Here is a 144,179-nt window from a genome sequence, read left to right as displayed (position 1 = left end):
CTATAGAGAATTTTATTTCTACACGGGTTGGGGGGGGCTTCCTGTGTAGACTGTACCCAAGCTAGGCTTGGTTGTACATGTGTATAATTCCAGTACTTGGGAGATACAGCCAAGATGTTCAGTAAATCAGTGTCAGCCAGGCAAGTGGTAGTTGCACACAAGTTTGACTCCAGCACTCAGGCAGGAAGCAGAGGCAGGCCTCTGAGTCCAAATCCAACCTGGTCTACAGAGCTAGTTCCAGGACAGCTAGGGCTACACTAAAAAAAGAAAAAACTGTCTTGAAAACAACTTAAAAAAAAAAAAAAAACAGTAAGTCAGTAAAGTAAAATTCAGTGTCACCCAGTACAGAGGGAGTTCAAAGCCAGTGTGAGATACCTGAGACCCTGTATGTTCTATACCTACTGTTGCTCTGGAAGTAAAGCTGTGGACTCTGTATTCTGCCTGTTCATCTGAAGCTTAGAGGTACAGAAATGAAACCTATTTGTCCAATATAATTTAACCAATTAATAAAATAATTTGTTATTTATTTGCTTTTTTAAGGGTCTCTAGCCAAAGCTGGCTTGAGGTCCCCCTGTCTATGCCTCCTCTGTACTGGAATTAAAAGCATGCTCCACTGGTCCCTGCTGCAACCATTTTTACAAAGCATTTATTCTGGGGGCTGGTGAGATGGCTCAGCAGTTAAGAACACTAGCAGTTCTTCCAGAGGTTCTGAGTTCAATTCTCATCCCCACATGGTGGCTCACAACCATCTGTAATGTGATCTGATATTCTCTCTTCTGGCATGCAAATGTACATGTAGACAGAGCACTCATACATCCAGAAAAAATTAAAAAGCATTTTATCTTAAAAACTATGGAATCAAGAGTAAACATGAAATATTAATATCTATGAAATGATTTGAGTTGGAATCAATGAAATAGTAGTGTTGGTAATTCTCCAGTTAATGAAGGTGGTGGTGGCAGCTACCAAAATTACTCCAAAACTCACTTTATCCGTAGGATATAATGTCCACAAACTAGAATTTAAACTCTTGTTCAAAAATGGAAGATACCTGTAGGGAGATTACAAGTTCATAAACTGGATTATTAGTTTCTTAATCAGGCAGCATCAAATTTTATTATCATGATTCTATATACTGTCAGTACATTTTTAAATATCAGTGACATGTTAACAATCTCCATCAATCTTGGTAAAAATGAAACTGATGCTGGATGTAGTGGTGCCCACCTTTAATCCTAGTACTCAGGAGACAGAGGCAGGCAGATCTTAGTGAGTTTGAAGCCATTCAGGGATAAATAGCTACAAAATTCCACAGAACTGAGGTTCATATAGTTAATACTAGATTTATCATCCTTAGAACATTGTTGGTTGCAGTGATGAATGTAAAATATAATTTTAGATGCACAGTAGAAGGATCCACAGTTTCATATCCAAGAGGTTTGCATATTTGTAGATTTCAGTGGGGCAGCAGATTTCCTCCAGCCTATTCATCCTATGGCCCAAGAGGCTGAGACACTCATGCCCACGCTTATCTCAGTGCTCAGAGAACCATCATCTTCCTTTTAAAAATAGGTGCAATTCCATATTTTATTTTACCAATTAAAAAGTCTAAATGGTTATGCCTTTAATCCCAGAACTTGGAAGACAAAGGCAGGTAGACTTCTGTGAGTTCTAGGTCAGCCTGGTCTACAGAAGGAGTTCCAGGTGACTTAATTACAATAATTAAAAAAATGTTATGTGTATGCATTTACACACATGAATAATATGCACACATATTGAAATAAACATGTGATATATATGACATGAGAGAACAAGCCTAGGGCCCTGTGCCTTCCCACTGAACTACATCCTAGCTCTGTTCATATATGTGTGTGTTTGCTTGCTTTTCACACAGGATCTAATTGAGTAATTGTGGTTGGTCAGGAACTAGTTATGTAGACAAGGTTGGCCTCAAACTCATATCGATTCACCTGCCTCTGGCTTCCAATGGCTGAGTAAAGAATTGGAAAGGTGGGTGCAAAAGAGACAGCTTGGGGGAAATAGCTCAGCAATGCAGAGCAATTGTGTGCTTCCAGAAGACACGGGTTCAATTCTCAGCACCCACATTAAACATCTCACAGCCACTTGTAACTCTAGCTCTAGATGATCTGAAATCCTTTTCTGGCCTCCCTAGGCACTCACATGCATGGCATACGTGCACACATGTGCACATAAATAAAAATCTTTGAAAAGGAATATTCTCTTAAACAGTGATGTAAGACTTTTAGAGAAGCCTTCCAACTAAAAACACTGTCAAAAATGTCTGTCATCTACCAGATTATTGTGGTATAGAAAAGAGATGGCCACCATAAGAAACTAGAGCCGGGGAGGATGCCACACATGCAGAACTCCAGCCCTTGAGAGGTAGACCAAAAGTAGAAGGCACCCTCAGATACATAGTTTTTTTTTTTAATGTAACCAACTTTAAAAAAAATTTTTTTTTATCATGTATAAGTACACTGTAGCTGTCTTCAGACACACCAGAAGAGGACATCAAATCTCATCACAGATGGTTGTGAGCCACCATGTGGTTGCTATGATTTGAATTTAGGACCTTTGGAAGAATAGTCAGTGCTCTTAACCACTGAGCCATCTCTCCAGCCTACATAGTGAGTTTAAGACTAGTCTGGGCTACAAGAGGTCCTGTCTCCCCACTTCTCAAAGAGAGACTGTAAAGAGTTGGCCAATACAATAGCCAATGCAATAGCCACTAGGCACATGTTTATCTAAGTCTAACTTAATGAAAACAAAATAAAAATCCATTCTTTAGTCACTCTAAGCACTTTTCAATATCCTTTATAGCCAGTTGCCTATATAACATAGAATAGGATATTTCCTTCATAGACTTCCTTGGGACAACAGTTAGACCAAGGATACAGCTATATATAGTCTAGCTGTGACTCAACGCTTGATTTTAGCCAAAAGGCCAAGCAGCAATTAGATATGACTCAATTGACAGGCTACATGGAAAACTGGTCCCAGGAATGGGGATAAAAATGTATCAGATCCATAGACAAATAGGTATATGTGTCTGCAATTTCCAATTTATTTGTATAACAAGTTTGAAAAAGAAACTTAAGGGTTCTTTGGAAAGTCGGTTGGACAGTGTGTTGCTGGGACAGACACGTGAAGGAACGTTTGGTTAAAATGGACACAGGTGTGAAAGGCAGACTCGTGAAGGAACATTCCAGTGAAGCAGACACAGGTGAAAGTGTGTTCTGCTAAAGCAAGCACATGAAAGGACGTGTGGTGAAGGATTCTTTGGTAACAACACACATGTATTGGTGTGCCTTACATTGCATAGTTGAGTGGCATTTTCTCTGAACTTCATAGAAACACACCAAAAAACCTATGGTGGTGTGCCACAGCTTCTCGCCACTGCCTTGGACTTGGGCTGATTGGGAGAGTGATGTCAGCTGAAGCAGACACATATGCTAAAGCAAGGCACGTGGAGGACACGTGATGCTTGGAAGGGATAAATAGAACTTGGGGGACGGGTGGAGGCTGAGCTTGACTTGCTTATAGAGCTAGCTGTGCAGTGTTTGTGGGTCTCAAGCCTTCTCTGGTCTTTACTTCCCTGAGAGAGGCACAGCTAAAAACTTCTCCTGGTGTTCATGTTGGCCCTGGTCCCTCCTGCAGATTCGAGCTGAAGGCTGAGGCCTGGCTGTCTCTGCTCGGAAGTACCACAACAGCTGATTCCTATTTGCTATCCCAACTCTACCAAACTGCACTCCTGGCATCAGCGAAGTGTTTTCGAGTGGATCAAGCTGCCGCTGCTAACCTGTGAACTGAACTGCCGATTGCCAGACAACACAGACGGGAGTTGCTCCAAAGAACCTTTTAAACAGGTCCACTTCCCCTGCATCCTTTCTTTCCCACTACCTCTAGTAGGTGGTGGACTACAAGGGAGGTTAAAGTGTTTAAAACCCACCATTAAAAATAGGCATTTGAGGACTGGAGAGATGGCTCAGCAGTTAAGAGCACTGACTGCTCTTCCAGAGGTCCTGAGTTCAATTCCCAGCAACCACATGGTGGCTCACAACCATCTGTGATGGGATCTGATGCTCTCTTCAGGTGTGTCTGAGACAGCTACAGTGTATTCACGTAAAATAAATAAATCTTTAAAAAAAATTTAAAAAAAAACAGGTTTTTGAAAAAATTAAAGTTACACAAGTATTTACTGGATATTTGCTGTATGTTCAATATCATATAGTATGCAACCAAAACAGATGTAACACAGTGCCAGCTTGTATTTTAGAGAGAGAGGCATGCTGTAATTAACATGCAATGAGACCTGAAGACAACCACACAGAGCCAGACTTCTTGACCAGCTACATGGTTCTTAGGGTGTAGGTTTGCACACACGTTTGCCCCACAGGAACATCCACACACTCAAAACCAAACACCAATCAGACCTCACACCCCTCCTCATGAAGCCAATTGTATGATATTCACTAGTAAGCAGTAGTTAGCCAAGATCACATCCTGTATTCACTATTTAATATTCAGAATTCTGCTTGTTAAGTAAGTCCTTCATCAAAAGCTGGGGGAGAGGGGCTAGTGGTGGTGGTCAGTGGCTGAGCATGCTGAATTCACTCACACAAAAAAGCTACGTGGGGTTTAGGGGTAAAATCGAACTCTGTCCTAATTGCTGAGACACTGAGTACACTCTGCCCCTGTGGGAATCCTTCCTTCTCTTAAGCTCCGTCCAATCACACCTATAACACTCTATATAAATGACTTGTAAGTGCTTTGTCCAAGTTGATTAATTTGTAATTATTACCTGGTATAATTGAGTACCTGCTGTGTACCAGCCACTGTGCCAGGCATTTTGCGCTAAACAGCCCTGATTTTTCATGACAGTCTTGCAAGATGGGAAATATTAACCTCAATTTACCAAAAAAAAAAAAAAAAAACTTCAGAAAACAGAATCAGTGTGTTTTAAATACTGGCCTAAGGTTAATACGTGATGAAGCTGAGCTGTGAAATCAGGTGTTCAAGTTCCATTTCCTGTATCAAAAAGTTCAACCCGAGAGCTGGGGATGAAGCTCTGTTGGTAGAGTGCTTTGCCTCGGTGCTTGAAACCTTACATTTCAGCAGCAGCACCCAAGTTAACCAGGCAGAGCGGCAGACACCTGTAATCCCGGGGACTTGGGAGGTAGAGACGAGAAGGAGCAGAAAAAATTCAGGGTCATTTTTGGCTACATAGGGAGTTTGAAGGCAGTGGGATCATGAGATTCTGTCTCAAAAAAGAGGAGAGGGGGTACCTGGAGAGATGGCTCAGGGGTTAAGAGCACTAACCAGAGGTCCTGATTTCAATTCCCAGCAACCACATAGTGGCTCACACCATCAATAATGGATCTGATGTCTTCTTATGGTGTGTCTGAAGACAGCTACAGTGTACTCATATAAATAAAAGAAATTAATTTTTAAAAAAACTAGAAGTATTGTTCTTTAGGAGAGCAACTGAAAGGGAGAAGGGAAAGACCTACCCTAAATGTAGTCTTGTGGCCAGGGTGAAGGTGAAGAGGAAGTCAAGTGTGAGTTCCGCTCCTCCTGAACCCATGCTGTTCTGAGTGTCCACAGCTTCTCCAGCCTCTCAGCTGGACTCACAAAAGATTTGGTGTTTTCAGAACCAAACTAGCTTACATTATCGGAACTCCTGCTTTAGGGTTCCAGCTTCAAAAAAAAAAGAATTATTACATTTTATTTATGTTGTGTGCAAATATGTATATATGGGGGGTAGCTCATATGTACCACAGCATATGTGTGTGCATGTGTGGGGGGCTCATGTGTACTATAGCATATGTGTGTGCATGTTTGGGTTTGTGTGTGCCACAGCATATGTGTGGGCTCATATGTACCACAGCACGTGGTGGGGGGGCTCATGTGTACCACAACATGTGTGTGAATGTGTACCACAGCATATGTATAGAGGGGCAGAGGACATTTTGAGAGAGTTGCCTTTTTCCTTCCGTGATTTGGGATTGGGGGATCAAACTCAGGTTGTCAAGCTCAGTGGCAAGTGCCTTTATTAGCTAAGCCATCTTGCCGGTTCTGGTTCCAGCTCCTTGGACTGAGATGTCCCCAGCATCATACAGACATGCCAACCTAACAAACTGCCTTTATAATTATACACACATATGTGCATAGGAGATCTTTTCTCAATCCTGAGCCTGTAGAGAACATTAACATAACCACTGGAAGTTCTTTAACTTATGAGGAGTGAGAAGCGACGGCCACAGTCAGGACAAATGGATCTTAACACAGGAGAAGAGGCTATGAAGAAAAATTGCTTAAGCTTCCTGGGGTTTTTTGAGAACCTCCGGGGTAGACCCTGACAAGATTGTCTATCCTGAGCAAGCCTAAGCATCTAGATCAACTTTCTGGATGTTGCTGCTGTCACGATGAGGGTGAACACTTTTGTTGGAGTGATGCATCAGTGTTTACCAGGGAAGGGGCCATGCAGTTCCCAGACTCTGGTCTCAGGATAATTAATGCATTTGCATTCACCTTTGACCAGGGCCCTTCCCTCTCCTTCACTAGACAAATGCCAAATTCAGATGAACAAATGCATGAACTAGGGTGGAAGGAGATGCCCTTAGCAACATGTCATTCCTGGGAATGTCCTGTCAAGTCCCCTCCCTGCCCCCAGTGTACGTGTGAGCACACACACACACACACACCTTTTTGATTGCTTGGTTTTGTTTTGTTTTTAGGTAGAGTCTCTCTTGAACCAGGTCAGCCTTACATTTGTGGCAATTCTTCCCAAGTGTCAGAATTACAGGTGTGAGCCACCAGGCTCAACTTGGCTCCCCTAAAATTTGGCTCAGCTGAACAAATTTTATTTTGTTCAGATTCCCAGCAAGCAAGTCAGCCCTGGCTGTCCTGGAACTCACATTGTAGACCAGGCTGTCCTTGATTGATGTGGGCTGACCCTTCCCACATGAGTGTGGGCTAGAGGGGGATTGGTGGGTGCCCTGGGTTATATAAGAAAGCAGGCTCAGCAAGACACTTTGAGCAAGCTAGTAGCAGCTTTCTTGCCTCTTCTTCAGTTCCTGCCTCTGGGTTCCTGTTATGAATTCTTGCCCTGACTTCCCTTCATGATATACTGCATCTGTAAGCTGAGATAACCCTTTCCTCCCCAAGGTGCTTTTGGTCATTGTGTTTTTTCAGCAATACAGACCCTAACAAAGACACTAGCTGTATTGTCTATTAAATTCTTAGCAAGTATAGATATGAATAGTACCCTATTATATAAACTAAAATTTTCTGAGGCTAGGCCTCACACTGCTTTTGTGTTTGATGTTATCCCTTCCTCCAGAAGGATGTCTCAGTGGGTAAAAGTGCTTGCCACCACATATACATTGACATACACACTAAAACATGTAATGAAAATTTATTTTTAATGATAGAGGAGTGTGCCAGGTATGGTGGCAGACATCTTTAATTCCAGTACCCAGAAGGTAGAGGCACACGGATCTCTGTGAGTTCCAGGGCTGCCTGGTCTCTACGTAGTAAGTTCCATGGCAGCTAGGGTTACATAGTGAAACCTGTCTCAATACATACATACATACATACATACATACATACATACATACATACATACTGATAAAGTTCTAAAAACAGTGGAATGCTTTGAGATTTATTTTCTGGCAGTCTGGAGAGATGGCTCAATGGTCAAGAGCACTTGCTGCTCTTATAAGGACTCAGACTCAGTTCCTAGCACCACGTCTCACAACTGCCTGTAACTCCAGGGATCTGACTTCTATGGGCCCTGGATACACATGACACACTAATGCATGCAGGCAAAATACTCATGCACATAAATTTAAGATAAAATATTTTTACCAGGTGTCATAGCACACGTTTGTAACCTCAGCACTTTGGGAGGCAAAGACAGGAGAATCCCAGTAAGTAAAAGGCCAGCCTGGTCTATAGAATAAATTTCAGGACAGGCAGGATTATGTAGAGAGATACTGCCTCAAAAATAAATAAATAGGACTGTGGTGTCTTTAATAGGACTCATGCCTTTAATCCCAGCACTTGCAGAGGCAGGTGGATCTCTGAGTTCAAGGCCAGCCTGGTTTACAGACTAAGTTCAAGGACTGGCAGGGATACACAGAGAAAACCTGTCTCTAAATAAATAAGTAAATAAATTATCATATTGCACATGAGTGCAAATGCAAACAGAGGTGCCAAATTACCCTGGAGCTGGAGTTACAGGCAGTTGTAAACGGCCCAGTGTGGGTCCTGAGTCCTCTAGAAGAACAGTATATTCTCTTAACTACTGAGCCATCTCTCTAGCCTTACTATTATGCTTTAAATCTTGAAGATAACATCACTACTGTCCATCAAGTAAGACAGTTTTTTTTTTTCCTAGTAAAGGGAATGAATTGGTATGATTGTCCACTCCTGCCTGGATAGAGAAATGACCAACAGAACGACATGCGCGGCAGGTGATGGGTATAAAGAACATAGAATGCAATCCCACTTTAGAAGAGTTTAGAAGATTTAGTTGCTCTGTTCTTCCTCATCAGCAACTGAACTCTGAACTTGACCTGTATTGCAGAGGGTAGACCAGTAGTCCTACAGTGGGTAAGTTTGAAGCTAATTCTCTCAAATTAAGATGAGTAATATCACCAGCTAATTAAGTACTTTGTAAACAGAATCCTCATTCCTGCCTGCCTGGGAGGAGCAGAGGGAATTTATCTTCTTGCCTCCAGGGAAAGACAAGAAGTAACAAGTTGAGAGATGGAGGCCAGTTAAGCTTTAGGCACAGACTTGAGTCTATCAGAGATTGGCTGCGATTTCTTCCATTCCTGGGAGAGATTTGATGGGCTGCAAAGTGGGGCTCATTTCTCATTTTCCCCCTTTGTCACATCTTCAGGTTCTGGTTATACCATCTTATTAAAGAGATATGTCTGGGCCTGGTGATGGTGACATGCATGGCTTATGATTTTAGCGAGAGAGAGAGAGAGAGAGAGAGAGAGAGAGAGAGAGAGAGAGAGAGAGAGAGAGAGAGAAGGGAGGGAGAGAGAGAGAGAAAGAGCTCGAATAGTAAATGTTAATTTGTGAATTCCTGAAACTGGAATTTCCAGTCCCCTCCCCCTTTCTCTTCCCCTTCCCCTCCTTACCCCATCCCTCCCCATGCCCCACCCCTCTACTCTATCTCTATCTGTTTATGTTTTTCTTTCTTTCTTTCTTTCTTTCTTTCTTTCTTTCTTTCTTTTTTTTTTTTTTTTTTTAGACATAGTTTCTCTATGTTGCCCTAACTGTCCTGGAGCTCACTCTGTAGACCAGGCTGGCCTCAAACTCTGCCTGCCTCTGTCTCCTAAATGCTGAGATTAAAGTCATGTTCCACCATGCCCCGCCCAACCTGAATTTCAAATATAAAATGGGAAAGATATTTAAGGTCCAAATTAGCAGTGTTCTCCATCACCATGGTAATAACGAGACATCGAGAAAGAGAATCAATTTAAATAGAGTGATTATTAAACATCAAGAAAAATGTTTTTTGAGACAAGATATCTTGCTTGGAGCCTAGGCTAGCCTCTAACTCACTACGTGGCTGAGGATGACCTTGGACTCCTGATCTTCTTGCCTTTATCTCCCAAGTACAAAAATCCCACGTCTGTATCGCCATACTGCTGTTATTCAGAGAATCCAGTTGGGTTTTTTGTCATTGGTAGAACATTTGCTGTGTTTGTCTGTCTGTCTGTACTGGGGTATGTGCACATGAATGCAAATGCCCAGAGAGAACAGAAGGGAGTGTCCAATTTCTTTGAGGCTGGGGTTAATGACCCTAAGTGTGTATGTGTGTCACCACGAGCACACACACACACACACACACACACACACACACACACACTGAGAACTGAATTCAGACCCACTGTGAGAGCAGTACATACTCTGAACTGCTGAGCCATCACTCCTGCCCCAGAATTCTGGTTTCCAGTGGCAGGTAAAAAGGGAAGGGACAGAAAGGTGACAGTCTCTGGATAAGAAGCTGCATATATCCTTTGGCTTCCATGTGACTGAGACCTTTGACTTCTGCACAGAGGTTCCACTTAAGCAGTGGTTAAGAGCACTTACTGGATTTGTAAACTGAAACTAGGTTCCCAACATAAAAAAAAAAAAAAAAAAAAAAAAGCTGGTCATGGTTGTGTACACTTGTAATCCCAGCTTTCCAGAGGTTGAGGCAGGAGGATTGCTGTGACTTTAAGACAAGCCTGGATTATATAATAAGACCCTGTCCCAAATAGTATCCCCTCACACAAATATTTCCCTACTCTCTATACCTCAGTTTTATCCTAATCCACAAAATGGGAATAAGATATTTACATACTTTTTTTTAAGATTAAGTAAAGCCTTGCAAAATAGTGTCCTATTTTATATCACTAATTGGCAAATAGGGCTGATTCATATTTCAACACCATACAAGTGTAAAAATACCCTATAGTGTTCATATCTTTATTGGGTCCTCAAAGGTTTTGGGTAAGTTTACTGTATTGACTTTCCCCAAAACCATTAACTTTATGAAACATTTTAAGTTAATGGCTTTAGGAAAACGTTGGTCAGAAAGAACATTTATTTAGGCAACCTGAAGTCAAGGTGTTCCCCCAGTCCCCGGCACTGCTGGGAATTAAACCTGGGACTTCACACATAATAGCCTTATGCTGTCCACTGAGCTACAGCCCAGCCCTTTGGTCAGAGAGGACAATGTTATTCATGTCATTCCACTTATGATTATGCCTCCTTTGAGGGAGAGGGGATAACAGCTTTCTAACTCCTGCTTCTATGACTAAGAGCATAGTCCTGATAAGAACATAGGAATAGTCCCTTGTTTTTTTAGAATTATTTTTTTATTTTATGTGTTTGGGTTGTTTTGGCTGCATGTGTGTCTGTGCACATACAGGTCATACTTAGGGAGGCCAGAAGAGGGGGTCAGATTCCCTGCAACTGGAGCTGTGACTTGGTGGCTAACACATAAGTTGAACCCAGGTGCTCTGCGGAGCAAGCAAGTGCTTGTGATTTCTGAGCCATCTCCCCATTTGGTACTTGGTTACTAAGAAAATAAATAGAATACTACCCATAGAAGGAAAATATAGTTTGAGCGTTTACATTCATAACATGTATGTGTGTTTCTCTTCTAAGGATGTTGGCAAATTAAGGACCTTTTGATTTAAGACCTATTAGCCTGTGTGTTACAGTATGACTCTAGAATACATTGAATGGTGGGCCTATTGAGGAACGAATCTTTGCCATCCTCTCCTGATACTCTTAGGAGTTAGGAACAGTTTGTTTTCAGTTTTGTAGGAATTGGGACTTCTTTTGTAAGTAGAGACCTATGTCTAAGCCACAGTTTCTGGGGAAGCTGGGTGAGTGAAAGAGTCTTTCTTCTGTCTTGGGTTCTAGGAAGTGCAGAAGTGTCTTCATGGGACCAGGAGCAATGACCAGAGTGTGGGATTTGGTCTCAGATGTGCTGGTTTTTTATTTTTATTTTTAGTTGTGTATCTTTAGGCAATGGTTCTAGGTTTTCTCTTTTATAACACAAACATGCAGATAGTGACCTTGTGGGGTTGTTGGGAGCACTGCATGGGTTAATTCAAGAACAGGTATGGATCACGGTGAGCACAAGTCTATAATCCCAGACAAACCAGAGGCCGAGGTAGAAAGATCATAAATTAAAGGCCTATCTGGGCAATGCAGTGAAATCTGGTCTGAAAACAAAAGGCTTGGTGATGTAGTTCAGGTGTAAGATGGTTGCTTAGCATGCACAGAGCCCATGGGTTCAGTCTCCCACCCTAGGAGAGAGAGTCAGACACACACACACACACACACACACAGAGAGGGGGGGGGGAGAGGGAGAGGGAGAGGGAGAGGGAGAGGGAAGGAGGGGGAGGGAGGGAGGGAGGGAGGGGGGGGGCTGGAGAGATGGTTCAGCAATTAAGAGCCCTGACTGCTCTTCCAGAGGTCCTGAGTTCAATTCCCAGCATCTGTAATGGGATCTGATGCCCTCTTCTGGTGTGTCTGAAGTACTCACATACATAAAATAAATAAATCTTTTTAAAAAAAGATACAAGTTTAGCATTTCTGTTTTACAGAACAATCCCATCATCCTCTCTTGTAAATTAACAGCTTTTAATACATCTCCCAGACAAGCTTTCTCTGTGTAAACCAGGCTAGTCTTAAATCCAGAGATCCATCTACCTCTGCCTCCCTGAGTGCTGGCATAAAAGGCATGTACCGCCACTGCCTGACTTTTTTTTTGGGGGGGGGGTGTCTCTCTACATAGCCTCCCAAGTGCTGAGATTTAAAGCATGCACTATCACACATGGCTCCTTCAAACATTTTTGATCAGTTAGAAATACATTGTATATCACAGTCCAGCACACACCCACATCAAAGTGCACAGGTAGGTGCTGGAGTGATGGCTTAGTGGTTAAGATCATTTGCCCAGATTTGGTTCCCAGCATCCACACGGTGGCTCACAATTGCCTGTAACTCTAGCTCTGAATCCCTCTTCTTACCTCACCCCTCACCAACAGCTACACTCGCCTACACAGACATAGACACACACACACACTCACACACGCAAAACTAAAATTAACAGAACATAAATCTTTTAAAAACAAACTGGTGTTTCCCCAGGATTCACACCCTTACTGTAGGCCTTTACTCTCAGTTTTATTTTCCTTTTAAAGGAAAAAACTGAAACCTATTAAGTGATACTTTTGAAAGACAGGAGAACAGCTCTCTCTGATGTCCATATTCAAATTCCCCAGAACCTATGGGTACTAATGTCTTTCATGGCAGAAAGGACTTTGTTGGTGAAATGAACATTATTTACTATGAAATGTAAAGATTCTTTGGGTGTCTAATCCTGAGTCCTTAAACACACAGAACTTTAAAGATGTATAAAAACCCAAACCTGACAAAATGCCAAACAGCAAGAGAAGTTTTCCTGGCTGTGGTCAGATGTGACTGTGAAGAACAAAGGGTGAGAGAGAGTAGGAATAATGGCCGGTGACCTTCAATATGGAGGAAGGAGGCCATGAGCCAAGGGGTATTGGCACTCTTTAAAAGCCAGAAAAAGCAAGAGAGCAGATTATTCTGTAGCATCTCCAGAAAGACAATATCCTGGGACTGCAGATGTAGCTCAGTGGTAGGGCATTACCTAGCAAGGTAATAATCTCTGGCCCTGAAAAAGTCATCAGCAAGAACCAAGTGCACAACATACCATGGCTTGAATACATCCAAAGGAAGCTAGCCGTATCACATTTCTGACCCCTGAGGCTGTCAGTTAACAAATGTGTGCCAAGATCCTACCTTCTGGTAATTCCTTACAGCAGCAATAAAAAGCCAAGTCTTCTTAATAATGAAAATGAATAATTCCCTTTACCAGAAACCTTGGCTTTCTGTTCCCTCACTTCGATTAGTCACCCAGTCCTGCTTCTACATCTGAGCATCTTTGAGATCATGTTTTCCCAGTTCCGTGGATCCCGTTCTCACTTAAAGTGTCGACTGGTCTAACCATCCATGTTGCCAAGGATGACCTTGAATTTCTGTCCATCCTCTCTACATTCTCCCCGTGTGGTGGTGCAGCACTTCCGGGCTAAAGTGGCTCTGGGGATTGCCCCAGGGCTTCACGTGCTCTGAGCGGTCCTCAGCCTCCAATTCCACCGCCCGCACGTCTTATCTCCTACACTTCTGAATTTCTTTCTTATTTGCTCAGTTTCCAATGTCATTGTCAGTATTTATTTCCATACTCCCTGCAGGGGATTTTCTATACCAGCAAGCATCAATAGGCTTCTGCCCGATTCTTTTGTCTCCTGCTGGAGTATACTTGCTGTTCCTTTCTGGACTGGTGCTGTCTGGCAAAGCCCTGGCCTTACCCCATCCCCCAGCTGCCCCTCTGCTCCCCAACATATAGAGTCTGATCTTATGTCCTATCCTCTCTCTCCTGTCCTTGGTGACTTTCACTTGATTAACAGTGAAATAGAATTTTAGGTTGAAAAATTATTTTCCCAAGACTATTGAAGGCTTTGTGCTATTGTCTGTAGGTTTCTAATGTTCTTTTAAGTTTGTCTTTGTCTCCCTCTCTTCCTCTCCCTCCCCTTTCCCTCTCTCTTCCTCCCCATCATCCCCCCCCCCCGTGTGTGTGTGTGTGTGTGTGTGTGTGTGTGTGTGTGTGAGAGAGAGAGAGAGAGAGAGAGAGAGAGAGGGAGGGAGGGAGGGAGGGAGGGAGGTGGGGGTAGGGAGGGAGAAAGGAAACGGAAGGAGAGGGAGAGGACTTCCTGATGTACTTGCTGGGAACTGAACTCAAGTCCTCTGAAGAGCACTAAGTGTTATTTTAACCACTGAGCTGTCTCTCTAGCTCCTCTAATGTTCTTGAGAACTTTCCTGCTGTGCTGATGGGAGAACCTGTACATTTGCTGGTCTGTACCCTCTGGTTCATCTGCAGGTTCAACCTAGCACAAGTTAGAAAAAAAAAACTATTTAAATGGCATGTGTTTTAAATTCAGGATTTTTGGTCATTATCCCTAAGGAAGTACAGGATAGCAATTATTGATAAAGCATTCTAAGAAGTATATAAGTATATGGGAAGGGTAATGGCACAATACCAGTCTGTTTAATGTGAGGGGTTTGACTCAATGGCTTTGGTATCCTCGGAGGTGCCAGAACCAACTCCTATTGCTACCAAAGGATGGTTGTGTACATGGGACCTTATACCCCTTCAACGGACCTTTGATTATATTTCTCTTTAGCTCTAGTGTTCTTAACCACGATGGGAAATAACTTAGATGTGTTTATACACTTTCCTACATGGGGTTTGAATCTGGAACTCTGGCCTTATGCTCCAGGGAAGTGTTTTCCTATCATTTCTTTAATACTTTTCTCCTCCTGGTGTTTCACTTCTTAAATTTCTACTGACTATATACAAGACTACCAGGATTACATCTTTTAGTTTAAAACTCTTTCTTTCTTTTGCCCATTTTCTCAATTATGGGAGATTTCCTCACAAAAGTTTTTTTTTTTTTTCCTTTTACCTAATCCTTTTGAGGAGACTATTTTATTTATTACTGAAACTTTCTGTCCATTTCATGTACTGTGTTGTCTGCACTTTCCTTCCCACTTGCTTGTTTCTGCCTTTCACATAGGAGGCCTCCTTACATGGCCATTCACACTGAACACTGATGACTCACAGCCACAGCTGAAAGAAGCATAGTTAGGCTTGCTAATGTCAACTCCGAGTCAGGGTGATAGGGCCACCGTGCCCCAGCCAGCTATTCAGAATTTTAACGGAACAATTCCCTCAAGGAAGGCTCCTTCTTCTCTCAGAGGGCAGAAAGGGCTGTTAAATACTTGTCAGCACTTTGGGAGCATGATATTAGCCTTCTAGAATGTCACCCCTCCCTGAGTCTCATCATCACACAGTGTGTGTGTGTGTGTGTGTGTAGAACTGTCATGGTGTCTATTCACAGCAGTAAAACCCTAAATTAAGGCACAGCTTGATATCAGGGCCTGGGATATTGCTATGATAGGCCTGGCCATGCTTTTGTCTTAAAGAATCTGGTTTAGGGACATTGGATTTGGAAAGCAGTGGAATGCTTAATGGGGCTTAATGAGCCATCCTAGTAGGAATATGGAAGAATTTGTTGCTGAGATTAATTTGAACTGTGCAAACCTGGCCCAAGAGGTTACAGAAGAGAAGAATTTTAGTATGTGATATAGAGACTGTCTTTTTGGTATTTTGGTGAAGAATGTGGCTACTTCTTGCTCTTGTATGAAGAGTCTTCTTGAGGTTAAGGTGAAGAGACTCAGATTAATTGCATTGACAAAGGAAGTCTCAAAAATATCCAGCAGAGACTTTGTTTTCTGGTTAAGTCTCATAAAAAGTATTTGAACAATCATAGCAAGCTTAGAAAGGAAAAATATAAAACATATGGTTTGAGTATTAGGGGGCACCAGGAAGTAAAATGGACCTGAATCCTGTATTTTAGGAAGATAGCAAGTTAAAGAAGTGAGACTTTAGGGCAAGATCCTACCCAGCAAAGTTTAGATCCAGGCAACGTGGTACACACCTTTAACCCCAGGAGATAAAGCCAAGTAGATCATGAGTTCGTGGCCAGCCTGAGACAGAGCAAGTTCTAGGTGAAGAAAAGCTTAAATCCAGGCATGGCGGTACACAACTTTAATCCCAGGAGACAGACTTGCAGATCTCTGAGTTTAAAGTCAGTCCATGGGGCAAGTTCCAGGACAGACAAGCTTAGGCAGTGAAGGAGTTGGAAAACAGAAAGCTGGTGATAATGTAATAGAAAAAGACAGGCCATGTTCCAGCTCCTGCAAGCAGCAGAACTCAGAAGCCTGGGCCACATGTCTCTGGCTTTAGAGTCAAGAATAGAAGGGACTATTGGGGTAATTGATGCTGGTCAGCCAGAGCTAAGACATTAGTGGTGATTAAGAAGAGACCAGCATCACTAAGGTAAAATCTCTGGGAAATGTTTTCTGAGAGCACAAAGAAGCTGTGTTCCAGAGATAGCCAAGGTTGTACCTCGTGCTGTGGCTAGACTTGGTAATGTGTAAGAGTCACTTAGGTAGTACTGGTTTTGAAGGCATGAAGGGTTCTTGAAGAGCAGCTGAGGCTTGGCACTGTGAGAGGTTATGGAAAGTCATTGGTGAAGGTGCAGCCTCAGTTGCAGTTGGTGGTCCAGGACTGAAGGGGTCATGCAAAGTTAAGGCTTGGCACCATGAAGAGAGCCTATGAAAGGCCGAAGCCTAGTTGCAGTGGAAGACCCCCATGTATTGGAGATGCCAGTGCCATGGGATGATCACCAAGAACAGCAGCAGCAGTGGAGTGGATCAGCCTGAGCTTAGAGTGCTACAGAGGGCAGAGTTGGAGAAGTGACACCAGCCCTTTGGAGGAGCCCAGAAGATCATGTGTGGATCCCAACATTGAAACAAGAAGCTATAACATTGAAGTTGCCTTGGAGACCCCAAGATGTTTGAGATGCCAGAGCCATGGGTTATCTGTTGAGGAAAGCTGCTAACAGGGAGTGGAACCAGACCAGGAGAAAAAGTTTGTTGCAGTCAATAAGATGAAAAAGGAGTTGGAAATCTGAAGACTGTTTTGACATCAGCCATGGAGATGCAGAGTTTGCCCAGTTAGTTTCCTGTTTTACTCCAGGATTTACAGTTAAGTGATTGGATGACTCTCAGAAGAGACTTTGAACTTTGGACTTTTAATATTGTTGATACTGCTATACATGATGGGAATTTTGGAAGTTGGATTAAATGTACTATTATTAATGCTATGACTAGATATGGCCCCAATAGACTCATGTGTTTAAACAAGACTATGGGGGCCAGGGAGTGGAATGCCATGGTTTAAATATGCTTGGCCCAGGGAATGCCACTATTTGGAGGTGTGGTCTTGTTGGAGTAGGTGTGTTACTGTGGGCATGGGCTTTAAGACTCTCATCCTAGCTGCCTGGGAGCCAGTATTCTGCTAGCAGCCTTCAGATCAAGATGTAGAACACCAAGCTCTGCCTGGACCATCCCTGCCTGGACACTGCCATGCTCCCACCTTGATAATGGACTGAACCTCTGAACTTTTAAGCCAGCTCCAATTAAATGTTGTCCTTCTTAAGACTTGCCTTGGTCATAGTGTCTGTTCACAGCAGTAAAACCCTAAGGCAAGGACACATGCATTTTTGGCAGTACTTCAAGAGGCCACTGAAAGAAAGGAGGCCAATGTTGTCTAGCCTTGACTCTGTCATGTCCCCTTGTTTGAGACAAGATTTTATGCAGTAGCTCAACATGGTCTGTACCTAACGACGAGACCTTGAACTTCTGATCCTCCTCTTTCTGGGTGCTGTGATTGTAGTCATGTGCCACCCTGGCCAGTGTATGCAGTATCAGGGAGCAAAATCTGGTTTTTATACATGCTAGGCAAGCACTCTGCCAACAGAGTACAATCTTGTTAGTTGTATTTGTGTATCTTTTTTCCTCCTCCTCCCCCTCTTAATTCTTCTTCTTTTTTGAGACAGGGATTCTCTCCATGTAGCCCTGGCTGTCCCGAATCTCACTATGTAGACCAGGCTGGACTCTATCTTACAGTGATCTACCTGCCTCTACATCCCAAGTGCTTTAAGGTCTCTTGCATCTTAAATTGGCCTCAGATTTGCTAAGTAGCAGAGACTGGCCTTGAATTCCTGATCTATCTGCTTTTATTTCCCAAGCACAAGACTATTTGTTCTCCAGCCACTTATATTGGTACTGGAGTTTAGCACAAGGCAAGTGCTTTACTACTGAGCTATACATCTAGCCTACTTGGCCATCTTTTAAAAAATTATTGGGTACGTGTGTATATGTGCATACATGTGTGTGTGTCATGGCATATGGGTAGAGGTCAGAGGATAACTTGTAGGAGTCCCAGTTTTCCTTCCACCATGTGAAACCTGGCTGTGATGGCTATTTTGGTTGTCAAGATCTGGGATCAATTAAAACCCAAAAATCGCTTAATTGCTTAGTTAAATCATTTGAAGTGAGAAAATGCCCTTTGTGTATATGTTTGTTTGTTTGAGATACAGTTTTTCTGTTCAGCAGCTCTGGCTGTCCCGGAACTTTCTCTGTAGACCACAAAGATCCACCTGCCTCTGACTTACCACCTGGTGAGAAGATACACTTCTAATCTGAATCTTTGGTGTGGGAAGGACCACCTCTAATCTAGCCCACACCTTCTGCTGTATAAAGACATGGAAGAAGGAAGCTTTTGCTTTTTGCCTGCTTGCTCTTGCCCTTGCTAGCAACTCCATTCCTCCACTGGCGTTAGAATCCACACGTTTGGGATTCCAGACTATACTAAAGACCAACTGAGACATCCAGCCTCTTTGCCTTCTCTACTACTGGGTTCTTGGACCTTCTGTTCATAGGCAGCCATTGTTGGACATGCTGGAGCATGTCCTTTTCTATTTACAAATAGATTCATTCTATAATCTGGTTACTCTAAAGAATTCTGATTAATAATACACTGGGGATAAAACTCAGGTCATCAGGCTTGCTGGCAAGTACCTTTACCCACTGAACTGTCTCACAGTCCCCCACTTGGGCTATCTTGCTACTCTATAAGATTATTGTCAGTACCAAATAATGTATGAAGCTAAAGTGCTCTGCTGGCTCTAAGAGTCATACAAGTACTCCATCACTACTTGATTCCTAAGACACCTGTGTAGAGTTTTCTGTTGTGACTTTACTTTTTATGATAGGGTCTCAACATAGTACCCAGATTAGTTTCAAAGTCCTGGGCTCAAGCTAGTCTCTTGCCTCAAACTCCTAAAACGTCTGGGACCAGAAGCTTGCATCCCTCCTCCTGGCTATATATGAAGAAGGAGGAGGAGGAGGGAGAGGAGGAAGAAAAGATTGGAGAGTCTTTATCCTCTGTAAAGTCCAAGAAGAAAGTCGCATGTCTTTCTGACAGATTCTTCATCTTCTCCTTAAAAAAAAATATTTTGGGAGCTGGAGAGATGGCCCCATAGATAAGAACACTGGCTGCTCTTCTAGAGTATTCCTGTTAAATTTCCCAGTACCTACATGGGAGCTCACAACTCTCTGAAATTCCAGTTCCAGTGCATTCATTACTTTCAAACAGACATACATACAGATAAAACACACAAACACACATATGCACACAGTTCAGAAGACAACTAGTAGGAGGTAATTTCCTTCCACCATGTGGGTTCCGAGGATCATACTCAGGTCACCAGGCTTGGTGGCAAGAGCCTTTACCTTCTTTGACATCTTGTTGGCCCCAAGAATCTTCATCTTCCCATGTAATGAGAAAAGAAGGCTCAAGAAATAAAATGCCAGCCCAGGCAGCATCGGCAGACAGCCCTGCCACAAGTGCTAAGTACAAAGGAGAGGCAGCAAGGATCCTGGCAGTGATAGTGTTCCATGAAAAACACCTGCTCTGTTGGCAGCCGGGAAAGAGAGGCCCAGAATAGCACCGGCCCACCCACTCACAAAAAAATAGGAACTCCCTTAACTGTAGACAAGGGCGGGAGTGTCAGGAGCTGGGCTTAGAAAAAAAAGAAACAAACCCAACACCATTAAAAAGGTCTTGTGTTTTGCTCTACAACAGGAAGGGAATGAAAGCCATTTTTTTTTTTTTTTTTTTTTTTTTTTTTTTTTTTTTTTTTGGAGATAGCAAGGCTTGCTCAGAGCTTCAGAAGTGGCTATGCACACTTCCAGCCGGCTTATTTAGTCGAAAGTGACTCCGATGGAACTAACCACACTGGAAGGGCAGAGGGAAGCTGCCTTAGCTAGAAATGATGGGATTGCCAAGGGATGCTCCACAATGAGCAGAGTACCCAGAATTCCAGGTGAACAAGGCAAGCCTGAAGACAGTAGCACTGAAAGCAGAAACTGCAACACCATAAACAAACAAGCAGAGAGGCCTGTGGGTAAGGAAGCAAGAAGAGATCAGGAAACCGAGCTGTGAGGATCACATTAGCAATGACCTTGAATGACTCTTGTAAACCCTATTTGAGAATGTGTCCAAAACACTCTCTTGAACCTTGGCTGACTTGGAACTTGCTGTTCTCAAAGCCAAAGACAGTTGTCTGCCTCGGCTTCCTGAGTGCTAAGAATAAAGGTGTATCCCCCTGCTTGGGCTCCTTGGAATCTTCTTAAGAAAAACCACCAATCAGCCTGGAGTGATAAGTACATATCCATAACCCCAGCACCAGGGAGGTAGAAGTAGAAAGATCAGGAATTCAAAGTCAGTCTTAGCTATATAGTGAGCTTAAGGCTGCCTGGGGCTCCATCAAACCCTGTCAAAAGGAAGAGAGAGGAACAAAGGAAGGAAAGAAGATACCTAGATCCTAGAAGCCTGGGAATGCTAATGCCAATCAACCCTCTTGGCAACAAACTTGAACCACTGGGTAACCTCAAAGAGTTCTCCAAGAAAAGAAGGAATGAAAACAACACCTGAATTTCCCAAGTAATCTCCCAGTTAATATCCAAACTAATGCTCCTTGGAGCAGATATATCTTGATCTTGATTCTGGCCTTCAATTTTGAGTCAGACTCCATAATTTTATTGTGAAAGATTTGGTTCCAGTTATAAAGGTTTAGTCATAAAGATTAGATTTTATTTATTCATTCATTTGTTTGTTTGTTTATGAGACTAGGTCTCACTATGTAGCCCTGGATGGTTTCAAACTCAGAGATTTGTCTGCCTTCCCAGTGCTAGGATTAAATGCGTGCACCACCACACTCAGCAGACAGTAATAGAAATAGAACCCAGGGTTATAAGCATGGTAGGCTTCAGAGAGTCACAAGACTGCTTATAGATATTTACTTCTGACAAGCATTTGGTTACCTAATATTTTAGTGGGTATATAAGAAAATTCATTGCTAGGCATAATAGCAAATGTCTGTAAATTCTGGTGTATAAGAGATGGGGTCAGGAGGATCAAGAGTTAGAGGCCAGCCTAAGTCACATGAGACTATCTCAAACAAGAACAATCAAACCAGACAATAAAAACCAATCAAATAAACCAAAAACAAATAGCCATTGTTGAGCTGAGGATGTAGCTCAGCCGGGACTACACATCTAGATTTTATCTCAGAAAAGACAAAAAGGAAAAAAGATCTTCAACATCACTAGTCAGAGAAACACAAATCAAGAACACCATGAGTTGCCCATTGAATATCCCCTAGGATAGCTAGAAGACAGGAGGAACGGGAAAACTGAGGAGTGTTGGCAAGTGTGGAATAATCGGAATCCTCTGCTTGTGGAAATGCAAAATGATGGCAGCTCTTCAGAAACCAACCTAACATCACCGAGAGATGCAGGGAGTCAACCAGAGGTCTTGAGAAGAGCTGAAAATGTACACGGACCCCCCCCACACACATGTCCACAGCCTCCTACAAAGCAGCTTTGTCTGCTGCTTTGCCATGGTTGACAAACTACCTAACTAAAGCAACTTAAGGGAGGAAGGATTTTCTTTTGTCTAAGGAGTCAGAGCACAGAATCAGGGAAGGCATGGCACAGTTCATGGCAGTCACAGCACAGGCTCCCCACACCCTACTGGGCTGGAGTCTGGAAAACCCATTCAGCATCAGAGGTGTATTAACATTCAAGGCCCAGTCTCGGTGGCCCACTTCTGTTAGGTCAATGTTCTGGTTTCCATTTGTTGCTGGGATGACATACCTAGAAAAAAAGCAACAGGAGGAGGGAGGGGGCTAGAGAGATGGTTCAGTGGTTAAGAGCAGGTTAAAAACACTTTCTGCTCTCCCAGAAGTCCTGAGTTCAATTCCCAGCAACCACATGGTGGCTCACACAACCATCTGTAATGGAATTCGATGCCCTCTCCTGGTGTGTCTGAAGACAGCTTCAGTGTACTCATATAAATAAAATATATCTTAAAAAAAAATAAATAAAACACCAAAACCCAACGAACAAACCAAGGGAAGAGAGAGTTCATTTGGCTCACAGTTCCAAGGTACAGTTCATCATTTAAGGGCAGTCAAGAGCAAAGAGGAATCCATAGATCTTTGCTTGTTATTTATTTATGGCTTTTGAGATAGCAGTTCTCTATGGGTAGCACTGGCTGTCCTGGAACTTGCTATGTAGACCAGGCTGGCCTCCAACACACAGAGATCTGCCTGCCTCTGCCTCCCAAGTGCTGGTATCAAGTGTGTGCCACCATGCCTAGCTTGATTCTTGTTTTATTTTTACACTCAGCCTTCTCTATTCTATACAGTTCAGGGCCCCAAACCAGGGAATGGTGCTACCCACAGTGGGCAGATACCACTTACAGTAATTAACAATCTTGATAAGCTCCCACAAGTCAACATGATCTTCAATTCTTCAATCGAGACTTTCATCTTAAGATAATTTTAGGCTGTGGCAATTAAAAACTGATATTTAAAACTACCTATCACAGTTGGTCACATGTCCCAAAGGGTCTACCTCCCAAACTGCATCACTACTAAGAAACAAGTGTTCAAACACACTAGACAGCAGAAGATACTTCAAACAAGTGTTGTCTTGTTTGATGTAACAACAGTCAACACAACTAATGATATGCCTGAATCAGGAGCTGTACATGAATTGTTCACTTATTCATTCTCCCAGGCACCCGTTCATGTGGGAAAACATGCTTGAGCTGTAGTTATAGAGGACACACACACACACACACACACACACAGCATCTTTTTGAAATGTTGATGGGTGAACAGAATATCATGGCAGTAGCATCTGCCATGGAAATCCAAGACCATGCCCAAGTAGGTAGACTTTCAAAGGCCATCCCATGTGCTGTGGGGTGAGGCTCAGTGGTAGAGCTACCCACTCAGCATGTACATGGGTGGGTTTCATGCTGAGCATTTAAAAGAAAAGAGTAGATGGAAAGGAACTAGCTTGATATGGGAGAGAAGGAGATAGGGAGGAGGAAGTGTTGGCACCAGCCAACTGGATTCTTGGCTTCTTCAATGTGAAGATGGTCATTTTGGATTACATAGACTGTATATGTGATCCAATCTAATAAATTACCCTTTTAATATATATTCATGCTACTGATTCACTTCACAAGAGAATCCTGACTAATTTCATAGGTGACCTCTGCCCCATGTAACACACAGATATGCTTTCCAAATACAGTACAGAACTGTGAATAAATAACATGTTTAAAGAAAGTCTACAGCCTGTAACTTGCTGCTTTCGACATGCATAGCATTACCACCAACTGCTCCAGCAACTACCTACACCCAAAGAGAAGAGCACATCCCAGGCCTTCACTTAGACACTTATCAATTGCTTTATTCTGGTTGTTCTTGTAGATACTGTAAGCAAGTTGCTTCTGTCTCCTGAATCCTGAATTTGTAGCATAAGGGTGACAGCATAACCAAGGAATAGAGTTGCTGATGTTAGTGTTTATAAAATACTAGAGCAATGCCTAGTGCCTGGCGAACAGTCAACAAACATTATCTGATGTTATTTTTATCATCAATGCACATGCAAACTGGCAATTCAGTCTTTCCAGATCATTTAGTGTTTTCAGTGATACATTGTTTTAATGGTCCCTACTCTTGGTGTGGGGGATCGAATCCAGAGCCTCATGAGCACATGCTAGACAAACACCATCCCACTGAACTACATCCCAGCTCCAGGAGTACAATGTTATTTTAAGGAGTATCACAAGTATCACCTGTTCCCCATCACTGCCAGCTCCTTTGGAGAGGAAGATCCCTTTGAAGATTTTCAAGGAGTTTTTGCTCTCAAAGGGTGAGGCAAGAGGATTAATGCAAGGTTCAGAACAGCCTGGGATGCACATAATGTCTTGGTTAAGGTTTATTCTGGATCACAATTCAAGACATAGCCCATCATGGTGGGGAAACAAAGGCAGCTGGAGCATGAAGCAGCTGGTCACTTGGGCTTCACAGTCTGGAGGAAAAAGGAATGAGAACAAATCCAGCTCAATTTCTCTTTTATATGCAAACTGTGACTCCAGCACAAGGAACAGTGTCACCTCCATTAGCTTAATCAAGGGAATTCTCTGCAAGTATTCCCAGAGCCCATCTCCCAAGTGATCCAGCAGTGTGTGTGTATGGGGTGGTGGGAGAGGGAGAGACTTCAGAGTCTCAACCAGGACCCATGGGACCTATCTGTTATCACCAAACTAAGGAGACTAAGGCCCAAGAATCTCTAGTTCAAAACCAGCCTGGACCACAGCACGGGTTCAAAAGCTAGTGTAGGCTGCATAATAACTGTCTCAAAAAAAGGCAAGGAGGAGAGAGGAAGGGAACCCTCTACGGCATGATTTTCCTTATCACATATCTACAAATGAAGGATATTCTCTGTTTGTTACCATTATGAACTAGAGAATCTCTAGAACTTGTATGTGAAAAGTGTTAGAAAAGGAAAAACAAACTAAAATCCAGATGATAGAATTAATTAGCAATTAACATAGCACATGCTTGAACACACACACACACACACACACAGAAGGAGGCCTAATGATGTGGTGCAGTACTAAGGGAGGTGCTGGGGCTTTTGCCTGGAACTGTTCATATGGGAGCATCACACTGGGTATTCTGTGTCTCCTTCCTTCCTTGGTAAATTGAGGGTGTTGGAGCCTGAGATTTCATTCCCTCCAGCTCTAAAAGCTGACATTTTCTCTTACGAAAGTACCTCAGGTGCTCACTCAGAGACATAAAAAATTGCTGGTTAATTATTGGTCATAGAACAATGTTGTGGACTGGTATATGTTAAAGTTATTTTATTCAGAAATTAATTCAGCATGAAAAGTATCTACATATGTTTAAGTAAAACAATAATAAAGTAAGGCTAGCTGTAAACTCAGGGATCTGCCTGAGTGCTGGGGTTATAAATGTAAGCCAACATGCCTTGCTCAAAACAAATTATTTTAAGGGAAAACAAACCAAATTATTATAGATAGATTCCTTTATTTCCTTTCTTGTTTTTTATTTTTTGTTTTGTTTTTTGTTTTTTATTTTTTTCAGTGATTCTGGACACCAAACTCAGTGCTTCAAAGATGCTAGGCCAATACTCGTTCACTGGCTATATATTCCCAACCCTGAGTTTTGTTCTGAGACAGGAACTAAACTGCCTACCATGGCCTAGGAACTTTGCATCCTGTGGCTTTGGCCTCTCAAGCAGAGATTATTGGCCTGTGCCTCCAGGAGCAGCCTGTTTTGTTTTGAGACAGGACACGAGGGAGACCTTGAACTCCTGACCCTCCTGTCTTCATTTGATTATCCCTGCAGGGTTTGAACATAAGAATGATAACTTAACTTCCTGCAACTGGAATACAGCTCAGTGATAGGGCAGTTTGGTTGCTTGTGCATTTTACTGTGAGATCCATGGTGGTGTCAGGCTGTGGTGAGGCAAAGGGAAAAGGGGAAAAGAAACTAGCTCGTGATGAATAAGGATGACCCACGAATTAAATGAAGCCAAGTATTTCTCCACCTCGGGCTTTAGTTCTTCGTTTTGTTTGTAGACTAAGTCTCTTGCATTCATGCTGAACTCAAACTCAAAAGGCAAACTCAAAACCAAAACTGACAGTCAATTCTTGATCCTTCTGCCTCTGCCTCCCAAGTGCTGCTGGGATTACATGCTTAGATCCTGTGCCTGTTTTTCTACTGCTTTTTAAGGATCATAATTTTTTAATTTTTAATTTTTCCTAGTAGGCCTCTCCTCCCACCTCCGCAGCGGAGCCAGGACCTTAATGCTGTTTTTATAGCTCTGTAATTTCTCACCTAGCTGTTTGCTTGTAACAAAATGAATGAGGTTGAATCATGAGTCTTTTGTGCATCCAGTGGACAGCCCTGAGCACTGGCAACAGTAGCAGTGCATCAGGACACGAAGGGACATGGCCATGGCCTTGATAAGCACACAGCCTCTTCATTACACCAGAGCAAATGACCTGGGAGTCATAGCCTATATAGACTGTCATGATAGGAGCAGTAGTTAATGAATAATGATTCGGGGTGTGTATGTGTGTTTGAGATAGAGTTTCTCTGTGTAACCTTGGTTGTCTTAGAACTTGCTCTGTAGACTAGGCTGGCCATGAACTTAGAAATGTTCCTGCCTCTGCCTCCCAGTCTTGAGCTAAAGTGGATAATGACTTTAATTAGCTCACTTATTTTTTTATGCATATGAGGGTATGTGTGGGATTGAGTTCACCTGTGTGTGTGTGTGTGTGTGTGTGTGTGTGTGTGTGTGTGTGTGTACATGTAGGGGTGGGGGGGTCTTCCTTTGTGACTTTTCCATCTTTCTTTCTTTGAAACAGGTTCTCACTGTGCAGCTCTGGCTGGCTAGTCTTGAACTCAGAGATACCTGCCTCTCCCCACATCCACCTCCGTCTTATTTTCTGAAATGGGGCTCCAGCTGAAACTGGAGTACACCAATGGCTAGGTTGACTGTGTGTCCAACCCCAAGGAGCTCACTGCCCAACACGGGGGTGCAGTCATCCACGGGGGTGCAGTCTTGCACTGCCGTGCCTGGATTTAAATGGGTGCTAGAGATATGAACTCAGCCCATGCTTGAACAGCTGACCATCTCTCCAACCCCATAATTTAAGTTTTCTGGGAAAAAAAGTTCTTAGCAACGGTTGCTTCTAAAATATAAGCTTGAAATTTCAAGAACCATTATATTGGCTTGAAACAAAGACCTAACAATATTTCACCAGGTTTGTCAAAATCAGGGTTATTGTTTGTTTGTTTGTTTTTATATTTTGATTTTTGTTCTGTTTGTTTTTGTTTTTTCAAGACAGGGTTTCTCTGTGTAGCCCTGGCTGTCCCAGAACTCCCTCTGCAGCCCAGGCTGGCCTTGAACTCACGGAGATCCACCTACCTTTGCCTCCCTGGGTGCTGGGATTTAAGGTTTGTCCCACCCCTGCCTGGTGTCAAGTGAAATTTTTAAAACCAACAAGATAATGAGCATTTCGAAGTAATTAATAATATCTCCAGTGTAAGCACCACGAACAAAGCAGCAAACAAGGGAACTTCTAAAAGAGAGCTGGGTAAGGGACTTACAGGGAGAGAGATAATAGCGGATCGAAATGTAACAAGAAGAATCCTGTCTGTTCACTCCATCCAGTCTGTTCTTCGTTTAGAGATAGGAACATGGAAGCCATTCCCAGGAGTTTAAATTCCACTAGGTTCGGTAGCTTAGCATATGTAAAAACTATTGTTCACAGCTAGACTTGTGTTTGGATGTTCCATGGTCTGGTGAGCTCATGTTAACTGCATACACATGATTCTCTTTGCTTTGCTGGTTTGGTCATCTGTCCTGCAGTCTCCCCAATCCCCCAGCCCCTGACCCCCATCATGCCCCTCTGTTCAAGAGATACCTACAGGTCTTTTGTTTACTAGAACCTCACAGCCCTGCCCTTCAGCTGGGACTTAAAAGTTAGACAACGCTGCTCACTTTGTTGGGGAAGCTTTTGGCTGCAGTATCGATGTCTGTATTAAATGTCGGTCTGGAATAATTATTCTCCTCTGAGCTGAAGGTAAACAAGGAGGTGGATCTGTCACCTTTCATCCTGCACAACCAAGTGCCCCTTTGGATTTATCTGGGAAAGCTGAGAAATCTGAGACTGTTCCCAGTGTCTCCCACACTAGCTCCCTAAGAAAGAAAACAGAAAAGGGCAAATTCAGGGAACTTCAGAACTTGTTTTTATTCTGCCACTCAGAGGGAACAGTGACTCCAGATTCCCATGAGGATGACAAGAGTGAAGGCCAAGGCCAGGACACCCAGTAGATTCATCTTTTCTTACCAATTTGTCCAGCTGTGTTAGAAACCTGAAGAGCAGAAAACGGTGTGAATTTTATTCTTTGGAATCAATTTTTTTTTTCAAAATTATTTTAAAAACACTATTCAGCCTTACATGCATTGGAAAACACAGAGAGAAAGATGAAAGAATCCACCATGTTTTGAAATCTTCCTGGTGCCTAATGAGGTGGATCAGAGGGCAAAGATGCTTGTGCCAAATCTGATCCCTGAGTTCGATCCGTAGGCCCTACCCAGTAGAAGGAGCAAATCCACTTCAAAAGATTTTTTTCCTGACCTCCAAAACCCCGGTGGCACTCTCCTCCACAATAAACGCGTGTGCACGTTAGTGTTCTTAAGTGGAGCACCAATACTGATTGATTCAATATGCTAGGCCCTATGGTTTGGTGCGTAATCTTTGAGATGGGCATTTAGGAGTGCGAGCAATTATCTGTTCAAGTGCTGCGTAGATCCGTGTGGCCTTTATTGGGGACATGGAACTGGATCCTGGAGGAAAGTCAGAAGAAAGCCTAGGCTTTTAGGGCTAGAACTATAAATACACACAGGCCCCAGGAAATCGTGAGACAGGCGGGAGCGCGCATTGCACTTCCTGGGAACCGCGAGCCCAGGGCGGCAGGCGGGGCTCGGCACCAGCCCACTTGACAACTGCGCAGAGCCCAGCGCGCCACTCTGGGCGCGCGTCCACGCCGCGTCACGTGCGCGCGGTGGCCAGGCACAGCCACCTCCACCCTGCCTGCCGCACGGGAGGGACTCGTGACGCCTGCTTCCGCGACAGATGCTTGCGGTTTTGGAAAGCCAGGTCATGTGCTGAAGACAGGTTCACCTTCTAGATGAGGTTAGGGCATGGGGGCATAGTTCAGGGATCCCCAGCAGCGCAGTGGGTGAATAAATGAAGTAAAAGAAAAACAAAAGTGGAGCAAAAGAACAATTAATACAGTGCTGGGAGCCGGGCGCGTGGGGGGAGGGGTAGCTCAATATTGGGGAGCTTACCTAAGAATGTTGTGCCTGGGGGACAGTGCCCTGCATTCAGAAGGGTAGGGTGAAAGGTCTATAGGGAAATAACCCCGGATGTGTCCCAAAGTCCACAGCCCTCTCTGCAAAGCAGTTGCTGCTCCTTACCCCTCCTCCATGGCTTAGCACAGTGAGGGTGAAGGCCTGGGTTTACTTAACAGGATTATGGGACATTCTCACACTTAAGAAGTGCCTAAGTTGACCCATGCCGGTTGATTTCTAATGACCTTTTTATCTAAGCATCTGAGGAAGATGTACAAACTATTTTGAAGCTGTTAATTACATATGAGGGCTTAGATCCCTGATTTATCTAAAGTTCTTATTATATTTACTTGTCCAGGTATGGAAGTCAGAGGACTACGTGCAGAAGTCTGTTCCCGCCCTCCATCACTTCCTTACTTGATCGTCACGTTCCTTTACTGGCTGAAACCTCTCATCGCTGGAGATTCTGACTTAATAGTTCAGCCACTTCGCAGGTTGCAGACTTCCTAGGGCATCAAAGGAAGAGCATATGCTACCTTTCCTCCTACCATAGCAATACCATCGGTTGGTTCAGGTGTTGTCTACCTGGTATAGTCCTTTATAAGGTTGTCCGTCAGCTTTCTAATTGTGAATGTAGCCGTCCTTGACAATCATTGCTAGAGGTCTTATTTCACTAACAGTTGAACAGCAGAACTAATTTTATCATTTCCTCTTTTCTAAAGAGCAGGATCTTTCCTGGTGAGTTATTTAGTTACCCCGAGTTACAGGACATACTGAACTGATGCTCCATTCTTTATTTTTGGAGTGAAAAGCAGTATACCCCACATCCTCCAGAGGTGACCAAGGGATTTATTTCTGAATGCTCATGAAAATTACCATAATTGATGTGTTTCAGTATGGTGCAGTTGTTATCTTAGTCATTCGATGATCAGGATGCCTTCCTGAATTGACTGGCTTTGTGTCAACTTGACACAAGCTAGAGTCATCAGAAAGAAAGGAGCCTCAGGTCCAGCTATAAGGCATTTTCTCACTTAGTGACTAATAGGGGAGGACCATTGTGGCTGGTGCCATCCCTGGGATAGTGGTTTTGGATTCTATAAGAAAGCGGAAGAAAGCCAGTAAGTAACATCCCTCCATGGCCTTAGCATCAGCTCCTGCCTCCAGGTTCCTGCCCTGCTTGAGTTCCTGACTTTCTCCAATAATGGATTGGAATCTGGAAGTGTAAGCCAAATAAACCCTTCCCTCCCTAACTTGCTTTTGGGTCATGGTGTTGCAGGTTTTGATCATGATTTATTATAGCAATAAACCCCCAACTAAGACACTCCCCCTCAATTTCTGTGTCCTGCTACAGCCCCCAAAAGACTCTACAATACAATTTAGGGATCAGGGGAAAGCCATCAACAAAATTGGAAACGTAGGAAACTCAGCATAGGGGGAAAACACACTTGGGTTCTTTAACAATAAAGTTCTAAGAGGAAAAAGGATATGAAACCTACAGAGTATAAGAAACAAGAGAGACTGTGAGTACCAGGAAATCCAGGACGATTACACCGAGAAATCTGTCTCAAAGAAAGCCAGACCCTCCCCACCAAAAGAACGACAAAACAAAAACAGAGAGACATCACATGACTATGCTGTCCAGATCTTTTTATGGTGCTGGTACTTCACACATGTTAGGTAAGTATAGCAACCACTGAGTTGGGCTCCCAACCTAGTGGATCTTTCTTCATTACCACCTCCCCCCTCCACACACATACACATTGCATAGGCCAACAAAATGGCTCAGAGAACAAAAATACTTTCTGTACAAATTTGACAATCTGAGTCTGGTCCTTGGGTCCCATCAGGAGTTGCCTCCTGACCTCCACATGCGTGCACCGTGGCAGAGCCAACCCTGGACACATATGCCCATGTACACCCTCACAAAATGTAATAAAAACTAATTTACAAGAAATGTCAAGGAAATTTAACAACTTCGTTAGTGATATTAAACAATAAACATTTTATTTTAGGTATGTTAGTATGACATAACAATATTTTAAAATATTCCAGCTGGAGGCTTGGCTCAGCTGCTTGAATCACTGGCAGCTCTCCCAGAGGACCCAGGTTTGATGTGAGCACCCAAGTAGAAGTTCAACCATTTGTACCTCCAGTTCCAGGGGTTTCAATGTCCTCTTCTGACCTCCTGAGGGCACCAGGCACAGATGTGGTACACGTATGTACAAGCAGGCCAAACACATAAAATAATGACATCTGAAAAATAATTTTAGAAATTCCTTGTGAGGTTAAGGATTACAGCTCAGTAGTACAATGTGAGGCCTACCACGGGCACTGGACCTTCAGTGATACAGATGCACACAGTTGTTTTTTGTGTTTTTAAGGACAAAATGTAGCCAGGATGGCCTTGAATTTGTTATAGAGCTTGCCTTGAATTCCTGATCTTCCTTTCTCCGGTTCCTGAGTCTGAGATTACAGTCATGCCCTGCCACACCAGGCCTACATGTTTCTAATAATTTAAAGCTAAAAAGCTGAAATATTGGGGGCTGGAGAGATGACTTAGAGGTTAAGAGTACTGACTGCTCTTCCAGAGGTCCTGAGTTCAATTCCCAGCAACCACATGGTGGCTCACAACCATCTGTAATGGAATCCGACACCTTCTTCTAGTGTGTCTGAAGACAGCTACAGTGTACTCATATAAATAAAATGAAATAAATCTTTTTTAAAAAGCTAAAATATCATAGATTAAATTATGAGTTTTCCCCCTAAAATATTCTAGTTAAGGTCGATGCAAAAAACAGGTACAACATGATGGAATCCCATCTGCTCCAAACTGACAATTATTGCAGCAGAGTATTGAGCCCTAGGGAGGGGACGTACTAGGATCATTTCTCTAATTCTACATTGCTTGAAATTGCAGACGTGTATAACACTGATTTAAAGTGCAGAGTGCCTTAGAAGGAAGCCAGAGAGGAACTGACTGTGGCAGAGCCACGCCAGCTCCATAAATACAGGCTTCCCTTATTCAGAACCGAGTTAACCACCTGCCAGCTGCAGCGGGAGTCAGAAGAGGCCATGTGACGAAAGTGAGCCAGTGGTTGGGTGCATCACAGCCTGTGCTGGGGGCTTTGCACACAGTCAGCACACTTCATCCTTTCAATAGTCTGTAGAATTGGGGCGGCCATCATAACACCCAATTTACAAAAGGAAGTGCTGAGGGCTGGAGACGCTGCTCATCCGATAAACCGGAGATTTATACCTCACACAGATAGAATTCTGTCTGGAGTTCATACATTTTTTTCCTTGTCCTGTGTGTGTGTGTGTGTGTGTGTGTGTGTGTGTGTGTGTGTGTTTGCATATTTGAGCATGCATGTTCTCGGTGAGATGAGAATCAAACCCAAAGCCTCCAGGAAGTTAGGTGTGGCCCCACTCACAGAATTCCTATTTTTGAAAAAAAGCAACACAAATCTGTCTTAATACATGACAGCACTGTCTGTCCATTGTCTTAAAGTTCATCACAGTCATGCTGTGAGAGAGATAATACAATGAGTCCCATCTCACAGATGAGGATATTGGGATAGAAAATGATTATACAGGGAGCACGCTGCAGAGTCTGACTGCCTAGGGCAAGGTATTGAGTAGTGGGGATGGAAAGATGGCTCCGCTGGTAAGAGCACTTGTCACCCTGGCCCTATTGAGCTTGTGTTGAGCACCTGAAAGAGACAGAAACTGTTGAGATCTGGGGTATGGTGATTTTATTCTTTTGTTAACTTAAAGGTTTCTAGCCACAAAAATCTCTGAGGAGCTGTCAGGAGATGACAGAGTTGAACTCGGGTCAGGCTGGTAAAAGCTCAATCAGAATGAATGCTGGACTAGCACCCCAAAGGGCTCTGCTGAACTCTGTGCCTTCAGCTCTGTATTTGCCTATGGGTCTTTCCACTTTGCCACATGAACTTTATCACTGTGGCCAGGGATCTTAACCCTGGAACAACATCCTTGCTCTCTCCAATTAGAGTCATTTAACTTGACAACCCTTCCTCTGCTCCTAGAGCCCCTATTCAGGAGTCTATCTATTCATTAAAGGGTTTTTTATATAATGTATATGCACTTTTGTGTATGTCTGTACACTTTATGTGTGCCTGGTGCCCATAAAGGCCAAAAATGGCATTGAATCCCGTGGGACTAGAGTGATACACAGTTGTGAGCTGTCATGTGGGTGATGGGGATTGAACTCAGGTCCTCTGGAAGATGAGACAGTGCTCTTAACCACTGAGCCAATTTTCCAGCTCCCTTCTTTGGAATCTAAAGTTTTTGAGTTGCATGAATCCACTCAGTGCTTAATTATCTACCCTGAACAACTGTTATCTAACAATCTTAGTGGGTACATTACATGTATTACAAATATGTAATTTTAAAAAATTAAACATTTTATGTCACTATCTCTTCTAACCACGGCTGGCCTTAAACTCAGTGTTATGTAATTCTAGAATAGTTTGATTTTATTTAATTAAATATTTTTGTATGTTTGATATGTATGTAGGGGTGGATACACGCCATGGACGTGTGTGGAGATTAGAGGACAATTTTATGCAGCTACTTCTCTCCTTCCACCTTTATGTAGGTCTCAGGGATTGAACTCAGGTCTCCAGGCTCAGGTACAAACACTTTACCTACTGAGCAATCCTGCTGGCCTCTTCGGTTTATTTTTTAATTGTTTATTTCTCCTCCCTCCCCTCTCTTTTTCTTGCTAGCTTCCTCTCCTCCTCTCTCTCCAGTCTTTTCTCTGTCTGTCTGTCTGTCTGTCTGTCTGTCTCTCTGTGTGTATGTGTGTAAGTCAGAGAACAACCTGTGGGAATTAGTTCTCTCTTTCCACCACAGAGGGCCCTGGGCTCAAAGTCAGATTGTCAGGTTCACTGTTAGCTTCCTTTATCTGCTCAGTTATCTGTTGACACTAGTTCCAGAATACTTTAATCATCTTGAAACAAATTTAATATCCATGAGCTGTCAATTCTCATTTGCCCCTCCCTCAAGCCCCTAGCAACTACTTTCTGTCTCTATGGCTTTGCTCTCTTGTACACATTTTATAATCATGAACCATCTGCCCCTCTATTAACTCTTCCCGCCCTGCTTATCAGGCCTTTACTGCACCAATGGCTACTTTTATTGATTGGCTTCTGAACAAGTCCTCAGAGGACAACCTTCTCCGAGTACCATCCTCCAGCGGGCCTTTGCGTCAGACAGGAGAGAGGGCACAGCAGGCTCCGTGGATCATTTTGAAGTAGTTGAGGAAGATAAAGGGAATGGTTTAATATTTCATTTATTGTATGAGTGTTTTGCACGAGTGTGCATCTGTGCACAGCACATGTACAGTACCCAAGGAGGCCAGACGAGGGCATTGGATTCTCTGGGACTGAAGTTACTGATGGTTGTGAGCCACTTTTAGGTGCTGGGAATTAAACCCCAGGTCCTCTGGAAGGGCAGCCAGTGCCCTTAACCACTGAGACCAAAAAAAATTATAGATGGAAACAAATCAAGTATTATGCTTGTAATCGCAGCATGCAGGAGGCTGAAACAGGAGGATTGGTGTTTGAGGCCAGCCTGAAGTACGTAGCAAGTACCAGACCGAACAAACCTCCATAGCAAAGACATTTTCTCAAAAAACAAAACAACAACAAAAAGGATGAAAAAGGTGTGAGTGTAGCCTCAACAAATGTCAAAGGCTTGCCAGGCCTGTACAAGCCCCAGTTTTATCCCCCAAGCTGGGGCAGGAGAAACAACAAATTTGATGGGGAAGGGTGGAGAGAGACTGTGGGGAAACTTTACGGTCACTTTCTTAGTTTTCTTGCTGTTACTCTTATAAAAAGTATTTAATTGGGGCTGGCTTACAGTTCCAGAGATTCAGTCCACTGTCCTCATGGCGGGAAGCGTCATGCAGGGGACATAGTGCTGGAGGAGCCAAGTGTTCTGTATCTCGTGAAGGCAGCAGAATTGTGAGTCACACTGGTGTAGCTTGAGCATAGGAAACCTCAAAAATTTGTCTCCACAGCGATATACTTCCTCCAACAAGGCCACACCTCTAGTAATGCCTCTCCCTATGGGCAAGCATTCAAACACACAAATCTATGCAGCCATACCTATTTGTATTAGTCAGAGTTCTCTAGAGTCACAGACCTTAAGGGTCGTCTCTATATAGTAAGAGAATTTGTTGGATTACAGTCTGTAGTTCAACTCCCAACAATGGTCAGCAGCATCTGTGAACAGAAGTCCAAGGATCTAGCGGATGCTCAGTCCCATAAGGCAAGTGGGGGAAGAAAAGAGGGTCTTCCTTCTTCCAATGCTTTACACATGCACAGGTCCACATATTCACAAACTCACACACACACATGATTAAAAATAAAATACATCTTTAAAATTTCTTAGTTCTGTCTAGAGATAGCACTCCATCTATTTAGAATTGCATTTCTATTCTAGCTACTTAGTGACCTTATTATGGAAGGACTTTGTATGCAACTTATAACTAATAACTACCCCCAGTATTTCAATGTTCATTATTTTTATTCAATTCTCAAATCGTCTGATGAAGTTGAGTTTGAAGACTGGTTCTAATGCTTGCTTGGGCAAGTCATTTACTTGATTCTTTTTCTTTTTCTTGTTTTTTTTTTTTTTTTTTTCTTGTGGTGCTGGGGATTGAAACCAGTACCCTGTGTATTCAAGGCAAGCTCTCTACCACTATATCTCCACATTCCTTTAGAAATGGAAGACTAGGGGCTGGAGAGATGGCTCAGCAGTTGAGAGCACTGGCTGCTCTTCCAGAGGTCCTGAGTTCAAATCCCAGCAACCACATGATGGCTCACAACCATCTGTAATGAGATCTGATGTCCTCTTCTACAGTGGTTTTACATGTAATAAATAAATCTTTTTAAAAATGGAAGATTAATCCCGTGGGTCAGCTGTGAGACTGAATGAGGACCATCTACATAAGCACTCAATGTATGGTAGCTGTGGTGGTCGAGCTAAACCTTTATGGACTTTCCATGGTGACCAGAGGAACCAGAGCACAGAAGCTAAAGCGACTTGTCTTGTGTGCATAGTGTGCAAGTGGCTTAAAGACAGACACTGACCATCACAATGAAATGGTCAGAGATCATTTGTATCTTGTACAAGGCTATATGGTAGCATCTAAATCAGTATCTGATAAACTGCAGACATTCATGTATGTGATAAATAAAGTCACATGTACAGGAAGTAGGAAATGGCCTTTTAGAGAGTTTAGTGAAACACACTGATATTTCAAAGAAAGAAGCTGAGGTCTAGATATTTTCAGGTGAGCAAAAGGCTTATTTCATGCTTGTTTTCATCTTCATGTCAGCAGTTTTATTTTTCTGATGAAAGCTTATATGCCTTTAATCTTTTAGCTTGTAAAACTGACTTTGGGACTGGAGAACTGGCCGGTCAGTTAAGGGCGTGCGCTGCCCTTGCATGGTGGACCGTGTGGCTCCATCTGTGGCTGTGGGATTCTCCCTCGGGGATCGTTCAATCTTGATGGATCAAGGTGCTAAGCCTCTGGCTTCATCTGGCTCAGATGTGAGCATCACCATCAAGCCCTCTACTGCAAACCACACCTGCTAGCTCTAGTTCCAAATCTACAAAGCGTTCAAGTACATGATGACCCTGCTGGGGACCATTTACATTCAAACCATAAACAGAAGGTTTGACCTCTATGCTCAGGGTCCCATTGAGTGAATGTTTCAAAGTCAATATGAGTGTCTTTTAGACCGTTGCCTTTCAGGAGGATAGACACCAGCAAACAGCAATTCTTTTTTTAAAAAAAGATTTATTTTATTCATGTGTACTGATGTTTTGCCTGTGTGCATGTAAGTTGTTTGTGCACCACATGTATGCCCTGCTGCCAGAAGAGGCCAGAAGTAGGCATCAGACCCTGTAGAACTGTAGCCATAATGGCTGTGAGCCAACATGTTAGGTTCCTCTACTAGAGCAACAAGTGCTCTTCACTGACGAGCCCACAGTCCAGCCCCCATATAGTTCTTGAATGACCAAGAGAACTTCCCCAATTACATGCGGGTGACTCACCTGAGCTAGTGAGTTTCAGTTTACTCTTCTCATTCTTCACCAGCCCCGAGGTAAAGGATTTTGACCCTCCACCACTCCTGCTGTGATGGGCTGCCACAGGCCCACAAGCAATGGTGCCAGCGGATCATTGGCCAGCATCTTGTAGACCATATGAGCAATAATAAGTCCTCCTCCATCTCCCACACTACCTGAAAGAGAGAAGGAGCCCAGGCCAGCTTAAACTCCTTCCTCCTGTGTCTACCTTCTGAATGCTAGGATCGCGGGTGTGTGCCCCACTATTCCTGGTACCCTTTTGTCTTCAGAAGGTGATGGTTTCCGGTGATTATTATAGTAATTAAGGCTGACTCAGCAGTTATTCGCCGTTTACTCCGGATCTTTTCTGCTGTGTATGGTTCTTACCCCAGATCACCTCACGGATCTTTCTCTTTCAGCTGACTTCTAAGGTAAACTGGTTTGTCCTACAGACCCCCAGTTTGCACCATGCCTGTTTAGTATCAACAGAGTAGTTCTAGAAACAACTATCTGAGGTTTAAAAATACATATTTTTATTTTTATTTGTATGTATGCATATGTGACTGTATGAGTAAATGCTATTTGTATGTGGGGGCCAGTGGAGTCCAGAAGAGGGCATCAGGTACCCCCCACAGCCAGAGTTATAGGTGGTTGTGAGCCTCCTGATGTGGGTTGTAGAAGCTAGTACTTGTGACTGCTGAGCCATCTCTTCAGGGCCTGAAATTTTCTGTTTACTAAAAGATCAATTGATGAATAGTACAAAAAATGAAACAAAATAAAATCTAGCACTACTGCTGCTCAAACTATGAGGGAAACCCCTGTATTTCTATCACTGGAAATACAGTTAAATTTTCCATAGAATCTGGATTCCCATGATGGTGTTTCTTAAAATATTTAAAAAAAAACATTCTCTGGGCATCTAATTTAACCTGTAAGATCATTCAAGTCTTTTGGAGTGTGCAGGCAAATCCAAGTTCATTATCCTGAACTTTTGTTTTTTAAAAAGATTTATTTATTGTATATGAGTATACTGTCAATGTTTTAGACACAACAGAAGAGGGCATCAGAACCTATTATAGATGGTTGCTGGGAACTGAACTCAGGACCCCTGGAAGAACAGTCAGTGCTCTTAACTGCTGAGCCATCTCTTCAGCCCCCCATTATCTTGAACTTAAATAGATACCCCAGGAGTGCTGTCAATCTCTTCTGGTGGACAAAAGGACCACATACATCTCTTTGAAAAGCTCCACAAGATGCATACATGTTTATAGGACTTCCAGCAAGACAAGCTTCCTGTTTCTCATGGGACAGACATAGCGTGAAGATGGGCTGAAACATAGGACATGGTTCCTTTCACTCTGCCTGATTTAAAGAGTATGATGGTTGGGTTGTAGGGTCACTGAAATTGTATTATTATGTAAAGCTTGTTATGTCTTTCAATCTTGGCATGTTCTTTAGTGTCTGACACTTTGCACAGGGGTTTCAATTTACAGTAAGCAAATAGTTATCAGACATTATGGCCCAGCACCTTAATAGGCCCTTAACTATTAAGTGAATAAGATATATTCTCTACCCTGTAGTCGTTCATGCCTTTGAATGTGGAATGTGGAACAATATGTACTTATTAGAGATGGACACAGCCTGCTACCCACACCCTGCTGGGGGAAGGAGTACCCAGCTTTATCCTTTTTAACCTGCGGATTGTTGCTTTTGAAATGTGGATGCCTTCTACAGTGTCCCTCGGCTATCACAGACAGTTCGTTCCCTCTTACTGAAATATAATAGTCTGTGTGTGCATAAATGAGAATATTTGTGTGTGTGCATGTGTGTGTATGTGTGTGTGGGGGGGTTCATGTCTTTTTGAGTTCCTCTTCGCTTTATTTTTCAAGTTGGGATCTTTCACTGAACCTATTTCTTACTGACTAGATGAGGCTAGTCAGTCAGTGAATGCCAGGGATCTGCTGATCTCTATTTTTTTCCAATGCTGGGATCCTAGTTTTTTTTTATCTGGGTTCTGGAGATCTCATGCATGCTCAGCAAGCACTTTACTGACTGAGCCATCTCACCCCAGGCCTAATGATGCCTCTTCTAATCAATTAGAATAACACTGGATGTTAACTGAAGTCATATGAGGACAAGGAAAGTAGAGAGGGGAAGCCTTTCCACTACCTTCTAAAAATGATATTAAGGATTGAAGCTGGAGCATTGCAAATACCAAGTATATTAGTCAGGGTTCTCTAGGGTCACAGAACTTATGGAATATATTGAGGGAATTTATTGTGAAGACTTATAGTCTGTAGTCCAATTACCCCAACAATGGTCAGCTGTGAATGGGAGTCCAAGAATCTAGTAGTTGCTCAGTCCCACGAGGCTAGTTGTTTCAGCTGGTCTTCTGTAGAAGTAGGTTCCAACAGATGTGCTGGCAAGTAAGTGCAAGCAGGCAAAGAGAGAGTGAATCTTCCCTCTTCCAATGTCCTCAAGTAGGTCTCCAGTAGAAAGTGTGGCCCAGATTAAAGGTGTGCTCCACCACACCTGGATCTGGAACTTGTTTTGTCCCAGGCTGACTCTGAACTCAGAGATCTCCTGGCCTTAGTTTCCTGGGATTAAAGCTGTGTACTACCTTGCCCGGGCCTAAACTTTTCATGGCTCTATGTCTCAAGATCTTTATGCCAAGATCCAGGTCAGAAATTTGTGTCTTCCAGCTTCACAATCTGGATCACAGGTGAGCCCCTTCAATTTTGGATTCAATCCAGATATAGTCAAGGTGACAACCAGGAATAGCCACTACACTAAGCAAGTCTTTACCACTGAACTAGTAATTTTTTTATGTATATGAGTGCTCTATCTGTGTGTATATATATCTGTATGCCAAAAAAAAAAAAAAAAAAAGGGCATCAGATCCTATTACATATGGTTGTAAAACACCACGTGGTTGCTGGGAACTGAACTCAAGACCTCTGGAAGAACAGACAGTGCTCTTAACCATGGAGCCATCTTTTCCTGCCCCCATCCATGCCTTGGCTTGTTTTAATCTTGAAATACTGTCTCACTCAATCACCCAGACAGAACTCACTCTGTCTCCCAGGCCAGGCTTGAATTTGCATCTTCCTGCCTCGGCCTCTGAGTAGAAGAGATTGAAGGCCTGTACATCCAGCCCAACAAGGTGATAATTGACTTGGGTCCTGTTTCAGTAAATGTTAAAAATGGTTCTGTTGCTACCAGTCCTGTAATACCTCACTCCTCAGGAGCTCTCACTCCAAGAGCCATTCCAGTGTGGAGCTGAGGCTTCTGGGCAGTTAGTTACCAAGCCTTGCACACACACATACATCTCATTCCATGGGCCTGAGCCAGATCTGCACGCTCTAGCTGCCTCTCAGCCACTGTTTTCATACACTGTCCTCCACAGCCCGGTAAAAATCATGACTCAAGTATCGATAATTTATCAAACAGATGTATATGGTAAATTCTCAATCCGAAATCCATCCACACAATAAGCTTACAAGCAGTTGACAAAGCTATAATCGGCCCACCTAGATAAGATAAATTGACCTATAGAAATCAATGCCTAGAAAGTATCCATATACCATACCATGGCTACTCAGAGCTAAGCAGATGGAGATGTGTCATCCTCACCTTCCATGTTAATCTCTAGCTTTCTCCTTCTCTTCCGCCTTACCAAAACTTTGTCCCCACCCCACTCGCTACTGTCCAATCATGTATCACTTTGACATCAGCCTGATGGGTCCCTCTCAAGTATATGAATAGAATATTGGCAGCTGGAATAACAATGTCTTTAGAGTCAAGATCAAGATCCTAACTTCAAATTCTCTGGGCTGTTTGTTGCCACAGTGGGCATGTCCTGACAGCACAGCACAGCTGACAGAAACGAGCTTCGTGAGCCACAACATATGCACTGTGTGTCTGCCAATAATCTAGATGCTGTAAGCCTCAAAAATAACCCTGGAACATAAGTTGCTGTCATTATCCTCATTTTAAAGATAAGGAAAGAGGTTAAATTAATTGCCTACGGTTCCGTAGCAAATAAGTGGCAAACCAGAACCCAGGAGCCTGGCTACAGATTTTAACCATGGGCAAAAAGCTCTCAAGTGACTGTTTACAATGAAGCTTCTCTCTCGGAATTGCTATGCCTGTCACAAATGGCGGAGATCATCTGATGCACTGCAGTGGAGGGTGAAGTTGAGGAGACGGTCTGAGAAAAGGCGTGCAGTGTAAAACCATCCAGGACTCCTCTTCACCACAGTTTCACGAGAATCATTGAGGCAGGACAGAGTCACCGGATGGGAAGCTGGGAAGTTGTCTCTATACCAGTTTAGAAATTGAATGATAGATTGGTGGGGTGGCTCAGTGGGTAAAGATGCTTGCTGCCAGAGTTCTCATGTGGGTCCCATACCTGGGTCCCATGTGGTGGAAGGTGAGACCGGTTCTCTCTGCAAAGGAACTCTGTGGCGAGAGCTTGTAGCCACCAGCCCTCACCCTCTAAAATACATACATTAAGAAATAAAATCAAAGAAGTGACTGTGGGGGGCTGGCTGTTTGACTCGGACTCACTCAGCTTCCTTTGTTTGTTTGGGTTTTGGTGCTGGCAATCACAGCATTGACCAGAGTCACAGGCATTCACCTTCTGAGTGCTAGGATTAAAGGCATGAAACCACCATGCTTAGACCTCACTCTTCCAAAGTAGAGAAATATGTCTGAGATCTGATGCCTTTATGAATTCCATTTTACATTTATCTAATACTATTGGGGGTGGGAATTCTGAAGAGATGGCTCAGTAAGATTAAGTACTTAGCTCTTGAAGAGGACCTGACTTCAGGTCCAAGCACCCACATCTGGTGGCTCACAATCCCCAGAAATTACAGTTTCAGGAGATCTGACCTCTGAAGGCACCCGAATATACACATAATTAAAAATAAAATAAAATTAATCTTAAAAAAAACTTTCACAGGCAAGGAAATATAAAATAATTAGTTGACTATAAGAAGATTATAAAACAAAGAGAAAAATGATCTGTTCTTTTAAATTTCTTTTTATTTCATTTTAAAATTTATTTTGGAGACAGGTTCTCACTATGTAGACCAGTCTGGCCTTGAACTCACTAAGACCTACCTATCTCTGCCCCTTGATTGCTGGGACTAAATGTGTGTGCCACCATGCTCAGCTCCAGAAAGGAAAAAAATATTCTGACATGAACAAAATATCAAAGTCACAAAGTATGCTCCCAAGAAGAAGAGAGAACCATTTCCTGGTACTGTGCTGACAAATGGGAGAGGTGGCTTTAAAACTCCCAAGGGACACTGTAGCTGGACTTTTACTATTTTGTGGTTCTTTTCCCTGCCCTTTATCCTCGCTGGTTTCAGCCTCTATCACTAGATAGGAGAGAAAGAAGAAAGGGGGTCAGGGGGAAGGAGAGAGAGATTTTAATCTAGTTTCTTCTTGTTTTGTCTTTGAGCATAGCTACTAACAAACTGCAACCCTGGGGCTGGAGAGATGGCTCAGTGGTTAAGAGCACTGGCTGCTCTTCCAGAGGTCCTGAGTTCAATTCCCAGCAACCACATGGTGGCTCACAACCATCTGTAATGGGCTCAGATGCCCTCTTCTGGTGTGTCTGAAAACAGCTACAGTGTACTCACATAAAATAAATAAATAATTAACAAACAAATAAACAAACTGCAACCAATCCCCCTGAATGACCAATAACCATCCACGGGCCACTAGTGTTTATATACCCTCCAAAAAATTTCCCAGAATTCCAAATGTCTCATAACTGTAGAAACTATCTGCAGCTGGCAATACCATGCCTCTGCTAGAGCATGGAGCAAATCATATTCAGCTGCTGTGAAGCAGCCCAGTATCCCCACACCTGGGATTAAAACAAAAACAAAACATATTCTGATAATATTTCTGGGTTTTTTTTTGTTGTTGTTTTTTAAAGAAACCAAAATCCAAGAATTATCACTATTGGACACAATGACATAACTTATCACCTTTCAACTGGAAGTTTACCTACAAGATGGCTCAGTGGGTAGAGGGGCCTGCTGCCAAACCTGACAGTCTTGAGTTTGACCTCTGGCCTCTGGGAGAAATTTTGATACCCAAACTACAGCACGTGTCCATTCCTTGGGCTAGAAGAGTGACCAGCTGGACATTTGGCATCAGAGTGTGGGACACTTGGACTTACCTTGTGACTCAGTAAATGAATGGTGAACCCTAATACAAAGATATCTGAGTGCTACGTAGCCCAAACATTAGACAAATACCAGTTGTTCAAGCTGAGTTGGATTATTGGTTAGACCAGCCCAAAAGATGTGCACAGGTGCATAGATATCAAGGAGAGGTAGGTTTTCAAGTACAAGGTGTGGTGGCTTGAGTGACAAGTGCCTTCTATGAGCTCTATTTGAACACTTGATCCCCAGTTGGTGGGGCTATTTGGGGGAGATGCTGCAATCTTGCTGGAGCAAGTATGTCACTCAGGTTGGGCGTTGAGAGTTCCTCACCCCAGTTTCCATTTGCTCTCATGCCTTCCTGCCATAACGGCCTCTTACCCCTCTGGAACTGTAAGCTAAAACCAAAAGTCAAAGCAAACCAGTACTCTTTCTTCCATAAGTCACTTTTATGGTCACGGGAATTTATCACGGCAACAGAAGAGTAACTTGATACATAAGACAATCAAGGTTTTAGGCTCTACTGGAACTCACGATGTAGAGCAGGCTGGCCACTTTATAGACAAGGCTAGCCTTGGACTCATGAGTATCCATTTGCCACTCCGTGCTGGGACAAAGGGTGTGCCAACCAGACAGAGGGAGGTAATATTTTGCCTGAGACGAGGCCTCACTATGTAACCCAGACTGTTGTTTATCTAGTTACATTCCTGCCTCAGCCTCCTGAGAGCTCCTATTATAAACCTGACACACCAAACCCAGCCCCAAACATACCCAGGCCCTAATAAGAATCTTCTTGTTTGTTTTAAAAATGGGTGCATATGCGAGCACACGTGTGTGTGTGTGTGTGTGTGTGTGTGTGTGTGTGTGTGTGTGTGTGTATGTGTGTGTGATGTGCATGAGGACCACCACTTGTACCTGGAGGTGAGAACACAACTTTGTGGAATATACTTTATACATATTTCTTCTCCTTCCACCTTTAATTTATGTGAGTTCCAGGATCGAAGTCAGGTTGCCAGGTTTGCACGGAAAGTCTCTCTCTCTCTCTCTCTCTCTCTCTCTCTCTCTCTCTCTCTCTCTCTCTCTCTCTCTCTCTCTCTCTCTCTCTTAACCTGCCAAGCAAGCCAAATTGCTGGTCCAAATGTTTAAGGTTTTTAACTTTAACGTTTTTGTCTCTTTAATTTCTTCAGTCCTGAGACTTGAATCTGGGGTCCATGGCCACTAGACAGACAAGTACCCATCACTGAGTGGCTTCCCGGTCCATTTTTTACTTGTTAGTTTTGTTGTGAGACAGGATCTCCTGCAGCCTAGACTGATGTCTGAATTGCTACATAACAGAGAATGACCTTGAACTTCTGATCTTCCATTTACCAGAGTGTTGGGGGAGAGAGACAGACAGACAGAGAGAGAGAGAGAGAGAGAGAGAGAGAGAGAGAGAGAGAGAGAGAGAGAGACTACATCAATCAGCCATCTCCAAACAGGCTTTAGATCACCCAGTTTATGCTGCAAAACAAAAGTTCTCTGGTTTGCAAAGCTTCATGCACCTACTTATTGGAGAAACATTTCCAATTTTGACAAGTTAGGCAACACTGCAGCAATTTTTGTTGTCCCTACAAGTGCTATGATTTGGTCACTATGACAGAGTCTGTGTGATATGATTTATGAAATGCCACAGGACAGAGGCCTGAGCTGAGTTAGCTCAGTGGTAGAGTGGTGGCCATGCATATATACGCTCCCCTCTTCCCCGGTTCTATCACCAGCACCGGAAGTAAAAACTGAAAGGCCAAATCCTTTAAGGAGTGAGAGAGCTAATACACAGTCAACAACACGGCGACTACTTGAGAGAGCCCATTAGCCCCTGCGAGTGGCAGAGCCAGAAATCTCAACTCCGTTCTGCAACTATTAAGTATATTGTATAGTAGGGGCACGGAATATGCTGGCGCCTGCTGCAAGTTGGCACATACATTTTTAAGTGTGTTTGGAGAACCTATAGAAAATTATGTATTTATTGTCATACGACTACTTGTTTTATGGTGTGTGTGGGGACAGGTCTGTGCACCCCAGCAAATATGTGTGGAGGTTAGAGCAGATGCCGGATGTCTTCCTTCATCCTCTTTTAAGACACGACCTCTTACTGAACTGGAAGATCACTTGAGGCAAGGTTGTGTGCCCGGCAAGCTCCCAAGATCTACCTGTCTCTTCACCCCAGTTCAGGGCTTCCAGCTGTGTCTGGCATTCTGTTTGCCTTTCCACTACATATGATGTTTTCTGGGAAAACCACAGTACCTCACCTGGTACATCCCTTGTATCTCCCTTGTAAAGTTTCTCAGGATACGTGAGACTATTTGCCTCCTTTCTCAGCAGCCTAAGCAGTCAAAAGTTCTTAACTTCCACCCTAGATGGATGGGTAGCCAGCATCTAATAGGACAATCCAATAGCAACCTAAGGTGCTAAGAGTGTAGCAGGCCATCTCTGATGGGTTAAGCAGACAGAGATGGGGCCAGGAAGAATTTTCTCACGGGTCAGCTCTGGGCTGCAGTTTCATAAGCTGTGTCCAGCAGAAGCCACACCTGTCCTGTGAAATGACTACCCGCCTTCATACATGACACTCTGGCAGCCGTCTGAGGGCCCTCTGGGGCAAAGGGACCCACTAGAAGAGCTGACAGTTGTCCAGGTGCGACACTGGGTCACTGAGGCCACCTCACAGTGCTCAAGTTGAAACTGTCCAAGTTGGAGTTCAAGGAGCTATGAAGAGGCCTTTTATCTAGCACGTGACTCCCAAACTCTTTGGAATAAAACAAAACAAAACAAAACAAAACAAACTACCAATAACAAAACCAACATCCTCACAAAGAAAAACCAGAACAATAACGAAAACTAGTAATTTCTCTTTTCTTTTTTTTTTTTTTTTTTCTTTTTAAAAACGGGTTTCAACTGTTCATGGCTGGTCTGGAACATCTCTGCAGACCAGGCTGGCTCACACTCACAGAGATCTGCCTGCCTCCCAAAGGCCTGGATTAAAGGCCTGGGCTACCATCCCCTATCAGCACCCACAGAGTCAAGAAGAGGGTGTCAGATCCTCTGGAACTGGAGTTACAGACAGTTGTGAGATTCCATGTGGGTGCTGGGAACTGAATCTGGGTCTTCTGCAAGAGGAGCAAATGCTCTTAACCTTCAAGCCATCTCACCAGCCACCAGAAATTTTTTTTTAAAAATCACATTTGCTGTGGTATGGTGGGCTACTTACAATGGCCTTATCTCAAAAATAAATACTCGAGTAAGGCTTGGGGAATATACCTTTAGTTCCAGTACTCAGGAAGCAGAGGCAGGTAGATCTCTGTGAGTTTGAGGCCATCTTCGTCTACATAGTGAGTTCTAGGCCAGGCAGAGCTATATAGTGAGGCTTTGTCTTAAAAATTTATTTATGTATTAGTTTTTATTTATTTATTTTACTATTTGGGAACACATATGGAAGTCAGAGGACACCTTTCAGAAGTCACTTGTTTCTGTTCAGCTTGTGGGCAACAGGGGTCAGGACTGAACTCCGGTCATCAGTGCTACAAGTATGCCTACCTACTGAGTTATCTCACTCAGTAACTTTATTGTGTGGCTACTTTTACCAGACTCTGTAGAATGCCGAACATACTGGAAACTCAGTGAACATTATAACCTGCAAGGGAGTATCATCCTCATTTACCAGATGGAAAAGCTGATCAAAACCCAGAGGGAGTTAAGTGACTTGCCCAAGTTCATCTAACCTACAAGAGGCAAGGATAGGACTTGAACTCAGGACTGGCTGCCATTTGTGCCCACTGTGTTGTAATTTTATGCAGGGTTTTAATGTGGATGGCAAGGCAAGAAGTCTATGCAAACACAGAATCATGTGTGAGGATTAATTGAGAAAACTTATGTAAGTATATAATACAGACACATACAGCAGTTTGGTAAGAATTATTTACTTATTTTTGAGATGCTCTTACTATGTAGTTCTATTTGAAACTAGGATCAGGTTTGCTCAAGGGTTCCCTTACCACTATCTCTTTAGTGCTGGGGTTAAAGGCATGAGTTGCCATGCCTGCTGTCTTAGGGTTTTATTGCTGTGAATAGACACCATGACCAAGGCAAGTCTTATAAATGACAACATTTAATTAGGGCTAGCTTACAGGTTTAGAGTTTTAGTCCATTATCATTAAGGTGAGAGCATGGCAGCATCCAGGCAGGCATGGTGCAGTAGGAGCTGAGAGATCTACATCTTCATCCAAAGGAACAGACTGAGCATCCTCAGGCAGCTAGAAGGAGTGTCTCCAAGCCTACTCCCAGAGTGACATACTTCTTCTAACAAGGTTATACCTTTTAAAAGTGCCACGCCCTTGGCCAAGCATATGTAAACAATCACACCTGCCTAGTATTTATTATTATTATTATTATCATTATTATTATTATTGTTATTATTATTATTACCCATTGGCTTACAAAACTGGGCATGATAGTAAATTCCTAGTTTTGGGGATGGAGGTATGAGGATCTGAAGTTCAAGTATATTCTAGCTACATAGCAAATTCAAGGACAGCTGAGATACATGAGACCCTGTTTCAAAAACAAACAAACAAACCCTGAAACATGTGCAGTAAAGTGGGACAATGCTTTTCTGTTAGTGGATTTCAAGGACAATTATTATTTATTTAAAAATAGCAACACTCACATGGCTCCCTAGTAAGTCAGTTGGCAAAGTTAAAAATAGGTTCTAAACTCAGCAAGAACAGAAACTCAATCTTCGATATCAAGTCATGGGAAGCCGTGACAGTGGCTGCAACTTAAAAAGAGCCCAAGTGAACTGACTATGCATTTGCATGAAATTAACCCATCCCTGGTTCAATTCCAGTCTGCCCTTTTCCACAGCAGAAAGAACATGCACATGCATACACATGCAAATCAACAGGCTAAGATAATAATTACTATTTATTTGCAATAATATATACAAACCTCGTAATGTTGAGCGGTGATATGAACATGGATACATTACTGCAATATTCAGGTCCTTGAAAAATCTTTAGGTGGGGGACAAAGAATTTATTTGTTTATGTAATTAAAAAAAAAAAAAGACTAGGTCTCAATATGTGGGTGGTATGGTTTGGCCTGGGACTAGATATGTAGATCAGACTGGTGTCAAACTTACAGCAATGCTCCTGCCTCAGCCTCCCAAATGCTAGGATTATAAATGTGTACCACCACACTCAACAACAGGAATAATTACTGTCTAAAGTATCTGAGATGCAGATGCCCAAGAGGCAAGGTTGGTAAATCGCTAAAAGAGGAAAGGTGACTATTCCCTATGTCCTCTGCCAGTTACAGTGGTAGACTGGAGCGCTGGGCTAACACTTGTTCTGTTATTTGAAACCCTGAGAGTTGGCATAGCAGGCTGATAAGAACGATATCTACTGTGCCAAACACTCACTCTCCAGAACCTCTGCTGACTCTCCCAAACTGCCACTCAGTAACCATAGTGGTGCACACACACCTTTAACCCCAACACTTAGGAGGCAGAGCCAGGCAGGTCCTGTGAGTGAGAGGTCAGTCTGGTCTACATAATGAGTTCCCGGATAGTCAGGGATACACACAACAACAGACCTCCCCTCCCCCCAAAAAAACCCCTAAAAAGCCAAAACCAACTAACCAAAAGCTGGAGCTCAAGTTTTCACCTAGTTTCTTCCCTTTCAAATGTGGTTTGGAACACTTGGTTCTATTTCTCTCAGATTCTAGGGTACCTCAGCCATGGGCACAAATATTTAATGAGAAAGCCATCAAATGTATACCCTTAGTGCACATAATCTTGTTCTATGGTCATCAAGAAGACAGTGGCCAAGTTGGGTGTGGGTATGATGGCACCTGCTGGTGAATCCCAGCACTTGGGAAGCTGAGGAAGAATTGTTGTGGTTTCAAGGTCAGTTTGGTCTACAGAGGTAGATCCTATCTTAACCCTCCTGACACACGCATGCTCCCACGCGCTCGTGCGCGCGCACACACACACACACACACACACACACACACACACACACACACACACACACAGAGACAGAGATTTATGACAGATGGGTGTGTATTATAACTTAAAGTTATAGCAATAGAACAAAAAATTGTTCTGAACCAATTGAAGGCCTGCCTGATCTTCACAGAGTTCCAGGACAGTCAGACAGAACTACACAGTGAGGCCCTACTTAAAATTAAAAAAAAAAAAAAAAAAAAAAAGTCTAATAATACAAATAATACCAGGAATGAATTTGTTGGGTGCTGTTAAAAACAAAAACAAAAAAAAACAAAAACAAAAACAAAAACAAAAACAAAAACCTTAGAGTGCTCTCTTTGATAGCACATATTTTAAAATTAGAACAACACAGAGAAGATGAGCCCCGTGAAGGCTGACAAGCCAATTCATGAAAAATTCCATATTAAAAAAAAACAATTACAAAAGGACTAGAACAAAATTGATTTACAAATTCATGAAAATTATTTTCTCCTAAAAAAGGACTTTGAAAAAATCTTATACTTGTAAAGTCCTGAGGAAATTAAGAAAATTGAGGATACAAACAGGAGAGTGGGGTAGCTAACAGGGTAAAATTTGGAGTCAGGTTGCCTGCATTTGGTCTTTGGAAGAGGGACCTCACTTCTTGGCTTAGATTTCTGGATTGTTAAGTGGCAGGGACTAATTAATGTAGTTGTGAATGGTGAAAGTCTCTCCTGTATGTTACATATGGACAGAACACACAGGACCCTAAATAATAGCTCTTACAACCTTCTGAGAGTAAGAGAGGCTGCAATTATTGTTGAGTAGTTGAGGTAGAGAAGAAGGAGGAAGCCAGTGGAGAGCAAGTGTCTCTGAGCAGTGGTGTGAATCCTCTCTCTGCTCTACTAGGCCATCCCCTCAGAACCAACAGAACCCTCTGACATCATGGACCTAAAGGAATCTTTCCTCCTTAAGGAAAACAAAAGCTTTTGTGTTACAGCAATAAGGGAAGTAACTAAGGTGGGGTATGACTTGAAAGGGATGCTGGCTCCAAAGAATCTCCCAGCCAGGACCGTTTAAAATACACATGGAGTTTTGGCTGGAATAGCCATATCTCAGATGTCAGTATTGTATACCACAGAAACAGTTGCTTAAATGATGTTCCTGAGAGAGTTGGGAAGGTAGTTAGTTACATTAGGTGTCTTGCTTTCTGTTGGGGATTGGTTTTAATGCTTTGAATTAATCTGGACCCCCAAATTAGGCATCTGCATGTTCAAATGCTTGTTCCCAATTGGTTTTTGATCGATCAATAAAGAGCCAATGGCTAATGGTTGGGCAGGCAGGAACTGGGGATTTGCATGGGCTAGGATCTGGAAGAGAGGAAGAAAGGAAACCAACAAGATCCACAGGGAGATGGATCAGATTTAGAGCTGCAGAAGGAAAATCATTCAAAATGTAGGTGAGAAGCAATTCGGCCCCAGGAAGGGCTGTCCAGAGCAACTTGGGCAGCAAAGACTAGGGGGCCACCCAGAATGAGCCAGGGCAACAAAGATAAAATATAGAATTAGAGGGTGTTAAGCCAGGAGTACTGGAAGGAAAAGTGTGCTAGCCACAGCGAGGATTAAAACTACCCAGCCTTTGAGCTAGTCAAGGCATTAGGCATATTTAAAATTAACGTGTGTGTGTGTGTGTGTGTGTGTGTGTGTGTGTGTGTGTGTGTGTGTGTGTGTATTTCATTCTGAATCCAGATAGCCCTTGGGCAGGAGCACTGAGTGATTAGCCAACTATTGCTATAGTTTCCTATATGTATCTTTTTTTAAAGTTTTATTTTATGTATATGACTATTTTGCCTATGTGTGTGTCTGGTTTTGGCAGAGGCCAGAAGAGGGTATCAAATCCCCTGGAACTGGAGGGATTGTGACCTGCCATGTAGGTGTTGTGGGTTGAATCCTGGTCCTCTGGGAGAGTAGTCAGTGCTCTTAATGGCTGAGCCCTATAATGGTTAGTTTTGTCAACTTGGCACAATCTAGTGGGAAGAAAGTCTCACTTCCAGTAAGTCTAAATCACCTATGGGTTTATCTGTGGGGTTTACTTGATTGTTTAATTGAACTAAGACCCACCCATTCCTCAATGCTGTACCATTCAAATGCTGATTTCTGTGCCCTCATATCTGGTTGCAATCTTTAGTCTAAGTATCTCCTGTCTCAATGTTTTGTAAGCTTTGCTCCCCCATTTATTCTCTATTTTGTTAATAGAAACTGATTATCCAGTTACTGGGCAGGAGAGAGACTTCCAGCTAGGGGGAGGGAGGAAGGAGAAAGAGAAAGTGGGGATTAGCCATAGGGAGAGTCCAAGAGAGACCTTGAGAAAACACCTATAGCCCAGAGAGCCAGATTGGTACTAAAATGCAAGTATCACTGAGATTTTGACTGGGAGGTAGCCAGATTGGTTTAGAGGATTAAGGTAGAGTACTATTGCTCACCTGTGGCCAGTCTCTATTATGTGGGAGCTAGCTGAGTTAAGAGATAAAGAACAAACAGCACTTATTAAAGAGCTATTGACAGTCCCATGTAAAGTACAGAAGATATTTGAGTAGATGAGTATTTCTTCTTTTTGTTCTTGACTGTGGGTGTGACAGTCTGGCTCCTGTCACCATGATCCCTCCTCAGTGTTAGACTGTAAGCACAGTAAACCTTTTCTCCCTTAAAGTTGCTTTGCTTGGGTACTTTATCACAGGAACAGAAATGAGATTAAAACTGGTGGTATATACCTGTAATGCCAAACTTCTGGAGCTAAGGTAGGGAGACGGTTGCAACTTTGAGGCTCCCCTCTGCCATACAGGGAGTATAAAGCTTGCTAGAGCTATATGGCACAGTTTTGTCTCAAGAAAAGTAAACAAACAAACAAATGAATAAATGAGAGCTGTCTTACAAGTGTCTTGAGATTATATCATTTAAAATTAAGAAGCATGGGCTCAGTGGGAAAGAGCACTTCTTCTCGTGGAGGACCTCGGTTTGGTTCCCAGCACCCGTATGGTAGCTCACAACCATCTGTAACTTAAGGAGATCTGAAGCTTTCTTCTGACCTCTGTAGGCATTGTACACATGTGATGCACATGCAAACATGCAGGCAAAATACTCACACACATAAAATTTAAAAAAAAAAACTTCAAAGTTAAGGAACACAAAAAAAGAGTTCACAATTTTTTTAAGAAAAAAATAATTTAAAAGAAGATATTTATGATTCTTCATTCTGGATAGGTATTTAAACCATTTAGGAAAGGTTTCCTATGTATGGGAACATTAGCCTCTAAGTCACAGTTGTTATCCTCAACTGATTCCTCTTTGCTAAGTGGCCATAATCCTAGGTTGGGCTTACACAGTCAAGATGAAGTACAGCACTAAGTCATTTTTCTGCTCAAGTTTAAATTGAAATGTGATGGTTGGTTGTCTCTAGTCCAGAATACTGTAGCAAATCCTGTTGTGTGTGAGACAGTCTCAGTATGTGATCGAGGCTGCTCTCAAAGTTACAATGCTGCCTTCAAGTTTACAATCCTGCCAGTGTGGCCATTTACACTACTGTCCCAGCACTTGGCAGGTAGAGGCAGGCAGATCTCGGATTGGTCAACATAATGGGTTCCAGGCCAGCCTGGGCTACCTAGTGAGACCCTGGCTCAAAAAACAAACAATTTATCTCCTCCCCACCTGCCATCTGGAACTACAGGTGAGTGCCGCAATGTCTAGCAGAAATTCCCTTTTTAGTACTTGACTGTTTATTATACATAAACCTATAAAAATTCAGTGTATGTGGGGTATCCCTGTAATCTCAGTACTTTGGAGGTGGAGGCAGAAGGAATTTCAGCTGTATATCAAGTTGAAGGCTTGTCTGGACTGTATGAAGCCTTGTGTTCAAACAGCCCCAACGACACAAATTTGTCTTTGGGTAGCAGTGGTAAGGGGCTTAGAAGTAGCATGCGTTGGGGCAGACCTCGAACCGTCCCCAGGACTACTCATCTATCTGTCTATCTATTGCTACAGACACATTTCTTAATTTGAGGAGCACAATCCTTCCACATGGCATCTTGATGTAATTGAGATATCTGGTAAGGTGTGACAACTGGATTTTCATAGCACTGTGTGGCATGTGCCTTCCTCAGACCTTATAATGACACTGGTGTATTGCTGTTTGGTGGTGGAGCAGATGTCAAAGGAGGAAGAGGAGAGAAAGTAAACTCAAGATGGGCACTACTTCTATAGATAGAACATGCATTAGTTAGTTTTCTGTTGTGATAAACACCGTGACCAAAGGCAGCTCACAGTTGCAGGGGGACAAAGTTTATAGTGACAAGGCTAGACGTGGCAGTGGGGACTGGACGCTGGCTGATCTTATGTTCATCCTCACACAGGATGTGTAGAGGAAGTGGAGCCAGGCTATGACCTCCCAAAGCCCACCCTTCACTGTCCTATTATCCTATTTCCTCCCTCAAGGCTACATCTCCTAAAAGTCTATGACCTTCCCAGACAGCGCCACCTAGGGAGCAAGTGTTCAAATGGATGAGCCGATGGAGGACATTAAGTACACAAACTAGTGATGTCTGTGTATTTGTTATTATCAAGTATTCTACAAGTATGAACAAGTATTATATACTGTACATAATTGGTTTGTAATACCTTTGCCCTGCTGCCACGCTGTAGATTCATTTACAATCGTAAGTATTGCGATGTTATCACCATCATGGTGGGTGTATTATGCTGCTACGCATCACTAGGTGACAGCAACTGTTCATCTCTGTGTTAGTCAGACTTCTTACTGATGTGACCAAACCTCTAACACACAAACCTTTTGGGGGGATACTTCATATCCAAACCATAACAAACTGCACAATAATCTTATAGGATCACTATACCATACGAGCTCTGTCACTGTGCAGTGTATGCCTGTAAATTTCCTTATCTAAAATATTTTCCCTTTGTCCTTCAAGAGTCTCATGCACTATCATTATTTATTTCACAAACTTAGGGTAGAGAAATTAATAGTAGTTCTAGTGATCCTGAACTAGCAAGAAGAGCTGTATGCACATGTGCCCAGGACACCTTAACATCTCAGAGAGTCAAGAAGGTTATAAGTCCGGGGCCATGCCTGGGAAGATTTTCTAAGATTCCAGAACTCTGATAATGCCTGCAAACCTTATCATGCCAGTTCCTTTCTATAGTCTAGCAGTTTCGATGCCTCCAAATGTTAGCAAACAGACACTTAGCTGTAGTTAAGGGTAGCAAGAAAAATGGAAGTTAGAAAGGTTGGGATACCTAGTCTCTCTTTACCTTGCGGGATGAATAACATGCTCTCCTTGACAGAGTAGCACGCGAGGCCCCTAGGCTTGAAACATAGGGGATGGGGATGAGGGGAGAGAATTCCAGTTTGAGATTTTGAGGCTAATTTCAGGAAAAGCTCCAGGGGCTGAATGGAAAACAGAGATGCTTTTCTTCTCGGAGAAGCCACTTTGTGTTCTCTCTCCTGGTTTCCTTACCTGTAACTTAGAAGTCATCTCAATTTGAGGAATGCCTTATAAGAATACTGTGATGACGAAGAAGGCCATGCATGTGAAATTCTGGCACAGTTCCTAGAACACTACCCATGCACCAGAGATTATTTCTGGCCCTGGAGTCATGTGAGGGTCATGTGAACAGAGTCCAAAGAAATTAAACCCAGCTATATGGAAAGGGATAGCTGTAGACTGCATTCATATTTGAAACTGTGGTTTTGGGTTAGAAAAAATTTTATATCCAAATTTTTATAGCTGGGCTAGGGGCATTGCTCAGAGGCATAGATCACTTGCCTAGCAGTCTCTGGGTTCTTGAATTGGATGCCTAGCATTGTGGAACCAACAAGCCAGCCAATAAAACCAAAGCAAAGTGATGTAGCCATTGAGCAGTGTATTGGGAATCCACACTTAGATCCCTTTGCCCCATGAGACAAATTTTTAAGTTTTCCTTGGAGTGTTTGCTATCTCTCAATACAAATGTTAACATAAATAAAACTTTGTTTCAAAGATCCCAGTTCAGGACTTGCCCTATTACTATGAGAAGACACCATGACCAAGGCTTATTGAAGAAAGTATTTAATTGGGGTTATGCTTACAGTTTCAGAGGGTGAGTTCATGACCATCATGCTGTGGAACATGGCAGCAGGCATGATGCTGGAGCAGGATCACAGAGCTTACATATGATCCACAAGTTGGAGACAGAGATCAAGAGACTGGGCCTGGCCTGGGCTTTTAAACCTCAAAGCTCACCTTGAGTGACCCATCTCCTCCAACCAGGCCATACCTCCTAATTCTTCCTAAATAGTAGCACCAACTAGGGATCAATCATTAAAATATACGAGGCTTTGGAGTTGTCTTAGTTAGGGTTCGATTGCTGTCAAGAGACATCATGACCAAGGCAACTCTTACAAAGGACAACATTTAATTGGGGCTAGCTTACAGGTTCAGAAGTTCAGTCCATTATCATCCCGGTGGGAAACATGGTAGTGTCAGGCAGGTGCGGCAAGGGAGGAGCTGAGAGGTCTATATCTTGCTCCAACTGCAGCTAGGAAAGGACTGTCTCTTTCATACTGCCTGGAGCTTCAAAGCCCACTTGTCCAGTGACACACTTCCTCCAACAAGGCCACGCCTCCTAACAGTACCACTCCCTATGGGCCAGGCAGACTCAAACCGCCACAGGAGCCATTTTCATCCCCATCACCAAGGAGATGCAATCAACAAAATAACACACAGTCAGTTAGCATTATGGATTTACTTTACACATTCACATTAGATGGGGAAGCCATTATGTAGGCAATCATATACATTTATTCCATCTTTGGGTCAGCCAACACTCCTCATTTTTTTCTTTTTTTATCTTTAATCTTTTTTTTAAAACAGTTCAGTCATTATCCCCCTCCCTGTCTGCCCTCTGTCCGTTCCTCATTCCATTCCTTCTCCCTCATCTCCAAGAGGATGTCCTCACTCCCCCACACCCCCTCCTACCCCACCACACTTACCTCCTCATTCCCTGTAGCCTCATCTCTCTCTCACTGAGGGTTAGGTGCATCTTCTTTCACTGAGACCAGACCAGGAAGTCCTCTGCTGTCTATGTGTTGGGAGCCTCATATTAGCTGGTGCATCCTGCCTGGTTGGTGGCTCAGTGTCTGAGAGATCTTGGGGGTCCAGGTTAGTTGCATCTTCTGGTCTTCCTATGAGGTTGTCCTCCTCCTCAATATTTTCCAATCTTCCTCTAATTGAATCGCAGGAGTCCCCAGCTTCTGTCCATTGGTTGGGTGTAAGTATCTGTATCTGACTCTTTTAGCCATTTGTTGGGCCTCTTGGAGGGCAGTCATGCTAGGCTCCCCTCTGTAAGCATACCAGAGCATTAGTAACAGTGTTAGACCCTGGGGGCCTCCCATTGAACTGGGTCCCAATTTGGGCCTGTCACTGGGCCTCCTATCCCTCAGTCTTGTCTCTTTATTGTCCCTGATGTTCTTTTAGACAGGAACAATTCTGGGTCAGTGTTTTTGACTACCATCCTTCATCTTTAAGTTCTGCTAACTACTATATTTTTTAAAACAGAAAATGTATTGTGTGTGTGTGTGTGTGTGTGTGTGTGTGTGTGTGTATGCCAGGTGTGTACAGGTACCAACAGAAGTTAGAAGAGGGCATCTGATCACTTAGAGCTAGAGTAATAGGTAATTGTAAGCTGTCTGATGAAGCTGTTGGGGGTCAAACTCAGGTCCTCTGGAAGAGCTATAACGGCTCTTAACTGGTGAGTCATAGCTCCAGCCCAGAGGTGGTTGGTCATTGTCCCCACTCCCTCTGTGTCAATGTGCTTTAAAGAGAAGTGGAAAAAACTGTGCTTTGACAGGGGAAGAAAGTCTGGGGGCATGGCTGCTAGGGGCATGCCTGTTCCTACAGGCTATGGTTTCTACAGGGCTTGCTTTTAAGGAGCCCACAGCCTGGCTTTCTGTATCCACTGACTCAGAACACTGATGGTGCTTTGGTTCTGAAAATATTCTTGTCCAGGGCTAAAACTTTTAGCCCTCCTTCATGACAGAGGCCTGAGATCTCAGTCAGCAGCAAGGTGGGGAGGAGAGAGAAGCCATAGTCTGGCCAGGCCTTTAGTTTAAATCATCATCTGTCCAGACAGGACAAAGAGCACACCTCCATGTGCTTCCTTCAATGTTTCTGAGAGATTCTGCCAAAGGTTTTTCATCATGCTTTGAAGCAATTTTTAAAAAGAAGGAAAAAACAAAACAAAACAAAAAAACCACAAAGAGAGGTGACTAATTCTGTGGGGAATTTTTGCCTTTAATGTTCTTCTCTAAGTATTCTGGTACTAAGTTGGATCTCCCAATGGCACACATAAAGTAGAGCCCAGATGAGCTGTAATTCATTCCAGACACATAACTATCTACAATACCATAGTATACCATTTATAAAAATGTTGTTCTCCAAGATAGGGGGATTTCTCTGTGTAGTCCTGGCTGTCCTGGCTACTCTCTCTCTGTAGACCAGGCTGGCCTCAAACTCAGAGATCCTGTCTCTACCTCCTGAGTGCTGAGCTTAAAAGCCTGTGCCACCACTACCTGGCTAAAAGATATAGTTTCACCTGTAAAACAGGAGTGTAAACAACCTCATAAAGATTACAAGACAGTGTATACAAAGTGAGTAACATCATTTACTTAGGAATCTTGATAGGGTCTCATAGCTCAGGCTGGCCTTGAATTTCAAGGATGATAACCTTGAACTTTTCACTCCCTGCCTTTACCTTCCTGGTACTCGTATACTCCCTACTACACCTGCTTTATAGGGTGTTAGGGATTGACTTCAGAGCTTTGTCCATGCTACTTGGGCAGTCTACCAGCTTTGCTACATCTCCAGCCTGAAAAGAACTATTTTCAACATATAGTTCTATCAGGAATCTCATCCTTACTGTGCTGACTTTAGTATGTGGTTGTGGGAGCAAACCCAGTATTTTGGCATGCTTAGCATTTGGTATATATGCTCCTGAGTGATGCTCCTAGCCTTCTCTGATATCATCTGATAAGACTTTGCTTTTGAGATCACAGAGTCAAGCTGTTGACTATTCACAGGAGTGGTGTAAACATTCTTGATATTAATTCTCAAGGAAGGGATTAGGGCCTACCATTAGGAAGCTGGAATTAGATGACAGTAGTAGGTGCCTCTTCCTCACTGTCCCTTGTCTGGGGCTCCAGGATATGTGGAGGTCACATCTGCTTAGTGAGGCTTGATTATGGCAAAGTAGAAACCAAGAAGGGCCAGCTGAAAGCTCGTGAGCCGTGTTATGAGATACTGCACGCCCTTCATACAGGCAGCAGGTTGTAGCAGTGCTGAGTACTGTGGGGATAGCTCATTCCTGTGTGCATTTGAAACACTTGGGGGAGTGAACTCTTTTGAGTGGAAGATCAATTTAAGAAGAGAGATAGGGTTTGATCTTCCAATAGTCCTTCATAAATGAAACCTACTGTTTTGATCCACAGTGAATTTCTTTGCAAGCTTACTAACCTATTAAGATTTCCACCATAGTCAATGTTTTACTGCTGTGAAGAGACACCATGACTACAGTAATTTTAAAATAAAATTTACTTATTTTATATGAGTGCACTGTCATTGTCTGCAAACATACTAGAAGAGAGCATCAGAACCCATTACAGATGGTTGCGAGCCACCATGTGGTTGCTGGGAACTGAACTCAGGACCTCTGGAAGAGCAGTGAGTGTTCTTAACCTCTGAGCCATCTCGGCTGCCTCGACAGTAACTCTTTCAAAGAAAAACATTTAATTGGGGCTGGCTTACAGTTTCAGAGGTTTAGTCTGTTATCTTCATGGTGGGAAACATGGCTGCCTAAAGGCAGATGTGGTTCTGGAGAGGTAGCTAAGAGCTCTACATCCCGATTGTCAGGCAGTAGGAAAGAGAGACACTGGGCCTGGTTGGAGTGTTTGAAACCCCAAAGCAGACCCCCCAGTGATACACTTCTTTCAACAAGACCACACTGTCTAATGCCTGTCATCTAGCAACCACTCTCTAATGACAAAGCATTCAAATATATGAGGCTGTGGGGACCTGTTCAAACCATTGTGTTGTTGGTCTCAGGTTTTTGCTGAGCTTCACTTTGTTGTGAGAGGTGTGGCAGAGAACTTTTCCTGGCGCTCCTGCTGGTCCTGGGCACTCCCACTGACTTGTGCTTATTCAGGAGGAGGCCTGGCTATGTCTGCTAGATTGTGCCACCACTGCTGATTTGGGTTTGTTATCCTGACTCTACTCAGTTGGACGGCTGGTGCATTGTGAAGTGTCTTTGAGCGGATTGAGCTGCCGATGCTGATTCCTGTGAACTGAACTGCTGATTTCCTGACAACACAGATGGGATTTGTTCCAAAGAACTATTTCTGAACAGATCCACTTTCCCCGTATCCTAATAACCTTTCTTTTCCACTACCTCCGATGGGTAGTGGGCTAGAAAGGAGGTTAAAGCATTAAAGAACCCATATTAAAAGTAGGTTTTGAAAAAAATTAAGCCTACGTTAACCAAGGTGAAAAATTAAAATATGCTCCAATGAGGCTAGGTACTGTGGATATGGGTAAGATCTGTCTCGTTTTCAAAGTTGGAGGGGAAGTATTAGCTAACATATTCTGTCTTTTCTTTTTTTAAATTTGGCTTTTTGTTATAGGGTCTTGGAATGTAGTCCAGTCTGACCTTGAACTTTCAGGAATCCTCTTGTCCCACCCTCCCAAGTGCTGTGACTACAGGTGTGAATTGCCAAACCTAGCTCAACCGTTTGTTAACTATCTAAGATCCAAGCCTTTTGGCTGTAGTTTCTTTTTACTAGTGCCTAGGGTTTTATGAATGGTAAGCATGTATCTTTTATTGCTGAATAAAATTTCCACCCTCAGGCTGACCTTGAACTCACTGTCATATGAGGATGACCTTGAACTCTTGATCCTCCTGCCTCCATCTCTGGACTACAAATGTGATCTCCCATACCTGAATTGATGGTATTGTTTTACATTTTCAAGAGGAATTCAAAAAAGTGCAGATTAATATGATTTAGAATAACTAAAATGAAATACTTCATTAGTTTAGTAGAATGTACAACATATTGAGAGGGGAGTTACAGAGAAATTTGTCTAGCTTTTAAAATGTTAACTAAGTATATGTTACAAATGCTTATGTAAGGATTCCATTTTATTACCATGTGCTGACAATACTTTTACTGATACAAAAATATAATGCAAGAGGGAAATCTGTTTTATAGTAACTTGAATCTGAGAGGCTTGGAAAAGTCATTGAGATTACTAACCTGTCTTCATTTTTAAGACCTATATTATTTCAGATTAGATGTCAGCAGGTACATCCAAAGTTCTAGATACTCATGAAGAAAGGCATGGGCATGTACATGTGAAGCTCTAGATACTCATGAAGGAAGACATGGGCATGTGCATGTGAAGCTCTAGATACTCATGAAGACATGGGCATGTACATGTGAAGCTCTAGATACTCATGAAGGAAGACATGGGCATATGAAGCTCTAGATACTCATGAAGGCTGAACAGAAGCATCACTTGAGCTCAGGAATTTAAGACCAGCCTGGGCTCCTAAAGAGAATCCTTCCTTGTACAAAAAAGTAAAGACACAAACTACACACACACACACACACACACACACACACACACCTCTCACACACAATTCCAGTCAGAATGTTCCAGTGTATAGCACAACTTTACCGGCTGTAAATGTATGTGGTAGAAACAAGTACATAAAATAAAAGCACTATAAACCATTTGAAAACTCTGACTATAGGACCACTGAGGAAGAGGCAGAGAAAGACTTAAGGGGCAGGTGACCTTGAGGATCATCTGCAATTCGTTCTCTTCCTTCCCATACTTGCTGCAATGTCCTTCATTTTCAAGGAGAGTAAGGGGGAGCACATAGACTGTAAATATTAATATGAGTGCTGATTACTCCTCCATATTTTGGGGTGATATATTTACTGTGCACATTTGAGTTCATCTTAGAAGTATTTCTTAATATGCACCATTTTCTAATTATTTCTAAAAATGTTTTAATGGAGAATACAGCTGGTCTTCTCTGAGGGTTTATTCTGAGATTACAGAAGCTCAATGAGTAAAAACTAGTAATAAAAAATACTGAGATGTAAAGTGAATAAAGAAATTAATAAAAAATTAGGAGAAACCCAAAATTAAATATAATACCCTGCATTTTAAAGGCCTCAACATTTGATTACTTTTATAAAAAAATTTAAGTACACAAGTACCATGAAATATCACTAAAGATTAAAACTAGATATTCATTTGAGTCACATTGTTAGACATTTAGACTGTTTTTTAAAAAGAATATATCCTAATATTCGGAGCTTATCCATAAAATAACAAAACATGCGATAGCCAAGTTTCTCAGGACTCAAAATTCTCATTGCAAGGTCATGCCAAATTACACCATCAACATATCAATGTGTGTAACGCTGAGAACGGACCGGCAATTTATCTGTTGCTATGAGAACATTATTTTGTATCAGAAATTGCAGCCTTGGCGACGCAGTGTTTGTGTCTATTTTGCACATGTTTTTCTACAAGTCCTCTTCCCCTGCGATCCCAGGGAGAGGCTTGGCTTCCTCCAGTTCCCTGACTTGCAGTGTGGCTAAGCTTAGGAGAGGGTGACGCCGGAGAGCCACAAGGCCTGGCGCGGGTGGGGTAGGAATGGGCGGAGGCTTTTCGGTGAGGCACCCGGTAATACGCAGGGGCCACCAGGTCTGCACCCGGTTCTAGGGCGCATCTGATACGGCGAAGGAAAAAAAAGCTAAATAAAATAAGTAATTAAATAGATAAATAAATAAATAAATAAAGAAGGCACGCTACGCTCCTGGCAGCACAGTCAGGCCAAGGCCGGCTCCGGAGCCTTATTAATAAATGACTCCCCTAGGCCCAAAGAACGCCGGCCTCGGTTCTAGGGGGGTGGGGAGGTCGAGGGGCTTCCTCCGCCAGGTCCAGCTCGCGCGTCCCGCAGGGTTTGTGATGGGTATCCCAGGCGACGGCTCCGCTCCAAGATGGCGGAGGAAAAGGACTCCGGAAATACAGGTAGGGTCGTGGACCAGGGTGCCACGACGTCGCCGCTGTGCCTGAGGAAGCGCGGCCAGGCCTCCATCTTGAGCCCCTTGGCGGGCGGACGGTGGGCAGAGGAGCCGCGCCAGCCAGCGTCCCCGCTGTCCTCCCGGCCCCGCTCCTCCGCCTCGGCCGCCCCGCCCTCCCTTCCCCTTGAGAGAACTGCGCGGGCCGCTGCTGTGGCCCACGCCAGGGAGGCTCATAATGGCGTCCTTGTCTCTGGTACCTCCAAGCCCCGTGAGGGTGCCGGCCACGATCTGGGTTGTGGGTACCCGGAGGGCGGCCTCACGGAGGACCGGAGCTGGCGCAAGAACCAGGCGGGATCCTCTGTGGCCCTGCCGAAACCCCGCCCAGCCCGGCCCCAGGAGCTGGCCGCCTCCATCTTGCCTCCTCCTCCGCAGAGCGCGGCCTCCAAATCAGACTGGGCCGTGGCTGCCCAGGTCGCCCGAGAGCCTTGCTTTAGGCACACGTACCCAATAAATCACTTTAAGGACAGAAGGAAAACTCAGCCGGGACCTGTCCGATCGCTTAGACCCGCCAGTTACCCGCGAGGCCTCAGGGGATCGGAAAAACTCATGACCCACGTTGAACTGCAAGACCTTTTGAGTTGTTGGTAACCCTGCAGAATAACTTAAAACCGGACCCGTGGTTATCATCTAGTGACTCAACAGCCATTACGTGATAATTGACAAAATCACCACGAAATAAATAAGCAAGCCCTAAAATAGTAAAGGGCAAACATTGGAAAAAGTGAAAATAACACTCCATCTTTGTTGCATTTTGATCACCACACACCCTGTCGACCTCCCCCTTCCTCCCTGTTTGGAACAAAGTAGTTAGGTTAACAACTAATTTTTACATGAAATGTTTAGTCATCGTCATGGTGATTACAGAAAACCAGCAGGGAGACACGAGAGCATGCTAGAAATCTGCTTACTGAAACTGGGAAACCCGCGATTTATAGATGGTAAAATTAATTTTAGAAGGTGAGATTGTAGTATAGACTTTTAACTCTACTAAGGTATAAAGATTTTGTGGTGCTTCTTTAGAAGTGGAAGGTTTGTTCTACTTTTTTGTTGATTTTGCAAAGAATATGAAGTTAGAGGGCAGGGAGATCAGGGAGGTGTTGGGGGAGGGGAAAGGATATGATCAAAATATTTATGAAAAATGTTTTAGATTTAAAAAAAAGCTTCTCCCAAAATTATTTTTTATTGAATTAAACGTTTATATACCCCCGCAAAAAAAAAAAAAAAAAAAAAAAAAAAAAAAAAAAAAAAAAAAAAAAAGAAAGAAAGAAAAAGAAAAAGAAAAAGGGAAAAACATTAGGAGATGAATTAGTTTTTAAAATCAATTTATTTTATGAGCATTGGTGCATTATTGCCTTCATAAATGTCTGTGTGAGGTTGTCAGATCCCCTGGAACTGGAATTGCAGACAGTTGTGAGCCGCCATGTGGGTTCTGGGAATTGATCCAGGGTCCTGTGGAAGAGCAGTTAGTGCTCTTACTAACCTCTGAGCCATCTTTTTTTTTTTTTTTAAACAAAATCTCAGTCATTTGATTTTACCAGTGAAAACCCAGGAGCCAGACACTGCTGAAAGAGGGTAGAGAGGTAGAGAAAGCACACAGCGGACCTTCCTCCTCAGCCAGTGTCCCAGACATTGTTCTTTACTCCCTGTCATGGTTGCTTGTCTACCTCTGGACTTATGGTTGACTTCATTTAATCCTGTTAACAGTATCTAAGCAGAATGTGCTAAAGTGGAGCCACACCACAACTAGAGACAGATTTTTCTGTAAATAACACAATAGCGGCTCACATTGTGAACAAATATCCATTGCTCTAGCCCCTATCTTTTTTTTTCCCTAGTCTTATTTAGGGTAGCATTGGAGTATACTGTAGATTTTTACAATTTAAAATTTTACACACACACACACACACACACACACACACACACACAGAGGGAGAGGGAGAAAGAGTGAGAGAGAGAATGTGTGTGTGTGTGTGTGTGTGTGTGTGTGTGAGAGAGAGAGAGAGAGAGAGAGAGAGAGAGAGAGAGAGAGAGAGAGAGAGAGATGGAATCTCACCTTGTAGCTCTCTGGTTGGTCTGGAGCTCCCAGGCCTCCACCTGACTCTGCATCTGAGTGAGTGCTTAAATGTGTGTCACCATGCCCAGCCTCATTTTTTTTCTTTTACAATTTTTATCCCTACTTAAAAGAGAGACAGAGGCAGACAGAATTTCTATTTCTTTAGAAATAAGTTTAGGAGGAGAAACAGTTCAGTCTGCAACTAACTGTGGAAGTAGTGGCTGTGGAAGTAAAGCTGGATTTCATATATTCAATTTCTTATGTATTTAATGCTTGCTTCATGGAAAGTAGTCTGGTGAATGTTAAACCTGACAACTGTGAGGAGAAAGACCAAATCCATAGTTGTCCATTTGAGACAAGCTTTATTAAATACTGGCCAGCAAGGTGGGCATTGGCCAGGTCCAAATGTGGGATTCCCAGAGAAGTGGTGATGATGAATTATCAGGTGCCTGTAAAGGCCAAATCCACAAGGTTTCGTACTTTCCACCTTGGTTCTTTAGTGGTAAGCATACATTCTGACTTACTTCCTATGTATCTCCGGTCTGGGTCGGATCAGGCACAGCCTGTGCAGTTGGGACAATAAACTTTGGTTATTGAAGTGGAACAAGTGATTTATTATCTTACAAAAACAACTTCCCTCTGCATTCCAGGGAGTTATCTGTCCTTGGGTAGTTTGGGATTAAAGCTCAACTTTAGCCCTTTCTTGAGGGCAAAACGAAGAAGGCATTGTCTTTGTCCTCCCAGAAGGTGTTATCAGTAAGGGAGATAAGAGAGGAAGAAATGGAAAACAAGAAGTCCAGAGGAGCAATCAGAGGAAGTGGGGTGGGCAAAATAAGATCATCAAGGCACACCCTCCAGGATCCTGCTTCCTCCGGAGACCTCATTTCACAGTTCTGTTCACATTTTTGAATTTATCAGTAGATTAAAACCCTCTGAAATATATATAGAGGTATCCATTCAAGTGGATGATCGGGATTAAGAATGGACTGGGGCCTGTAGAAGAGACCACAGGACTTTAATCCGAGCCATTGGGAGGCAGAGGCAGGCACTCTCTGAGTTCAGGAGAGCCTAGTTAGTCTACAAAGCCAGTTCCAGAACAGCCAGGACTGCACAAAGCAACTGTTTCACAAAACCAAACCAAACCATAAAAGAAAAAAAAGTGATTTGGGATTCTCATGTACTTAAAAAATACTTTCTGTGTGGTTATTTATGTTGATGTTATATTTCCCTGTAGCTTCTTTTCTGTTTGAATAGCATAATTTTCTTTTTTCTAGATTAATTTTTTTTGTAATTAGCTAAAAAGCAAATGAATTTAAAAATGTAAAACCAAGTTAATTTTAAGTCATTTCTTTTTTTTTGTACTGAAAGAATGTTTAAAATGTGATACAAAAAGCTTCTCTTTTTAAAGTTTTATTATTTCTTTGAAGTTTCCTTAGCATTTTTGTTTGAAGTTTTTTTCCCCTTTCAATTTGTTTTGTTTGTTTAAGTGGATGGTTCATAAAGTTGTCAATTGGTTGGAGCTTTTAATCCCAACGTTCATGTCTCCTAGAGGATTTTACACAATACTAGAAGTACTTCTGTTTGTAATTAGAATTAGGCAGCCAACTGCTTAGGTATAGAATTGTAACTTCAGGCAGACCAGAGATATTAAAAAGGTGTCAGTTTTCTTTCTTTCTCTCTTTTTTTCTCTTTCTTTCTTTCTTCCTTCCTTTCTTTCTTTCTCTCTCTCTCTCTTTCTTTCTTTCTCTCTCTCTTTCTCTCTTTCTCTCTCTTTCTCTTTCTTTCTTTTTTTAAAAGAATTTATTTATTTTATGTAGTGAGTACATAAGACTACCTCTGGTGGTCTTAGACACACCAGAGGAGGGCATCCAATCCCATTACAGATGGTTGTGAGCCACCATGTGTTTAGTGGGATTTGAACTCAGGACCTCTGGAAGAACAGTCTGTGTTCTTAACCGCGGAGTCATCTCTCCAGCCCGTGAACCCCTTTCAAATTTATTTTTTTCTGTACTAAATTATTACTTGATATTTTGCATTCTTTGATATAATTACTTGGAAAAATTACTAGTCCAATTAGAGGAGGTTTTACATGTTTTGTGTGTTAAAAAAATTCTTTGTATGGTACCACTTTGAAGTCAAAACATTTAGAAATCTAAATAAGATGTTGGGGAGAGGGCTGGAGAGATAGTTCAGTGATTAAGAGTACTGATTGCTCTTCCAGAGGTCCTGAGTTCAATCTCCATCAACCACATGTTTGTCACAACCATCTGTAGTGTAATCTGATAACCTCTTCTGGTGTGTCTGAAGATAGGTACAGTGTTTTCATATTTCATATAAAATAAAATAAATAATTTAAAACTTCATAGGTAAGAGTTCTTACTGCACATGCAGGAGGCCCCGAGTTCACATCTTAGGGCCCATGTAAAAAGCAGGACATTACTGCATGTGCATTCCAAACCTCTACATTCTAGGGTCAGGGACAAGAGGATCCCTGGGGCTTCTGCCTCCAGCCTAGTTCCAGATTTAGTGAGAGACCCTGCCCTGTCTGAAAAGATTAAGACAGGGTGAAATACAGGAGAACACCAGTGTCTTCTCTCGGGTCTCTACATATGTACATAGTTGTATACATATAACACACACACACACATATATGAGAAAGGCAGATTGAAATAGAGAAAATAGAGAAGTTAAAAGTGAACTTTTGTGTGTGGACTTATTTTTTTTTTCCTGTTGATTATATGCTAAAGACTACAGTTAACAAAGGTGAGCTTTGGAGGGAGACCTGTATGTTATCTTTCTCAAACTACAACCTTCTGATCTTAGCCTAGGTACTAAACCTAAGGAGCCTCAGATTCCTCAAATATAAAGCAAAGAGAATTATACTTGTGTATGTTGTGTTAAGGATAGTATCTTCTCTTCTCTTTCCTTTCTTCCCTTTCCTTCCTCCCTCCCTTCCCCTCTCTCCCTCTCTTCCTCCCTCCCTCCCTCTCTCTCTTTCTTTCTTCTTTTTTTGAGACAGTAGTCCCACCTGTTCTACAGCTCTCTGTAGACCAGGCTAGCTTTGAGGCCTTTACCAATCTCTGCCTGCCTCTGCCTCCCTAGCACTGTGATTAAAGGTATGGAGCATCACACCTAGTGGATGGTGTCTTCTAGTCCTTGTATGGTTCCAGTACCCATGGTGCTTGGCGTAAAAATGCTGAGAAAGCAGGAAGCACTCTGCATTTTAGGGCCTGGTGGTTACTAGTATGTGCTTGACATGAAATTTCAGGGTGATAAAAACAAACCTAAGTCTTGTTGTTGATCACACATAAAGCATTTGTTCATATTTCTAAGGCCACTTAATAATCATTCTTCCTGTTTTAGGCAACTAAACAGAGAAGTAGAAACAAATTTTTAAAGGTTTACCCTTCTATGCACTTCACATCTCTTTTATTTAGAGACAGGACTTGAAGATAGTTGGCACAGCTTATGGTAGGAGATGGTGTGCCATAGGGTGATTATTATCTCTCAAACAGTAGACAGCACATTCTGGGTTCAATTTTTTCAGCTGTCAGTAATGTCTGTTTCTGTGGATAGCTGTCAGTGAGATTCTCATATTATATGACTCTTTGATTTCCTTTGATCTAAAGTAGTATTTTTGGGATTCTTTCTTTTTTAAGATTTATTTATTTAATGTATGTGAGTACACTGTTGCTGTCTTCAGACACACCTGAAGAGGGCATCAGATCCCATTACAAATGGCTGTGAGCCACCATGTTGTTGCTGGGAATTGAACTCAGGACTTCTGGAAGAGCAGTTAGTGCTCTTAACCACTGAGCCATCTCTCCAGCCTGAGGGGTTTCTTTGTTATATTGTCAACACTGATTGGTTCAGAAAGAGTTTGCATCATTAGACATTTATAGCTTTCTTATATTTCTATGGTTCTTACCTCTATTTGGAGCCAGCTTCTTATATGGCAGAGAAATGATAAGCTATAAAATGAAGAATACATTGTTCAGTCAGTCTGTCTTGTTCCCTGTCTTTTCAACAGGGTCTTATAGCCTAGGCTGGCCTTGAATTTGATAGGTGGCCAAGGGTGACCTTGATGCTCTCATGCTCCTGAATCTATACCCCAAGTGCTAATATTTCATGCACATTTCATGGTACATAGTTTTAGTGTATGCAGTCCTGGGAAAGCCAAGCAGGACTTCATGAACTGTAGGCAAGTACTCTACCAAGAGAGCCACATCTTTAGACCCTCAGTTTCTTGACATGCTGTTTTGCATCTATTGGATTACTGCAGAAATCTTTAATTATAACCAATTAACTGGTTTATTTGGATATGAATTATTTACCTAGAACTCTCATTTGCATTGTTTTAGAATAGTCAGAATTCTCTAGCAAAGTAAACTAGGCAGTCTTTTTTCTTCCATGTTTTTTTTTTTTTTTTTTTTTTTTTTTTTTTCTGGCTACATGTTTGATAGCACCTTTTATGCATGCTTCCTTATGGGGAGTGATTTATTTGCTAGTCTTATAAGCAACATTCTAGCCTGGGCATGTGTTATTTCTTCATCCTATACTTAGTTAATAATACTTGTTTGTAGCTCAGAGCATGAACTCTACAGTAAAATGTATGAGCTGGGAACTTAAGGATTCTAACCTCTTCACATGTTAAGTGAGTGTAGCAGAACTACTTTGTTCAGTGACAGAACATGCAGCAAAGAACTTCATGTATCATTGGAGCTCTATAAATGCTCTGTGTTCGCACTGTGCTCATTGAGAAATAAAAAGAGGTTGGCCTTGTCCTCATTGAGATTGCTTACTGTTGAGGGAACCATTACAAAATTATGTAATTATTTAATTACATTTAAGATAAATTATTCAAAAACCTCAAGGCTACAGCAAAGGAACATGGAGGTAATTTTTTCTTACTTCAGGAGCTTTGGATGTGACATTTCCATCTGCTGAAAAGCAGTTGGCTGAAATTCAAAAGTTTGAAGCAAAACAAAAGACAAAACTCATAAAACAGCCATAAGCCAGAAAGGAAACTGGCTTATGAGAGGAGCTAAACAGGCCTGTGTGACTGGACCGGCAGGAGAGGGTGAGAGGTGAAAAGGTGTATAAAGAGACAGGGAAGCCCTCCTTAAAAACAGGTCATAGGAGGTAGCTCTGTCTTAAGATAGGCAGGAAGTCATTGGAGCGTTTAAAACAGGGACAAGTGCAGCTTCTGCCTTAGGAGGTCAGTTATACCCAACTCCTCATGTACCTGCTACTGTGACCTCAGGCCCCTCCCTCTTAGCTGTGTGGGATACAGAGTGGATGCTCTCTAGTCAGTGCTGTGTGCTGGCACAGCCGCTTGTACCTGTGTTCATCCGTCAGTCCTCCTCACGTCTTCCCCATTCCCTCTGAGAAAACTTTATTTTACACAGTGTAATTTAAGTGTGGGTTTGATGAGAAACACAAAGTATGCGATGAGTTTTGCATATCTAGGGCTCAATATTAGTGAATCTATCCATCTATATGTTGTCATCTCCCTTGGACTTTTTATTATATAAATTTATTATATAAATGTTTAGAAAATATCTTTTAAGAAGCCATGTTGGCAAGTTTTTATGTCAACTTGACACAGCTAATGTCGTTTGGAAAGAGGGATGTAGGTTGTCCTGTGTTGAAAAGAGGGGACTTCAATTGAGAAAAATGTCCCCACCAGATTGGCCTTTGGGCAAGCCTGTGGTTTTCTTCATTGATGATTGGTGTGGGAGGGCCAAGTTCATTGTGGGCAGGCACTCCTGGACAGTTGGTGCTGAGTGCTGGAAGAAAGAAGGCTGAATAAGCCATGAGGAGCAAGCCACTAAGCAGTGTGCCTCCATGGCTTCTGTTTCATCCAGCTTCTCCCATAGGGTGCTGGCCCACCTAGGCTTCTCTCAGTGGACTGTGACCCCTGATTTGTAATCCAAATAAACCCTTTCTTCTCCGAGTTGCTTTGGTTGTGATCTTTATCACAGCTGCAAAAACCAAACAAGAATAGGTGCTAACAGAAAGTAGCAGAGACTTTAGTGTGTTTAGATTTCTTGGAATTGGAGAAGAATATTTGGAGGAGAGCTAGGAGTGAGTTAACACCTTGCTAGTTTGAGTCAGACTTGGAATTTCTAGGCCCTGTTCTTAGGTCTGAGGTGGAGGCTGCTTGAATTTCTACAGAATCACTTGCTGAGTTTTAGCATTGATCTGTTATGATTTATGTAGCTGATCTGTTTTCCTTTTAAATTTGATTGGACCTACTGTAAGTGGATGATTAGTACTGTGCTGTGTCTGTGTGTGTGTTTGTGTTCTCATTAAGGATTGAACTCAGGACCTCAAGCATACAAGGCTTGTGTTCTACAACTGAACTATATTCCAACCCTCAATAAACATATGAGCTTTCATATAAAAGCTCAGTGTTTAAAAGTAGATGATTGACTTATATTTTTGGTCAGATGTTTGTTAATATATTCTCTTTGGATAAAGTTATTCATAAACTATGAATCACTAAGAACTTCCTCCTCCATACAGGCAAGAATTGGTTCCTTGGCTGTTTTTAAACCCAGTGTCTGGAATAGATGTTCGCATTACTTGAGTCAAGCAGGACAATAACATACTTTCTAGTTAATTAACCTTGAGGGCATTTCTCACCTCCCTTGTATACTTTAAACAGTTCTCATGGTAAATGCTTCTCTTGGGACTTATTATCTTGTCTTCATTCTGCAGGTTAGGGTTTTGAACACCCAGTTAAGTGTTTGAACATGTACACAGATACCTCAGTATCAAAAAAATCTCAGCTGCATTTTATTTAAAACTCTCTTATATCCTTTGGTGATTTGACTTCTGTTTGGTCAGGACTGCTTTCTCTGTGTAGAGTTCCATTAATTTCTTCCTTTGAAATTAAGTTTAATTTTCCCCTCCCCTGGTTTAATTTTAACCTGTTAAAGTGCACACTTTTAGTTTTCTTAGCATTCTGATTGCCAAAAAATAAAATATTTCTATTCCCCAGCACTTCTGAGGCCCAAGTGTATGGATTTTTTTTTTTTTTTTTTTAAATACTAAACAGCTCTCTAGTTCTTTGTGGACACCAGTGAGTGTTCTGATACTGACTGACTTAGCTACAAGTTGGGCATGACTACCATTCCTTTCTCAATCTGCTAATTTGCAGTAATCAGTCACAGAGCTGATGGAAACACTGGTTATGTTTATAAAAGATACATACAGATAAAGAAGAGGCCTGCTAAAGCTCTGAGACCAGGATCTCCAGTCCCTGCACAATCGTGGTGCACCATTTTCTTGGTCAGTGCATGTTTGTCAGTCCAGGAGTTCTCCAAAATTCTTTCTTCAGAGTTTTTATTTTGGTTCCATTGTGTAGGTGTTGTCGATCATAGTTGCTCATGTATGATCGACCCTTTTTCCCATCTCTTCATCTTTCTGTGGAGATTAGGGGGTGAGCTGGATTTTCTAGTAGTTTCTTAACTATTTCAGTACTTAAGAAGCTGAGGCAGAAGGATCCTAAGTTTAAGGCAAGCCTGGACTACACAGAGAGCGCTAGGTCAGCCTGGCCTATAGCAAAGCCTTATTTCAGTGAGCAAATATATATGTGTGACTATGTAGTTAGTTGTAGAAGGGCTTGTTTTGCAGCATCTTATTATTTTCTGTTTATTATTTTATCTTTATTTGGTGGTCAAGCTCTCTCTAAATAGCTTGGGCTAGACTGGAATTTACTGTGTGGCCTGGGTTGCCCTCAGACTTGTGATCTTCCTGGTTTTGGCCTTCCAAGTGTTGGGACTACAGGCATGTGCCGTTATGCCTGAATGTATTTAATCATTAAACAAATGTCCATAATGAAAACTATGCCTTTTCTTCTCTCTTCCTCTTCCTCACCTTCCTTTTTTCTTCCTCCTCCTCCTCCTCCTCTTCTTCCTTTCTTCTTCCTTTTTTTTTTTTTTTTTTTTTTTTTTTTTTTTTTTTTTTATTGAGACATGGTTTCTCTGTGTAGTTCTGTTTGTCCTGGAACTCAGTCTTTAGACCAGGATGGGGGTCTCAAACTTACAGAGATCCACCTACCTCTGCCTCCCAAGTGCTGGAATTAAAGGCATGTGCCGCCATGGCTCAACTTTATGTTTCTTTCTTGACATTCAATGCCTTTCAAATTATTTTCATCTAGTTTTACTCTTTAAAGGAAGGTTTTGCTGAATTTCCTAGTATGGAATGTAAAGAAAGCTGTTAAACTGACTTCTTGGAGTGATTGAATCATAAAGAAATCAGTTGGATTGTAGAAGACCTTTAACTTTTATGACTGTTTTTACAGCATACTTTAAAAAATCCCTTGGAAATAGCTGACAGTGAGCTAAAACTGCAACAAGCTTTCCTCTAGAGTATGAACTACAGTTGACAGACATCTTTTTATAGACATGTCTGTGACTGCGCACTGTTTTTAGGCTTGATAATTTTTTTCAGAAATGAAAATTTTCCTTTCAAATTTATAAAAAGCTGTTTACAGTAAAATAGCACACTATGATAAGCTAGAAACCAGCCCTGTTCATCTCAAGGCTCATCTGGACCACATTCTTCTTCAGGTGGGGATGGCAGCAGCAGCACAACACAGGGTGATTTTAGTGAGGATATGTTTTTATAACACTATCTACAAAATAATTTTTCAAAGTTCAAACTATCTATAAAATTAAAAATATGAAAAATCCAGATGAGATTGGCAACAAAGGAAAGCTAATCAAATTTAGTAAAATATTTTAAGCAACAAATATTTTAGAAGTAAGCAAATAAATTAGATGTGGTTCTTGTATTAGCTATTAATGTGCAACTGGCCACCCCTCATCAACAGGCTCCAGTCTACAAACATTTTCTTTGCATAACTTCTGGACATAGTTTTGCTGAGTGGTTCTGGCTGTGACATACTCTGGAGCTCACTGTATGCTGTTGGCAGAAGGCCTCTGTCCCCTCCCCCCTTTTCTTTCTTTGAAGGAGATAGACACTCTGTTAAAGCAGAGATGCCAGACTTCCATTCTGCTAGCGATTTGGTGAGCCCAGATGAAGTGCCAGTGCTGCGTAGACAGCTCCCAGCACCTGTTTCATGGCCGTTTGACGACATCAAAATCAAGTCCAGGTGTGAGGCTTCTTGCTGCAGTTACTTAACAGCTCCCTGAGAACAGCTTTTCTCAAGTGCAAAGACCTATAATCTTAAGAGACCAGTTCTTTATTCCTTACTACCCCAGTATTTGATGGCAAAGACTATCACCCATAGAGACATCACATAAATTAAAAAGGGGAAAGGGAAGAGGCACCCAAGAGTTAATAGTTAAAACATAAAACTGAGGTGGGCAAATGTTGGGAACTTTTTAAAACTTAGGATTCAAAGGGAAGAGCAAGCTGTTTCCATTTTTTTTTCTTTCTCTCGCCAGCTCTATTGTCTCTTCTATTCCATTCTTTCCACAACCATTTGTCGCTTTGTTTTCTCATCCCCCCTACTGACCCCCCCAGCACTTTTCATGGGCTCTTAGGGGCCTCAGACTTTTCTACCATAAGCTTCTTTACAAACACTGTTTTATAAAATGTCTATCTTCCTCCTTTGTACTGTAGCATTCTCTGTTGGGATCTTGAAGAAAGGCATCCATCCTCCTTTGTCTTCTTTAATTCAGGACTGTAAGTTAGTTGTTTTGCTTCCAATTAAAACATTTTTAGGGCTGGAGAGATGGCTCAGTAGTTAAGAGCACTGGCTGCTCTTCCAGAGGTCCTGAGTTCAATTCCCAGCAACCACATGGTGGCTCACAACCATCTGTAATGGGATCTGACACTCCCTTCTGGTGTGTCTGAAGACAGCGACAGTGTACTCACATAAAAAAAAAATTAAAACATTGTTTTTTGAGCCAGGCTAAGTAGTACAGGCTGAGAAGAAACTTGCAATCTTCCTGCCTCTGCCTCCCCAGTTCTGAGATTACACTTATGGACTACCATAATACAGCTCAATTAAAAGTTACTGCTTTTCACATCGTCATGGAAATTCTAATTTTAAATTTGCAGTTAGTTACAAAATCCCATGTTTCCTTATGATCTTTTTCTAGGCACATCACTGAGTCTTGCTCATTTGTTCTCCCTCTACTCTAACATTCCCTTACCCACATAGTCCTCTTTCTGTTTTCATATCACATGTGTGGACATATGTAAATATGTGTTCAAGTTTAGACTCTGTGTATGACAGCAAACATTGATATCTATGCAACCTCAGTCACCGAGTCACTCTCTGCACTGTCATGTTTTTCAGTGTTTCTAGCTTATTCCAGCTGACCAAAGACTGTTATTTCTTTGTTAGTTTTTCTGTTCATTCTAAATCCCATCATCCTTTTGGGTGACTTCTGTAATCTTTTCAGTAACCAGGTGGACTTTATCCAGGACACCATTTTCTCCTCTCTTTAACTCTAGTGACTTTCCCTTCATTTCTACTCTGCTGCTTTTCAGCATTTCTTTCTTTTCTCCTTTTCTTTTTTTCTTTTTTGAGACAGAGTCTCTTTATGTGGACAAGGCTGTCCTAGAACTCTCTATGTAGACCAGGCTTGCCTTGAACTCAGAGATCTGCCTGCCTCTCGACAGCGCTTTTCCCTACCCCCAATCCTCTAAATGCTGGGATTAGCGAATTGCAGAGGACAGGTAGTTGGCACAGTGAGAACAGAGAAGGAAAAAGGGGAGTGTGGTGTGAGTGGAGGCTTGCTGGGAGACCTTCATTAATTGTGTTAGGAGCCGGCAGGGGAGAAAATGAGGAATTATACAGAATTCTTAGAGTAAGGAATAGTTTTCATTTTAGACGAAAAGTTTGAGGATTCAAATAAAGTTTAGTGATAGAAGATTTACCTTGCAAACACAAGGCCCTGACCCTGATTCTCAGTATGGAGGAGAAAGGCAAAACTCTCTGGAGTCCTTAGGGAAAATAACTTGCCTAAGTTCCCTTAGCCAATAATGATAGCTCCCTGATTTACTGTGGGATCTTTCTGGTTGCATCCTGATGTTCTTTTATGCAATGGTATATTTATGGAATGGTTCCCAAACTTGGTTACTCATCAGAATCCCCTGAGGAACCTTGGAGGAAGAGATTCTTGGACTCCCTCCCCCTTCACACCCACTGAACCAGAATTCTGTCCCAGGAGCAGAGCTGCTAGATATCTCCTAGGTTTCTCACAGGATTGGCCCAGTAGTGGTTTCCTTATCCTTGAGAATCACCGTAGATGGCAGCATTGTGTGGCATGGCATGCTCCCTAGGCTGGAAACTTCTCTTGGCCAATAGGGAGTTGCTGAAGGCTGAAGAAAGGTAGTATAAGCAGATGGGCATTGTGTGCACAGTGCTTTAGCAGCAAAGCAAGGGAGGAGAATGGATGGGATTGCATCCCTTCAACTGCTTTGTTAGCCAACTTCTTTTTGTCCTCAAACATTCTTTAATCATTCTTTTTTTCTTCTTTTGTTAATAACCTTTCACTTGTGTGAGTTCTTCTCCCCCTTCTCCTTCTCCTTCTTCTTCTCCTTCTCCTTCTCCTTCTTCTTCTTTTTTCTAGCTAATTTCTTTAGAGAAACACTTGTATTCAATATTGGGTTTCAATCAGCTCAAGAAAGACTACTTTTCATTTTTGTTACTGCTGCCTTACCGGTACAATAGAGCTTTCTAGTCCATCATCTTATGTCTTCTGTAAGGCTAGCTTTCACACAATAAATTCCTTTTAGAAGTTATTTTTAAGTATAGGCCTATTTAAGATTCTGATTTAAAATGAAGATTACTTTTTCAACTCTTAATCATTCATGTCATAACCTTTACTGACCTTATGATCTAATTGAGGGCTAGCAGTGGAAGACAGACAAGCAATTCCACTGTGACCTGGGGACACAGGGCAAAGTAGAGAAAATGCATTTGTCACCTTTTCTCTTCAACTGTCCTCATGTCTCTCTGCCTCCAGCATTGTTTCGTCCACCTCAGTTACCTCCAAGCAGCAGAAGTTATTGTAAGAATTTAGGTGCTCAGTAAATACCTTTTAAAATTTATTTTTACTTCTTTTTGGATCTCCTGGAAGTGGAGTTACAGACAGTTGTGAGTTGCTATGTCGGTGCTGAGAATATAATCTGGGTCCTTTGGAAAAACAGCCAGCAAGCCATCTCTCTCTCTCTCTCTCTCTCTCTCTCTCTCTCTCTCTCTCTCTCTCTCTCTTTTTAATTTTTTTTTCATGTATGTGAATATACTGTAGCTGTCTTCAGATGCACAAAAAGAGGGCGCCAGATTTTATTATAGATGGTTGTGAGCCACCATGTGGTTGCTGGAAATTGAACTCAGGACCTCTGGAAGAGCAGTCAGTGCTCTTAACCCCTGAGCCATCTCTCCAGCCCGAAAGCCATCTCTTGAACCCAAGCTCAATAAATAATTTTATCAAAATTATGTCTGTGTTGGGCTGGAGAGATGACTTAGTGGTTAAATGCACACTGCTCTTGCAGAGGACTTGAGTTTGATCCCCAGCATCCATGGTTGGACAGGTCACAACTGTCTTTCCATGTCTAGGGAAATCCCTGGCTCCCATAAGAACACACACAGAAAAACAATAAAATAAATCTTAAATATACATGCCAGGCCTGATGGCACACATCTTTATTCCTAGAACTGAGGCAGATGGATCTCTGTAAATTCAAATCCAGCTTGGTCTACATAGTGAGTCAGCCAGAGCTATATAGTGAGAGTCTATTTCAGAAAGCAAGCAAGTAAACAAACAAAACCCCACAATTATGTATATGCACATTCAATTGATGATGATGGTGATGATGATGATGGTGTGTGTGTGTGTGTGTGTGTGTGTGTGTGTGTGTGTGAGAGAGAGAGAGAGAGAGAGAGAGAGAGAGAGAGAGAGAGAGAGAGAGAGAGAATGAGAATGCTGTGTGTGCAGTGCCTGTAGGAGCTAGATAGAAGAGGGTGTCAGATCCCTTGGAGCTGGAGTCACAGGCAGTTGTGCTCTGGTTGTTGTAGGTGCTGGGAATTGAATGTGAGTCCTCTAGAAGAGCAGCAAGTGTTGTTAGCTGATCAACCATCCCCCCAGTCCCTCAGCAAACCTTTTCCTTTAGTGTCCATATATGGGATTCACAGATACTTAAAAACTCTCCAGATGTTTTGTTGCTCTTAGATAAACTCCAGTTTCCATAGGGTCACTGACTAAAGAGCCCCAAGTTTGCCCAAAAATTGCTGGGATATTCTCCACCAGCAACATCTCAAAGGGCCAGTCAGGAGCAAAACATCAAACTGTTCCTCATGCTCAGTTCCCTTTCTGAAATTGTGTCATAGTTGTACATTTTAATTCTTCTCTATATCTTTCATTCTTTCATTTGTTCTCTTCATTCTTTCTTTCTTGGTGCTGGAGAACAAATCCAGAGCCTTGGCCATAGACAAGCACTCTACCACCAAGCTACCTCCCTAGCCTATCCTCCTTTTAAAAAATATTCTGAATTATTTTGAAAAGAGAAAACATACTTAAGCTCATACAAAGGATAATCAATCCAAGACATTCATATAAGAGTTTGTGTATGGTAAGCACCCAGACGAATGCATGAGGGGTGGGGAGTAGCAAGAAGTGTCCTGTCTGTTGACATTTAAAACACTAAGATTCTTTCTTTATCAAGGTATCAACAAATGTACTCTTGGCTGTAAACAGTATTCTAAAGTGTGCAAAGTAGAAAGCAGCCTGTTTGCTGTAGTAGTTATGTTAACTGGGAGCTCTGGTATTGTTCTAGCATCTGCCCATCATATAGCAGTGAGTGCGTATGTCCACACATGCTCCATATCTCTCTCCTTTTAGTTTTAGTTTTTGGAAATGGGCACTCTATGTAAAGTAACATTTACTAGAACATTTGCTGAACATGCATTTATCTAAAAACAAATTAATAAATTAATTAATAAATAATTATTACTATCTTCCTTCAAGCTCAGCAAAGTTACTTACTTTATGGAAAACTCAAGCACTACAGTTTTAACTTTATTTAATTAACTTAATATTTCTGGAATTAAATTAGGTATAATCATGAATTAAATAGGTATAATTATTCTATTATGAATCAATCATGTTCTCACATATGGTAAAGTTATAGTTTAAACATTTTCTCTAGCAAGAAGTTGTTATTTCTAGCAAATGTATGAATTATGGCATTGTTTATTGACATAACTAATGAATTAAAAGAAGACTTTGTAGGCTGGGGAGGTAGCTGTCAATAAACTACTTGAAGGGACCAGGGTGTGATCCCTAGGATTCACATTTTTAAAAAGCCAGGTTTCTTGGCACAGGCTCATAATCTTACACTTGGGCAGTGATGGGGTAGGGGGATACAAAGAGAGATGGATCTCTGAGGTCACTGGGCAGCTAGCCTAGCCTGCTTCTTCAGTCCCAGGACAGTCACACACACACACACACACACACACACACACACACACACACACACACACGGGAGGGAGGGGCAACAACACAAAGACTGCTTTGTGAATAGGCATATTTAAAAAAAATCAAAAAGCCACATTTTTATTTAGTGGTAGTTATAGTCAAAATCCCTTTCCTCTTTTTCTGTGGTATAGGCTGGCTTTAAACTCAGCGATTCTCCTGTCTCAGCCTCCTGAATATTGGGATTACAAAAGAACATCACTTGGTCAATACCAATTTACTATGTTGCATTTACACAAATGTGAAAGCAAGAAGTATTTAAAACTTTAAGTTTATTTGGATATGTCTGTGCTTGAGTGTATGTAGTGTATGTGCATGAATGTCTGAGGGTCCCATACCTATAACAGGCATGTGGAGGCCAAAGGAAGTTGGTTATTGGGTATAACTTTAATTTTTCAAAGCCTATTTTTAATGATGGTTATTAAACGCTTAGCCCACCACCCATCAGAGGTAGTGGAAAATTAGGGATACAAGGGGTAGGCAGGGAGCAGGGGGAAGAGGACCTCTTTAGAAAGGTTCTTTGGAGCGACTGTCTGTGCTGTCTGGAAATAGGCATTTCAGTTCACAGGTCAGCAGCAGCAGCTCTATCCACTTGCAAACACTTAACAGATACACCAGCAGTGCAGTTCAGTAAATTGAGGTTGCAAACTTGAATCATCAATGGTGGCATGACCTAGCAGAGACTGCCAGGCCTCGGTCTCAGCAGAATGTGAGTAAGTGACTGGGATATTGTCTGTGCTGTTCCTTGTCTGTGAAGCTGGGGGACTCAGGCTGAAGCAAGAGGGCTTGCTGAGCTGGAGTTGTCTGGTGTGTAGCATGCACAATAGAGTGAGAAACTAAAACAGAAGGTAAGAAGATGTTCTGTCTCAGTATTCCCCAAGCTGCTTGCTTTTGGCTTCAGTGCTGTAAACTTGGATCAAATTATCCTTAGAGATAAAGTGAGGCTCTCAAGTATAACTTGTTCATCAGGTTGATACACAGGAGATAGTTTGTCCACACTAATTCTTGGGAATGCAGAATACCTTTTACTAGAAAGTCTGACTTCAGTTCTAGGTTTTTCACAAAGGCTCCTATTGTGCTGAAGAATGCTAAGAAATTCCTAGTTTTCAGATTTTTTTTTTAAATCACGAAAAGATGTTGCAACTCTAAAATATGTTTTCCCTGTTCCTCCTCCTCCTCCTCTTTTCTTTTTCTTTTAAAAGTAATTTTAATGGGCTGGAGAGATGGCTCAGAGGTTAAGAGCACTGGCTGCTCTTCCAGAGGACCCAGGCTCACTTCGCAGTACTCACATGGCAGCTCTCAACTGTCTGCAACACATGTCTATACATGCAGGGAAAACACCAACACACACATAAACAAATCTTTTTTTTTTTTTCACAACAGGTTCTCTATGTGTATCCTGGCTGTCCTAAAACTTACCCTGTAGACCAGGCTGGCCTCTAACTCAGATATCCACCCACCTCTGCCTCCTGAGTGCTGGGATTAAAGCATGTTTGACTGTGTACCTTGTGAGTGCCCGATGTTTGCAGAGGCCAGTAGAGGGTGGTAGATACCCTGGCATTTGAGTTACAAATGGTTCTGAGTCACTGTGGGTTCTAGGAACCGAAGTTCTTGTTCACCAGTAAAAGCAACAAGTGTTCTTAACCACTGGGCCGTTATTTCTGTCCTTTGTTTAGTGTTTTTGAAGGATTTTGTGACTCTAAGAAATATTGATCAGTAGCATTTCTTTTTTTTTTTTTTTTTTAAGTTTTTCCTTTTTCTTTCTTTACTTTTTCCCTTGTTTTTCTTAAATTATGTTTAGGCTAGATGTGTCTTGTACACTCATGTACTTGGAGGATAAGATGGGAGCATCACGTGAGCCTAGTTGTTTGTGACCAGTCTGGACCACGTAGGGTGATTACGTTTAAGAAAAGAGATGGGCTGGAGAGTTGGCTTAGTGGTTAAGAGAACTGGCTGCTTTCCAAAGGACTCGGGTTCAATTCCCAGCATTCACGTGGAAGCTCACAACTGTCTATAACTCCAGTTCCATGAGATCGGATGGCGTCACACACATACAAGTAAGCAGGACAGCAATGCATGTAAAATAAAAATAAGTCATTTTTAAAAAGTAAAAAGAGATAATGAAAAGGAAAAATGCTTAAATCAAGCTTACTTTGACCCTCACTGAGTGGGGAGGAGTTTCTGTAGATTCTGATTTCAGAACAGTTGGTGAAGATTTGGTGTTAGTCCTTCTGCACTCCATTGACTATTGACATGCTGTATTTTCCCCCATACATGCTCTTGCCATGTTGCCTAGGCTAGCTTCTAACATGTGGATCCAAGCAATTCTGCCTCCAGCTTTTTTTTTTTTTTTTTTTTTTTTTTTTTTTTTCTTTTTTTTTTAATAGGCTTTCTGGAATAACATGCATGCACCATTGCGTGTAGATATGTTTTCATCTTAAACTAAAGATCTTGGACATGTGATAAAAGTATACGCATATAATAAGTATACAGCGAGGACTTGGCTGCAGTATGGTGTGTGGCTTCTCTCCGTGTTAGAAAAACCTGCTTTTTTCAGTTTACTGCTTAATTATAGGACAGGTAAGAACCCTGTCTTAGGCTGTTTGAATTATTTACTTACTGACTTATTTTTAAATGATTTCTGTTTATTTATGTGTATATGTATTTGCAAGCATATGGCATACCCATGTGTGCGCATGCTCTTGGAAGTCAGCTGGAGTTACAGGCAGTTGTGAGCTGCTTGACACTGGTGCTGAGAACTGAATTCAGGTCCTCTGGGACAACAGCAAGCATTCCTAACCACTGGGCCATCTTTTAGACCCTATTTTCTTATTTTTATTTAATTAATTAGCTATTTAATTAATTTGTGTGTGTGTGTGTGCGCGTGCGTGTGTGTGTGTGTGTGTGTGTGTGTGTGTGTGTGTATACATGTACAGGTGCCGGAGGAGCTGGAGGAATAGGTGGTTTGAGCAACCTATACCTGATGTAGTGCTAGAAATTGAACTCATGTCTGCTAGAAGAACAGTATGTTTCGTTAACCACTGAGCCATCTCTCCAACCCCCTTGTTAGGCTGTTCTAAAGAAGATTTTTACCCATAGTTAATATTTTTAGCTTCATGAAAATTGCTAGCATGGGACAGACAGGTATGAAACAATGGCAACATGTTTAGGCTAGAATTTAGAACATCTAAAGTCTATCCTATACTGATACTTTTTATGTTTGTGGAGCGGGGCATGTAGCAGTTAGAGAACAACTTGCTGGAGTTGGTACTTTCATGAGAGTTCCGGAAGCAGGTTGTTAAGCTTGGCCACAAATACCTTTTACCTGCTGAACCATCTCTCTGACCCTATTCAGATGTTTTTAAAAAGTAATTCTAGGAAGCAAGCCAGTTAGTAACATCCCCCCATGGCCTCTGCATCAGCTCCTGCTTCCTGACCTGCTTGAGTTCCAGTCCTGACTTCCTTTGGTGATGAAAAGTGATATGGAAGTATAAGCTGAATAAATCCATTCCTTCCCAACTTGCTTCATGGTCATGATGGTTTGTGCAGGAATAGAAACCCTAAGACAAATTGGTACCAAAGTGGAGTATTCCTGCGACAACCTGACCATGTTTTGGGGAGGACTGTGGAAGGACTTTGGAACTTTGAGCTAGAAGAGTCATTGGGATGTTCAGAGCTCTTTGGGATGTTCAGTAGGAGCTTGAAAGATAATGTTGAGAACAGTGCAGAAGATGGAGGCCTGGCTTGTGAAATTTCAGAGGGAAGATTAAAGACTCTTATCAGGGCTGTTGCTGTTTTGATTGTGAAGATTCTGTGGTTTTGATTAGTTGGAGCTGAAGAATCAGCTGTGATTAACAAGATACCAGAACTACTAAAGCAAAACCTTTGCATTACTGGGACTATTATTGATGCTGGTCAACTGGAGCTAAGAAATTAGGGGTGATTAAGAAGAGACCAGCATCACTGAGGTGAAATCTTTTGGGACGTGTTTTCTGAGAGCATGAAGAGGCTGTGTTTCAGAGCTAGCCAGGGTGTGGCTGGACTTAATAATGTGTAAGAGTCACCCAGGTGGTACTGGATTTGAAGGAATGAAGGAGTCATGAAGAGCAGCTGAGGCTCGGCACTGTGAGAGGTCATGGAAGGCCATTGGTGAAGGTGCAGCCTCAGTTGCAGTTAGTGCCCCAGGACGGAAGGGGTTGTGCAAAGGAGCTGAGGCTTGGCACCATGAAGAGAGCCTATGAGAGGCTATTGGTGAATCCTAGTTGCAGTGGAAGACAGCAGTGTTTTGGAGATGCCAGTACCATGAGATAACCACCAAGAACAGCAGTGACAATGGAGAACAGGCAGCTGGAGCCTAGAAAACGAGGTGTGTGCTACAAAGGGCAGAGCTGGAGAAGTGACCCAAGCCTTTGGAGGAGCCCAGAAGTTCATGAGTGGATCCCAGACACTGGATGATGGTTAGAGTTTGATTTTGCTTTTGATTGTGACTGTGCCCTGATATTTTTCTCTTTTGAAGGAAGAAAGTATTTTAGTGGAGCCCACAGTTAAGAGACTTTGAATTGGAAAAAGAGTTTGAATTTTAAAAGAGATTGGATATTTTAAAGGGATTGAAATTTTAATGTGTAAGATTTTGTAAAGACTGAGACTTTTAAGGTTATTTAGATCATGGGAATGAATAAAAAGTAAGGGTTGAGGCTTAGTAGTGTCATGTTGACAAGGGGTCAATTGTACTGGCTGGTTTTGTGTCAACTTAATACAAGCTGGAGTTATCAAAGAGAAAGGAACCTCCCTTGAGGAAATGCCTCCATGAGATCCAGCTGTAAGGCATTTTCTCAATTAGTGATCAAGGGGGGAGGGCCAACCCATTGTGGGTGGTGCCATGCCTGGGCTGGTAGTCTTGGATTCTATAAGAAAGCAAGCTGAGCAAGCCAGGGGAAGCAAGCCAGTAAGTGACATACCTCCATGGCCTCTGCATCAGCTCCTGCTTCCTGACCTGCTTGAGTTCCAGTCCTGACTTCCTTTGGTGATGAACATCAATGTGGAAAGTTGAATAAACCCTTTGCTCCCTCTACACCCACCTCCTGAAAAAGTAATTGTACCTTCATATTACTGTATGCATATAGATTTTCCTGATCAATCATTAAATAACTACTGAGAGGCTTTGGGCTAGTACTAATATTTTAAAGTAAACATTATTTCACTTGAGAATTTTAAGCAAACATTTTTATATTGGAATCACTTGTAGGGGAAGTAGATGTCAGGAAATTTACCCTTAGTCTGTTTAGATATCGCCAAAGAAAATTCCTTTTTTGAGGATACATGGGTTTAATGCTTGCCAGTATATTGCCACAATAAAATAGTTACCTTCATTAAAATGTGAATATATTGCTGGGAGTTTTCTAGAAGAAAATTTACATTGAGTTCTTCAAATTTTTTTAAATAATCATTTTTTTTGTCTGTGTAAAGCATGCTCTATTTATTAGAATAATAGAAATGCTTTCTTCTATATTTGTATTCTCTGTGAATCAAAGAATTATAATGCCTACATCTGATAGAGGTCTAATATCTAATATATACAAAGAACTCAAGAAGTTAGACTCCAGAGAATCCAGCAATCCTATTAAAAAATGGGGGGCAGAGCTAAACAGAGAGTTCTCAATTGAGGAATATCGAATGGCTGAGAAGCACCTAAGGAAATTCTCAATATCCCTAGTTATCAGGGAAATGCAAATCAAAACAATCCTGAGATTCTACCTCACACCAGTCAGAATGGCTAAGATCAAAAATTCAGATGACAGCAGACGCTGGCGAGAATGCAGAGAAAGAACACTTTTCCACTGTTGGTGGGGTTGTAAACTGGTACAACCACTCTGGAAATCAGTCTGGTGGTTCCTCAGAAAATTGGACATGAAGACCCAGTTATTCCACTTCTGGGCATATACCCCAAAGATGCTCCAACATATAATAAGGACACATGCTCCACTATGTTTATAGCAACTTTATTTATAATAGCCAGAAGTTGGAAAGAACCCAGATGTCCTTCAGTAGATGAATGGATACAGAAATTGTGATACATTTATACGACTCAGCTATTAGAAACAATGACTTTATGAAATTCCTAGGCAAATGGATGGATCTAGAGAATATCATCCTGAGTGAGGTAACCCAGTCACAAAAGAACGGACATAATATGCAGTTACTGATAATTGGACACTAGCCCCAGAAAGCTCTGAATACTCAAGAAACAACTCACAGACCACATGAAGCTCAAAAAAAAAAAAAAAAAAAAAAAAAAAAAGCCAAAAAGTGGGAAGTGGAAGTCTCATTCCCTCTTAGGAAAAAAAAATATAAGTAAAAATAAGTGTATAGCACTCTCTCAGAGTGTGGTACACATAGACCTTAAATCATTAATAATTCAAGAGCAAAGAGCTTTGTGACAATTCTTGGTATTTAAAAATCATTATGTTTAATCTTTACACTCCAAGAAAACTTTGACTATTTCCATGTTTTGTTTTACATGTACTTTATGCTCATTGTAACTAGTAAGATTTCAATGCATATTATCAAACCTTTAAAAAGAAAATCAAGTACTGACAAAAATATATTCATATAGTTTTATGCAAAAATGCTTTTAAAATCTTTTCATTTATCTGTTTTTTAAAATAAAGTTGTTTAATAAAAAAGAAGAAAAAATAATTCTAACATATCTTTCTCTTTTAAATAATAGTTTTACTAAGCTGTAGTTTCTCTAGCATTCAGTTCACTTCTTGAATTGCCAAATGCAGTTTTTTCCCTGTATATTCACAAGTATATATAGCTGTTATCACTGTCAGTTTTGGGCTCTTTAGAAAATCACAATGGTTAGTTCTTTTTAACCTTTACATTAAGCCCTTTCAAGCCATGTCACCTATTTCTAAGTTTACAATTCAGTGATACTAAATGCATCCAAAACGTTGTGCATCATCAGCCGCTGTCCATTCTCGTACACTTCCTCATTTCTTCCTCTTCCAGCTCTTGGCAACCATTGTTCTGTCTTCTGTCTTAGGGAGTTTGTTAGACTTCATATAAGTCTCATACAGTATTGTCTTTTTGTGTTTAGCTTGTACTATCACTAAGTGTAATCTGGGGAATTTCTCTTTGTCTTGTTTTCTATGCCCACTCTAGCCCACATTAGCTTCACAATAAATGCCATGGAGACTAATACATTTATTAACAAACAACAGGGACCATGCTGGACAGATACTCATCTATTGTAATCCTCTATGACTGCTTACTTCCCAGCCATGTGGTCCTTTACCTGAATCTGAGTCTTTCCCTGGCTTGGTCTGTTCCTTGTGTGTCCTCATGGCTGCTGTCTCATAGCACACTCCTGGAAAATCCTCCTGGTCCTTCTCCTCTTTTTCTCTTCTCTTTTTTGCTAGGAACCCCTCCCCCAGCACTGGGATTGAAAGTCCCACCCTATTCTCTTGCTTAGCCATAGGCTGGGTCAGTTCTTTATTAACCAATCAGAGGTGATGGAAAATAAGTTTTACACATCATTGATGCTCTAAATAGCTAACAATGCCAATGTCAGGACTATATAACCAAATTCTCTGGGCACAGAAATCAACATCTCAATACACCAATGCATAGTTCACAAAACCATCCCTCAACAAATGGTTTTCAAGGTTCAAAGCCCCTTTGATATTGAATAATGTTCATTAGTATGTGTATGCCCCATTTTTTTTTTTTTACCCAGTTGACTGAGTACTTGAATTGATTCTATCTTCTGACTATTGGAAATTTTAATCCCTGATTTTGAGTCAGAGTTGTTGGAGCAATGGAAATGAAATGTTTAAAATTATGAGGAGTTGCCATATTGCTTTTATAAATAGCATCTGTGCCATTTTATATTTCCAGAAGCATTCACAAGGACTTAATTTTCTACATTTACATAGTCTATTTTATTTGTCTGTGCTCCTATAGCAAATATTGGATACATTATAAAGAACTGGAGTTTATTTCCTAGGAATTGTATAATTGAAGATCAAATCATGTGACAAGAGCCTTTTTGCTCTGCAGTCCATGCTAGACAACAAGAAAGAAAGGAGAAAGGGAAGAGAGAAAGAAGAGAGGGTGGAAGGGAAGGAAGAAGGCCGTCTTAGGGGCATGGTTGCTGTGATTAAACACCAAGATCAAAAGCAACTTGGGGAGGAAAGGGTTTACTTCACCTTACATAGCCCAGGAACTCAAATAGAGCAGGGACCTGGAGACAGGAACTGATGCAGAGGTCATGGAGGGGTGCTACTTACTGGCTTGCTCTTCATGGCTTATTCAGCCTACCTTCTTATAGAACCCGAAACCACCAGCCCAGGGATGGCATCACCCATAATAGACTGGGCCCTCTCACTTCAATCATCAACCAAGAGAAAGTCCCACAATTTTGTCTACAGGCTAGTCTGGTGGAGGGCATTTTCTTTCTTGAAGTTTCTGTTTGACAGATGACACTAGTTTGTGTCACGTTGATATAAAACTAGCCAACACAATTGACCCCTTGGTAACCAGACACAAATACACAGCACTATTCAATCTTTCTCTTCCCATTTGTCCTTAAGATGGCATGTTAATATTAACATAACAATATAAAACAGTCCAACTTTTAAAAGTTCCAGTCTTTAAAAACTTCAAATATTTAAAAGCTAAGACCTTTTAAAATGTGAAAAAATAATCTTTCAATTGCAATTGAGACTGCACTTTTACCAGTGACCCCTCCTGGCCTCTCACAGTGATGAACCTCAGCTGCTCCCTGTGCCCTCCTAGTGGTGGGGCTAGAGCTCAGTGGTAGAGTGCTTACTTAGCTTGTATAAGGCTCCAGATTCTAGTTCCCTCACCAGAAAAACAAAAAATACGTTTTCAAATAGAAAAAAAAAATCACCCAAGCAAAATGTGAGTGTGGTTTGCAGAGTGGAATGGGAAAGGAAGCTAAAGAAAGCAGGAAATGACTTTAATCCATTCAGAAGTGATGAGCCTCTAAACCCAAATGGTGGCAGTGTAGATGGAAGGGATGGGGGAGCATGTTTGAGAGTGTTTAGTAAATAGAATCATCAGCATTCATCATCCTATAGAACTTCTGACATGTCTTGTTGTAAACTGAGTGAGTTGGAATCATAAACTTGGTGGAAGGGAGGGGAAGAGGATGGAGAGAGGTGGGGAGGGAGAGAGGAGGGAGGAGAGGGGAGAGATGGGAATCATCTGAGAGCAATGAGGAATTGTAGGTGGCATCCCTGAAGGGATGGGCTTTAAAGGATCAGTAATGGGAAGGAAAGCTACCGGTCAAGTCAGGTACAGGGAGGGAAGAGTGTGCACATACGTGAGTGTAGAGAACTGTCTGGAAAACAAGTCCATTTCATAGGTGTGGGAATGAAAATACACACATATACACATTCATAAACTTTTTTGAAATTTTAGGTTGAAGGAAGTAGCAAAGACATTTGGGGACAGATGGAGACATTTGAATATGGAACAGACACTAGATGATTATAGTGAATTTGGTTATTTTTGAGGATATTAAAATAGCTTGAGATTATATAGAAGATTGTCCTTATTTTTAGGAAATGCATGTTACAGTATTCAGGGGTAAAGTGTCATTGTGCCTGCAAGTACATAGGGAGGATAGAAAAAAATGGCAGTCTTGACAGTACTTCTGTGTGGTGGGCACAGGGCTGCTACTGAGCTTTCAACTTTTCTCTGTTTGAAAGTTTCTTAATTAAAGAAAATGGAGAAGATGAGCTATGAGTAGCAGGTTACTAGTAGCTCTGGGGAGCAGAATATAGCTTGTGGTGACCATAGGCAAAAAGGAGGTGAGTCCAGCGTCCCTGAGATAGTTGAGCCATGGGACAATGAAAAAGTTTAAGATGATGACCTCTGGGCCACGAATGGTTTATCACTCAAAGCATAATCATGGAAAACTGCATTGGATAATATACTGGAATAACAACTAGAAGAGGTTTTGGAAGTTAATAAGTGGTAACAACTAGAAGAGGTTTTGGAAGTTAATAAGTGGTTTGATAACCTTTGGTTGAGGAGTATTGCTTTGCATATGCTAGGCAAGCCTATTACTACTGAACTACATCTCCCTGCCTTTAACTGATTATTATTGTTATTATTACTAATTATTATTTAAGTGTGTAGAGTCTAGAAGACAACTCTGGGGTGTCACTTCTCTCTTCTTCCCCCATTAAATGGGTTCCAGGGACTGAACTCAGGCTGGTAGTCTTCCATGGTAAGCACTTTCACCCACTGAGTTGTCTTACCAGCCCTCCTTAGTTAGTGAGGCAGGATTTCACAGTGTAACTGAGAATGGCCTTGAGTTAAAAAACCTCCCCATTGCTACAACATCTAAAAAATTAAATTCCCTTTACTTATTTTTTTATAATTTATTTTTTAAGCTAAAAAATGGGTCAGAGATTAAGAGCATTTGCTGCTCTTTCAGAGGACCCAACTTTGATTAACAACACCCACATTAGATAGTTCACAATTACCTGTAACTTGAGCTCCAGATTAGAGACCCTCTGTGGTCACCTGTACTCATGTGTACATGCCCCCACCAACTTACTACAAATGAAATGATTTTGAACTTTTTTAAAAAAAAAGATAAGCTCTCACTGTTTAGCTGAGGAAGACCTTGAACTCTTGACCTCCCTGCCTCCATGTCCTGAGTACTAACTAGGCTATGAGTATATGCTGCTACCCATGGTTGAAATTCATTTTTCCCCCTAAAACAAGGCCTCACTATATATAGCCTTGGCTGTTCTGAAACTCACTTTGTAGACCAGCCTGACGTCAAACTCACGAAGATCTGTCTGCCTCTGCCTCCGAGTGCTGGGATTAGAGTGGTGGGCCTCTATACCTGGCTGGAGATTTAATTCTTATAAACTTTTTTGTACAAGTCTTAATTTCTTATAGTATTTTACTAACAAGAAACTTTACCTAAAAATGGAAGGCATTTTTGAAAACATTAAAATTGTAATTATTAAAGTTATAAATTTGCAACTGATAACTATAATGTAAAAATTTCTACTATTATAAATGATGTATTCACTCAGCTGCACTTTCTTATATTAATTACTTTACAAGAACACCAAGGGTGGTAGCCCAGGGCTGTAATCCTAGCAGTCAGGAGACTGGTGCCAGAGGAGTTTGAGTTACAGACTTCATTGGGCCATGTAGTGGGGACTTGTCTCAAAACAAACAGAAAAAATGCCTCTTATCAAAGTACTAATAAAGATTTAGTCTGTATACATGTACATGTTATCAGAGCCATACAGTGAGCTTGGCTGATGCTCAAAGGGCATTGCAGCTACCTAGGGGCAGAAGTGGCTGCCATGTGTGATCATGTGTGACTACCTTGTAAACCACCAGCCCCTCAGTCCCAACTGGTTGTACTTTAAGATGAATGCCAGTTCTTTGGGTTTCTAGAATATCAACCTATTTCTCCAGTAGTTCCCTGAGTTTCTTTCCAGAGTGGCAACAGTGGGCTCTCTTTCAGATTTCTTATGGTTATTACTAATAGAAACTTTCCTGGGACTAGGGTTGGAAGTTAGTTGGTAGAGTATGTGCCTAGCATGCATGAAATGCTGGACCAGATACCTATACCACGAAAACCAGGTGTGGTGGCACATGCATCTACTCCCACCACTCAGGAGGTGGTGGAAGAAGGATCAGAAGTTTAAGGGCATCCTCTGCTGTCTAGTCAGTTTTAGGTCACCTGGGATACATGAGACCTTGTCTAAGTAATAACACTTTTCTCATATTTTATATAACTTCAACCAATTTCTTTTTCTTTTCCTTTCTCCCTTCCTCCTCCCTCCCAAACCCTTTTGTGCGTGTGTTTGTGTGTGTGTAGGTCAGGAGTCAACATCAAGTGTCTTCCTCCGTTGCTGTCCACTTTTTATTTTGAGCTTAGAGCTCACTGATTCAGCTAGACTACTGGTGAGCAAACCCTAGGGAGCTTTTGTCTCTGCCTCCAGAGGCCTCAGATACAAGCATTGGTGATGGCCTGAACTTTCGTATGGGTGCTGGGGGTAGAACTCAGGTCCACATGCTCTTCAGTGAACACTTTCCAGACTAGGCCATCTCCCCAGCCTCCTCCACCACTGAATTCCATTGAAGTTGGCCACATTTCCGACTTCCGTGCACAAGAATGGGCAGGACAAGGACGTTTACTAAAGAAGTTATTCTAAAATGAAAGTAACCTAAAGACCCACAGCTAGGGGATGGCTCAAACTAATTTTGGTAAAGACCTCTACTTGAATATCAAGCAGTCACAAAGATATATAATGTAATAACTTTTGAGAATACTTAAAAGTTATTTTTGAGTGAAAAGTTAAAGCCCAATATTAAGAGTAACTAGTTCTGGGTGGAGAAGGTAGAGATTTTTAGGTGATTTTAAGCTAATTTAACCTCTCACATATTCTTTGCCCTGCTTCTGAGAATGGATGGTTTTGATGTCCAGAAAGAGTATCTGCTCTCATTTTACAAAACCAAATTAAACAAGTGACCTTGAAAATTGTTCGAAATGCTTTTGACAGGGGCTGAGTCTGCTTTCCAAGGAGTTCACACAGACAGTAAGCAGTAATAGAAGATCCTGGTAAGGACTGAGTAAAGAACTCGAGTCGATGATTAATAACCGAAAACAGGTGGCAAACAAACACATGGAGTGTTAGTGAGACTCACATGTAATCAGAGAAATGTAAATTTTAGTAATAAAGCACTGTTCATGTTTTGTTTATAAAATTAGCAAGCTTTTTATTGCCATGTTATAGTAAGATTTAATTATGTTAATAAATTCTGTTGTATTCCTCTGATGCTGCTAAAGATGGAAGATTATGCTGCAATCTGGAAAAGTACATTTAACTGAAGGAGCTATAGGTATAGTTCTTACATTGTGAATGCTAATAGTCAGATGGAGTGAGACTGACGAGGAACAGGATTCAAGCCGAAAGACCTGGGTTCCATCCAGCTCAACCCTTTAATAACCTCTGACCTTGGGCGAGTTGCTGAACTTCACCGAACCTTGGTTTCTCTAGTTCTAAGAACAAGCTGGAACCAGACACTGCTACTTCTCCAGTGAAAGAGGGTGACAATGGGATGCGATGTACAAAAGGGCTTGGACAAAGACAGCCTGGAGGGAGGTCCCGCAACCTGCTGAGTAGTTGCATTAGAATAGGGAGAATGAGCATTGTAAACATTTCCCATTTTTTCTTTTGACTTTTAAATTATTATCCCTTCCCATGGCCTCTATCTAAGGTGGGGGGAGCAGGTGTGAGGCCTCTTTCTATATCTGGTGGTCTTATATTTGTGATAAACTATGCTCATACCTTATTCTTCCCTTTCTTTCTGGGTGTCCTGTTGTGCGCATTGCTTTACAAACTTTAGGACCTGAGTACATAGCTGTATCAGTGTAAAAACTCAAGTCTTGATGACGCCCCCTCTTTCTTTGTATTCTACCACTAAGCTGTGTATCCAGTTGCCCCTTCTTTTATTCATCAGAACAATTTGAAGTCAATCCCCCCTTCCTTGCTCTAGTATCAACTCTGTCACCACATTTTAGTGAAACTGCCTTCAGATCGTAACCAAGACCTATCATCTTTTTTCATGTGCACTGTGGGCTCAGCCACTGTCCATAATTGAAAGACATACCCCGGCCACCTCTGCACTTGTCTCTGTGACCACATTTCTCTTTCCAGTGTCTCCGAAACACAGTGACATGTGAAAAGAAGAGCAGGTCACCATAATGCCTAGAACTTTCTAGTAGTTTTTCACTGCATTCAGATTGAAGTTCAAAATCCTTAAAGGATTCAGCACCCCAGCCAACAGCTCACAACCATCTGATCTTTAGCTTGCTGTTCTGCACTTTCTGTTCTCTCTGCCTAAAAGCTTTCTGGAGATATTTACAGAATGGCTCTTCCTGTCTGCCAGCTCTGTCTCTGTCACCTTGTTACTGAGGTGGGCATTTTCATTGTGACTCTTTACATCTCTTACTCTCCCCTTCTCCTGTGTTTAAGGCCATGCAACCTACTGTATATGCTGACAAATATGTAGATATTAAATATGTAGACATTTATATTTCTTTCCAGTAAAAATAACTATGAGGCAAGAATTTTATCTGTTTGGCTCTTTGCTATGACTTTGAATGTGTGGAGCCTAGTAAGTTCTCAGTAATGATTACTTACTTCACTATTCCATGGAAGTGGGCTTTAATCCTACACTTGTTTTAAAGCTCCCCAAAGAATGCACAGGTGGGTCTATATGCCTCTTGCTCACTTTCAGCCACCCCTCCCACGATGGAAACCGAAATAAGTTTACTATTACACCTCAGTAAAATAAAGTTTGGTGCCATGACTTCCTCAGCACGAGGGACTGTGCTAGAGTAGCTCCTTCCATCCTTAACTTGCCTTTGTCAGATCTAGTCTTTGCATTTCCCCAGGGCGTTAACGTGGAATATGATTTATACGGGGAAACCAAGAACAACTCTTTCAGGTTCTTCTTCATTTAGCTTTCTACCTTAGCCATGCATGATGGCACATGCCTGAAGTCTCTACACTGAGATTGAAAGACAGCTTGGTCTACATATGGAGATAGTGAGATCGGTCTCAAAACGGACAGACGGATGGATGGTCGGAGAAAACAAACAAAGAAACCTCCCAAAAGATTTCTAGCTAGGCTATTGAGATTTTTGTTTTGAGTTAAGAATTTAAGTGATTTTGTTTCCTTTGTCTTTTGCAGAGGCAGCAGTGGCAGAACTTCATAAGAAGATCAAAGAGGCATTTGAAGTGTTTGACCATGAATCGAATAATACAGTAGATGTGAGGTTTGGAAATATTCATTGTTATAATTCTAAATTGTGGATACAAATCATAAATAGAAGGGGGATGTTCTCTACTTTTTTTGCACTATACTAAGTTTAGTGTGCTATTTATTTATTTTCTTATACTTTGTGCTTTTGCTAACTACCACTTCAAGATAAATTTTGTAGTCTAGTGGGGAGACTATATTTTTATTGTCTAGTCTAACCCATACACTGTGAACTGAGTAAGATGATCTTCATTATAGCTTTAGTGATACCACATGTTTAATACTCAGTAAGTCTCTGTTTAGTGAGTGAATGGAATTTGCATTTTAAGATATACAAATGTGGGCTGCAGAGATGGCTCAGTTTGTGGGAGTGCTTGCCATGCAGGCATGCAAGCTCAAGTTTGGGTCCATATTGCTGATGTAAAAGCTGCATGGCCACACAAACCTCTGACCCCAGCATTGGAGGGCAGAGACGAGCAGATTCCAGTGGTTCACTGGTCAGCCAGTCTAGCTTCAGGTTCAGGGAGAGACCCTGTATCAAGGTAATAAAAAAACCTATAGAAGAAGAGCTCTGGTGTCCTCTCCTGCACAAACACAGATACAACATAGATTCTACACATACTATAGCATACACACATACTTACACAATTAAAAAGCATAATATAAAAATTATATAGATGTGTATTGTCAAGCTATACATTACAAAGAATAGTTATGTTTATAGAATAATATACTCCCCAAGTAAGAAAAAAAAATGGGCTAAACAGAGCATGAGAATGGAAAGACATAATGATTGTCTTAGTCCGGGTTTCTATTTCTGCACAAACATCATGGCTAAGAAGCAAGTTGGGGAGGAAAGGGTTTATTCAGCTTACACTTCCACATTGCTGTTCATCACCAGAGGAAGTCAGGACTGGAACTCAAGCAGGTTAGGAAGCAGGAGCTGATGCAGAGGCCATGGAGGGATGTTACTTACTGGCTTGCTTCCCCTGGCTTTCTCAGTCTGCTGCTTTCTTATAGAACCCAGGTCTACCAGCCCAGGGATGGCACCACCTACAATGGGCTGGGCCCTCCCCGCTGAGCCCTCCCCCCTTGATCACTAGTTGGTCCAGCCTTACAGCTGGATCTCATGGAGGCATTTCCTCAACCGAGGTTCTTTTCTCTGTGATAACTCCTGTAAGTGGAGTACTTAGGTGCCAGAGTCAGGAAAATTATGAATGTGAAGGCAGCCTTGACTATATGTATTTTGGAGCGTTGGGGCATGGTAGATAAACTCACATAGGACACTAACAGAAAATGTGGGATTTGTGCTGAATACAGCACAGGAAAGCCAGGAATTCATTCTCCCAGGAGGCCAGGTGAAGTGAGGATTATTTCATGGGTTCACAGTCTCAAAAGCTTCTGGTACTAAGGCCAGCAAAGCAGTGGGGAGCAGTCTAAAGTACAGTAAGGAACTGTTTATAAACCAGGCCATCCTTCGCCTCCTGTACTAGCCAGGGCCTAAGTGCTTCAGACTTGAGCCAAACTGAATGAACAGTATGAGACCTTACCCATAAGTTGTAACTATATGCATTGTTTAGTTTCCCATATCTGAGGGTCTGAGATTAACCAATGTAACACGTTTCATGTCTTTGTATTAATGTATAAGACAATATGAAGTTTTGTTTTGTACTCTAGTTTTGTGTATGAGCTTGTGGTAATAGACAAGCAGAAATGATTCTGTCCTCTAGCACCTTACTTGTAGACAGCTTGGCTAGTTACTTGAAACAGTACCTGACATAAACTGCTCAAGAAAGGGAGGGGTTATTTGCCTCATAGTTTGAGAGCACAACCTGTCATGGCAGCAAGAGCTTGAGGTAGCCGGTCACATTATGTCCATAGTCAGGAAGCAGAAAGAGAAGTATGAAGCTCAGCTCACTTTCTGGTCAGTCCTGGAATCCAGCCTATAGAATCTTCCTGCCCTGGTTAGCCTTCATAGGCATGCCCAGAAGCCGACCTCATCTTATCTCATAGCACACTCAGATGCTTGTCTCTTAGTTGATTCTAGATCCTATCAAGGTGATAGTCGAGGTTAACCATCTTGGGCAGAGTGAGTCTAGGTTCAGGCATTGCACTGGAACTTACAGGGTGGCATGGCAGCACTGTGCTCCTCCTAATAGCTCTGTCATAGTTCATTCTGTGGGAACAGCTCTCCACAGAGTACTGAGCCTCATCTGTGTGTCCTTTGGGAAATCCGTGGTCAGGGAGGGTTCTGGTCCCAGAGTTTGATGAGTAGCATGGAGCTGCAGCAACACTTTGCAATTAGATGGACTAGATATATGATGACAAGTTCTTGTCCACTGACCTCTCATTGGATCTGAAAGTCAGGGAGAATATAGCTTTAGATAGTCTATTTGGTTGTGGTTTCTGGGGATGATTCCAAGGCCTTGTGCATACCAGGCAAGCATTCGCCTGCTTGAGTTATACCCCAGGCTTACTACAGCTTTGTGAGACAGAGGGAAGAGAGAGAAGTACTTGTTTAAGTTTTGCTCTCTAGAAGTCTAGCTGTTCTGAATTGACATCTAAAAGTTTTGGGTCTATCACCTCATTGTTGATATTTTAGGCTGTGTGAGAAGGTTTGGCATCTCTGGTTTTGGGGACAGGTGACAAGTCTATGCTTTGCTCAGTTTCACACCAGGGCTTTTCTACTTTCAAGTCTCTGGCATGCCCTCATTCTCCTGTCCCAGCCCCCCAGGTCCCGGGCTTGTCTGTCTCTCATTGTTTTTAAAGATTTATTTATTTATTATATATAAGTACACTGTAGCTGTCATCAGACACACCGGAAGAGGGCATCAGATCTCACTACAGATGGTTGTGAGCCACCATGTGGTTGCTGGGAATTGAACTCAGGACCTCTGGAAGGACAGTCAGTGCTCTTAACCACTGAGCCATCTCTCCAGCCCTGGGCTTGTCTCTTGCCTCTGTTTTCTTGATAGTGAGAGTCAAAGGAGCCCCCACGTCTCATGTAGCAGGGATGCACCAGGCCTTTTTGGTAAGAGGGCCAATTTAGAAAGAAGAGATGTGCTTATGGGCTACTTTTCCTAATTTAAAAATAAGATAATTTTACTGAGACCCAAGGGAAAGTGTATGTCTTATAACTTAGTTGACGTTATTAAACAAAGATGCTTATTAAGAGACTAGGCATTGTTTCTGGCACTAAAATATTAATGCTAAGCATATTTGAATAGTAACATGGCTGACTGCAGCCTCCTAAACTTGATTCTTATGCTAATTTTGTTCTTCCTTTGGAGACAGTCTTACTCTGTAGTGCAGGCTGGCCTTCCAGTAACTATGTACTTAGGCTGGGCTCAAACTCCACAGGCAGTCTTCTTGCCTCAACTCCCAGAGTGCTGGACTTGCTGACTCCTTATACTGAGTTACATGGGACTGTATCCTTCTGCTTCTGCTGTCATTTGAACCAGCTTTTGTAAACGGATGGGAAGGACACACACACACACACACACACACACACACACACACTCACTCACTCACTCACACAAAACCTTGCCCAGGGTTGCACAATAGTGAGCAGCCAAGTTGGAAGTCGAGTTAGTTTTCTCTGTTGAGCAGCATTTTCCAAGCTGGCTGCACACCAGCTCCAAGGAAGGCCAGCTCTCTCCATTTATAAATGCAGTGGATATGTCTGGAATTTATTATGGCTTATGATTAAAAGACAAAGTCTAAATAGATGCTTATATTTAACCTACTAAACAGTTTATATTTGCTAATATAAGTGTGAGGATTAAAGGCATGAACCACCATGCCCAGCCCACTTTAGGTTCTTTAAGTAAACAAGTCAAACCTTTTTCTTATATTTAATATAGTAAAAAAATGTTGTGCTATGTGTACTAATATCTTAACTGAAATTTCAACTTACTTCTGTGTTGTTGTATGCTTTAAGCAATAAAGTATTTCATTTTCATTTTTAAATTAGGGTTTGAAACCTAGTTCTTTGAAAAATACTGGGCAGATTTTTAATGTCATTAACTAGAGGTGTTTTGATTTTGTTTCATATAAAACATAGATCATAGTACATTATTGGTTATATGTAGCTTCTTAGTCTGTGTTTAGAAATTAGTAAAAATGAAAGTTAAGTATTTGAAAATTCTAAAGGTACAGAGAATATTTCACTAGTGAGTCTCTTTAACTCTTGAGTGTGCAAGTGTCTCTGATTCTTCTAGAGGTTGTGTGTATGTGTGTTTGTGTGTGTGTATCAAGGTGTAGGTGTTGTGTGTACTAATACATGTACATGTAGAGAGTAGAAGACAGCTTTCAAAAGTTGATTCTTTCTCCTTATTTTTGGAGGCACAAATTAAACTTAGGTTGGTCAGGCTTTGGTAATGAGCGGCCTTACCTGCTGAGCTGTCTCACAGACCCTTCAGTTTGGTGATTTGCTGGCTTGCATGATGTGTATATATTGTTAACACAAATGAATAAGGCACTATATAAACCATCTTTATACAGCTTTTTAGACTATCACTATTATCTTTTTTTATTATTATTGTTATTAAGATTTTATATATATGAGTACACTGTTACTGTTGTCAGACACACCAGAAGAAGGTATCGGATCCCATTACAGATGGTTGTGAGTCACCAGGTGGTTGCTGGGAATTAAGCGCATGACCTTTGGAAGAGCAGTCAGTGATCTTAACTGCCGAGCCATCTCTCCAACCTTTGTTTAATTAAAAAAAAAATTGAGACAGGGTCTCATTATGTGGTCTTGGTAGACAGGAACTTTGTATTCCACATTGGCCTCAAACTCAGAGAACTCTGGAGAATTGCTGTAATAGCATAACTTTGGTTACCCTAACCAGAATTAATTATTAAAAATAAATAACAAAACCAAGAAATATATTTATATATTTTAAGGGATGGCTGAAAGCTCAAGAAAGTATTTTTTTTTTCCATATGGCTAGTTTAAAAATTCAATTGGAAAAGAATTTTAATCTTACCAAGAAATTCCACTTTTTGCAGTTCTTTTTTTAATTTAGTAGAATAATAGTATGCTAGAAATCAGTATGCCATTGATTTTCAGAATTGTACTCTTTATGATGGATTCATCTTCCTTATCTATCAAGTTGAATTAATGATTTTTGCCACACTTAAACAACAAAAATATTATTGTCGAGTAAAAAACAGGAGTGAATTTCGATAGGTGTTATGGGATTGTATCAGATTGCAATATTTTAAACATACTTTGCTAAATCAATTTAAGAACAGTTGATTCTCAAGAATTGTCTCTTTCCATACAGAGATGGTCCTTTGTTCCACTCCTGGACAAATACTGCTTACCCCTCCCCTTTGTCCCTTTTCTTCCTCTCCCTTGATCCCTTTCCCTTCTCCCTAGTCTTCCATATCCCATCTTTGTCACTTATTCTCTGTCCTTTTTCTCTCTGGGGGCAAATAACTCTTTTTTGTGCTGAAAACGTGGTCTTGGGGTATCTTAAGACAACTTTGAGGTTCCTTTTAGTCCTTCATAGTGGACTTCAATAGAATTGTACCTTAGTCAGTCACTGGGACTTAGGATGGGTAGAAGGCTAGAGGCATATGATCATAAGAGCATGCTTTTTAAAAATAAAAAGAATTCGCTTGAGTGGGACATGGCCTCCCACATCTGTGATCATAGCACTTGGAAAAAGGTAAAGGCTGGAGGGTCAGGAGTCCAAAGTTATCCTCAGCTTGTAAGTTCTAGACTAGCTTGGCTGTATAAGACCTTGTCTCAAGATGAATTAACAGAAGAAAAATTTCCATAGAGGAAATTATGGAACCTCAAATGTTTGTTATATAAGACATTATTAAGTATAGAAAAGAAGATCTTAGGAGACTGTAGGCACAGGGACTACTTCAAATATAGAAAGTACCCGTTAACTTTTTACTATAAAAGATAAGGAAATCAATATTTAAAAAATTCCTTGTATTTCTCCAAGTTATCTTATGAATGATTTTTACCTACAAGATAGCCTATTCACACTGTAGCATTCACTTAACCTGTCAATCTGTCTGTCTCTGTCTCCCCCTTTCCCCCACACACACTGAAGGAAAAGGAAAACTTAGCACTTGAGTTTCATGGGCCTCAGGTTGGTATTTGTTGCCTCTGAAAGGCTTCAGGGGCTCTGCATTTCATGTCACTGTTGTGGCTGCTTGTAGGCTTTTTCGGCTGACATGCTAGTGACAGCTCCTTCCCCCCCCCTCTCTTCCAGGTTCCCCTGCTACTGCCAGGTCTCTAGCTGCCTCTTCACTGTTCTGCCAGTGTACTCATGGCTTCTGGAGTCTTAGGATCTTGCTTACTGCTTTCTCTGCTACTCCTCTCCCAGGTGTAGCCCCCTGTATGTCTTGTTTCAAAACTTCCAGGGAAGAAAGGGAAATGCTACTTTGATCACTTATTAATATTCAGAAGAGGGTGCCTTTGTCAAGCAGAGCTCATGCTAGACTTCGGGGGCCTCTCCTAAAGAATGTTAGAGACATGTGACCTCAGGGCTAAGTAGCCACCCCTGGTTCAATCAGTTGTGCCTGGGGAGACAGATCAAACATCACAAAATGCAGCAATCTGTACAGGAAGAAATCATTAATAGAGGACCATGGATTTGACAAGGACCTTGCTTCCTTTGTGATATAATTACCTCCCAAAATCCTGTCTCGGTAGTTAAGCCCAATAGGCATTCTGACCCCATTTCTAGACCAGCAGTTGGAACTTTGTGGTAAACTCATTGGTTTCTTACTATTCCTTTCTGGTTGTGCTAGTGATTAATGCCTGAGCATGTAGCTCTGCTCTAACTTTCAGACTCTTGGAGATAGAAGGGGACTCGGGACTGTGGTCTAGTGTAACAGAGTCTGTCAGTGAACCATGGGGCAAGGTGATGCGGCACACCAGGCACATATCAAATGGGGTGGAGTTATTAGCAAATCTCTTTCTGTCCTCATCCTTTCCTTTCCCCTTAGGCTAGGAATTTGCTGGAAGGCCTTGTGGATGGTAGGTAAACACTGTGCCATTGACTTATACCAACCTTCCCTTGAGCTGACAAACTTTCTGAAGCAAGGGACTTGGTGTGACCTAACAACCTTAGAAATGGATGCCTACTTCCTGCTTTCAGATTTTACTTTAGAGCTACACTGACTGAGACTGTTCTTTATTTGATCTCCAGTAAAGGTGGAGCAAGGATAACTGAATAGGACTTTTAAATAAATTATATTGGATCCCTCCCACATACCACATATAAAAACTAACTCAAAGGAAAAAAACATCACATGTAAGACCTAGTTATAAAATTGGAAAAAAAAAGGTATAAAGCCTGTGGTTTTGGATTGGATAGTTCTTCAGTAGGCGGAGGCAGCTAAGGGCAATAGCAGCAGTCTATAATGTTTTGGGAATCCTTTGGACAATCCTGACAAGCCAAAGGAGGACTTCTCATGTGTGGTGTGTGGGTTTTTGTTAAGTAGTGTATGGCTCTTGGGGGGAGTATTATCAGCCCAGATGGAAACTTTTCATTTAAACTGTGTGTTTATATTTAGACAACAACTTACATGTATTATAGGCATTTTTAGGTAGATACTAGTATGACCCTCATAACTTTTCAGACATCCTTACTTTTACTTTACTTTCCTCCCTCCTGAATTATCTTTTTCCTCCTTCCTTAGTTGAAGTCCTCTCTTTTCCCATTTCCCTCGTCAGAGCACCTGCACCCTCCATCCATTCTGTCTGCTCTCCCTCCCTCCTGCAGCAATGGTCACTTTTTACTGTCCTAGTTTGGAGACTAGTATAGAAAACCACAACTTGTCAAAATGAAGAGTTATGAAGCCCAGTCTCAACTGATACGTTTATAACACAAACTCCTGCACCTCAGGCTCAGGGATCACTGTAGGAAGAGGCAGCAGAGCAGCGAGTCTGTCATGAGATTGTGTCTTCTAGAGATGCTATAGAAGCTTCACCCATGATTTCTCACCATCATGGCTTCCTAAACATGACCTGAACAAGGACAGCACCCACAGACATGCTAACATGGAAGGGTGATGCTCAAGAGACCACAGCCGAGAAGAATGCTGAGAGTGAGAGAAATAGGCATCTCCAGGAAGGAGCTTACCAACTGGCTATCTAATACAAAATGGTCAGTCCTGAAAACATGAATGCAAGCGACACTAAATGGAATGAGCAGGTTTATATGTTAGGTGTGTGTATGTATGTGTGTCTATATTTCTGTAACAACAAAGAAAAAAGAGGACATGAATTTGAAAGAGAACAAGGGAGAAATAATATAATTATATTATAATCTCAAAAACATATTTAAAAAGTCAACTGAACAGGCTGGAGAAATGGCTCAGTGGTTAAGAGATTGCACTGTCCTTGCAGAAGACCCACGTTCAGTTCCCAGCACCTACTTAGGTGGTTCACAACCATTTGTAACTCCAACTCCAGGGGACCCAACACCCTGTGCTGGTCTCCTCAGGCACCAACTCACACAGACACATACACACAGAAGAATAAAATACATATTTAAGAAAGTCAATTAAAGTAAAAAGCCAACCAGACATCCTAGAAAATCTATCCATTAAAAAAAAATCTAGATTTCTTTATGTAGCTAAGTTTTCAAAGGGTTCTGCCGCTAAAAGACTTCAGTCCAGATGGCTGCATATTAAAATTTAAAATGTTGTCCTTATGGAACTTAATCTCATTCAGGAGATGGGACCAAAAGGAAAACTATTGAATTATTTTTTGAAGTATATATAATTCCAACCCAGAAAACCTAATAAAGATAGCATAAAACTACAAAACAACTTTCTTATGCATGGCTATACAACGTTGCAAATAGAAGCAACAAACTCTAGTACCATGCTAATACAAATTGTGTTTTTCCTAGGAATGTAAAAGTATTACTATGTTGGACATTTACTAATGTAGCACATCTTACATGGAGCATCCCTGAAGGTAGTTAAGAGGCATTTGACAGAATTTAGCACATGTTCATAATTCTAAAGTTTCAATAAAGTAGTCATTAGAGAATGCTTCCTTTGTCCCAAACTGAGGTTCTTACTTAATGAGGAGTTATGTGCACCATTTTGATTAAAAATCACAAACAAGATAAGAATATCTACATTTGCCATTGTCGATTAATATTAATGTCCAACATAATTGGGCAAGAGGTAACATGGGCATAAATACTGGTCATGAAATGTTAGGAGGTAGAAAAGATAGGAGAAAGAAAAACTAGTAGAGAAATGATCAAAAATCTAGAAAACCCAGGAGAACTGATAAGAAAACTATTGCAAAGAAAAATGAATTTTAGTAAAGTAGCAAGATTCTTATACAGAAGGCTGGTTCATCAGGGAGGCACTTGTGTGTAGCCCTCACAACCCGAGAGAAATCCCTGGGTCCCACAGAGTGACCAGAGAGTCGTCCTTTGACCTTTTCCTTCTCTCTGTGGCACAGGTGTTCCTGTACTCACCACGTCACCCCTTACAAATGGAAGTAAATTAATATTTAAAAATAAATTTATATACAGGAATCAGGAGCCAAGTATTCTTTTTTTGAAAAATGATTTATTTTTTCCTGTGGATTGTTATTGTGTCTATGTAATATCCCTTGAAACTGGAGTTACAGACAGTTGTGAGCTGCCATGTGGGTGCTGGGAATTGAACCTGGGTCCTTTGGAAAAACAGTCAATGCTCTTAACTCCTGAGCCATCTCTCAAGCCTCAGTAGCTGTATATTCTATAAGGAGTATCCAGTTAGATGATATAATGGAGGATAAGACCTATTTATAATAGCAATAAAATATAGGGCTTATAGAAAAATGCATCAAGAAATATATCATAAGAAAATCCACAAGTTATAAAATAGAACAAATGGAAAGAAACTGAGAGATAGAAAATTTGGAATAATAAAGGTGTCAAATCATCCTAAATTGACATAATTTCAGCATAAATGGAAATGGACATTTTTTTTAACTTGATAAGTAAATTTTATTGTACATATAAAAAAGTAAGAACAGCCAAGGGAACTCTTAAAAAAGAACAAGAAGGCCAGTGCAGCTTTATGTGTTTTCAAAACATATTACAGGCACTCACTGTCATATGTGCACTCACACACAAAAAGAAGGGGCAGAGGGGAGGGAGGGGGAGGAGGGAGGGAGGAAAGGACTAGAAGCAGTTATATGAAGAGTTAGTAGGAAGGACATACAAAGGTTCTGTGGAGGGAAGTGGCCTTAGCATGTTGGGGAAAGCAGAGACAGTCGTTAGCATGCAGTTTAGAGTGCAGTACCATCATGAAGGTGGCTAGACCTGCAGAGATCATTCTGGCAGTGAAAGGAGTGTGCACAAGTGCCAGTGGACACCACTGGAGGGCTTTAAGTGAGCAGGGGCTGGTTTGGAAGTTTGCTGTGGCTGCTCTAGGCAGAGTGGAAAGGGTGGCTGGTGAGAGGGGTGCAGAATGTCAACCAGACAGGAGGATGGCAGTCAGCAGCAGTGGCAGCACGGTGTGAAAAGCCACCTTATTGCTATGGCTGCATTGCTGTTCCTAAATTTTATGTTTTGAAATGCCCCTTTCTTTTAAATGATAATTTGTATGTTTATAGGGTACACATGATATAATTGAAAATATGTACACGTGTATTGATCAATTGGGCAATTAACATTTTCATCTTACATGCTGATTTTGTCTTTTAAATTCCTTTGTTCTAGATCTTCATGCAGCATAGAAAGGTCTTGTAATGTAGTGAGGTTCAGAGCTCCCTCCTCCTGTCTTACTGTGTGCTAATGTCTGAGTTCCAGGCCTGCCACACCTCCTTTCTTCCCTTCCTACCAGCAGTTACTATTCTGATCTGTTCCTCTATGGGATCAATGTTTTTAGGTTTTGTATGAATGGAAGTATTTATATTTGCATTTCTTTGCCTGATTTGTTTGATTTAATAACCTTCAATTACATTACTTTGCTGCTGCAAATGATAAATTCAACTTAAAAAAATCAGCAAATAATTCCGTTATGTGTGTTTCCTTTAGTCGTTCGCCTGCTGACATACCATAGTTGATTCCCTATTTTGGCTGTTGTACATCATGCTGGAGTAAACAGGGTTGTGCAGGTATCTCTTTGAGTTGCTTATTTGTCAGCCAAGTAGCAGAAGCAGAATGGCTGGATCGTGTAGTAGCTCCAGTTTTAGTCTTGAGAGAAATGATCCGTGTTCTCCATATGGTCGCACTAATTTAGATTCCCATCAATAGTCTGTCAGTCTCCCCACCCTCCCCAGCATTGGGTACTTTTCAGTGTTTTGTTAATTGCCATTCTGAGGGGTGAGATGATATCTCATTGTGGTTCGGATTTACAGTTCCCTCGTAAGTAATGACATTGGACATATTATATTCAAACATTTGTTGACTCTTTGTATATCTCATCTTAGAAAATGTCTGTTCAGATCATTGGCTTTTTTTTTTTTAAATCCAGAGACTTTTTAGTTGTTCAAATTCATCATATTTTCTAGATATTAATATCTTTTCAGATACATAGTTTACAAATATTTCCCCCATTCTATACCCGTCTCTTGATCTGTCATCTTCTCCTTTGCTGTGGAAAGTCTCGGTTTGGTATAATTTTATTTGCCCATCACTGCTTTTGTTGGCTGTACTTTTGAGATATTAACTACCACCACCAATAACAGCAACAACAACAGTGAAGACACAATCGTTCCCTGTACCTTTCTTGAAGGGTTTAAAAAGTCTTAGTGTCTGCTAGCTTAAAATGTGAGTTTATCTGCAGGTCAGTTGTTTGCAGAGGTGATTGGATTTAAAACTAATTCTGTAAGGGAGGCCTAATTGTTCTCTCTGGTTCTCTCATCCTGTGCATGCCAGGCAAGTGACTTGCCACTGGCGTACACCGGGAGAGATGGCCGTGAGTCTGTGTTCAGGGGATGCCCCTATGAGCACCAGCAAAGGCTCTCTGCAAGCTAAGCCAGGAGGCTTTGGGTAAAACCACAGCCCAGATTTCCAGCCCTCAGAGCAGTGAGAAAAGAAGTTGCTGACATTGTTTATAACCCCCATGCCCCACCCCCACACCGTGTGGTACTTTCTCAAGGTAGCTTCAGCAAGCTCATACAGGACAAAAGCAGCAATGATGATGCGGTTTCTTCATAGCGCTTATCACTGGCTAAAATTAGCTTGTGCTCATTTATGTTTGTGCTCTGTTTCTCCCAGTAGAAAGCTCCAAGGCGAGAACAGGGACTCCTGTCCTTCTCATTCCCCACAGCAGTTACAGCACCGAGCAAAAGTAGCTGTGTCATTAAGTTACTGACTCTGTCTCTGTAATGTCCGGATTCTTACAGAGCCCAGAGTTCTTCTTTTGGTACTGTGACCTCTAGCACAGAGACTAAGAAGAAATAGCATTGCAGCAATTAAGAGCCAGGAACTCTTTGTTTATCTAATTTTCAGGCTCTTCAGTTGATTCGGAAGGCCTGTGAGGCCCTTTTGGAACAGAGAATTTGCCCTTGTTTTAGATTTATTTTATTATTTAGTTTCAACATAACTTGGGTCTAGGAAGAATGCCTTCTTAGGGGAAGGTGGCAGAGTCTTTGTTTTGTTCTCTGCTCTTCTGTAAGTACCCAGCATAGCAATCGTCAGTAAATGTTAAATGAATGGAACCCATTTTCCAAAATTCTGCTTTGTTTAGAAATTTCCAAATTGTGTTATACTTACTGATACTTACTGTAACAACAGTTGTAATATAGAGGGGTAACTGCCTTTTGCCCCTTAGAATTGCATCAGATGTTCTCAATCTGTCTTCACTGGGGTGTTTTTGACCTTGACTGCCCTTTTGAATGACTCATAATGTAGCTCAATGTCACTGGTGCCACCTTGTGTCGGCAATGGGATACTACACCCGTTGAATGTCTATCAAGAATCCATCCCTTGCTTATGTGGGGTTGCTCTTTATGACCGGTTTGTCTAAATGACATTGCTTTTTGTATGCTATAAATGCAGAAACAAATTCTTCTATTTGAAAGTATTTAGAGCTGGTTTGTATTCGTCAATATAAGGAATCTATGTACTTCAGTAAAATACATGGAAGTTTCCATATTTTAAAACCTGATGCAATGAAAAAGGGAGTGGTCAAGGCTGAAAAGAGCAAGAAAAAGAAGAGAAAGATGAGGAGGAGGATGAAGAGGATGATGAATAAGTTGGTTTTAGCAGTTTTTTCTTGTTTGTAAAGCATTTAACCCTCCTGTACACAACTCATTCCTTTTAAAGAAAAAAAATTGAAATGTACCGTGTAAGGTTTGTTTTTAAACTGTACAGTGTTTTTCTCTTCTGTATAGTTAACACACCACCGAATGTGTCTTTAGATAGCTATGTCCTGGTGGTATTTCAATAGACACTAACCTTGCCTGATACAGCATGGAAATTTAAAGCACCAATTAGTTATATATGGGGACAGTAGTTTGTTGTTTCTTTTTTGTTTGTTTTTTGTTTCATTTTTAAATTTTATTTTGGGTTATTTTTATCTTCATTTGTCTCTGATGCAGCTCATACAAGATAATTGTTCTGTTAACTGAATAGCACTCGGTAGTTGCAAAAATTTTGTGGCTGTTTTGTTGACATTCTGAATACTTCTAAGTAAATAAAAAAGTATGTAAAATAGTTGTTTCATTTTGTCAGTTTATTAAAAAATCCAATAAGAGATTTACAGAGAAGAAAATAATATTTAAAAAAATTTAAATAAGACTTGTGTTGATTTCTGCTTTATTTCCATGGTAGATTATTGAGTGAGTTGGTTCTAACCACTCTAGTCAATGGAGGAAATGAACTTGTATAGGACACGCTCCTGCATCAGCTGTTTGAAATAGCAGTGGCCACAATATCAGTGACTGATGTGCATAAGCCAGTTTAGAAAAGGGTTCTGAAGCCATTGTTAACAACTAGTTGATATTAAAAATCATTTAAACATATTTTTAAAGGGGCTGGGCTGTAGAGATGACTCAACATTTAAGAACACTCCTGCAGAGGACAAGCACTCATATTGGACCACACACCTATTGGACAAGCACACACATTGAACCAATATGTGAGCTCATATTGGAGCTCATAACCACTTGAATCTAATTCCCTCATCTGGCCTCCTTGTGTATCCACGTGCATGTGACACATATAGTGACAGTCATACACATAAAAAGGAGTAAATAAATCTTTAAAAAAAAATCAAACAGGCCAGGCGTGGTGGCTCACACCATTCGTCCCAGCACTCAGGAGGCAGTGATATTTGAGGTTGAGTTCGGGGTCAACCCAGTCTGCAGAGTAAGTTACAGGACAGCCAGGACTCCATAGAGAAATCCTGCCTCAAACAACAAACAAACAAGCAGAGGTGCCTGTTTCTACAGCATTTGTTGTTTGTTTATTACTTTTTTGGGATAGGGCCTCACTTTGTAATCCTGGCTGGCCTCAAACTCACTGTGTTGACTAGGCTAGTCTTGAACTCATGAGAGTTCTCCTGCCTCTCCAGTGTCGGGATTACAGATGTATGCTACCATATCTATCATAAGAAGTTTTAAATATTATATGGGCTCAGTGGCACATGTTTATAGTCCTAGTACATAGAAAGCTGAGACAGAGGATTGCTTTGAGTTCAGAGATAACATTAAAAGACTTTTAAAATACAAATAAAATTTAAAAGTGCCTTAACAATAATAATGATTTTAAAAGGTTTGATTGGATCAGTGAGATGGTTAAGTCGAAAAGTGCTTGCCTGAATGAGGACCTACGTTTGGACTCTTCGCACCCAAATAGAAGGTTGGATGTGGCAGTGACTGTTGTAATTCCAGTAGTGGGGAGGCAGAGGCAAGAGACTCTCTGAGCTTACTGGCTAGCCAGGCTAGTCAACTGGTGAGCTCCAGTTCAGTGAGAACCCTGTCTCAAAACATAAGGTAGAGTGCAATTAAGGGAGCTATCTGGCACAGACCTCTGGCCTCAATGCATATGTGCACACACAAAAAATAAAAATAGGCTTATATTGTTGTCATTTTGGTTTTTGAGACTGAGTCTAATAAGGTAGTCCTGGCTATCCCAAAACTTGCTAGGTAGACTAGGTTGGCTTTGAATTTGTAGTAATCTTTATATCTCAGCCTACTGAGTGCTGAAATTAAAGGTATGGGCTACTATGCCCAGCTCATTTAAAAATAGGGTTAAAGAGCCAGGCATAGTGGCACACATCTTTAGTCTTGGCACTTGGGAGGCAGAGGCAGATAGATCTCTGTGAGTTCAAGGCCAGCTTGGTCTATATAACTGAGCTCCAGGACAGCCAGATCTATATAACAAGACCCTGTTTCAAATCCTCTGTCCCCAAAATAGGTTTAAGTGGGCTCTTAAAGTAATTTTTAGGGCCAGCAAGCTGGCTCAGTGCATAAAGGTACTTGCCGGTAATATTGATTGCCTAAGTTCAATCTCTAGGACCCACATAGTAGACAGAAAGAACTGATTCTCATAGTTGACTTCTAACTGCCACATGTGTACAGTAGCATGCACTTCTAACCTATTCCCTTCCCTCTTCCCATCCTGCTCCCCAATAAATCAATAAACAAACAAATACATATAAGAAAAATCAAAATCAAAATAAATTTCAGTCAATTTACTTGACCTAAAAGTCTCACCTGTTAGAAATAGGCTTAACCAATTTTTAATATTTATGTCATTATACCTATTCCTTTTATTAATTGATATTTATTCTTTACATTATATTATTATTTTTTCCATTCTCCAACTCCTTTCAGATTCTGGAATTTCACTTCCTGAAATTACATTTTCATCTTTTTCTGTTTGTTTTTGAGATAAGGTCTTACGTAGCCTAGGCTGACTTTGAACTTGCTGTGTAGGAGAGGGTTTGATCCCCTGCTGATTCTCTTGCCTCCACTTCCCAGTGCTTTGGATTGCAAGTGTATACTGCCGTATCTGGCGTTTTCATCTCTTGGTGTTTTTCTACATTTCCCTTTCAATTTTCTTTCTTCCTAAGCCTTCTCTTTCAGTGCAAAGGCACAGCCCTCTTCTTGCCTGTATTCTCTTTTTTCTGTTTCCCATCCCTGGGAGCATCACTGCTCCTAGGGCTTCAGCATCAGCAGCCTGCTTTTTTCACAAGGGCCAGTATCCCAGCCCATCTAGAAGCCATCTGGAGCTCTGTGGTGCCCACCTGGCCCCTTCTGCCATGTTCCCATGTTCCTGGCACCAGTGCTGTGTGAGAGTAGCTTGGAGGATTGCTTAGTCTCCATGTACTCAGCCTTGTGTTTCATTCAGGCTGTGGGAACCAAGGGAAGCTCTGAGTCATCAGGCTTCTGCTGTGATTGCCCTTTCTTCCCACCTCACGGACCCAGGGACTTTTCATCCCTGCTGGTGTTCAGATTTGAACCCAGAGCCTCACACATGGAGAGCTCTTGAAATAGATCCATCTCATCTCATTACTATTTAAAGAAACATTTAGAAATCCTGGCATTTAAATACCACCTTCCTGTTCCTTCCTCATTTTCCCTTCTCTCTTTCTATCAGCCACTCTCTTCATTGCCTTTATTGCTTTGCCACTGAAGGTAACTCTTAGTGAGCTGCATTCTCTGGCCATATGTCCATCTGCCATTTAGCAGGCCATCTTCAGAGAACCAGACACTTGTACTTCTCAAGGCGCAAGCCCTGTATTCATCCATCCAGCAAGCCGGCTCTCACCATTGTAGGAGCACGTTGCTGCCTTCATAGAGGAAGCAAAAGGGGCTCCATCCTTTCCAGTCTTTCCCCCAGTCTTTGAGAAGTGAGACTCATACCTAGCCCCGTTTCTACTTTCACTCGACAAAACACTGTTTAGATCTACCCAGAGCTTCCAAATTTTCAAGTGCAGTGGGCATCGGCCAAAGCCAGTGTTTTGCAAAGTCTGGTTCCATCCTATGGTTTCTTACAGGTTTTATAGTTTGAGCAACAGTGTGGAGATTTCTGTCTGCATGGATCTTGTGAGGGTGGTCTCTGGGTCTCAAGACCACCAAAAGGGCGCTTCTCTTGTAGTTTAAGTGTGTTTACAGAAGCAGATGTTGTGGGTAGCCATTGGGACATTCTCTCTTTAGCAAACATGGTCAACTATTTCTACAGATAGCTTTGTAAGCATTTGCTTTTTCAAGATAAGAGGACAGGATTCAACTGAAACAAGCAGGAGTGAAGTAAATTTTAACCCAACCTATCTCTTCTTACTCCTATAGCCCTCAGGCTACCACAGTACCAGGCCACAGTTAGATTGTGCTCAGTGTGTATTAGCTTACTAAATGGTTAACATATAATTTCCAGCAGAGTTAAACAACAGTTAAAACCAGCCATCAAGTGGCAGACATTCCTTCTTCCTCCCCTCATCTTGTCTTGATTCCTTCTCTGGAGCTTTGAGATTCTGAACTAGTCAAAGCTTGATTTGCTAGTCAGTGAAAACCTTGGGCTATCTTGGTTCTTTCATACCTTTTTTTCCCCAGGAAGCTTCTCATGTAATTGTGAGCCAAACTTAAGTGAGGTGATTTGCTATGTTACCTATGATCTGAAATAATTTGGATAATTATTTGATAATTTATACTACAGTTGCCTCTCCAGAATTTATATTCTAAAACTTTTCACAACTTTTTTTTTCTAGAGAGATTGGGACAATTATCAGGTCATTAGGATGCTGCCCGACTGAAGGAGAACTGCATGATTTCATTGCCGAGGTAGGTACATGGTCAAGGAGGTGTCACTTAGCTGACTCTAGAACATGTAATGAAAATAAAAGCTTACCTCAAACTGAACATTCCCTAAATTACTGAGGGTGCTGTTTGAGAGTGTTAGCTGTGCACATAAGTCAACCAGTGGGACCCGGAAGCATTTTGATCAAGTCATGAAGGCAACTGTTGATAGTTCTTAAATTAGGTGAAGACAGGCCAGTGAAGACAAGGAAGTCTGACCAATAAGAGATATATTTAATAATAATGTTGGTTCACAGTGATGTGTTTATAAAAAAGAAAAGATATGTCCTGAGTTTTAACACCAATGTTAGGAAAAAGATAGTGTGAGTGTGTGTGGGGAGGGGGTTATATTCTATAGAGGTGTGGTGAGGTGTGGGAGTAAGAAGGATGTCTCTGGAGGATCCGTGTTGGGAATCCCTTCCCTCTGAGGGACTAGCCACATGGTATAGTACAGAATAGAGTTTATTCAGGGTATGGGGAGGGGAGTTAAGAGGGTAGTAGAGGCAGAGAGAGAGAGAGAGAGAGAGAAGAGAAGAGGAGTAGAGAAGTAGAGGCCGGCCATGAGCACGTGGTGGGGGAGGGAATGGGAGGAGAAAGCAAGAGCAAGAGAGGAGTAAGAGGGGAGAGCAAGAGAAAGAGGAGGGGGTAAGCAGCTTCTTTTATGGTTTTGGGTAACTGTGGTGTGGAGCATACCTATTGCTAGGTAATTGTGGGGTGGGGTTTACAGAATCCCAACATACACAGGGTATGCAGACAGACCATAGTTTTTGTTTATTTAAGGAAATAAAGCTAAGCTTCAGAACACACCATAATCATCATCATCAAATAGACTAAAGAATAGACTTAAATAGAAAAAAAATGAGTTACCCATGATAAAGTTAAACATTGCCAAACAGAAAATTTCCAGGAAAGCCAGTTTTAATGGACACGATAATAAAGTCCTTTCATTTTAATCTGGTTAGTAAGAACATTAACCAATCTAAGATTCTAAAAATTATTATTCATAATCGTAACAACAAAAATTAGCCATTTTAGTTAAAAGATCTTGATTGGCTTTCCTTTGTGGTTACAGATGAATTGAAATGAGTAAGCATTTCTGACCAGAGCAGACTGGTGGGTCTGTCTTCCTCACCTCTAGGGAACCGATCTGATTGGCTGGAGTTACTTTTCTTATAAGGCAGGGAAGAGAGGCTTAGCAATAGGGGAGTCATTGACATCAAGTTTCTCCAGGCAAGTTCTCCCCTCTCCCCTCTCCCCCAAAAGATTAAAACAGAAGGATTTTATTACCCTGCCCATTGAAACTGGCTTTCCTGGGGAATTCTCTTTGGCTGTGCTTAATTTTATTATGGGTGACTCTATTTTTTTCCCCTTTTGAGTCTATGCTTTGGGACCTAGTGTAGGAGCTTCATCCAAAACAAAAGTCTCTTGTAATCATTTGCAGTGTGAGCTGAGGCTAGGAGAAAGGAAACCTGGACCAACAGTCTATGCCCAGGGAGCTTCATACTCCATTTTGTTTTCCAGAGAGATCTCTGAACATTAAGTGAAAGTAAAAAAGAGACCCTCGGGGAAAAAAGCTGCTTGGACCACCAGCTGGAGAAACATCTAACAGAGTTGCTTCTCTTTGCTTGGGGGAGTGGGAGGTGGTTGGCGTATTAACAAGGGATGAGAAAGAAAAGCAAAGAAGCTGAAGCTGTCCTATCTTCTCACTCCTTATAGTAGGTAGAGTCCTTGTTTATTCAATGCTATGTTGAAAGAAAGGAGTTTGGGATTTAGGTTGATGCAGATAAACTTGAAGTAGTAAAATTGATGCTACAAAGGATTTATAATAAGCTTTCATAGGAAATATTAAGTTACACAAAGTGAAATGTAGCCAAAGGAGTACCTCCAGTATGACTGGAAAGATAAGTAGTATACTCAGTCTTGTTGGAAACTGTAGGAATTAAACACTTGCAGCATAATTGAAGTTTAGGGATGTTAAGAAAGTTTTTCCAGGGGATGGAGAGTTGACGTCAAGGTTAAGAGCACTGACGCTCTTCCGGCGGTTCTGAGTTCAAATCTCAGCACCCACATGGTGCCTCACAACCATCTGTAGTGAGATCTTATTCTCTCCTGGTGTGTGCGAAGACAGAGCACTTATATATATAAAATAAATACATTTTAAAAAGTTTATTCAATGTTTATTTAACAAGATTGACCTTCAGCTAGGCTCTATTTCTATAGCAAAAGGAGAAAAGCAACTTAGAACTGGCCATTAGGCTCATCTGATATCAAAGAACATACCTCTAAGGAGCAGTTCAAGGAGTGGCACAGGGTCACAACCACCCTGTCATTAAAGCTCTATGGTCTTATCAGGAAAAAGACAGTTCTGCCAGAAGAACAAGATGAACCTGGGTAGCAACTATTCGAAAAGAACAACATTGGTGTAAGAAATAGTAAGAAATAATTCTGGAAATACCTTTGCTGTGTAAATCTCCCATCTGTCCAAGTGGCCAGACTTGCATTCTCCTGTCTCTATTTAAATTGTTCAAAGTGGAACTTGGGGCCCAGACCTGAAAGAGGTTTAAGGACAATGTATATGTGAGCTGCAGTTATATTTAAGTCTGTGTAAGTTAGCCAAATCATCGATTCAGAGCCAGGTCCTCTTTAAGCATTAGCCAGAGCTGGATGAGTGCTATATTAAAGATGCTTTTCCTTTATGAATCTCTAAGTGTGCAGAGTGACTGGGAAGGTAGTTAATTCTAGGACAGGGCAAACCACTTCCTTTCTATGACTATCAACCTCTCCATAGTAATGTCTACTTCAGAGTTTATCTCAAAAATACATTAAATAATATATCACAAGCCAGTTTTAAATGGAAAAACACCATAAACATCAAGTCATTTAAACTTAGGAGGACTGTAGGTCAGATAGCAGCACCTTGGCAAATCTTAGTTGTTTCTCATTGCTGTGATCACAATACCTGACAGAGACCAAAGGAGCAAAGACTTGTTTGGTGCATGGTTTTAGAGCAGTGGTTCTCATCCTTCCTAATGCTGTGACCCTGCCTTTAATACAGTTCCTCATGTTTTATTGACTCCCAACCATAAAAATTATCTTCGTTGCTACTTCATAACTGTAATTTTGATAGTTATGAATCAATGTAAATGTTTTTTTTGGAGCTAGAGGCTTGCCAAAGGGATAGCCATCCTCAGGTTGAGAACCACTGTTTTAGAGGGTTCCAGTCCACTGTGGCCAGGAAAGAGCATGGTAGAGCCTCTCAGTTCATGGTGTACCAGAGAAGCTGGAAGCAAGGGTGGGTGTAACCTTCAAAGAACCACCCCAAGCCACCTATGTCTACCAGGCTTCCCTTTTTAAAGGTTCCATGGCCTTCTCCAAATAGTGCTACCTGTTATAACAGGGGTAGAAAACACGAGCTTGTGGGGAGATTTCAGACACCAACCATAGCAGTAGCTGCAGTTTCTCATTACTGTTTTGAAGTATCTAGTAAGAAATTCTAAGTTCTAAGCAAACATTGTTTTCCTACTTTGGAATTTTAAAAGCTTTGAATAAAATGAGGAGAAAGGCCTGTTTTTCCAGTGAATCTACCTAAGCCCCCACCGAAGTTCTTATTCCAGATGGCTGCTTTAAAAACGTTTACTCATAGAGCTGGAATAGGTGCTGGGAAAGGCTGGCAAACACTGGGAGAAGATAGGGATTTTTCAGTACTCGGGAGGCAGAGTCAGGTGGATCTCTGAGTTTGAGGACAGCCAGGGCTACAAAGAAAACCTTGTCTCTAGAAAATAAAAACTATACCAAACAAAAGAGAATCAGTGTGTGCTCAGAAAACAGAAAAGAAGTGAGACTGAAGACCGATCAGGAAAGGAGAATGTGTGCTTTAATATGTGATAGGAATCTGAAAACCTACCTAGATCACCAAGGCACCATAAACCCACCCATTTACACATTAAATTCTCTAGCTTTCATGTGTTTGAATTTTAGGGCATATACATCTCTAACTTTTACATTTCTCAGCTCTTCCTGAAGATCAGAAATCTCCTGAAATAGATCAGTTTTAAAATTCCTCGACATTGATTCATCTGTTTAATATTCTAAGATTAGCAGCTTGCTTCAAGTAATCTCTGTCTGTATAGGATGTTATAAAAGCCATCAGTGGTGGCAAGGAAGGGCTAGTGTGAATCTTACTGCACACAGGTTACCCAACAGCCCTGCCTTTGATATTCAGTCAGAGCTATCTAGGATGTCAGTGAGTGGGAGCTGGGAGGAAAGAGACTATTTAAAGGTCTATGTTCTTTGAATTCTAACTTGCATAGGATTATAGAGAATTTAAACTAATTATACAGGAAAGGTAAAAGATGTCTCAAAAAAAAAAAAAGCGCCCTATATTGATAGGATTATTGATTTAGGTTTCTGAACTAAGATAGGACTGTGTTTTTATTGGGGAGACATCCTCAGCAACCTTCTCCTTCACATTTGCCTTTTGTGGGCACAAAGCAGTGTCTTTCTTGGCCCCTCTGTTTGTTAACGTACTGTGCTCTTGAAACATATCTCAGCATCTCCTTGTGTATTAGTCAGGGTTCTATAGAGTAATGGAACTTAAAGAATCTCTCTCTCTCTCTCTCTCTCTCTCTCTCTCTATATATATATATATATATATATATATATATGTATATGTATATATATATCATATACATATTACACACAAATACATACCATTTATATATACATATGCATACACATACATGTATATACTATACACATATACACACATATGATATATACTATATTCATACACACATACACATTAACTATATACATATCATATATATCTGTATATATTAAACAAATGCATGTATATATTAAACAGATGAGTCAATGTTGAGGAATTTCTGATCTTTAGGAGGCTGAGAGCTCAGAAATTTAAAATTTAGAGATGTATCTGCCCTAAATTTCAAGCACATGAAATCTAGGGAATTTAATTTCCAGATAAAAGTTTCAATTTTTAAAAAGAATTATTTATTTATTGTTTGTGAATACATTGTCGCTCTCTTCAGTCACACCAGAAGAGGGCATCAGATTCCATTACAGATGGTTGTGAGCTATATGTGGTTGCTGGGAATTGAACTCAGGACCTCTGAAAGAACAATCAGTGCTCTTAACCGCTGAGCCATCTCTCCAGTCCAGTTTCAATGTTTTTACAGAATAATTCTGTGTTTATATATATATATATATATATATATATATATATATATATATATATATATATATATATATATAAAATATACACATATCCTATGAATTTATTAGAATGATTTACAGACTGGACTGTGGTCAAGCTAATCCAACAATGACTGCCTATGGAACATCTGAGAATCCAGTAGTTGTCAGTTCATCACACTGGTGTCTCATCTGGTCTTCAGTCTATGCCAGAATCCCATAGAAGTGGGCTCTAACACCAGTGAAGGAGTGGACTTGCTAACAAGGTTGAGAGCAAGCGGGCAAAGAGAGAGGTTCTTCCATGTCCCTTCTATAGGGTGCCCAGAACATGTGGTCCACATAAAGGTAAGTCTTCCCACCTCAAAAGATATGGATTAAAGAGCTGTCTTTCTATTTCAAAGATCCAGATTAAAAGTGGATCTTCCCAGTTCAAATGATTAAGAAAAGAAAAAAATTCTTGGCAGATGTGCCCAGCCATTTGGGTTTTAGTTAATTCTGGGTGTGTCAAGTTGATAACCAAGAGCAGCATTGTACTACAGTTTTCTGTTTACCTTTACCTCAGCACTGTGAGGCCTAGTAGCTTCTGTAATTGAACAGCTTTTACATGATTTCCATTACTTGGGCTAGAGAGAACTGGCTGGCACATCAGCCTGTAAATGTTAACCAGCCCAGGTTTGTGTACCCAGTGACCTAGTGAACCTTCCTGAAGTAGAAACTTAAGGGTTCTTTGGAAACTTGGTTGGATGGTGTTTTGCTGGGCAAAAACGTGAAGGAACATTTAGCTGAAGTGGACACAGGTAAAAGGCTGAGGCAGACTCATGAAGGAACATTTAGCTCAAGCAGACACAGAAGAAAGGATGGTCTGCAAAGCAAACATGACTCGAAGGACATATGATGAAGGATTCTTCCATAATGACACACATGTATTGGTCCACCTTACATTGCATGGTTAAGCTCCATTTGTTGGGACTCCATAGAGAGAAATGCACCAAAAAAACTTCTGGTGGTTGCTGCAGTTTCTTGCTGCTTTTGTGGACTTGAGCTGAATGGCAGAGTGATGTCAGCCGAGACAGACACAGGAGCTGAGGTGAGACTCATGGAGGTCACATGATGCTTGGAGGGTCTAAATAGGACTTGGCGGACACTGACGGAGGCTGAGAGAGGCTTGCTTATAGAACCAGCTGTGCAATGCTGTGGGTCTTCGAGAGAGATGCAGTCAAGAACTGGTATTCCTGCTGGTCCTTCCTGCTGCTGACTCGTGCCAAGGCCAAGGCCTGCCTGTCTCTGCTGGGTAGTGACACTCTGCTGATTCCTGTTTGCCATCCCGAATCTACCGAACTGAACTGCTGGTGTGTCCATAAAGTGTTTGCAAGTGGTTCTTGCTGCCACACTAACCTGTGAACGCCCACCTCCAGACAACACGGACAGAAATTGCTCCAAAGAACCTTTTTAAACAGGTCCTTTTTCTCCTATCTTTTCTTTTCCACTACCTCTGGTGGGTGGTGGGTTACAAGGGAGGTTGAAGTGTTTAAGAACCATCATTAAAAGTAGGCATTTGAAAAAAATTATAAAGTTACACCTCCCTGACAAGGAGAGCATCCTGGGCCTGAGTACTGCTTAGGCTGTTTGCAGCAGCACGTTCCTGTTGTCCTCAGTTGACAGTATGCCTTTCCTTCCACCATCTTCCAAGGGACATAATCCTCTGGTGGGGTTCTGTCTTATCCAGTCAGTCCATGCTAAGGAAAAAATGGGCCTTCCTGCTTCACATGCTGTTTAGTCATTGTTGTTTATTCCAGGTCCCCAAGAGCCACCCTGATAGCAAGTCTTTCCCACCCAGGTTCCTTGCCAGAGGGGAGGGCCCTGTGTCATTGGAAGCACTGAAACAATTTTGCTTTCCCAGTCTTGGATTTTAAGCCCTCTGGTCACATGAGGCTTGTCTCCTAGTCATGCTAGCTGGTTTCATTTCTTCCTTCAGTACACACTTCTTCCCCTGATAAGCCCAGTGCCTCACCAGCTAGGTAGGTTATGCTGGGGTTTAACTCAATTTAGCAGTCTATGTTGTAGGAGAGATGTGGCAGTTCCTGAGGGGTGCCTGCTGCCCAGGGTGAGTCTTCTGCAGTGCCACAGTGCCACCTGCTGTTGGAAAGGAATGGATACAAGCCTAGAGCCTCCAGGGAATTTGCCTGCAGTTTGGTCTCTCTATCTAACATGTCAGCATGCCAGGCCTTGGCAACTAGGACTCTGGCCTTAGGTGCCTTTTTTTGCCAGGGCATGGAAATACCTCTTTAACTGTTGCATTTTCTGTTTTAGGGATGTAGCTTGTTGTTGTTTGTTCAGGTTTTTTTGTTTGTTTGTTTTTAAAGCCTGGCTAAGGATGGTCTATAAGTTAGTTTTCTTCTCGCTGTGACAAAATACCTAACAAGAACAGCCTGAGGAAGAACAGGTTCCTTTGGTGCACAGTTGGAGTCCATCATGGTAGGGGATGAAAGTGGCAGGAATTTGTGACAGCTGGTCACATTTGTGTTCCTGCTGTTAGAAAACAGCTCCCTTTCTCCCTTGGATGCCACTCACCCTTAGGGTAGGTCTTCTTTCTTTGATTAACTCTTTCTGGAAATACTCTGATAGATACACCCACAGGGGCATTTCCAAGACTATTTGTAAAATTTGATTATGAGCTAGCTGTTAACAGCTGAGCCATCTCCAAACTTCCAATGTGATTCTTAATACAATCAAGGTGATTATGGAGATTAAGCATCAGTGATGGTTTAATGTTTTTAAAATGTCCTAAAAAACAAAAATATGCATAAAATCTTATATATCCCACAGTATTTACATATTTATTACCCCTCTTTCATGAAATTATACCACTCCTATTTAACTGATGTATGACAGAGTCCACCTTTCACTGTAAAAGACAAATGCTTCTTTATAGGCTGCCAAAGTGTCATGTGCCTTAGCATCTAGCAACTGCTTAACAAAGCCCCAGTTTCTCCTTGTCCCTCAGGCCTCACTCAGTACAACTTACAAATGCTCTGCTTTATGACATTGTTTTTCCCTTCTTGTTAGGATGCCTGCATTGTGGTACCTGCAAGGATGATCCTCTTCTACAGCATGTTCTCAGTTACCGCTCATAAAAATTTTATCACTGGACTTCCAGAGACAGATAATCTTTGTCTATAACACTATATCACACGTTGGCCTATAAAGCAATGAATCAGCCTGACTTAGAAGTTCATCTCACTGCCTGTATCTGTGGGAGAGTGTCAGAATGCAGTACAGCTTGTCTGGTTTATTTCTTAGAAACAGAGGTTAAATAGAAGAACATTTTCACAGGGGCCACTTTTGGTGGTTTGAATGAGAATGGCCCAATAGGCTTATTTATTTGAATGTCTGGTTCTCAGTTGGTAGACTATTTAGGAAGGTTAGGAGGTATGTTCTTATAGGAGAAGGTATGTCATGGGGGCATGGAGGTGAGCTTTGAAGCTTCAAAACCTTGTGCTTGATCCAGTTTCTTTCCCTGCCTGCAATTTAGGGATCAGATGCAAGCTCTTAGCTAGTGCTCCAGCTCCATGCCTCCTGCCTGCCACCATATTCCTGGTCATGATGATCATGGACTAACCCTATGGAACTGTAAGCAAGCCTTCAGTTAAATTCTTTCTTCTGTAAGTTGCTTGGTCAAGGTGTCTCCTTGCAGTAATAGGATAGTAACTGTGACACTATTGCAGTCACCCAGAGGAGCTGCGATGGGAACTGGGTGTGAAATGTGCAGAACAACATAATCAGGAGTTAGCTATGCTTAGTTTTTATCTCTAAGCTCAGTTGGTCTTTCATTCTAGACTTTAGGATTAGGTTAAAGTACAGCTACTTAGGAATCCAGTGAAGACTGTACCATCACCAAGGAGAACCCCAGGAGAGTGAGCAGAAGCTTTGTAGCACGTGCTAAAGATGGGCCAGTGATGAACTGGGCCAGGTTTGTTCCCAGAATCCTGTTCTTGGATAAACTGATGATATCATGACGGGTTGTCATACCATGTCAGTGCAGACGTGTCTTAGTGAGACCTTCCAGTGTGGGTGCTTAGCCTCTGCATATGGTGCATAGTTGTCATGAGGATATTTCTAGGAACTGCTCTTTCCCCTCTAGACTTTGTATTGTTTATCATTTCTTTCATATTTGGAACATTCTTTGATAACTTCTTGAGAAGGAGGCAACATTTTTGAGACTTTAAAAAAATTTTTTATTGCTGGGAATATAATTTTGCTAAGTGGTGCAGGCCTGTAATCCTAGCTAATCAGGATGCTGAGGCAGAAGGATTTCAAGTTTAAGGCTGCATGGATCACAGAGTAAATTTAGGGTCTCAAAAATTTTTAAAGACTAAAACCAAGAAAGGCTGAAGGTGTAGTCCAGAATTAAGTACCTGCATAGTACATCTGAAGCTTTAGGTTTAATCCTCAGCACTGCAAACCAACCAGCCAGCCAACCAACCAACCAACCAACCAACCAACCAACCAACCAAACAAACAAACAAACAAACAAATGTCATTTTTGACAGCAAGTACTCCTGGTGATGCTGTTGAGATAGTCTGGATCCATCGTTTGTATGTGACTTCTTAATTACAAATTTCCTTCTGAAGGACTACTTTTCTTTGTCTCTAGAGATTGAAATTTCATGATGGTTTGTCTGGTTGTAGATTTGCTTTCATTTGAATTATGAACCTGGTGGTCTTCAAACCAGTGATTTATCTATTTGTTCTAGAAAAGGGCCTTGCAATTATGGTCTTAATTTTTATGTACCTGTTTACCTTCTTGCTATTTCTTTTAGAATCCCTCAAATCATTTATGTGCTTCCAGACTGTTCCATCTCTGTCTTCTCTCTGTAGACTTCTTGAGCTACTATTGTAATGTTTTCACTGAGTTTCTTGTTTCCGATGTCATACATTTCCAGGACCTTGTTTTATTCTTGGATTCATGTTCTTTCCTGTCTCCCAGAGTTCTCTGTATGATACATTTTCTTCATATTGATCTCTGTGTCTGTTTTGGTTGTTCATTTTGTAAGAAGATTTTCTTGAATGTTAATGAACTAATGAGGTTATAGCTCACACATAGTGCTAGTCAATTTTTTAAAATTGAGAATAGATTTTTTCATACAATATATTCTTTTTTCCCTCATTTTACTTTTATTGGATATATTTTATTTATATTCCAAATGTTATCCCCTTTCTTGGTTTCCTCTCCATAAGCTCCCTATCTCCTCCTTCCTCCCCCTGTTTCTATGTGGGTGCCCTCCCATTCCACCCCTTCACGCCTCCCCACACTAACATTCCCTTACACTAGGGCATCAAGCCTTGGCAGGAGCAAGGGCTTCTCTTCCCACTAATTGCCCAACAAGGCTAATACTCTGCTACATATGCAGCTGAAGCCATGGTCCATTTCTATTCTTTGGATAGTGGTTTATTTCCTCAGAGCTCTGGTTGGTTGGTATTGTTGTTCTTATGGGGTTGCAAACCTCTTCAGTTCCTTCAATCCTTTTCCTAACTCTTCATTGGGACCCTGTTCTTAGTTCAATGGTTGGCTGTGAGCATCCACCTCTGTATTTGTCATGATCTAGCATGACCTCTCAGGGAACAGCTGTATCAGGCTCCTGTAAGCATGTATTTCTTGGCATCAGCAATATTGTCTGGGTTTGGTGGCTGTATATGGGCTGGATCTCCAGGTGGGGCAGTCTCTGGATGGCCTTTCCTTCAGTCTCTGCTTCAAACTTTGTTTCCGTATTTCCTCTGTGGATTTCTATGTTCTCCCATCTAAGGACTGAAGTACCTGCACTTTGGTCTTTCTTCTTCTTGAGCTTCATGTGGTCTGTGAATTGTATCTTGGGTAATCTGAGCTTCTGGGCTAATATCCACTTATCAGTGAGAGCATACTATGTGTGTTCTTTTGTGACTGGGTTACCTCATTCAGGATAATATTCTCTAGTTACATCTATTTGCCTAAGAATTTCATGAAGTCATTGTTTTTAATAACTGAGTAGCACTTCATTGTGTAAATGTACCACATTTTTCTGTATCCATTCCTCTGTTGAAGTACATCTGGGTTCTTTCCATCTTCTGCCTATTTATAAATAAGGCTGCTGTGAACATAGTGGAGCATGTGCCCTTGTTGTATGTTAGAGCATCTTTTGGGTATATGCCCAGGAGTGGTATAGCTGGGTACTCAGGTAGTACTATGTCCAAATTTCTGAGGAACCTCCAGACTGATTTCCAGAGTTGTTGTACCAGCTTGCAATCCCACCAACAATGGAGGAGTGTTCCTCTTTCTCCACATCCTCGCCAGCATCTGCTGTCACCTGAGTTTTTGATCTTAGCCATTCTGACTAGTGTGAGGTAGAATTTCAGGGTTGGTTTGATTTGCATTTCCCTGATGACTAGGGATGTTGAACATTTCTTTAGATGCTTCTCAGCCATTTGATATTCCTCAGTTGAGAATTATTTGTTTATCTCTGTATCCCATTTTAAATAGGGTTATTTGGTTCTTTGGAGTCTAACTGATTGAGTTTTTTGTATATATTGGATATTAGCATGCTATCAGATGTAGGATTGGCAAAGATCTTTTCCCATTTTGTTGGTTGCCCTTTTGTCCTATTGACAATGTCCTTTGCCTTACAGAAGCTTTGCAATTTTATGAGGTCCCACTTGTCTATTAATCTAAGAGCATAAGCCATTGGTGGTCATTGGATTACATTGATGGATTTTCATATATTGAACCATCCCTGAATTCCAGTGATGAAGCCTACTTTTTCATGATGGATGATTGTTTTGATGTTTTCTTGGATTTGGTTTGGGAGAATTTTATTGAGTATTTTTGCACCGATATTTATAAGGGAAATTGGTCTGAAGTTTTTTTTCTTTGTTGGGTCTTTATTTGGTTTAGGTATAAGTGTAATTGTGGCTTCATAGAAGCAATTGTGTAGTATTCCTTCTGTTTATATTTTGTGGAATAGTTTGGAGAGTATTGGCATTAGGTCTTACATGAAGGTCTGATAGAATTCTCCACTAAACCCATCTAGTCCTGGGCTTTTTTTTTTGGTTGGAAGACTTCTGTTGACTGCTTCTATTTCTTTAGGGGTTATGGACCTGTTTACATGGCTTAATGTGATCCTATTTAACTTTGGTACCTGGTATTTGTCTAGAAAACTGTCAATTTCCTCCAGTTTTTTTTTTTTTTTTTTGCATTTTGTGTTTTGACTATTATGTGATGTGAGGAATTTCTTTTTGCGTCCAATCTATTTGGAGTTCTGTAGGCTTCTTGTATATTTATGGGTGTCTTAGTCAGGGTTTCTATTCCTGCACAAAACATTATAACGAAGAAGCAAGTTGGGAAGGAAAGGGTTTATTCAGCTTACACTTCCACATTGCCGTTTATCACCAAAAGAAGTCAGGACTGGAATTCAAGCAGATAAGGAAGCAGGAGCTGATGCAGAGGCCATGGAGGGATGTTGCTTACCGGCTTGCTTCTTCTGACTTGCTCAGCTTGCTTTCTTATAGAACACAGGTCTACCAACCGAGGGATGGCACTACTCGCAATGGGTTGGGCCCTCTCACCTTGATCACAAGTTGAGAAAATGCCTTACAGCTGAATCTCATAGAGGCATTTCCTCAACTGAGGCTCCTTTCTCTGTGATAAATCCAGCTTGTATCAAGTTGACACAAAACCAGTCAATACAATGGGCATATCTTTCTCTAGGTTAGAGAAGTTTTCTTCTATAATTTTGCTGAAGATATTTACTGGGCCTTTAAGTTGGGAATCTTTGCTCTCTTCTATACCTATTATCCCCAGGTTTGATCTTCTCAATGTGTCCTGGATTTCCTAGATGTTTTGGGTTAGGAGCTTTTTGCATTTTCTTTAACTGTTGTGCTTATTATATTTTCTATGGTATTGTCTGTCCCAGAGATTCTCTCTTCCATCTCTTGTATTCTGTTGGTGACATTTGCATCTTTGACTCATGATCTCTTTTCTAGGTTTTCAATTTCCAGGGTTATTCCCTTTGTGATTTCTTTATTATTTCTATTTCCATTTTTTAGATCCTGGATGGTTTTGTTCAATTTCTTCACCTGTTTGCTTGTGTTTTCTAAAGGATTTTTGTGTTTACTCTTTAAGGGCTTCTACCTGTTTACCCGTGTTGTACTGTATTTCTTTAAGACAGTTATTTATGACCTTCTTAAAGTTCTCTAACATCAGCATGAGTTGTGATTTTAAATTTAAAAAATCTTGCTTTTCCGGTGTGTTGGGGTATCCAGGACTTGCTGTGGTGATGGAACTGGGGTCTGATGTTGCCAACTGGCTTTGGCTTCTGTTGCTTAAGTTCTTGTACTTGCCTCTTGCTATTTGCTTATTTCTGGTGTTAGGTGGGCTTACTGATTCTGACAGTGGCTTGACCCTTCTGTAAACTTGTGTGTCAGTACTACTGGGGGACCAGCTCTCTCCCAGCATCATTTGGGTACAGAGAACTGTGGCACAGGGTCAGCACAGATGCAGACAGAAACTGGAAGGATCGTATCCCAAACTCCTTCTCAATTCCTGTGTCCTTAAGGCTCCAGGTGGGTCCCTCAGAGCTGAAGTGATGGTCTTACCTGTGCTCACAGGTTGCTCAGCACTTCTGCAGGACTAGCTCTCTCCCAGGGGCTGTAGCACAGGGTCAGCTCCAGGCACAGGCAGGAACTAGAAGCCATGCAATATATTCTTATTATGGTTTTTCATCCCCCAACTCCTCCCAGATCATCACCCCCCTTTATATTCAAAAGTATACTCTTTTTCTCTCTTTTTAAAAAACAAACAGACTTATACAATAAATAAAATAAAATAAACAGCCAGAAGAAAAAGACCCAAAGAAAAAGCACATGAAATACCTATAGATGCAGAGACACACATGCCCTCACACAGAGGAATCCCAAACCCACAACACTGGAAGCCATAATATATATTCAGAAGACTTAAAGGTAAAGGGAAGGAAGGAGAAAGGAAGAAAGGAAGGAAGGAAAGGAGAAAGGAAGGCAGGTAGGTTCTAACAAGCATTATGAAACAAAGAATGTCCAAAGATGCCATTGAGTTTGCTTGTGTTCTACTGCTGGGCATGGGGCCTGGCCTTAAGAGTGGTCCATTTCCCCAAACTCTAGCATCATAAGAACAGAACAAAGCAACACCAAACAGAGAAGAGGCCAGGCCGCATGTCTGGGGAAGCAGGGTCACATGGCTAGTGAGGTATACCCATGCCTAGAGTTTTTACATGGAATCTTTTAAGAAAGGGTATCATTGCACAGCATAGGAGTGGAAGGGCTTGCACTCTGGGCAATGTTACCATTATCAACTCTCAGGGTTTCCTATCTCATAAAACTGCCACACCACTTCATCAGGTAGATACTGGTCTTGTGTCATGAATGAACACACAGAACCTAGAAGGGTTTTTTTATTTTTATTTTATTTTGCTGTGCTATGGGCTGGACTCATAGTACATATATTGCTAATTTTTATTTGGTGGTAAAAGTTGAACCCAGAGCTATGCTAAACAAATACTTTACCTGGAGTTATTTCTGTAGCCTCAATTACTATGTAATGAAAAAGGCAGTGTCTGCTTTTCAAAAAGACCCTAACCAATACAGGAAGAAGCCAAGTAAACATTCCTGGTATGAAACTCTTAAATTGATTTCACTCTATCTTGGTAACATTTGAGCTTTCTCCAGGAAAGTATAATACATCCCAACTGTCCTGTTCTTTTCTTTTTAAAAAAGTTGTTTTATTTTTATTAAATTAATTTTTAAAATTATATATCTGTTTTGCCTTTATGTATGTTCTCCACAAGCATGCAGTGCCCTTAGAGGTCAGAAGAGGGTCTAAGTTCTCCTGGAACTGGGGCTAAAATCGTTGTGAGCTGCTGTGTGGGTGCTGGGAACTGAACTGAGTCCTCTGCAAGAGCAACAAGTGCTGTTCCCCAGTGAGGTGTCTCTCCAGCCCATCCTGTTCTTATTCTACATCCACTCTGTAAAGTGACTCTTCTGAATCGTGAATATGTTTTTGCCAATTGCCAGTTGGTACATACTGGTATTTCTGCTTGAGTAGTAATTCATCCTCTTTGGATAAAAATATGCTACAAGTATTTAACATATATAAGCAGACCTTAAATGTGTCTACTAGAGAGTCTGAACCATTAGACTGAGTTCCTTAGGCTTTAGTAGTTAATTGTTTTGAGGACTGGTAGCTGAGTTGTCCCAGGCCTTTTGTTTTCTCCCTCTCCTTCAGTACCTTCCTGCTGGGGGTTGAAGTCAGGGCCTTGAGAATGCTAGGCAAATGCTTTACCAGTGAGTTCCACCCCCTCTTTCTTTTTATCCAAGTAGCTATCTTTGTGTTTAGTGGAATGCTACCAATGGATGTGTTTGCATCCAAATTTCCTGTTTCCCTGTATGTTTGAATGTTCACATGTGTGGGGACATATTAGGACATATATTTAGGTGCATGCATGTGGAAGCCAAAGGCTGACACTGGTGTCTTTGTCATTTGCTCTCCACCTTCTGTGTTAAGGTCAGTCTCTCACTTGAACCCAGAGGTTGCCTGTTGGCTAGTCTAACTATTATGGGGTCCTAGGTCCTCATGGTTGCAGGGCCAGTGCTTTATCTGTTGAGCCATTCCCCTTGCCTGAATTTTTCCTTTTGGAAAGATCTTGTTTTTTCTTTTGCATTCTTTAAAAAGTATTTTTATGAATTCTTTGAGAATTTATTGCAATGTATTCTGATCATATTTATCCCCAAGTCCTTTCCATTAAATATTGTGGATTGCCCTGGAGCTGTTTGTATTTTGATGTTAAAATTCTGCTTCCTCAAGAGGGTCTATTCCCAACGAGGAGATCACATCCTCAGGTGATCTTACTGAACCTTCTTCCCATTCTAACTGATCAAATAAAGGCTAGAGCCTTTGATTGGGCAGTGGAAGGAAAAGGTGGAACTGGAGGTCTCAGAGGGGAGAGGGAGGAGGGGGAGAAAGGGGGGAGAGAGGAGAGAGAGACACAAAGAGACACAAATAGACACACAGAGAGACACAGAGATGGGGGAGGAAGGGAAGAAGGAAGGGAGAGAACAGAAGATGAAGAGGTGGAAACCAGTATGGAGCAGAACCATGTGGCAAGCAAAATTCCAAGCAGCAAAGGGTCTCATGACTGGGGAATAAGTTAGGATGCTGATAGATCTGCCCATGTTGCTTATAAATGTAATAACTAGGTTGTGTGATTTTTATACGGGCTTATTGGGGTTGAAAATTACTGCAACACCTAAGGTCTCCCTGTACCACCCCTACTGTCCTATCCTCTCTTTCTGTGGTACAGGATGATCCTGGAACTTGCTGTGTAGACCAAATTAGTCTTGAACTTATGTTATTCCATCTCCCTCAGTCTTCCAAATGCTGGGATTGCAAATGTGAATCATCAGTCCTGGCAATTTCCTCTTTTTGTGGGGATATAATGACTCTTTTATCTTTGTTTTCCAGATATTAATAGTGAGCCCCAGTTAAATACATACCATAGAGAAAAAAAAAAAGCCCTCTGAATACCCAAGAAACAGCCCACAGACCTCTATGAAGCTCATAAAGAAGGAAGGCCAAAATGTGAAAGTCTCAGTCCTTCTTAGAAAAAAAAAAAAAAAGGAAAGAAATTGTATATTCATTGTATATTATTATGTAACAAATGTTGTGAGCTATAATAATATTTTATAAAATAAATAAATTAATAAAAAAGAAAAAATGTAATATTTCTGAAAATGGAAAGAAATAAAAAAACTCAGAATCACCTGCTTTATAAAAACAATTCATAGTGAGCCAAATAAGATAGATGATCTTACATGTTCTTGTTATAGACAAAACAGGAAATCAGCGAGGCGGTAGATATATTAATTACCTGCGTTGTAGTAATAATTTCACTTTATATGGATATCAAAGCATATATACTATCAAAGTATTTATTAAATATGTATAATTCTAATTCGTCTAGCTTTCCTCAAAATATCTAAAGAATTTAAAGCAATAGGAATACAGGTGAAAACATTTTAAAATCTTTGTAACTTACTGTTAAAAACTACCCCAAAAGAAAACTAATTACTTGAATATAAAATCTTTTATATTAAAATAGTGCTTGTCAGCCATTAAACATTCCATGAATGTTTAGTCATGTTTTAAATATCATTACTTATGTATGTTTAGAGAAATATAGATATGGCCTCTAGAGGTCAGCGTTGGGTCATGAAAAGAATTTTACAGTTTCAAAATGGACTAAGAAACATTTTAAATGGACTTAAAAATTGTGCTCATGTGCATGTATGTGTGATGTGTTTGGGCACACACATGTATGCCATGGTGGACATGTGAAGGTCAGAGGACGCATTTGTAGAGTCTCTTCTTTCTTTCTATCTTTCCTTGGGTTCTGGAACTGAACTTGAGTCACCAACCTTGTGCAGCAATTGTCACCCACAGATCCCCTTTCTCTTTAAACTGAAGAAAATTTATGTTAGACATGATGACAAAAACGTATCTCAACACTAGAGATGTTGGGGCTGGAGGATTAAGAGTTTTAAGGTCAATCTAGGTAACATAGCAATACTCTGCCTTAAAAAAAAAAAAGTAAAACTTTAACTTTATACCTTTTTTTTTTTTTTTTGCTATTCTGATTGGTTAGATAGAGCTTGTCTCTGGCATACACCACTAATGTGGTGGTTTGAGTAAGAATGGTCCACATAGTTTCATGTATGTGAAAGCTTAATTACTGGGAAATGGAACTGTTTGGAAGGATTAGAAGGATTAGGAGGCATGGTCTTGGAGGAAGTGTGTCACCGAGGGTCTCCACCCCCGCCCCCCCCCCCCCCCCCCCCGCCTATGGATCATGATGTAGCTCTCAGCTACTGCTCTAGTATTTGCCTACATATCTCCATGCTCTCTACCATGATGATAATGGACTAACCTCTGAAACTGTAAGCGAGTCTCAACTAAATGCTTTCTTTTATAAAATTTTCCATAGTCATTGTTTTTGTTTTTTAGGTTTTTTTTCCCACAGCAATAGAACACCAAGACAATTAAATTCTCTTTTTAATTTCAAAATTTTCTGCTGGAGAGATGGCTCAGCGGATAAGAACACAGACTGCTTCTCCAGAGGTCCTGAGTTCAATTCCCAGAAACTACATGGTGGCTCACAATCATTTGTAATGAGATCTGATGCCCTCTTCTGGTGTGTCTAAGACAGCTACAGTGTAGTCTTATATATAGAATAAGTAAATAAACTTTTAAAATTTTTATTTAAATTTAAAAGTCTTTAAAATTTTTCTTTCTGTGAGGCAAAAACCATCTGCAGATTTTTTTACCCTAATGTTCTCATCACTGTGGGTTTGTGAGTGATGAGAGAGGACCTGGGGAGGTAGCATAAGGCACATATTATATGTAATTCGAGTGGAGTTACAAAGCTGAACTCTGGAACACTAAAATCAATAGGTTGATGAAGACCTTTTATAAGATAAAAAAGGCTTTGATTTTGTAAAGATAGATATTGCCCCTCTATGGCTGTTAAGGGGACATAGAAGTATTAAGGGACAGGAAGGATGATTGTCCTACTCTGGAACTGTTTCTGAAGGAATAAGAAGGGAAACCCAACCTTTGAATTGTAATATTTTCACTGTGGAGTAATGAGATGGGTCAGTGGGTAAAGCTGCCTATGGTCAAGCTTGAGACATGAGTTCTGTCTTCCATGTGGTGGAAGGAGGGAACTGACACCTGCAAATTGTTCTCTGACCTCCATATACTGTGGCACAAGTATGCCCACACTCACACTACATGATAAATAAGTGTAAAAATATTACTCTATAAATGATCTTATGAAACCGACTCTTTTTATTGGTTTGAGATTATGATTCCATCATTTCCCCTTCTTTCCTCTCTCTAAAGAGGAAAGAAGAGTCTGAACACTCCATGGACCCAATCCCTTGCTCTTTTAAGTTTATGACCTCTTTGTCTTTTATTGTTGTTACATATATATGCTTTCCTAAATATATAAATACAACCAGATCATTATAATGCATATACTGTTATCTTTTCAGGACTGATCATTCAGCATTGGATAACTTGTTGGCATGCTCTTTCCTGGGGAAGACTATGTCTCCCATTTTCAGGATTTCTCAGTTTTATATATGCATATATATGAAAGTAGATTTTTTATACAATACATTTTGATTATGAGTTTCAGTTCCCTGACTCCTCTCAGATCCTCCCCACCTTCTCTTTTACCTAAATTCATACTTCTTTCTTTTTCTCTCTCCTTAGAAAACAAATGAACATCTAAAAGTGATAGTAAAAACAAAAAAAATCAGAAATCATATATGCAAAAGACTTGTAAGGTTAAAAAGAAGCTCTAAAAATGTCATTGAGTTTGTTTTGTGTTGGTCATCTACTGCTGGGCTTGGGACCTGCCCTTTAGAGTGGCTTGTATCTCCAGTGAGACTCCATTAAACAAAACTAATTTTTCATTTGTGAGTGGTTATTAGTTAGAGATAGTGTATAGGTTCGGGATGGGTGTGTGTCCACTTCCCCTCTTAACACAAGACCCCATCTGGTTTAGATCCACACAGGTCCTGTGCAATCTGCCATAGTCTCTGAGTTCATATGTGTGTTGGTACTGCTGTGTTTAGAAGGCTTTGTTTCCATGTTGTCCTCCATCCTTTGTGGCTCTTACATTCTTTCTGCCTCCTCATTAGCAGGGCTCCCTGAGCCATGAAGAGAGGGGTTTGATGGAGACGTCTCACTTAGGACTGTGCTCCAGGTCTCTCACTGCACATTGCCTAGTTGTGCTTCTCTGTTTGTTCCTGTCTGCTCCAGAGGGAGTTTCTCTGACGATGGCTGAGCAAGGCACTGATCTTTGAGGACAGTGAAAAATCATCAGGAGCCTGCAGTGCTTTATCTAGGGTTGAGGCTTCTTCAACTTTGTCTCTTCCATGTTATCATGTCTGTTGGTGTTGTCCTTGTTCAGGTCATGTGTAGGCAGCCATGTTGGTGAGACTTCATGACTGTAGCTTCTCTGGAGTTTCTAGGAGACACAAGAGATTGACTTTTTAAAAGTCTGCTCCAAGGATTAAATCCCAGAGTCCATAAACACTCTACCACTGAGCCACGCCTGTGCTGGATATTTAATTTTTAAGTCTCTGTGTGCTGGGTTTTTAGACTATTGCCCAAGTACAACGCAGTTATATTAACATGAATTGTCAAATGGCTCACCTTAGACCTTAGAGGATTCTAAAGGAATTGTTTACATATTGATGGGTACAGAAATTATGAAACATGATGATTCTCCTTGATACGGAGTCTGAAGACTCTACTCATATGAACATTAAAAAGAGTTGTCATTTGAATGGCAGTGCATCCCACTTAATAGCAACAATTTATTGTTGAAACAATAAGTCTCTTAAAAGCTCATCTGTTTGAATTGGGATCTATGAGCCTTTTAATAGGATTTTTGAAAGAGAGTGCAAAATTTATAGCTCCTTATAAATTGCCTGACACGGAAGTTAAGGTCAATAGAGTTTTGTTCAGTCAGTCTGTCATAGTTGAATCGCAGGTGAAAAGATCTGTTTCCTTCTCATCCTATAATGCTAGGTACAAAAAGCTCTCATTTTTAGAATAGTATTCTCTTACCTTGGGACTGGAAGAACAAAATTCTATTGCTCAGGTAAGTATTTCTTAAATACAAGAATGATTTGAGATATAGGTTGGTCCTGAGATATTGACTAACAATCATCTGATTTCATTCACTATTCTTTATTTTAAAGAAAAACAGTCAGAATTGGGGGTCATCCTAGACTTCTGTACCATCTTATCCATATCATGTGACTGTAGTCATCCCTGTCAAGTTTTCTTAAAGGTCTCTTGGATATAACATCTACTCCCCTCATGGCCTCTACTGTCTGCACAATCTTTCTATATCTGAAGAAGCCACCTCACCTACAACAGTGATCTTTCTCACACGCAACCATGAGACCCTCAGAGATTTTACATGTATCTAGAATTAGACATTCACACCAGGGATGGCAGTTCATGTCTGACATGCCACCATTTGTGGGTCTGCAGGAGGATCACTGCAAGTTTTAGGTTATCCTAAAAAGACAGGGTCTTTTACTCTGTGAAACAGATCGGATACTTGGTATTGTGTTCAGTGTGTGCACATGGATGCGCATGGCAGAGGTTAACTGTAATCGATAATCCACTGTACACTTTGCTTTTTATGTGGGTGCTAGGCATTGAGTTCAGGTGCTCCTGGTTGCATGGTAATCACAGAGCTATCTCCCAGCTGCTTGTGGTATTTTGAATTACATGAGTCTCTCCTAGCAAAAACAAGCTCCGTGAGCAGGATTTATGCCCTTATCCTCCTCATCAAATTCCAACATTTGGTTTGGTGCTTTAAAAAAAGTAGTTTCTCAATATATTTGTTGAGTGAATAAATAAATGACCATTTTTAATTGTTTAGGTAGAGGAAGAAGAACCCACTGGATACATTCGATTTGAAAAATTTATTCCAGTGATGACCACAGTACTTGTGGAAAGAAGGTAAGTCCAATTTTAAGGCAAGATAATGTCTAGAATTACATAAATGCCAGAACATTTGACTTGGCCAGGCACGGTGCCTCATGCCTATGACTCTAGCACTTAAGGGGATGAAGCAGGGGGATGGCAGTGAATTTTAGGATAGCCATAGTTCCACATAGTTCAGGCCAGCCTGGACTATAGAGTAAGGGCTTGCTTCAAAAGAAAAAGAAAGAAAAGCACTTGGATTTTCATATTTTATTTACCCAGTATATGTCTTAGGGTGGCTTCCTCCACTTTTCAGTGGACTTTAGGCTGGTTTAGGGATAACCTTAGAAATATCAACCATGTTAGTATTTATTGATCTAAACAAGGCATACTTAAATGGCAAAGAAGCTAAATAAAATAACAATATTGTAGTTATATTTAATTGTGAATTATTGTTCTATGATAAAAATTAACACCAGTTACTTTTCTAGCATAGGTATAGCATTAGCACACCACAGTTGATAGAGTATAGAGGTTTTGGCGCTAAACAAATTTATTTTCATATTAGTGAAAAATTGCTAATAGGTAACACCAAACATGCCTGGGGAGTAGGTACTGCTGATTTTCATAACTAGAAAGAAATTTCATCGAGGGAAATGCCATTAGTACAAGTAAGATATTATCAGCGTTTTGTTTTGTTTTATAAGTCACTTATCATAGAGGCTAAGATAAATATGCTGGCATTAACTGACTTTATTGTAAAATTACAGATACAGACCAATTGCTGAAGATGTTCTTTTGCGAGCTTTTGAGGTAGGTGAGGTCTACATTATTCATATGTGTGTGATAAATTATTTCATCATATAGAATTTATTCAACAAAGACAATGTATGATATCTTCTTTCCCCAGGTTTTGGATCCAGCCAAACGCGGTTTTCTGACTAAGGAAGAACTGGTCAAGTACATGACTGAGGAAGGTCTGAGGGCTTTATTTCTTGAAAGAGTAATTTATGCAAAGACTAATAGGTTTTAAAGATGTTTATTTTATTTTTTAGCCCCCCCTCTCTTTGTGTGTGTGTGTGTGTGTGTGTATCAGTGCAGTACCTATGGAGGACAGAAGCATCTGGTCTCCCTGGAGCTGGAGTTACATGGTAACTCAACTCATGGTCTTAACTGCTGAGCCATCTCTTTAGCCACAATTAATACATTTGTAAATAATCATGCAAAATTTATAGATAATACTTCAAAAACAACTATTTGATTAGTTATTTATTATTTCTATTAATTTGATTTTGTATAATAGAAGTATAATGATTCCTTGCATAAATTGTGCTTTCTTTATTTACTTAAAATGTTTCCTAAATAAAGATATGCCACTTAAAGAACATAAACTGTCAATCATAAACTAATGCCCTTCAAAATAGAAGATTTGAATTAAAATATGTAAAAAAATTTTTTTTATAAAATTTCTTTTAAAAGACCTTCTTAGGTGGTAAAGTTGCAGTCAATATAGCCTAAATTGCATATGAATTTACACAAAACTATACTTTCTTGTGATAATGGGACCTCCTTCCACAAATACCTATATATTTCCTTTAAAGCTCTCTTTAGGTCAGTCTATCCATGTGTTTCCCTGACTGTAAGTGGCTTGTGGGCAATCATTAATGCCCATGGTAAGAGAGGAGCTTACTTCCTCTGCTCAGCTTCCAGATGCTCAGCCAAGTCCTGAGTGATGCAGCTGTCACACTTCACTGAGAACATGGACATGGGTGGCATTTTGGGCAAGGAGAGCATCTGTATGTATACCTCTATGTGTACCTGCTTTGGCCAATTTTACCTCAGTTCACCATTAGAAAACAGGAAGGAAAGGAGTAATATGAAAGTCATGGTTGCCATCCAGGATGGCATACGGTGTTAAAATCATCTAAACAGCTAACTTCAGTGAGTGTGTTATGACTTTCAACTCCTAAGGATGAATGGAAGTAAACTCTATTATATTGAGTCACATAAAAATAATGAAAACAGCCAAAGCGGTTCAGTAACTCCTACTGTGTGCCTATCGTATATGTTTAGTATTGTTACAGCACAGTGGGTAGTAATGATACTGGAATCTGATCCATTTTTTTAGCATATTACACTCTTATTAGGGAAGCAAGGCCATCATGTGAAGTAGATCAGTGTGAGACATTAGAAAAATAACTCTCAGAAGATCAACTCAAGCTGGAACTAGCCTGGGACGCTTAGCCCGGGACACTTAGCCTGGGATGCTTAGCCTGGGAAGGCTGGCAGAGGAACTAGCTTTCTTGAGAAGATAGATCTGTTGTTGTTGTTTTTTTTTCCTCTTTAGTTTCAAGACAGGGTTCCATTCATAACTCAGGTGAATCTGGCATTTAGTAGGGATCCTAGATTGGCAGTAGACTGACTCATGGCAGTTGTCCTGTTTCAGCCTCCCAGATGGGAATCCAGATGGGAGCCACTGTGCTTTGCTTGAGATAGGGCAAGTCATTGAGGGCAGGGCTAATAAGGTTTTGTATATTATAGTTCCCTCACATATCACAGGTGTCAGCATATGAATAGTAACACATGAGCTACAAACAGACCAATGGGTAGTTGAATGATGACAGATTGAGAGCTGTTTGTGGGAAATGGATAAAGCAATAGGAACAAAATCTGGAAGGAAGGCAGCCAGCCATGTGGAAGAAGGTGAGCTCAGGAAGCCCTGGGGATCTTGTTGGCCAGCAATAGAAAAGGAATGGAGGTGGATTTCTTGGGGCTAAATTTTAGAGGCCTGCCCTTGAGTTTGGGTCATCCCTGGGCAGTCGAGAAGAGTGGCTGGGCTGAGCCCTTCAGTGTGGCATTGCTGTAAGAAAGTGATTCTGGTGTTGGTTGGCTTATAGCTGTAAGAAAGGTTTGAGGGGGTAGGGAGGAGATGAGCTGCGGGCTCCTTGAACAATCCCAAGGCTCTCTGACCTGAATGGGAAGAGGGAATTAATGCAGTAGGGTTCTATCACAGCATCCTGAGCTGTGGTAACCAACAGAGGGCAGGGAACAAAGATGTGAGATGAGTATAAAGTAACACCAAGACTTGCCATGGCCCATGGGTGTCATGATAGTAATGCTATTGACTGAATCAGTGAAGTCAGGCACGGGCTGCAGTGTGTTTAGGGACAACAAGGCTGTGTGGTGCACAGGAAGGTCCTTTGTGAGAATTTCCAGGAAGATGTTTGTCTTGGCTAGAGTTCTGTTACTGTGAAGAGACACTATGATGATGGCGACTCTTTTTTTTTTTTTTTTTTCACTGTTCCCTTGAGTAACAGCTGCCACTGGTACAGTATCAGGGCAAGGATGTAATCAAGGACTTTCTTTCAGCACCAGCTACCAAATCCTGACCCCACTGACAAAGGGAAGGACCTGTGAAAAGTGCTAGGATGATGGGGACTCTTACAAAGGAAAACATTTAATTGGGTCTGGCTTACACTTCAGAGGCTTAGTTCATTATCCTCAAGCATGGCAGTGTGCAGGCAGACATGGTGCTGGAGAAGGAGATGAGAGTTCTACATTTGGATCTGCAGACAGCAAGAAGAGAATGCGACACACTGGCCACACTTGAGCTTCTGGGACCTCAAAGTCAGCCTCTAGGGACCCACTTCCTCCAATAAGGCCACACCTCTTAATAGTCCCACTCCCTGTGACCACACATTCAAACATGAGTCTCTGGGGGCCATTCCCATTCAAAGCACCACAGCATACATCCAGAGTTCTTATACTTCCTGGGTAACTGTTGTATGTCCTAATAGAAGGAGCCTACATCAGTTTTTTTTTTCTAGAGAAGATTATAAATGGTTTCAGTTATTTATTCAACATGACTTAATTTCTTCCATGCTGTATAAGCCAGTATATTTGATAGATGCATATAAATGCACTATGATATCTTAATGTATCATCATTATTGTATAAAGAATGTTCTTCCCCTAAGTGAGGATGCAGTTGCCTAATTCAGTAAAATGGTTGATTGCTTAAGAAGTGATTTTATGTTTGTTTGTTTTTGGAGACAGGGTTTCTCTGTGTATCAGTCTTTGTCCTGGAAGTCACTTTGTAGACCAGGCTGGCTTTGAACTCAGAGATCCACTTGCTCTGCTTTCTGAGTACTGGGATTAAAGGTGTGTACCACCAGGCCTGCTTGCCTAAGAAATGATGTTTTTATTCTCAAAATTCTAAATTGTTTTTTAGTATATACAAGCTTTGGGACTATAAAGTTACTTCTGCAATCTTTCATAGTATCTCAGAGTGGTCAATACATTTTTACGTTTGAGAATGTACATTCTAAATGCCCATGAGATTGTAAGATAAACACCATAAAACATACTGAATCAAGTACCTACAAGACAGAATCCGTGTTCGTCCAGGATGTATATTGCATCAGGTGGTTTTTAGTAGCAGGGAAGATCTCAAGACTTTAAAAAACAAATACATGTTGTGATTCGTCAGATGTTTGTGGAAGTGCTATTGGAATAACACATTTAATCCTTAAACCAAGCCCATGGGTGGAGAGTGTTGTGTGTATTGTGTAGACTGGGAAGAGAGGTTAAGCCACCTGCCTAAGACCTTTAAGCTCGTAAGAGAGCCAGGACTTGAATGAGTGAGACTTGTCCTTCCAGCTTGTGCTTTGCAGTGTTAAACAGGTTTTCCTGCTATCCTAAATCACACACTGTATGTATAGCTCCTTCCTTGCCCAGTGTAGCAGAGTCACTATTGTGAACAAGGCTTAGTCTAAGCAGTGCTGTGGAGGGCTTCAGCTAAGGTTGGTAAGCTGGCCTTCTCAGTCCCCACTCACTTGCCGGGAAGGCTGCCCTGTTCATGCTATAAATGGAATGGTAGTTTTCCTTGTGAGGTGGCTGGGAGATTAACTTAGTTAATATATGTGAAACACTTATTTCATCTGTCTCCCTCCTTTTCTTCTCCCTTCCTTCCTTTCCCCTTCCTTCCCTCCCTCCCCCATTCCTCCTTCCCTTCTTTCTCCCTCTCTTCCTTCCTTTCCTCCTCCCTTCCTCTCTCTCTCCCTTGTTTCTCCCTCTCTTCCTTCCTTTCTCTCTCCCTCCCTCCCTCTTTCTCTCCCGCTGGGGATGCTCAGGATCTTACACATGATAGACACTCATTCTGTCCCTTATCTATGTCTCAAACCATGGTTATTTTTGTCTGTTTAAGACAAAGCTAAGTCTAGCCTTAAGCTCACTATTCTCTTGAGCCTGGGTGCTGGGACTGTAGTGGCAACCATTGTTAGCATCCTTCTGAGACCTACAGTGTATTTAGTGTCTGACAGTCAGGTAATATCCAGGACTTGCCACTTCAGCATTTCAGGAATTCTTTCCTAGGAAGCACCACACTGCACATTTATGAACCTAGCACTCAGAAGACTGACGTAAGAGAAGCATGAGTTTGAAGTTAGACTATTGGACACAATAATAAGACAAACCAAAATTTAAAAACAAAACCACAGAGTCTCTATCTGCATAAGTTCTGTAACTGGGTAGCTGAATCCCAACATAGAAAGTTCTGGGGACAGTGAGAAGTAGCCTAGGCTCATAAGGTAGATAACCCTCCTCAAGCCTTGGTACTGTGATTGTGAGCATAAGACTTTCCTCCCCCCCACCCCCCTGAAGATCTAGGGAAGGCTGGGACACCCTGTTTGTTTCCTCTACACTGAACACAGTTGTGTCTTAAACAGTTTGCAGCCTTTTCAGCATTTTCCCGAAGTTTGTATCCTACCTTGTGAAGCTAGTTTCCAAGATGTCGTTCCCAAGTCCAACTCAAACTCGGGTTTTCTCCCCAACTTTTGATTTTATCACATCAACACAAGCCCAGACCGAAAGAAGGAGGACTTTAGGATGCTTGATGAGTCCATCCATGGCGGGGTAAAGCCAGTGTGAGTGAGGCAGTCCCGGTGCACTGTCAGTGTTGGATTTCTCTTCAGTAATAGCATAGTTTTAATAAAGATAATAATTATACTCACTCTTAAGACTTTAGCTTCCAGCAAATATTTTTGCAACTTCAATCATTTTAGTTTAAGTGAATTAAACAACTCTGTTCATGGTGTTATATATTCTCCTGATATTTTGATTACAAAAATGTATTCTGTAGGCCCCAGCAGGGTAACAAGTCTGCAGCTTTGCAGGGGTGTGGCAGCATGTCTTTGAACTTCTGGGTTCATAGTTGGGGCCTGTGGACTCCATGGCAGTATAGCTGATAGTGGGGAGAGAAAAACTTCCTGGCTGTAAAATGATGCTGTCTCTTCTTGTCTCTCCAGGTGAGCCTTTTTCCCAAGAGGAAATGGAAGAAATGTTGTCTGCTGCAATTGATCCTGAATCAAATACCATTAATTACAGGGACTACATAACAATGATGGTGATAGACGAAAGCTAATGCTCTGAAGACTTCTCTTTCTCGTTAAGACAACCATAAACAGTCAATTTCTAGTTGAAAGGATGCTTTGAAAAATTGTTTGTCCTAATTAATTTTATCTTATAATTTCTATATTTGGTGTCTCATGACATAATTGTTTCAAGGTACTTAGTTTACTAGAGATGATCAATTTAAAACATAATTTTTTAGATAACCAGATTTATGGAAGGACAAATTGATTATTTGAAAGGAATTGTACAGTATTTTAATGCTAAGTGTATTGTTGCTTATTTTCTACAACTAGGCCAATAATAAATTGAAATTAATTAGACAGAAAGTGGAGATAGATCCTAACCCCCCAAAACTTGCCATAGAAAGCTTTTGCAGGGCAGGATGGCTGGCCACAGACTAGATGTGAGTGGCAGCCTGGTGATGGCTGCCTTTCAGAGTACCAGTAAACACTTCAGCAAGCAGAATATGGAGGGAGAGCCACTGGAATAACTATTAATAATTGATTTCTTATGAATGCCAATTACAAATCTCATTTGAGAGTCTAATAACTTCGAGTAAAATTGAAAATTGCTCATCCAGCATGTTGCCATTTATGGAATAGCTAAAGGAGGCGAGATAATTGAATCCAGAGAAAGGAAGACTGAATGAAAACTGATAATGGCAACTCCTTTTTTTGCTCTATAGAATTCTCACCTATTCAGAATATCTGTCATGGGAATATTGTCCTGTATTCATCTGTTGTTACCAGAATGTAGTATCTGAAATGGACTAACTCCAGAAGAAAGAGGTTCATTTAGGTCACTGTTATAGATGGTCAAGGTCCAGGCAGCATTGTGCAGGCTGAGGGGGGGCACCCTTGCATGCATCTCACCAAGGTGCAGCTAGCCAGACAGGAGTACATGGTGGTGCAAGCAAGAATAGAGAGGCTTGGGGGAGGGGTCAGGCCTGCTTCTTTTACAATGGTCCTCTCATAAGAATTACTTTGCAGGCTGGGGAGATGGCTCAATGGGTAAGGCATTTGCTGAGTATCATTAGATAATGTGCTGGAAGCTGGAGATGAAAGATGGATAAGCCTCTAATTAATCAAGGTCACAGTTTAGTGAGGGAGTCTTGCAAGTCAATCAGCAACCACACATTCAGGGGACTGAAGGTTGCACAAAATAAGCAAATGACTTAGCCTGGTGGGGGTGAGGTTGGGAGTGAGGGTGCGGGTGAGGGTGCTTTCTGATGGGCAGACTCAGAGGTAGTAACATACAACTTACAGACTTAGCAGTTCTTAAGTTTTGACAGTCATTCTTTGAGCAGTTTACTTCAGAGCATGTTAGCTGCAGGACAGCAGACCAAACCCCAGAGGTGTCATGAAACACAAGAATATGGGAATTGAAAGTATGGTTTATAGATACTTGGAACCTGATGAGAAATGAGAAGGTTGGAGTGGGAGACAGGAACCATATCCTAAGAGATAATGGGCTAATTGGGGTCAAGATTTCTGTGTTTGAATGTGAACTTTATTCTGAAAATCACAGAGAAAGAAGTTGGAGTTGTAAATAGCCTGAGAAATACTTTGAAAGGTCAAGACCAGAGGCGAGGAGACCAGCTGGTAGGCTGCTTTGTTGGCAGTAAGAGATGGGCTAGGGAAAATCAAGCGCAAATCCTAAGTTTCTGGCTTGAACACTTGGTAAATAATGATAGTAGGCATTCAGATAAGACATCCAAGGCTTAGGCTAATGAGGTTGACTGTGGTCATCTCCAGCTTAAGAGCTGGTAGAAGATAGAAAGATCAACTGGATAAATAAGGGGACATCTGCTAGAGACACAGGCTTTGAAGTTGTCAGCACATGGTGTCCTGGAAAGAAAATAAAAGAGGACCAGGACAGACTTGGAGTGCAGAAGAGAAGCCCCCATAGCTTGGGAAGGAAACGCCTGAAAGGAGGGAAAGCTGAAAGAGAAGCCATGGCTGGAGAGCCTCTCAAGGAGGCAGGAACCAAGTCAGAAGTGGTGGAATTGTGAAGTCATTGATGATGAAGAAACATCCCTCAGTTTCAGCACCAACACATTTACTGAGAGTCTCTCAGGCTGATTTGTTAAGTGGCAGGTAGTAGAGTTCAATGGCTTCAGGTAAAAACAGATGTGAGAAAGAGCCTGGGGGACATGCTGCTGGGCAGTAAAGATAGAGAAGGTAGAGGGAGGGGGGTTTAGAAGATGTAAACCTCTTTGCTAGAATGCTGCGTGCTTGCATTTCAATAGTTTTACACAGCAGAGGAACAGAGGACACTTAGAGGGGCAGAGATCCAGGGATACAAAGGTCTTGACCTTGGTCATGGACATGACCTAGTGGCCTCCAGCTCTACTGTCTTTTGTTGTTAAGATAGTTCTTACAACTTGTGACCCCTTGCTTTTGCCTCCCTAGTGCTAGGATTCTAGGCCTGAACTTCTACACTCAGTTGTACTATGAATGAGGACAGAGGGGGTGATAGAAATATGAAGGGCTTTGTGAGAAATGTGAGTTGGAGAATAGTCTACAAAAGATTTTTCAAGGAACTCTGGAGAATTTTGTCCAGTAACCCAAGCCCAGAAGCATAATATGCAGTGTTGTAATGAGTCAAGGTGACGAACTGGACAGACAAAAAAGGTCAAGATGGATGAGTTAGCAGAAACCAGTGACCTTGATGCACTGTAGGCTGAGGGGAGTGGGAAGTCCAGCTAGGAGTAGGCTTGCATGGAGGAGTAAGACTTCAGAGGGCAGATAGCTGGTTCGTGTGGGGAGATAGCTTGCCGCTCCCAGGAACATTACTCTCTGCCTGCAGTTTGACTTCACTGTACTGTTACAGAGCATTTCTCTGTGTTATTACTTAGTAATAGTATACAGCACATATACAACTCTCACTGTGTGTCAGGCACTGTTCTAAGTGTTTTACTTAATTTACTCATTTAAACCTCTTGATGACCCAACAGAGTAGTTACCATTATTACGAGGGAGTGACAAAGAAGTTTTATAGCTCTAAGGGGCTGCATTAATCAGCTTTTATAAGTTATGTGATGATGCATATTCAACACAATAAAAGTCATTTTTCATGTTTCATGTCAGCTGGGACTCTGCTTTGTGTGTCTTATTTTTCTTCACTTCTTTCCTAAGTAGAATGACTATGTGTCCCTGTTTGCTCTGGGTGGACCCAGCTTGTACCTGCTATTGCAGTATAATCATTGATGTTTCTCCATCTTACTTTTAGAATGCCTTCATTTGTATGATTCACATGTGCTTACCCCTTTCAAAAACTGATGAAAATGATAATGGAATCCCGCATGGGGGCTGGGCAGATGGCTCAGTGGGGAAAGGTGCTTGGTAAGCAAGCATGAGGCTGTTGGTTCAATCTCTAGCACCCCACCACATAAAAAGCTGGGTTCTTATTATCTTAGCACTGGGGAGGCAGATATAGGAAGACCACTGGAACATACTGGCTAACCAGCTTAGTTGGTGAACCCCAGTCCCAGTAAGAGATATTGTCTCAAAAACTGAGTGACTCCTGAGGAACACCTGAGGGTGACCTCTGGACAATACATGTGAATGCACACCCTTACAATATGACTATGTGCACCAGCACATAGCAATCAATTCTGGGAAGTTATGGGAGAGCAACAGTGGTTGTGATGGAAAGTGCCCCTTCCTTCAACAGTTTCACAAGACAAACTTTTCTACAACACCTAAGGGATTCTCCAGGTAAAGTCCAAGTGAAAAATTGACATGCCGTTCACTTAACCATGAATACTGGGGTCTCCACCTGCAGATGAAATGAGCCTTGAGCATTTAGGTAAGAGCTGAGGACTCGAGGGTGTGGTAATTCACAGTCAGGCTTTGTAATGTAGACATATGACAGACATGAGAAATACTTGTCAAAGTGGAAGTCTCCCCAGGGGTGAATCATGGTGCAGGCCAACATACCATACAATCACAGAACTTTTACCAGTGCCTAATGCATGATGAGGTATGGACTTGTCTGGATCACCCAATATGGCTCAGAGTATGTAACCCCGACTATGTCAGTTTTGGTAATGAAG

The 144,179-nt window shown here is 41.4% G+C and overlaps 1 protein-coding gene across 1 annotated transcript; it reads left to right on the top strand.

The window, feature by feature from the left end:
* Positions 1-62,237: 62,237 nt before the first annotated feature.
* Positions 62,238-143,178, top strand: DRC8 (dynein regulatory complex subunit 8). The gene is made up of 7 exons (XM_080919396.1): positions 62,238-62,782; positions 94,117-94,201; positions 111,838-111,914; positions 133,673-133,748; positions 134,483-134,525; positions 134,623-134,689; positions 140,017-143,178. The coding sequence occupies exons 1-7, from the start codon at positions 62,752-62,754 to the stop codon at positions 140,130-140,132; spliced, it is 495 nt and encodes a 164-aa protein (XP_080775522.1). The 5' UTR covers positions 62,238-62,751; the 3' UTR covers positions 140,133-143,178.
* The last annotated feature ends 1,001 nt before the right edge of the window (positions 143,179-144,179 follow it).

Source organism: Micromys minutus (genome assembly GCF_963924665.1).
Source record: "Micromys minutus genome assembly, chromosome: 1".
NCBI classification, from domain to species: domain Eukaryota; kingdom Metazoa; phylum Chordata; class Mammalia; order Rodentia; family Muridae; genus Micromys; species Micromys minutus.
The sequence above is the reverse complement of the archived record's forward strand: the minus strand, read 5'-3'. Positions and strand labels throughout refer to the sequence as shown.

What these genes read in the sequence shown, in the direction of transcription:
- DRC8 (XM_080919396.1), top strand. Translation starts at nt 62,752, where the DNA reads ATGGCGGAGGAAAAGGACTCCGGAAATACAG. An exon ending in TGATTTCATTGCCGAGGTAG is followed by an intron (nt 111,915 to 133,672) that starts GTACATGGTCAA and finishes TTGTTTAGGTAG; the next exon opens with AGGAAGAAGAACCCACTGGA. An exon ending in ACAGTACTTGTGGAAAGAAG is followed by an intron (nt 133,749 to 134,482) that starts GTAAGTCCAATT and finishes GTAAAATTACAG; the next exon opens with ATACAGACCAATTGCTGAAG.